At 45.1% G+C, this 133,439-nt stretch overlaps 3 protein-coding genes across 4 annotated transcripts; 1 reads left to right on the top strand and 2 right to left on the bottom strand.

The window, feature by feature from the left end:
* Window positions 1–8,634: 8,634 nt before the first annotated feature.
* On the top strand, window positions 8,635–33,831 carry ZNF77 (zinc finger protein 77). Its single transcript, XM_028126105.2, has 4 exons — window positions 8,635–8,717; window positions 28,730–28,856; window positions 29,894–30,074; window positions 30,716–33,831. The coding sequence occupies exons 1-4, from the start codon at window positions 8,715–8,717 to the stop codon at window positions 32,409–32,411; spliced, it is 2,007 nt and encodes a 668-aa protein (XP_027981906.1). The 5' UTR covers window positions 8,635–8,714; the 3' UTR covers window positions 32,412–33,831.
* An 8,472-nt stretch (window positions 33,832–42,303) lies between these two features.
* Window positions 42,304–72,725, bottom strand: LOC114226170 (uncharacterized). The gene is given in 6 exon segments (XM_028126107.2): window positions 42,304–42,789; window positions 42,792–43,361; window positions 43,364–44,079; window positions 44,643–44,826; window positions 45,238–45,364; window positions 72,582–72,725. Coding segments are annotated over 6 exon segments (1,914 nt in total). The 5' UTR covers window positions 72,585–72,725; the 3' UTR covers window positions 42,304–42,475.
* Window positions 72,726–90,992: 18,267 nt separating this feature from the next.
* LOC114226175 (uncharacterized) lies at window positions 90,993–117,254 on the bottom strand. Of its 2 annotated transcripts, XM_028126113.2 has the most exons (4): window positions 117,164–117,254; window positions 100,307–100,433; window positions 93,928–94,108; window positions 90,993–93,514 (listed from the first exon to the last, which is right to left on the bottom strand). In XM_028126113.2, the coding sequence occupies exons 1-4, from the start codon at window positions 117,164–117,166 to the stop codon at window positions 91,975–91,977; spliced, it is 1,851 nt and encodes a 616-aa protein (XP_027981914.2). In that variant the 5' UTR covers window positions 117,167–117,254; the 3' UTR covers window positions 90,993–91,974. The 2 variants fall into 2 exon arrangements, with proteins under 2 accessions (XP_027981914.2, XP_027981913.2); XM_028126112.2 differs by lacking the exon at window positions 117,164–117,254 and having other exon boundaries at window positions 100,307–101,099.
* Window positions 117,255–133,439: the final 16,185 nt, after the last annotated feature.

A 133,439-nucleotide genomic window follows, 5' to 3' on the forward strand; every position in this document is an offset into this window, starting at 1 on the left:
TCAGCAGGAGTCAGACCAAAGGCCAGCGCATTTCCAAAGGGCACAGATCCGAGAGGAACAGTCCAGTTCTGAAAAGGAGGGGAACAAAAACCAAATGAGTAGTGTCAGAGAGGAGAAGCCCCTAACCCAGGTCCGCATAGACCCTGCAGAGCGCAGACAGGGAGCGGGGCTCTGATCCCAGGACAAAACTTACCCTCCAGCTCAGGGTGGGGGAGAAAGCAGTGAGCGCAGTGGGCTCTGTGGGACCCGCACCTGTTTGCTCAGCAGCTGGGAGAGGTGCGGTCTTCTCTGGGTCCATGCATGATCACCAAGGAATGTTGACCTTAAAAATAAACGGTCAGTGGGGGCGCCTGGGTGGCTCAGACAGTTCAGCATCTGCCTTCTGCTGGGGTGGTGATCCCAGGGTGCTGGGATGGAGCCCCATGTGGGCTCCCTGCTCGCTGGGGAGTCTGCTCCTGACCTCACCCTCTGCCCCTACCCCCTGCTGTGCTTTTTCTCTCTCTCAACATAAATAAATAAAATCTTACAAGAAACCCCGCCAGTTATTTTTCCAGGAAAAATGGGTTCATCTGGGAATAGCAGAGAATTGTGATATGGGACACATAAGCCACAACCAAACCACAGGCAAGTCTGGAGAAGGACGGGAGGACCGCTCTTTTATAGAGAAGGGGACATGGGCGGGGCTGTTCCAAAGAAAATGTCCATTGGAGCAAACGGGATTCAACATGTCATGGCTTCTTATTGGCTGAGTTGTGACTGTCTCTCATTGGCTGGGCTGTGAGTGTCTCTCATTGGCTGAGCTGTGGCCATCTCTCATTGGCTGGGCTGTGAGTGTCTCTCATTGGCTGAGCTGTGACCATCTCTCATTGGCTGGGCTGTTGCTGGGGCAGTGAGATCCCAGCAGGGTGCTGGGCTTCCTCCTTGGTCTGCGTTGAGGACCAGGGTAGGGACGAGGGCTCCCCCTGCTGGCCTCCATTTTAAAAAGGCTTGCTTTTATTAATTTTCACTCCCTTTTAATGGCTGAATAACGTTCCAGTGTATGGATGGACACGCTTGTTTATGCATTAGCTGATGGCCATTTGGGTTGTTTCGACTTTTGGGCTGTTGTGAATGTGCCGCCGTGAACAGGCATGAACGTTTTCAGGCGGACACGTTTTCATTTCTCCTGGGTCCTGGCTTGGAATTCTAGTGGTTATATATCTGGGAGTGGACTTGCTGGATCATGTCGTAACTCCATGTCTGACTTTCTATGCAGAAAGAATGTTTCCCAAAGGGTTGCACCATTTATACGTTCACAGCAGCCGCGTACAGAGCGCTCCAACGTCTCGGTGTCCTGGTCAGCACTTGTTATCATCAGTCTTTTTGATAATACCCATCCCGGGGGATGTAAAGTAGTGTGTTGTTATAATTGTGCATTTCCGTAATGAATAGTGACGTTGAGCATCTTTTCATCTGCTTATTAGCGATTTGTATGTCTTCTTAGGAGGAATATCTATTAAAATCTGTTGCCCACTTTTCATTTGTTTGGGTCTTTTTATTTTAAAATTTTTTTGAAGATTTATTTATTTGAGAGCGAGAGAGCGAGCACATGAGCTGAGGGAGGGGCAGAGAGAGAGAATCTCAAGCAGACGCCCCGCTGAGCAGGGAGCCCGACGCGGGTCTGGATCCCAGGACCCTGAGATCATGACCTGAGCGGAAACCAAGAGTTGGACACCCAACCACCTGAGCCATCCAGGCGCCCCTGTTTTGGTCTTTTTATTGTTAAGTGTTGTATCTTTTTTCTAAGACCTTAAATATATATATTTTTTTGTCCATTTTATTTTAGAGTGGAGGAAACAACTTAAAATCAAGGAGCCAGGGGCGCCTGGCCGGATCAGTCAGTAGAGCATGAGAGTCTTAATCTCAGGGTCATAAGTTTGAGCCCTACATTGGGTGCAGAGAGTTTGCTTAGAGAAAAAAAAAAAAGCCAAGAAGCCAACTTCTAAACAGCGTGTTTTTGGAGAGAAGATGTTCCGTGGCATGCAAATGGTAAGATTCACAATGGGGCAGGTCCTATCCTCTGCTGTTGGAGAAGTCAGTGCCAGAAGGTAGGGACGAAGCAAAGGAGCAGGAGTGAAATGCGAGAGACATGGCTTTTGTTCCAGACATATTGTATCTCAGGAGAAAGTCTGTGAAAAGTATGAATCGGGAGGAAATGAGCAGAAACTTTTCCTGTCAGACGCCTGCTGGTAACTCTGTCTGGCTTGCTGCGGCGCGTTTTCTGGGGCAGCTACTTGGCTCTGCCACGCACCCGGAGATCAGCCACAACCAGTCCCTGAGGAAGGGCCGGGCTGTGTTCCAGCGCGGCTTCGACCAAAGTAGGCAGTGGGTGGGATTTGGCCCGCATGCCGGCCTTTGCCAGCTCCACCGTAAACCTAACTCTGACATCTTTTTCTGGAACATTCCCGTAAGTAAACATTTCCACAACATTCCTTGGACTGAATGAGTCTCTGGAAGAGAAATCAGGAGTAAATCGTGATGCAAAAGCCAAGCCCTGGGATAGTCGTGAGTGTGATGGATCCTCCCGGCAAACCATCCAGCGCAACCCACACTGGGAAGCTTTGCCCCAGAGCACAGGTGGGGTTCAGGCCCGCGGCGCCCTACGAACAGCCAGGTGGGGACCCTGGAGCCACCATTACCCCCTTGTCAGCAGGTGCAGCAGGGGCACGTGTGGGCCAGGGAGCCCCTGGAAGGAGCGCGGATCTCTCGAGAGCTGGGGTCACCACACACCCCTTGGGACAAACGTGCTCAGGGGACTGAGCCACCAGGTGGCCCTGTTTTCCACTTGTAATGCCCCGTCCTGCATTGACCCCACTCTCCCTGTGCTGAGGGCACGAGGATGACCCATCGTGGTCTCATCCGTTGTTGTGCACAGAGTCGGCTGGTCCAGAGGAATACACAGGCATCGTGAGATACCATCTGTGCTCATCGCTTCCCTCTGGCCCATTGGTGCGTGAGGGACCCCCACCCCAAGGTCAGGGGGACAGCCAACACACGGCACCCAACACTGGGCCGACGAGACCCGAAGCCGTTTACTGGTCACGTGGACTCAGCCTGGGGGAGCAGGACACCACAGGCCCCTCGGGCCACGCGGGGGACGCACTCGGGGACAGAGTGACCCCAGGGGCTGCAGGAGGCAGGCTTCGTCGTGACGCGGGGGCCACCCTGGTTCCCGGGGAGGATGAGCTCGGCTCGTCGGAATGATTCCGAGGCTGCGGGGGTGGGGGGAGAAGTAGGAGCTGTGACCGACCATCGGGGAGGGGGCTTTGGGCTGGGGGCCTCTACAGGTGGGAGCAGCGTTGGGGCCTGGGCTCCTGTTCGCGGCTGAGTGCCGATCCCGAGGGTGGTGGCCGTGTTGCGCGCGACCCCTCATTCATCTTCTGCTTGGGAATCGCACTGCCATGGACACTGATGTACAAGCATCTGCTGGAACCCCGTTTCCAGCTCCTGGGGGTGTAGTGTATACCTACCCCGGGAATCGCTGGGTCACAGGGTCATTTTATGTCTGACCGCTTGAGGAACCACCGGACATTTCCACAGACGCTGCACCCTTCCACCCACCAACCCTGGGCAACCATTCCGATTTCTCCCCATCCTCACCAATGTATGGCTTTGATTTTCTGTATTCTGATGCTTCCACATCGGGGGCCCCTCAGGGGTCCCGGACGCGGGGAAACAGCTTGCTCATAGCACACCTTGTATATGCAAACCAGCCAATTCAGAGCCTGCCCCCCACCCCCTCCTCTATGGGGCTTTCACTCTCGGGCCACTGTCCCCCTGCTCTGACACCCCAGGCCCGAGGACCACTGCAAGTACGGGTAGCCCCTACCCCCCAGACTAGCTGCACCTATTCACGCTAGCCCGTCCTCAGCCTGCATCCCTGCCTTGCCTCTTTCTTCCCGATGGGACCACAATAAACACTTGCCCACATTTCCCCCTTTCTCCCTGTCCTCCCAACGGCTGCTGGTGCTTCCCTGAGTGGCCATGGGTGGTCCAGAGCCGCGAGTGACAGATGTAAGTCTGTGTGGTGACGGATGGCGAGCAGACTGGGGCGGTGATAGCTTCTCAGGGCGTTCACTTGCTGAACCGTAGGTCCCACACCTGGCAGTAATACCACGTTGTGTGTCAGCTGTGCCTCAGACAGACAGACAGACAGACAAGCCGACTTTTCAGTGCCCGTCACTGGCTGAACTGCTGGCTTCATCACACCTGAACAAGAATAAAACCCACTCAAAAACAGCCAAGACCGATTTTTTTTTTTTTAATTTTTGAATACGGTCTGTGCCCAACGTTGGGCCTGAACTCACGACCCCGAGATTAAGAGTCACAGGCTCTGGGCGCCTGGGTGGCTCAGTCGTTGAGCGTCTGCCTTCAGCTCAGGTCATGATCCCGGGGTCCTGGGATCGGGTCCCACATCGGGCTCCCTGCTCAGCGGGGAGCCTGCTTCTCCCTCTGCTTCTCTCTCTCTCTCTCTGTCTGTCTCTCATGAATAAATAAATAAAATCTTAAAAAAAAAAAGAGTTGTGGGCTCTGCCGCCAGAGCCAGCCAGATGCCCTGTTTTGTTTTTTTAAACACAGTCTCGATTACCATCTGTACTCTTCTGCTTGGGCCGCTGTAACAAAACCCCACGGGCTAGGTGGCTGAAACAACAAATTGAGGTCCTCACAGTTGTAAAGCCTGGAAGTCTGAGTTCGAGGTGTTGGCAAAGTCGTTCCTTCAAGACCACTCTCATTGGTGTGTGGACGGCTGTCTTCTCCCCATGTCCTCACCTGGACGTGCCTCTGTGTGTGTCTAATTTCTTCTTTTTTTAAAAAGATTTTATTTATTTGAGAGCGAGAGAGCGAGAGAGCGAAAAAGAGCATGAGTGGGGGGTGGGGAAAGGGAGAAGCAGACTCCCCAGGTGTGGGGCTCGATCCCAGGACCCTGGGATCATGACCAGAGCTGAAGGCAGACGCTTAACCAACTGAGCCACCCAGGCGCTTCTCTAATCTCTTCTTATAAGGACACCAGTCAGATGGGCGTAGGGCCCACCCCATGACCTTGTTGTACCTTAATTACCTCTTTAGAGACCCCGTCTCCAAGTACTGTCACCTTCTGAGGTCCTGGAGGTCAAGACTTCCACATAGACACAATTTATTCCCATAACACTATACGAATGCTAAGATTTATAGAACTGCACACCCCCAAAATAAATTTTAGTGTACAATTTTTACAAAATAAGAAGCCATGCAACATGTGGCTTGTGTTGGATCTGGTCAAGACAACCATCTATAAAGAATATTTTGGGGATAATGAAAGTAAATATAGATTTGGACTAGATACAAAGAAATGATGGTTTTGTTAATGGTGATAATGAAGTGTTGTCTATGTAGATTATTTTTAGAGTTTTTTTTTAAAGATTTTATTTATTTATTTATTTGACAGAAAGATAGAGAGAGCCAAAGAGCACAAGTGGGGGGAGGGGCAGAGGCAGAGGGAGAAGCAGACTCCCCGCTGAGCCAGGAGCCCGACATGGGACTCGATCCCAGGATCCTGAGATCATGACCTGAGCCGAAAGCAGACTCTTAGTCAACTGAGCCACCCAGGCGCCCCTCTTTTATTTATTTATTTGTCAGAGAGACTGAGCACAAGCCGGGGCGGCGGGGGGGGGGAGCAGCAGAGGGAGAAGCAGGCCCCTGCTGAGCCAGGAGCCTGATGTGGGACTCAATCCCAGGACCCTGGGATCATGACCTGAGCTGAGTGCAGAGGGTCACCCAGTTCCCAGGTGGCTGGAGGAGGCACGATTGTATGACCAAGGCTGTTGGTTTTTCTCCCAGGAAGACTGGTGATGGCTCAGCTTGAGACCATGTATGTCATGACTCGCCCCTGCTTGGCTGTGTACGTGGGAGAAATTTCTTTCTGTCTTTGCCATCTCTTAGAGGACTGCCTGGGATGCAGGTCACATTCTAGTTTCGTCTGATTCGGAAATAAACTGTTTTCTTCCTCTCTTAGCTTTTTGAGCGGTTTTCTGGGTTGGCAGGAGGTTTTGTTTTCAATTATATTTCCCCAACAGAGAGCAATATTTGAGTAGCCAGAGTTTGGAAATAAGCCCAGCATATATAGAGAGAACTGGTTCATAAATTTCTAGCAGTTTACACCCCTTTAGGAAAATCACCAAAGTCACCAATTGAAATGAGAAGCTGTAGGATTTATTTTTAATTGAACCAAAAAAGCAAAGTGTATTGCAATGTGTACACAGTGTTACTTTTTTTTATAACAAAGAAAACAAAACGGGTCGGTCAACTTGTTACTTTTTATATAAACACTGACCAGATGTACAAGAAACCCAATTGCTGAAGGACATGCCCCCAGCAAGTCTTAGATTTCTAAATCTCAAGCTGATTTTTTTTTACATGTGACAGTCATTATTAACACAAAGAAAACATGTTTAAATAGTTTATAATTCAAATGTGATTTATTTTTAATTGGAAGTCACTTTTCTATAAAAGAAATCATTCTCCGATATGTTCCCCTTGTTAGAAAAGAAACAACAGGCCCCAAATGGAGTCACTGGTGCCAAGTCCCACATCAGCACACTGAGACTTAACACCTAATTTATGCAGTTTTGGCCTCTCCCTGTCACTGTGTGCCCAGTCACATAACCTGCTGGGTAGACCCCCTTCCCCCCAAAGGAAGGTGATCTTGCCTGAAACAATCCAGCTGTTGCTAGATTTCCCGTCCCCTTCTGCCTATAAAAGCCTTCTATTTTATAGCTCCTTGGAGCTCCTTTCCATCTGCTAAGATTGGATGTCGCCTGATTCATGAATCATTAAATAAAGCTAATTACATATTCAAATTCATGGAGATGGATTTTGTTTTTAACGCCCCAGAACACTCATTTTTATGAAAGTGAATACCACCTCTTTGCAAAATAGAGAAAATGAATTTTTATAATTATGTTTGTAGGTAAAATGGTCCATGATACTGGAGTTTGTACTTGTCTATCCAAAACTGGGAGATATTTTCAAAATGAGCGATCATATTAAATGCTGCTTCTGGTGTATTGAGAGTTTTGGGTCCAACATAAATGTATTTCAGCTTTTATGGCTTTTAAATCAGTTAAATTAGGAATTCAATTGCTTTCAAGATATCACAACCTTTTATATTGCAAAATTCCCTAGAGATACACATTTCCTTGTAGGATGTGAAGAAGATTTAAAATGAGGAAGGCATCCCTAAAAGAGTCACTCAAGGGGCACCTGGGTGGCTCAGTCGTTAAGTGGCTCAGGTCATGGTCCCAGGGTCCTGGGATCGAGCCCCACATCAGGGTCCCTGCTCAGCGGGAAGCCTGCTTCTCCCTCTCCCACTCCCCCTGCTTGTGTTCCCTCTCTCGCTGTGTCTCTCTGTCGAATAAATAAAATCTTAAAAAAAAAAAGTCACTCAAAAAAAAAAGTCGAAAGGACACTGAGGAAGCAAGCAGGTCTTATGCACATCTCCTGTTTCAATGTTCAGAACACCATGAACTTTTGACTTTTGTCGATCGCCATTGGATCAGCTCCTGGAACACATCTTCCTACTGGGGACTGAAATAGAGATAATGTAATGCCTGTTAGTCGAATAGCCAATCAGGTATGAGATAGTTCAAACTCTGCCAGCACCAATCGTAATTCCTTCAAAACAACTTATGTAACCTTGTATTTTTTCGCCTTTATAAGCCTGCACTCCTTGCTAGCCATTTCGAGAACACTTTGGATTTTGACTCTGTGTCTCCCAGATTGCAATGCCTAAGACCCCCAAATAAATGCTTTTAGTTGCTTTATAGTCTTGTGGTCTTGACTGTAAAGAGGAAAATGCACATCTGAGAATTCTAACCTTTCACACTGTGGCTCTGCTGAGTGAGGTCCTGTGCCAGGCTGGAGAGCTGGAGTCCCACTTCCCTGGGGTGGGGAGGGGGCGGTTTGCTGACCTCAAGCCCCAGAGGTGGGGACGGGGAAAGAGGTCGGAGCCTCTCGCTCTGAAAGGTGACAGGTCAAAACTCACCGACCCGTCCCAGCATGCACTGACGTCATTGTTGAGGATCATTGTTCTTAAACAAAAGGTCCACCTAAGCCCTGACCTTGCCCCCAGGCCAACCCTTGACCCTAGGGTTCACCGGCTCCTTCCTCTGTCCCCTCCTGTCCAAGGTCCCAGCAAGGGGAGCTCCGCGGATAAACTGAGTCAAGACGTCACGGTCCAAGAGGAAGACGCAGGCGCCGGGAGGTCCGGGTGCTAGGAGAGGGTTCTGCTCCGAGCCCGGGCCAGTAGGCCACGTGTGTCCGAACGGCTTGTCACTCAGGACACAGGGGGCAGGGTCTGGGAGGATTGTCCAATCAGGGGCTACGGGGGCGGTGCCGAGGCGCGAAAGCCCAGTCCGTGGTTAACCGCAAGCTCCGGCTCCGGGGGCGGTGCCCAGGACCCTAGCCAATCAGGAGCAGGAGCCCGGAACGTTGTCCAATCAGGGCGGAGGGCCCGGGAGCCGTCCAATCAGGTCGGGGGAGGGCGCGCTCCAGTCGCGTGTGCATCGCTCCCCTGCTGCCCCGGCGCCGGTGCGCACCTGCCCCGCGCGGCAGCTGCTGTGCTGTCCTTCCCGGTCTCGGCGGCCCGGGCCGCACAGCCGCAGGCTGAACGCAGGGAGAGCCCCGAGCGGGGCCGCGAGATGGTGAGTGAGCGGGTTCGGGCGGAGCCGGAGGGGCCGCTTCGAACCGGCCGGAACCGGCTGGAGGTGGGGCGGCCCCGCCCCTGGGGGGGGGTCCCGATCCAAGCGCGAGCCCTCGGCCGGGGGTGGAGCCGCAGCGTCCTGTCCCCTCCCCCCTCCCCGCTCCCGAGCCGTGTCCTCCCCTGGGTGGGGGCCCGAGGGAAGGTGGGAGGGCCCCAGCGCAGTGGTCGAAGGCTGGGGTGCAGGAGGGGGGCGGCTGAGGTAGGGACCCCCCCCACCTGACAGATAATATCAAATCCGTACGTGGTTACGGACACTTTGTTCCTGCTGAATAAACAACATTCCCCTGAGTAATGGGCTTTATTCAGTGATTCACGAATCGGGCAGCGTGCCATCTCGCGGATAGAAAGGAGCTCGGAGGAGCTGCACAAAAAGAAAGACTTTTACAGGCCCCAGGAGTGGGAGCAGGAAGTTATAATGGAGAAAAAGTGGATGATGGGTCGTGGCAGGTCACCTTCCTTTCCGGGCCGGCAGGGGGTCTGGCAGCCGGACGACCTCGCTACTGCTGACCAGCTCGTTCCTGATGGACGGGTTTAAGATTCCACTGCTGGGAGAGGCCGAAACTGCAGTGAAGTTAACTCTTGGTTTGGTGACAAGGAGCTGAGTATGAGGGACTCCATTTTGGGTCTTTGGTCTTGTTTTTAACATTCCAAAGACTGCTGCAGGAGAGACGAGTCTCAGAGACCCTCCAGCACCTCCAATCAAACAGAAACAGGGCTTTGCTTTAAGAGGAACAGTGGCGGAAAGGTGGTTTGAGAGGAATGGCCTCCGTGTGCTCAGAGCTTCCTTTGCCCAGGTGGGCGGTGGCTTGTTCTGCATCTCAGTACCTGTTGGGAGCAGGTGGGGATAGGGAGGCAAAGTCGGGGTAGAGTGTGGGCAGGAAAGGGACGGTGCTGCGCAGTTGGTCACACCAGTGTCCAGTGAAACACGTGAATTTAGCAGGGAGGGGCTGGTGTTGAGAAGAATGAGGGCAAAGGCTGGGGGGCAGGGACCGTGGCGCTAGGGGCAGGGGGCTGTTGCATTAGGGGCAGGGCCTACATCCGTAGGGCCACCACTGTGGGCCTAAGACCTGCAAGTGTCTCAAGAGTTGTGTAAAAGGGGGTTTTTCTTTTCTAGAGAGGAATAAGGAAAAGCAGGCATGACCAGGTGTGATGATGACCCGGGGGTTCCCGGAGGCCAGCCTGTCCGCAGGAGGGGCTGTGTGCGGCTCAGGCTGAGGGCAGGTCCACCACGTTCAGGGTCTGGAGGAAGGAGAGAAGCCAGACCAACATTGAAGCAGCAAGCGTTTTGTGCCCGTGGGTCCGTGGGGACAAGCAGCTGAGCGAATCGTGGATGAGGCACAGAGTGTGGATTTGGGGGGTCTGTGCCCGGCCCTGCGGTGGATGAACAAGGGGGACTTCGCTGTGAGTCCTATCTTGGTGGCATGGGGAAGGGGCCCTTTTTGCAGCCTGCTGTTTTCCAGGCCCCAACAGGGTGGGGGAGGGAGTGCCTTTCACCTCCACGGATGCTTGCCCAGGAGCACAGGACTCAGGTAGAGCCTGCCTGTCACTGACCCCGGGGGCAGCATTGTTCCTGTCTAGCTCAGCACTGGCAGCTCTCTCTTAGGCCGCCTCAACGTTCGGCAGCTGGAAAACGACTGAATGCTTTCTGCTCCTTCCCTCCCCTTTAGCGTGGAGGGTGGTCAGTGGGTCACGTCTTCCTTTTCCTGCTGACTCGTGTTATTCTGGGGCTTATCCAGAGAATGTGCACTGGGGGGAAAGTGTCTCAGTACAGAAACAGTCCCTGTTCATTAGGATTGGGGGGAATATGCACGGAGTTAAACACCTTCATGCCGGGTGGGTGGAGGTACGGATTAAAAGATTCATCCAAATGCTAGTGAGTGTTCGATGCAGGGTCCAGAGTTGGGACACCATGTGATCCTGACCCACTTCTGGCTAATAACTAATGGTTAGAGATACGTAGATATTTTGCAATCTGAGATGTGATCCATTCTGACATATGATTTGTTATCATGAGAGTAAAGTACCTGTTTGGTGAAAAGGATAAACAGTTTTCATATACTGAAAACCGTAAACGTGCCCAGGAACTTCCCTTCCGACTTGGTCCGTGAGCACAGGGTGGAAGGAGGGATTCTGCACGTTGTCCTTCACACTCTAGGTTGGGGTCTTTGTTCTATTTAAATGACCCAGGGTGCTGGAAGCAGGTGCCTCCCCTGGGCTGGGAACAAGCCGCACCTGAAGCTGGGCCTGGTGGGAGGTGAAGGAAGGGCCAGTGGGGTCTTGCTCCCCTGCAGGCGGCCTCCAGCCCCGAGGACTCCTGCAGAAGGTGCTGTTGCTGCCCAGAGAAGCCACAATGCATGCAGCAGGAGGGACACCTGCAGCTGTGGGGCGAGCTGGGGCCGCCCAGGGGCTGTGCCCCGATCATTGGTTTGGCATCAGCCATGGACTTGGTGGAGTTAAGTGGGATTTGTGGAAACTAGGAAGTAAGTCTGTGAAGGTCAGACACAGGGAAGGCTCCTTGGGATCAAGTGCTGTTGGAAGGGTTGACGAATGCAGAGCTTCTTAGGGGTCAGAACCGAACTCGGAGGGTTTCCTCCCTGGTGAGAATCGGGGCCCTGGAGGAGGGGCTGTTCCCACACCGAGGCGGGAGGCAGGGTGTGTGGAGCCACAGGCTTCGTCCCCGGGAGCTCAGGGTCCCCTCCCTCCTTCCCTGGCACTGGCCGTCCTGGGCTGGTGTCAGCAGGGAGAGCTTGGCCCCCATCTCAGGACCCGGCCTGACCCTCTGCCGTGGGGTTTCTTGTGCTGTGTGGGTGCAGCCGGCTGCTGATCCGCTCTGGCTCACACTCACTGCTCCTCCCGCATGTGTCCGGAGAGGCCCTTGCGAGCGGGGAGAGTCTGTGTGGGCGACACGACTTTCGTCTCTGGGCCATATTTGCGGGGCAGGTTCCTTATATTCTTGACTGTTAGCATCCGCCACTGTGCTGCCCCCAGGGTGACCAGTGCCCTGCCCCTTGCTGATGGCAGCTTGATGGTGCTCGTCACCACCATCAGTGTGTCCTGTGACTTTCCCTGTGGCAGGTGCGGTTGGAGAATGTCAGCGGTGCCCCCATTCAAGTCACGGCCGCCGTGTGGTTGCTCAGCCGTCGTGTCTCACTTGGGCAGGTGCCTGTGGCTCGGGTCACCCGGTGAACTCTCCATTCTGGGCCTTGTGGGGCGCGGGGTCCCCACGTTCAGCCTTTGCTGTTGTCGGCACTGCTGCTAAAGTCAGTCTTGACTAAGTGTAAATCCATAGTAAATACGTGCACGCTAGGGGAGTTGCGTATCGTAGATGCGAGGAAGTGAAAACTGACCAGCAACTGCGCGTGCAGCGTGTGCGTCCCCCGTCAGGACTGATGCCTGCCAGTCCGCCACCGGGAGCTATCTGGCTTCACTTTGTCTGCTCAGGTGCAGGACACGGGATCTCACGTGGGGTCACACATCGGTTTCTCCGCTGCCCACGGGGTGGAGCATTGGCATCTGTGGGGTTCCGCCTTCTATGGAAGCGTTTCCAGCCTGTTCTCACCTGTAACCCGCCTGTCTGCTTCCTGATTTCTTCTGTTTTCTGCATGCACTGTGGACGTCTGTGCTGCTTCATTTCTATGTATTGATAGGGTTTGTCCAGGTCAGGGGTTATCATTCCTCTCCGTTGTCCACGTGGATGGACTCTTCACATTTTCAGTGCACTTGCACTTGCCCGCCCTGCCTGTGTAGATCGCCCTTCCTTTGTTCCGTAAGAAACCTCTTCCATTGCTCAGGCATACAGACGCCTGCTGGATCTTCCTCCTTGTGTGTTCTCCTTGTTTCCATGACAGTGAAATCCACAGGGCTCGGTTCTGGTCCATGAACTTGACAAGGGAAATGATTCCTTATTCCCCTGTAGATAAGCGGTCTTCCCTGGCCTTGCGTCCATCGCTGCCCCTGCCCCACGGCACCTGCTTCCCTTCCCGAAATCAGGGGGCCTGTGCCTGCATTCCACTGTTTTCTGACAGGGTATTTGTCCATCCCTCTGTTAATACCTACTGTTCTGATTACGAGTAAGTTTAAAATTAGAATGGTCAGTTATTTTGCCACAAAACTGAGTTTATTCTGCAATAGCAGAGAATTGCAATTCCGGACGTGTAAGGTCACAAAACCACAGGCAATTTGGAGAACAGAGGGGAGGAAGGCTCTCTTACAGAGGAGAGCAGGGGCTGGGGTGGCTATGGAAACACAAAGGTCTTGGTGGAAATTGGGAGTTGGAAGCCCAGGGGCTCCTCTCTGGCTGGGCGGTGATGGGAGGTGGAGGCTGGCTTCCTCCTGCCGGGGCGGTGAAATCCCAGGGAAAGTAGTGTAGATTTGCAGGGTGCTGGGCTTCCTGCTGGGCCCCCCAGTAAGGACCCGAGGGCACCCCTGCTGGCCCCCCACTCCATCCCAAGTGAGCTTTCCTTGGGTGCATTTCTACATTTCCTCCATTTGACCCAAATCTTTCCTTGGAAGCATCTCTGAGTAAGCGGCGGGTTTGCCATACTTAGTGGGTTTGTCCCTCAGCACCAGGAAGGACGTCTTCTGGTTGTCTGTCTTGTGTGGGAGGGAACGTGCATAGCAGTGGAAACCAGTGAAGGCCACACCTGAGTAGCAAGGAAGGACGGGAGGGAGAAACTCTCAGGCGCTTGCCATCTAGCTTGCCATTCATCAGGAGTGTGAGATTGCAGAGCATGTACTTATTATGTGCATCATTTTCACAAATCCATAGGCAATAAATTACAAAACTTTAATATACAATCAGAAGTAACAAGACAATTCCAAATGACAAAATGGATAGAATCCAGGATGCTAGGTGTGCAGGCAGCCAACTGAAATGTTTACTGGCCCCTGTTCCAACCTGGGGGGGAACGTTCTCGCCGTGGAGGCAAACCTGCAGTCGTGTGTGCCTCCTGGAGGTCCCTGCTGCAGGCGAGCGTGAGAGCAGCATCGTGGATCCTGCGGGAGCTCCGGGAGAGAATGAGGCTGGGGCATTTGGGAAGAGACAGTGCGGGTCAGAACACGGGCTTAGCGGGTGAAGTTTTTGCAGAAATAGCAGAACTTCAAAGATATTTTGAAAGGTGTTGTTTTCAACAGAACTGTTGGAACCAAATGTTATCCAGTAAGACAGCCTGTAAGGTTATGTATTGAGAGACAGTGAATTTGGGTAATAAGCCAACATCCGTTAATAGTTCAGGTGAGGGAAAGACTTGTGATTTCAGAGCCTCTAACACTTGAGAAAAGGCAAGAGAACGATGAATTTGTCACGGGATCCTCATGGGCCTGTTCCTGAAAGGCCAGAACCCCAAGAAGAGGTCCCCCTCCCGCGAGGGTGTTGTGCATGCACACAAGGGCCCTGTGTCTCCGTGAAGGAGAGGAGACGCGACCGTGAGGAACGGGAAGCCTGGGGCGCAGGTGTCGTCGGCTGCCGTTCCGGGGAATCTTTACTGTCCCGTCCGCAGGCGGTGTGCAGGGCCGGGCGGGGTGTGCTGTGAGTGTAGATGTGTCCCCTGCAGCCGGGAGCCCCTTTCCTGGAGTGTGGCCACACAAGGGTCGGGGCCAGATCCTGACAGGGGCCTTCCAGCGAGATTGGAGAGAACCTGGAGGTGACTTTTTGGGGACGACCTCTCCAGGTGGCTGGGGTCCTGCTGACGTCTTCCTCCCCTGGGCGGGCACCGTGCACATTGCTGTCCCAGAGCATGGTGGTTTTGAATAGAAGCCATCAGTCTTTCTCAGTATTGAAGTCCATCTCGTTTTGTCAGCCGAAGGTCAAAGGCGGCCAGGGCCAGTGCCTGGGACGTCCTGGGAGAGCTCCGTGGTGGGAGTGTAGGAGCTCCGGGGGGAGGCCATGAGGTTTAGGAGGACCGACCGCAGGGCTTTCAGACGCGGTGTTTGGGAGGGATCTCTCCACAGTCTGTCAGTATCAGTAGTGACACGAGTGCGTGCCACGAAGCCCGCGGACTGCGCATGGTGCACACGGTGAACGCGTAAACCCGACCAAACACAACGGAGCTGGTGAAGCCCCTGGCTGGTAACGTGGGCGCCCTGACCCCTCTGACGTGTGAGAGCTGTTCCCCGGGTGGAGACAGTGTTTCCTCGGAGAACTGCAGCCACAGGACAAGCACCTGCCTGTCTACAGGGAAGGCTCCGGTGCCGCTGATCTGGGAACGGCTTGGGCTTCCTCAAAAAGTGAAAAGTGGAACTACCCTGTTGTACTAGGTACTAGGTAAATACCTGGTAGTACAGGTATTTACCTAAAGGGTACCAGACTACGGATTGAAGGGGTACATGGTCCCCTGTGCTTAGAGCAGCATCATTAACAACAGCCACAGTACGGGGACAGCTCTAGTGTCTGTTAACTGATGAGCGGCTGAACAAGTGGTGCGTCCACACACAATGGAATGTTACTCAGCCATCAGAAAGAATGAAATCGTGTCATTTGCAGTGACATCGAAGGTGCTGGGATGTATTATGCTAATTGAGTTAAGTCAGAGCATGACAAATCCCATATGATCTCTCTCGTGGAATTTAAGAAAGAAAACGGAGGAACATATGGGAAGGGGGGGAAGGGGGGAGGGTAGCAAGCTGTAAGTGACTCAACAATAGCGAACGAACTGAGGATTGATGGAGGGAGGCGGGGGCAGGGCTGGATGGGGGATGGGGATTAAGGACGGCACTTGCAGTGATGAGCACGTTGTGTTGTATGTAAGCGGTGAATCCTGAGTTCTACTCCAGAAACCAATATCGCACTGTACGTCAACTAACAAAAGTGAAGTAAAGAAAGAAAAAAGAAGGTGAGCTGTCAGCGTTCAGCAGCCATGGGGGGCTTCATGGGGGTCCAAATGTAGTGACGCTTCCCGGATCAGATGCCCTACACGGCGATCCTGATGGCCTTTGAGGGCAAAAAGCTGTAACAGGTGAAGAGGTCTGAGAAGGGGGCAGAGAATGAAATCACCCGGGTATCTTAACAAAGTGGAGCCTGCAAACAGCTTTCCATCACCCAGTTCGGCTTCTGAGATTCAAGAGAAGCCAGAACGACTGTGCAGCCCAGGGCCTGAGTGCCCAGGTGTGTTTCTGTTCCTTCCATACTGGCCGTCCTTATCAACTGGAATATGAGAAATGCACTGCGTAGTTTCATTACACTGAAAGTTTGCTTTCAGTGCGAATGGATGTCAGTAGCGTGTGGGAGCTGGGAACAGCAGGGTGCCAAGGGATAAATACACCATGTTGAAGGGGCATTTTCTTCCCGATTAGGTATTTTGAGTCCCTTCATCCAATTCTAGAATTACTTTCCCTTTTTGGGAGAAGGAAGTCCTGCATGATCCCTTCTGAGGAATGAGAGCAGTGTGTGAGCAGAGGTACAGGGGCTCACGTGAAAATGTGTCTGTGTCCCAGGGTCTAGACCCAGGGGAACGGGGTCAGAGGCGGGGACCTGTGGAGGTTCATGAGAGACCCCCCCCACCATGGGAGCGATGTGAGCTGCCTGAGGCGGGGGCTGCTTGACACCAAGAGTGTAGCTCCAGGGTCCACAAGGACAGAGAGAGACCTTCCCTGTGTGGAGAGAGGTTTCTCCGAGCCCATCGAGAGGGAATTCGGGGAAGGGCCGCTGTGGTCCGTGGAGCCCAGCCGCTGGGAAGGAGGAGGGAGTGGGAATGGCCGGGAGGAGGGCTGCAGGTAATAGTCTTGGCTCAACTGTTGTGGCTCTTTGCAGAAATAGTGCAAACCAGAGGCATTTGGTTTGTAGGGGCCTTCAGTTGCCAGAGGTGAAAATTAAGAATTTCAGCTGTCTTTCTTTCTTGTGGGGTGTGAGTGAGCTCGTTTCCCAGAATAACTGCATGCGCGGTGGACGTGGTTTCCCGTTCCATCCTGGTGCTTTTAAGCAAAAAGAACGATCCCGGCTCAGCCCATCACCTGCTGCCTGGGTAGACTCCGCATGTGAAGAAAGACCCCGAGTAGCATCGGAGACAAGCTGGAGTCCCTTGTAATCGCCACGCACAGGTTCACCAGGCTTCCGTGTGGAGGACTGGATGTTAATCCGCAGTGCTAGGAAAAGCTTCTGTAATTGCTCTGTGGGGATTTCCAGCGAGTGTTGGAGTGTCTTTTCAGAAGTGAGGCGTCTGTTCCTCTCTCCTGGGTCCGTGTCACCCCACGTGTGGCCTGGCCCTCAGCAACACGCCTGTGGAATAATTTGTATAAATCTGGGAAACCAGGTTGGTAGGTTGAAACGCTGTTACGTTCTTCAGCAAGATTGTGGGGGTTCCCATTCGCTCAGGACACTTCTGCCTCAGTCCAGGGAACAGGAGACATTTGGGCGTTTAGATCTTGGGAAGCCTTATCTTTAAGGAGGCTGGTTGTTAATAGGCTGAGGTAAGGAGGGAGCAAGGGCAGGGTCAGAAGAAAAGGGAAGGTCAGCAGAGAGTGTGGAGGGAGGTGGTTGGAGGCAGGGCCCCGTGCAGGGTGGCTCCCGCGTGTCTGCGGACCTGACCGTCAAGCTGGGCAGGAGAAAAAGATGCTTCAGAAGCCGTTTGTGTTCTTTCAGTTGTTTGCCTCAGTTAATTCAAATAGTCTTTTGTAAGGAGGCACACTTAGCTTCCTGAAAATATTTGCAAGTCTTGAGCTACCGATTAAAATATGTATCATATTCAATGTTTCGGAGTCATGACTTCCTAATTCAGTTATCAATAAAACAAGTTTGTGGAGATCGAGTTCGGAAGTTCCCCATAAAGGCCATCGTAGTTTTAAATTACATTTAGTTAATTTGGTTAAATTATTAGCAGTGCATTTTAGGAGAAACCATGTTCTTTGGTTTTCTGTTTTTTGTTTTTAAGAGAAAGCTTGCTAGCAGGCCATGGTGGGGGAGGGGAGGGGCAGAGGGAAAGGAAGAGTCTTAGGCAGACTCCATGCCCGGCGTGGAGCCTTACCTGGGGTTTGATTTCATGACCTGAGCCAAAATCAAGATTTGGCTGCTTAAACTGAGCCACCCAGGGGCACCACGACCATGGTTTTGAAACCTAAAACTGGCCAGGGTCCCCGTTGGGTGCCCCTCACGGCGCTTTGATGACTGGAATCCATTCTTGGTGGTTTTTTCTAAACCAAAGTAAAAATTTCTAATCACTGGTCCTTACAGAAGAAATCAGACCAAAGGCCAGCGCATTTCCAGATCCGAGAGGAACAGTCCAGTTCTGAAAAGGAGGGGAACAAAAGCCAAATGAGTAGTGTCAGAGAGGAGAAGCCCCTAACCCAGGTCCGCATAGACCCTGCAGAGCGCAGACAGGGAGCGGGGCTCTGATCCCAGGACAAAACTTACCCTCCAGCTCAGGGTGGGGGAGAAAGCAGTGAAGCGCAGTGGGCTCTGCGGGACCCGCACCTGTTTGCTCAGCAGCTTGGAGAGGTGCGGTCTTCTCTGGGTCCATGCATGATCACCAAGGAATGTTGACCTTAAAAATAAAACCGTCAGTTATTTTTCCAGGAAAAATGGGTTCATCTGGGAATAGCAAGCATTGTAATATGGGACAGGTAAGCCACAACCAAACCACAGGCAAGTCTGGGGAAGGAAGCTCTTTTATAGAGGAGAGGAGGGTTGGGGAGGGGCTGTTCCAAAGAAAATGTCCATTGGAGCAAACTGGGGGTTCAGTGTGTCTTGCTTTCTTACTGGCTGGGCTGTGACCATCTCATTGGCTGAGCTGTGACCATGTCATTGGCTGAGCTGTGACCATGTCATTGGTCAGGCTGTTGCCAGGTCAGGAAGAAACCTTCTTCCATCCTCCTCCTGGGGCAGTAACGTACCTAATGTGTAGACTTGCAAGGTGCTGCTCTTGAACTTTAGGGATTGAGCGCTTCCTTTGCCTGCTTCTCTACTCAATTTTAAATGAGGTTTTCTTGTATTTCATATTGATATACTTTAAAAAGCTTTGATTTCTGTTAGGTGAAATCGCACCAGTTTGTTCTGTAACACATCTCCACTATTCTTAGAAATGTTGCTTACATTTCAGTGCAGGAAGTAGTGCTTGGCTGGCTCAGTTGGTAGGGCATGTGACTCTTGGTCTTGGGGTTGTAAGTTGGAGCTGCGTTGGGTACAGAGATTACTTAAAATAAAATCTTTAAGAAAAATGAAAAAAAGGAGGGGCACTGGGTGGCTGAGTTGGTTTAGTATCTGACTTCAGCACAGGTCATGATCTCAGGGTCCTGGGATCAAGTCCTGCATCAGGCTCTGTGTTCAGCAGGGAGTCTGCTTGTCCCTCTCCCTCTATGCCTTCCCAACCTGGGTCATGTTCTCGTGCTTAAAAAAATAAGTAAAACCTTTAATAAAAATAAAAATAAATAAATACAAAAAAAGTAGTATCTCTTAAGTTCAAATGGAACAGGATGAACAAAAATCCCAGACAAACCTGGTTATAGATTTAATGAAATTTTCTTAAAACTCTTGACCTTTTGGGAGAATTGGCCTTATGGGCTCATTTTGGAAGAATGTGGCATCTCTCCATTTATTTCCTTATGCTATGTGTCATTGAATAATGTTCTGTAGGTTTTCCATTAAGTCAGCTTATATCCTCCATTAGACATATTTTTGGACATAAGGACAGTTAGTTTAATAGCAGTTATAAAGGTTAATGTTAAAAAGTCTCTTTTTAGGGGCGCCTGGGCAGCTCAGTCAGTTAAGCGTCTGCCTTCCGCTCAGGGTCCCTGCTCAGTGGGGAATCTGCTTTTACTGCTTCCTCTGCCCCTCCCACCCACTCATGCTCTTCTCTCTCTTAAATGAAATCTTTTTTTTAAAAGTCTCTTTAATATTTAATTTCCAACTCTTATTTCTAGTGATTAATAAGTGTACCCTGAGATTTAGGAGTTTGCATTCTGGAAACTTACTAAAAATCTGAGTCTATGATTATCTTTCTATTCTTTTTGGGTGCGATCTACATAATCATTTGACTTATAAGTAAAGGAAAAATGTTTTTCAGTTAGAATATAGCATGTACTACATTTCAGCAGTAGAGAGATGTCTGTGTCTGTCATTATCAGTTAGTTAGTTGCTCAGGGTGAGAAGTACATTTGGATGCTTGAAAAGACCCTGAAAAGAAATAAGACTTGAAATCTGGTTTCATGTTAATCCATTTAGGAAAAGCTAACTTATCTAACAACTAAAAACAGAGGAGAAGATAAAGAGGGAGTTATTAAACTCATTGTCTCTAACAATGCAAAGTGATGTATGAAGGTGTCTTTTGCTCCCATCCTGCTATGTGCAGCAGGGACATGTGTTAAACAGGAACCAGCATTCTCAAATGTGTTCGGCGGGCTGGTTGCTGTATTCTCCTGTACCACATACTGTGAAAGCTCTCGTGAGCATGCGCACCTTGACCCAAACACGAGACAAGTATAGACCGGTGTCTGTTTACTGCAGAGAAGCAATCCACAGTTGAAGACTAAAAAGGAGCTACAAGGAGGATTATATACAAAGCTCCAACTGCTGGTTCACCTTCTCTGAAACAATTTGTGCTTCAGGGATCAAGAGGAAGACAAGATGAAGGCTTTATGTAACACGAGAACTCCATTAATTGGAAACTTGGAAAACGTAGTAGAATGATTGTTCACTTAGTATTTTGCTCCATTGAGACGAGTGATTGAAACGGACTTGATCTATCTTTGAAAACTTATCGCATCCACTAAAATGAGATCTTGTAAGTTAACACTGGTTATGTATTATTCCCCATATTTGTCCATTTTCAGAACTCAACAGGCTTCGCAAAAAATGCAGTAGAGTGATATGTTCACCTTTTATTAAGGCAGGTTTGTGAAAATAATCTAATACAATCACATCTCTTCATGAACCATGAGCTCTCAATGTTTCTTGCCTGAGAAATGACCTACACTGTGTGTGACAGGAAGCGCCCTCCAGACCAGGGAAGGATCCCGAGAGATGTTGAGCCTGGTTTACTCATGGTCTCACTTTCCTCATCTCCAGGTCTGATGATATTCCTCGCCTTTAGTGCCAGTGGTGTATACGGGCTGGTGAGACGAGAAGTACATACCAGTCTCTGCCCCCGGTTCCTGATACAGGGCTCCTGAAGCCCTTGTCACTTGCTGGGGGATAGGAGCATCTTTTGTTGCATCAGGTGACTCTGGGTGGGCTCCTGGATGGCTCCTGGTGGGGGCTGGTAACTGGAAAGACCTGCGGTGATTAGAAGCTGGAACTTCTGTCCTGCCCCCATTCTCTTAAGAAGGGGAAGGGCTGAAAGTGGAGTTAATGGTCCATCATGCCAGTGGGGTGAAGCCTCCATAAAAATCCTAGTAGAAGGGGGTTTATGAACACGGTGGGGGGTGCGGGGAGGGTGGGGCACCCAGAGAAAGTATGGACATTCCACGCCCCTGCCCTATACCTCCCCCTGTGCCTCTCTTCCGTCTGGCTGCTCATCTGTATCCTTTATCCATCCTTTCCTACACTGGAAAATGTAAGTGTTTCCCTGAGTTCTGTGAGCCCTTCCAGCAAATCACTGGAACCCCAAGAGAAAGCGTGGGAACCCGGTCTCCTGCTGGTCGGTCAGAAGCGCAGGTGACAGCAGGGCCTCTTTCTGGCGTCTGAAGTGTGTGTGTGTGTGGGGGGGGCAGTCACATGGGGCTGAGCGCTTACCTGTGGGATCCGACCCTCCCTCTGGGTCGGTAGCCTCAGGGTGAGTTTCCATTTACCACCTTCAGCTGGTGTCGCACGGAACTCTGGGTCTGGTGACAGAAGGAAAGCGTTCTCTGGGGAGGTGGAGGAGGCACACACAGAGGGAGGAAATATAGCGGGAGGAACAGGTGTTCGCAGCACAGAAGAAGGAAAAGTGTAAGTGTTGCTTTACAAGGCTGCACCCCATCAGCACGGCCCGTTCTCAGGACGCTCTCTCTGCTGATCCCTGTTATCTGCTGGCATATGATTCTGCAGTTTTGAAAGTTGTTCTCATCTTGTTTCTGATCTGATGGGCTCTGACGATCCTGCTTTGGAATGTCGCAGGATCCATGGGACGGTGCTTCTCCAGGAACTGTCCCTGCCAGATGCAAACAACACTTAGGTTGTGGCTAGGGTCACCTATACATTTTTATAATTTTGTTTTAGGATTCTGGGATTTCTAGACACTTAAATCTGATCACCCGCTAATAATGTTTACCTTTCCCTTTATAAATCTTTTACCAATTCCTTGTTTTCCATTGCCGCACTGGCCAGGCCTTCACAGAATTGTATATATGCCTCCTTAGCTTCTTGTTCCTGATCTCCGAGGGAACCGGTCACATGGGGAGTTGGCTCTTGGTTTCGTTTAGACACATTTTTTTCCTGATGGTGAATGTTTCCATCTGGTCTCTTAAGTCAGTTGTCATTAATGTGCTGTGACATGAGACAGGCAGGTCCTCAGCATGAATGGATTCGAAGCCTGTGGTTCATTTGTCTTGTTTCCATTAGTGGGGCAAATTATACTCATTGAAGAGTCAATATCCAATCCGTTTCTAGAATAAAACAGACTTGGTTTTGTCTTCTAATGTTACCTATACGTGTATGTATAAGATTTCCTTCTAAACAGACTTTTGCCTTTGTATTTATGAATATTGCCTTTTAATACTGTTTGAATTGTCCTTTCCCATCTTGCTAATACTCTGTGATCCCTTTCTACAATTGGGAACCATTGATGTTTAAGTGCTTGGTACCTGGCCTACGCACCATTTGAGATGCCTTTAGAATGTGGGGATATGTGAATCTACTGATTTCCTTTCCTTAATGACAAGGATGTCCTTAGGTGTTCTGTTACCTTGCATCATCTCAGGTATGTTACCAATTTGTATACATTTATTCCTTTCCCTCTATTCTAAAACATCTTTTCTGGTGGGGCACCTGGGTGGCTCATTCGGTTAAGTATGTTTTAGATCTCAGCTCATGTCTTGCTCTCAGGGTCGTGAGTTCCAGCCCTATGTCGGTCTCCATGCTGGGCATGGTGCCTACTTAAAAAAAAAAAAAAAAAATCAGGGCGCCTGGGTGGCTCAGTCGGTTGAGTGTATGACTCTTGGTTTAGTTCAGGTTGTGATCTCATGGTTGTGGGATTGGGCTCTGCGCTCAGCGTGGAGTCTGCTTCTCCCTCTCCCTCTGCTCCTCCCCCACTCATACTCATTCTCTCTCAAATAAATAAAAAAAAAAAAAATCTAAAAAAAAAAATCTTTTCCCACAGCTAGTTTATAATATCTCTCAATCTGCTTAATCTCTGAAATTGTAATTTTGTTTCTTTTTCATATTGTTTATTTTTCATACTTTTTATTTGCCTAAAATCTATTGCTTTTGAGTAAAATTGCCAAAAGATTAAGGAGGATACATTTTTAGCTTAAATGACTTTTTTTTAAGAGAGAGAGCATATGTGAGTAGGGGGAGGGGAAGCGGGAGAGGGCAGACTCTTAAGAAGACTCTGTGCTGATCACGAAGTCCGATGTGGGGCTTGATCTCATGGCCCTGAGATCAAGAGTGAGCCAAAATCAAGAGTTCGACACTTAACCGACAGAGCCACCTAGGCGCTCCTCTGTAACTATTTTTTTAAAATAGCTCTAACTGAGGTACGGATCACATACCATGAATTTTACCTGTTTAAAATATAAAGTTTGATGGCATTTATTGTATTTACAGAATTATTCAACCATCTTCACATTCTCATTTTAAAGTATTTTAATAATTCCATAAAGAAAATTTGTATCCTACTGGTAGTCACTCCACATTCTAGTACATCTCAGCCCTGGCTTCTAGACAATTTATTAATCTTTCTCTCTCTTGATTTGCTTATTCTGTACATTCTGTATAAATGATATCGTACCACGTGTGGTCTTTGTGAAGCCTGTGAATGTTCTCAGGTTCATTGATCTTGTGTCCTGGATCAGTACTTCATTCTGCTCTTTGCTGAATAATATTCCATTTTATGAATGTACTCCATCTTGCTTATTGAAATGAGTTAAAGTAAAACTGTCATTAATTTTGCCAGCAAAAATGGGCTCACTCTGAAATAGGTGAGAATTACAACTCCGAAAAGCAGCTACAGTGAGACCGCAGGCGACGTGGAGAACAGAGGAGAGGAGGCTCTTTCACAGAGGAAGCTGGGAATTGAAGAGGGGCCGTTAGAAACCAAAAGTCCATTGGAGTAAACTGGGCTTGGAAGTATCATTGCTTCCCATTGGCTGAGTTGTGACTGTCTCTCATTGGCTGGGCTGTTGCCATGTGGGGAAATAATCTTCCTCCTGTTGTCATAGTAAAGTGGTATCCACTTGCAACTGCAAGGTCCTTCTCTTGCTGTTGCTTCTGCAGTTGACGATGAGTGGAAGCTCCAACTGCTGATCTTCTGACTCCATCATTCTTCTTCTTCTGCCTCTTCTTTTAAAGATTTATTTATTTTAGAGAGGGAGAGCACGGACAGGGGAAGGGGCACAGGGAGAGGGTGAGAATTCTCAGGCAGACTCCCTGCTGAGTGTGGAGCCTGACTCAGGACTTGATCTTAACAACCCTGAGATCATGGCCTGACTTGAAATCAAGAGTTGGAGGCTTAACTGAATGAGCCACCCAGGCGCCCCTCCTGACTCCATTCTTAGCAAGGTTTCCCTATATTAATTTTTACATTTCCCACTTTTGATAGAGATCTTAGATGCACCATTGATTATGAGTCAGTTTTCCATATTTAGTGGTTTTGTTTCTTGGTGCCAGGAAAGACCTTTCCTGGTAGTGATGTCACACATCCTAGGGAAAGTGCATAGCAGTTGGAAATCAGTTAAGGCCATATTTGAGTAACAAGAAATATTAGAAGAAAGGAGTTTCAGGCACTTCTCATCTCCAGTCCCTATTTATCAAGATGGTAAGCACTGGAGATTATCTCCTTGCTGGATACATCACTTTTATAACGTTTTGACAGATAATAACTATGAAAGCAAAAGTAACATGAAAATCCAAATTGTATGACGGTTCTAACTCAGGACCCTAGGTCTGAAAATTGCCAATATTTTTCTGTTGGTAAAAACCTGGAGTCATGTATTCCTCCTGGAATTTGCATACAGTAGGAATTGAATCAGTAGCATATGGAAGTTAGGAAGAACAGGGTCCCAAGGGTTAACAATGGTATATATTGCTGAGAGGTTCTAGACAAACCTCCATCTTCAACCATTCAGTTTTCTCCAAGGTAAAAACAGGGACTAGTGTATGGAATGATGGGCCTCTGAGGCTTGTAATTTTCTATTATGGGCTTGATGCCTTAAAGGGCTTCTTTATTTATAGCGTATTGATTAATTTTTGGGAGATGCTTTGAGAGATCTATTTTAACCTTGATGGGAGGCACACTGTGGACTCTGCCAATATCAGTTGAGGTTTTTGCCCAGGAAGAGGATGGTAGGTGATCCAATCAAGACAAATGATCAGTGTCCCCAGACTCCACTATAGTGTGTCAGAGATGGAAGAGATGAAAGATATGGAAGGGTCATTTATTTTCTTTGATTGGCTGTGTTGATTACTGTTATCAAATTCTAGAATTATTTCCCCTTTTTAGGACAAAGACACTTGTTTAAAAAATATCCGCCCAATTAAATGAATAGGAACTAAGTAGAAAATGGTGTATATCTCAAAGGACCTAGACAAAAGGCAGTGGATTCAGATACAGGAACCTATTGAGGTTCGTTGGGGAACCTACTATTTATATTGTAGTCCTCCTAGGTGGGGGCTGCTGTACAGCAAGTGGTTGGACACGTGTCAGCAAGGACAGAGATTCATTCCCAGTGTGGAGAGTGGTTTCTTCGAGCTGATTACAAGGGAAGCCTGGGAAGGGCCTCTGTGGTTCCCCGGAGCTCGATCATTGGGAATGAGGAGGAATTTGGAAAGTCTGGCTGCAGGGATAGAGATGTGGGAGTGCTTAAGTTGGTAGCGATCTTTTTTCCAGTGTCCTGGTCCTCTGCAAGCAGAGGAGAAACGAGTCAGGTTTGAGTTTTGTTTAGGAACCTCCATTTGCCGGGCGCCTGGGTGGCTCGGTTGGTTAAGTGACTGCCTTCGGCTCAGGTCATGATCCTGGAGTCCTGGGATCGAGTCCCGCATCGGGCTCCCTGCTCAGCGGGGAGTCTTCTTCTCCCTCTGACCCTACCCTCTCTCATGCTCTCTTTCTCTTTCTCATTCTCTCTCTCAAATAAATAATAAATAAAATCTTTAAAAAAAAAAAAAAAAGGAGCCTCCATTTGCCAGAATTGAGAATTAGGAATTTTAGTGGTTTTGAGGCGCCTGATTGGCTCAGTCAGTAGAGCGTGCAGTTCTCGATCTCAGGGTCGTGAGTTCAAGCCCCACCTTGGGCATAGAGCCTACTTTAAAAAAAAAAAAGTGGGTAAATAAAAGAATTTTAGTGGTTTTTCTTTTAGGTGACTCATCTAGGATGTGTGTGGATGGTTTGCCAAATTATATCTGCAATGGACATATTTTCACATTCTATCCTGGTCCTTTTAACTAAAGGAAAAAGACACTAGTTCTGCTCTTTAATAAACATAGACTTAAATGCTACCTGGGTGGATTCCACATCTACAGGAAGACCAGAATTTTCTTTAAAAACAATTTGGAGTTGATTTGTGATAGTCATGGAAAGGCCGATGATCATGTAATGTTAACTTTAAAAGTAAACCTGCCAGGGATGCCTGGGTGGCTCAGTGGGTTAAGTGTAAACCTGTCAGTTATTTTACTAGCAAAAATGGGTTTATTTGGTAATAGCAGAGATTTGCAATTCTTTTTTTTTTTTTTTAGATTTTATTTATTCGTCAGAGAGAGAGAGAGTCAGAGGGAGAGACAGGCTCCCTGCTGAGCAAGGAGCCCAATTCCGGACTCAGTCCCAGGACCCTGGGATCATGACCTGAGCCAAAGGCAGATGCTCAATGGACTGAGCCACCCAGGTGCCCCGAGATTTGCAGTTCTGTTATGTAAAACCACAGGCAGGTCTGGAGAACAAAGGGAGGACCTCTCTTTTATAGAGGAGAGGGGATGTTGGGAGGGGCTGTTCCAGACGACATCCAGTGGAGCAAACTTGGTGTTCCACCCCTAGTGTCCTCTCATAGGGTGGGCTGTGACTGTCTCTTATTGGCTGGGCTGTTGCAGGGGAGGAGGAAACTTTCCTTCCTTTCTCCTGCTGGGGCAGTAATGTGTCCAAGGTTGTCTCTTGCTGTTGAGTGCAATGGAGAATGAGTGGTACTGTGGGAACTCCCCGTGGCCTTCTAATTTCATTTGAGTCATGTCTCCTTTATTCATTTTCAAAGAGTTGGTGGGCCTTTGGGTGGTTTTCACTTGCTGGCTATTATGAATCAAGCTGCTGAGAGAGTATATGGAAATTAGTGTTGGTGTTGGTGCTCATCTTCACTTGTCTTGGGTAGATCAATACTAGGAGTGGAATTGCTGTATTGCACGGTAACTAGACGTTCATCATTTTGAGGATGCACCAGACACCTCCAAATGGCTGCACCACTTTCCATCCCCAGCAGCAGAAATGCATGAGAGTTTCCCCTCCCTCACGTCCTCACCAGCACTTACTTGTTTCTTTATAGCCATTCTAGTGGGTCTGAAGGGGTATCTGCTTATAGTTTGACGTCCATTTCCCTGATAACTAACATCTAGCATCTTTTCCTGAACCTATTGGCCGCTTGCATATCTTCTGTAGAAAAGTATCTGCTCATATTCTTTCCCCATGATCAGATCATATTATTTTTCTTTATATTGTTGTCTTTTATTTTTCATGGTTGTCATATGGATTTTTAAAACATATTTAAGATACAGGACTTACCAGGTGTGTGATAAGCAGACCCCAGTTATAACCACAGTTGAAGTAGAATTTACCTTCCTCTTAAGTGATATGGTTGGCATATGGGTTTTTTTTTTCATTAAGTTTTTTTTTTAAGATTTTATTTATTTATCAGAGAGAGAGAGAGAGACAGAGGCAGGCAGAGGGAGAAGCAGGCTCCTTGCTCAGCAAGGAGCCCGATGTGGGACTCGATCCCAGGATCCTGGGATCATGACCTGACCCAAAGGCAGACGCTTAACTGACTGAGCCACCCAGGCGTCCCTTTTTCATTAAATTTTGAGATAATAGTTTTTGTTTAGAAAATCTGATTTTTTGAGAAAAGTAATTTTTTGAACTCTCTATTTCATGAGTGTGGTGTCATCCCTTGTTGCTCTAAAGATATGGATTAGCCTTGTTTTCTTTCTCTGTTAAAGTCACCAGTGGCTGTTTGTTACCATCAGTCCCTCAGGGGCTCTTCTTTCTGGTGCCCTTCTTGAATTCTGGGCACTGAGGTGTATATTTGAGGTCCTGCTGACTTCCATGATTCTTCCAGAACTGGAACTTCTCTTATGCACCAGGTGTGCCAGGTCCCTGGTCCCTGTGTCACAGGGACTCACAGTCCACCTAATCCAGGGAAAGGGTCGTGTCTGCCTCTGCCGGGATGGAGGGGACTGCACCAGGCTCCTTGACCTTGTTGCCTTCCAAGGAGAGATCTGCTCAAGTCAAGTGTCCACAACATCCTGACATTCTGCTTCCAGTTCTTAGAGCTGACAAGGCTATAATCATCTTTGAGCAAGTCAAAGATGTGTTGTCCGATTTTTGTGTTGTCTGAAAAAGTATTTCATTTTTCATTTTTACCGTGCTAGAGTGCTTGGATCTGCTCTGAGTTAGCAAAAATAACCTATATCTGGGTGTGTGTAAGTCTGTATCAGCTGTTGTCATCACCCTCTGCTTCGGGTTCCCGGCCCTTCCATCACTGAATGCGTGGCAGCGGATGTGCTTGCATGTTGTCACTTCCCACACGGGTGTGACTCAGGTCCTAGGAATGGAGTGCAGTTCCCTGCCTATCACCCCCGTCCTCCCACACACATGGGTGAGGAGGGGGCGTTGCTGCAATAGAATATGTGGGATGTTTCAGGACGCGGTGGTCTTTGCGGATGTGGCTGTGTACTTCACCCCAGAAGAGTGGGCTTTGCTGGATCGTGGTCAGAGGAGGCTCTACAGAGATGTGATGCTGGAGACCTGCAGGAACCTGGCCTCACTGGGTAAGCATGGCCCCACCCCTTCACTAGAGTTTTAGGGAACGTTTCTTACAAAAGTTTGATCTTACTGGGGCGGAGGAATGGGAATGTGTTCAAGAAGAGACAGCCATGGTCCAAGCCTTCATGGAAACTACCTAGGGTCACATACCTTTTCTGTGAAAACAAAGTTTCATGTAATAAATTGACTATTGCTCTGGATCAAAGTCTGAGACTGTCTAATTTTATCAGTGTGAGGATGGTCTCTGGTGTTGCTCTGGGGCAGTGAGTGCTGCTTTGTGGTTTTCATTTCTGTGGAAGATGCACTGTGGTTAATACACATTTCTCACGGTAACCATGCTGCAATTAAACTCACACTTCGTCATCTTCAATGACCTTGAAGACCAAATTAACAGCCCATTTTCCAGATTGCTTGTTGCCCTTCAAATCCTCCTTCCTGCTGAGCTGTTTAGCCACACATATACCATCTGACCCCCCAGTGGCAGCTGGGGCAATGCAGGCAGGCTTAACCGAGGGCCTCGGTGCCTTCAGGACAGTCCAGCTACCCTCAGTTGGACCAGGGTCTGGAGAAGGGAATGGCATTTGCACATGTCCATTAGGAACATGACTCAGTCCTTGTTTGAGAGGTATGATGTTTGTCATTTACCTGGCCTCCCTTTCGGACTTTTCATCCATCCACACTCACGTGGCAAGCTTTTCTGTATTCCTTTATAGAGGTAGTGTGTGGATGTTTGTATCTTGTCCATTTCCTTCCTATTTTGCTTTTCTGATAATACTATCTCCACATTAGTCTCCATCGATTTTGAGGTATTTCTAAGTAAACGGGCTGCTTTTTCATACACTTTCCTTATTGCCTAAGTCCTAAATCACTAGGGTCCTTAGAATTTTTCTGTGGTCAGATGTTCATTCTTCCTGATGAACTTAATATACATTTGGGGTCAGTATATGAGTAGAAATCCACATATGGTCTATTTCCTTAATTTTCTTACCTTTAAACATCAGATCATTCCCAAGAAATTAAATTATGCTCCCAATTCTTGCAGATTGTTGCATTCAAGTTAAGCCTTGTGGATCAGGGACTCAGCTGAATATTTTGGAGAATGAACTATCCAGTGAAGACAAAATTGTAAGATTTACAAGAAACGATTCCTGGGCTCTTTTTGGAGAAAACTGGGTGTTTCATCACATTGGAGATCAGTCCCAATCCCAGGAGAGGTGTTTGAGGTGAGTGCCTCTCTTTCCCATAGGAGAAATGGGGATCTTGGCAAATTGTTAGAATAACTTGAAATTGAAGAAGGTATAAAGGTATAAACCTAGCTGAACAATTGTGTAGTTGGGGGGCGCCTGGATGGCTGTCGTTGAGCGTCTGCCTTCAGCTCAGGTCGTGATCCCAGGGTCCTGGGATCAAGCCCCGTATTGGGCTCCCTGCTGAGCAAGAAGCCTGCTTCTCCCTCTCCCACTCCCCCTGCCTGTGTTCCCTCTCTAGCTGTCTCTCTCTCTGTCAAATAAATAAATAAAAATCTTTAAAAAAACAAAAACAAAAAACAGTTGTGTAATTGGAATTACACAACACAATGTCTTCATAAATGTAGTACTGATCATCAGAAATATAATTCAGTTCGAAACATTTATCAGGAAAACCCACGTGTAAGAAACGCTGACAGTTATGGCTATTACTGGGCCCTTATTTTGAGCATTTAGCTTCTTTTACATTATAGCAGTGTAAACGGTGCCCCAAACATGCCCATTCCTTGGAAATGGTCATTTTGTAGTCAAATAATCATTACTAAGCATCAGTAGATCATTGATAAATAGTTTGGTTATGATCATTATTCCCTAACAGTGTGCCTTCCTATTTTGAACAGAAATCATTTGGTGGAGCATGTCTGTGAAAGCAATGAAGATAATCAATGTGGAGATACCGTAAACCAGATTACAAGTCTTAGTGTGCATGAGGATTGTCCTACTGGAGACAAATCCTGTGAATGTGCTAAGTGTAGAGAAGCCTTCACAGATGGTTCTTTCCCCGAGAATCCACAAAGATCTCAGCCTGGACACAAACCTAGTCCCTGTGAAGAATGTGGGCCAGCCTGTAGCTGTGTCTCGAGGCTCAGCACTCACGTGGACATGGACCTTGTAGAGAAACCTTATGAACATCAGGACACTGGGAGAGCATCAAAGAGAGACTTGAAGAGTCTCGGTAGTAAAAAATCTTTAGAGTGCAAGAAGTGTGGAAAAGCTTTCACTTGCACCTCATCCTTTCAGGGTCATGTAAAGGGTCACTGTGGACAGAGAGTCCATGCGTGTGATGTGTGTGGGAAAGCTTTTATGTATCAGTCCTACCTTAGACGTCACGTGAGAACTCACACTGGGGAGAGACCCTATGAATGTGTGGAGTGTGGGAAAGCCTATAGCTGCCTCTCGTATTTTCGAGAACACGTGAAAACACACAGTGGCGATAAACCCTATGAATGTAAGCAGTGTGGGAAGACATTCAAGTATCCCGCGTCCCTGCAAGGACACATGATGACACACACTGGAGAGAGACCGTACCTGTGTCAGCAATGTGGGAAAGCCTTCAGTTGTCCCAAATACTTTAGAAGACACGTGAGAACGCACAGTGGACTGAAACCCTATGAATGTACATTATGTGGGAAAGCCTATAGTTGTTCCTTATCTCTTCAAGAACATGTCAGAACACACAGCGAAGAGAGACCCTATGAATGTCAGCAGTGTGGGAAGGCTTTCAGACATCCTCGATATTTCCAGAGACATGTGAGGATGCACAGTGGAGTGAAGCCCTATGAGTGTAAGGAGTGCGGGAAAGCGTACAGCAGCTCGACATCACTGCAGGAACACGTGAGGACGCACACTGGGGAGAGGCCCTTCGAGTGTCAGCAGTGTGGGAAAGCCTTCACTCGTCACTCCTCCCTTCAAGGGCACGTGAGGGCGCACAGTTTGGAGAAACGTTATGAGTGTGCACAATGCGGGAAAGCCTTCCGGTGGTCCTCGTCCTTACAAAAACACGTGCGAACGCACAGTGAAGAGAAACCCTATGAATGTCAGCAGTGTGGCAAAGCCTTCTGGTACCCGGCCAACCTGCGAGCACACATGAAGACACACACTGAGGAGAGACCCTATGAATGTCCGCACTGTGGGAAAGCCTTCAGCTGTCACTCCTCCCTTCAAGTACATGTGAGAAAGCACAGCGGGGTGAAACCCTACGAATGCAAGGAGTGTGGGAAAGCCTTCTGGTATCCAGTAAACCTGCGGGCACACGTGAGGACGCACACTGGGGAGAGACCCTATGAATGTCAGCAGTGTGGGAAAGCCTACAGGTGTCCTGCAAACCTGCGGGTCCACGTGAGGACGCACACCGGGGAGAGACCGTATGAATGTCAGCAGTGTGGGAAAGCCTTCAGGTATCCCGCAAACCTGCGAGCCCACGTGAGGACTCACACCGGGGAGAGACCCTATGAATGTCAGCAGTGTGGGAAGGCCTTCAGGTACCCCACAAACCTGCGAGCCCACGTGAGGACTCACACTGGGGAGAAACTCTGAATACAAGGACTGTGGGAAAGCCTTCATTTGTCCTTAAAATCTTGTAAAGCCAATCAGACACACTGGCAGGAAACCAGTATGAATGTAAAGAATGTTGGAAAACCTTCAGGTATAGCACCTCATATATTTTGTACATAAAAACTCAGGGCTGGACAGCACTTTTTGTTATAAACATAGTTGTGCCTCATAAGTGCCTCGTCCATAACAGGGATCTCTATTATATTTATTTCCACTGCATGTTGCTGAGAGGAACACCTAAGATAAAATATCCCTCTATGTGCCCTTTGTATGAAATATATTTTGTTATCTCACACAGGAAAAGATTGTATAGTTATATAAAACTTATCTCATTTCCATTACAATGTCTTTGGGCCTCAGGAGTGATAAGTGATTTGTAAATATATCTTGTCCTCCGTTGTGGATACTGGAAATTCCAACTCGGTATCTACTCTTCCTTTCAGTCTTTGTGATTGAATGATGTGTCTTCACATTTGCTTGTCAATGCTGTGTACCACACCTGTGCTCCACACAGAAATTAGTAAATGTGCCGGGATGTTGAAAGAGGACAATCTCCTCTGATTGTGTTCATATTTTGAACCCTGCTGATCGCCCTTCATCTTGATTGTTCGTCAGTCATGACGTGTTAGGAGAAACCTTGTGGTGTGAAGATGAAAGCTAGCATCTGGCTGGTTCTACTGGATTTCGTTGTGAGCGTGGTGAGGCAGGAGACCATATGTCTCAGAGTCCTTCTCTGTGCGGTTCTGAAATGAAGGCCCTGAAGAAAGAAACTGCGTGAAGAAGCCATGAGTTTCCAGCAGGAGACAGATGCCAGGGGACCCATGTGGGCCTGGGTCACAGCACATTTTCCTGACTTCTGATCTGTCGTCTGGAATGGCCCCCCAACCTAGCACAAGTTTAACGTTAGTTTTTGTTAAGTAGCATACTCCAGAGACTTTTCCACAAGCTCTCCTGTGATGGATGGTCTTGGTTTTCAGGTCCATACGGTTCCTTGCTTTGCCCTGTGGCTCTTTGTGTCCATGAGGCCACCTCTTCAGGTTATCATGTTTAGGGATCTCCCATGCTTTTCCTAATACATGATTTCTGTGCTGAGCATCTTGTCCTTCTCAGGATAGATCTGACAGATTTAATGCTACAGCCTCAGATGCAGGAAAACACCTTCCCTGGTTGCACTGTAGAGAGGCTGCCCCGATCCTGTATTTCTTCCTTCTGGTTGTTTCCATAATTGGAATAAGCACTTCTGAGTGTATGGCGGTTTGTGGGAATTTTACCCTATAGCTGACTAGCTGACTGCTATCTAAGAGATAAATCCAGTATGCTTAATTATTTTCTGTTGTTAAATGTAATTCCTTTCTGTTGTTAAATGTGATTGCCCAGTGGTTTTTTATTTTTAATACATGATTCAAAACAATGGTTTTGTTTGTCTGTTTTGTCAAACGTGGTTCTCTACATTGCTTCATGGAAACCACGTTACTGAGGTTTTCAAATCTGTTGCATACTTGCAAATGATATTATGTTTTATGTTTCACAACTTAGAAGTTCTTTTATTTTTTTAAAAAAGATTTTGAGTGAGAGAGTGAGCATGAGCAGGATGACTGGAAGGGGGAGAGGCGGACTCCCCACTAAGCAGGGAGCCTGATGCAGGGCTCAATTCCAGGACCCTGAGATCATGACTTGAGCTGAAGGCAGATGCTTAGCTGACTCAGCCGCCCAGTTGCCCCTCACAACTGAATTCTTTTAAAATATCCCATTCTAGGGGCGCCTGGGTGGCTCAGTTGGTTAAGCGACTGCCTTCGGCTCAGGTCATGCTCTAAGGGTCCTGGGATCTAGTCCCTCATTGGGCTCCCTGCTCGGCAGGAAGCCCGCTTCTCCCTCTGACCCTCCCCCTGCTTGTGTTCCCTCTCTCACTGTCTCTCTCTGTCAATTAAATAAATAAACAAAATCTTAAAAAAATATATCCCATTCTAGAGGATTAAGTTTTTCTTCTGATTGTGTCAGTTTTTTGGAAATATTATTCTGGGTTAATAGGACTAAGTACGTAAACATTTGACATTTTCCTTCTGATCTGTATTTCTTCAATACCCCTGCAGCTGCTACCACTGTCTCATTAAAATGACTTACTCCTGGGGCAACTGGGTGGTGCAGTCAGTTCAGTTCCAATTCTTGGTTTCAGCTGGGGTTGAGATCTCAAGGTCGTAGGATCAAGCCCTGAGTTGGGCTCCATGCTAAGCATGGAGTCTGCTAAAATTTCTTCCGCTTCCTCTGCTCTTCCCCACCTCATGCTCTCTTTCTCTCTCTCTCTCAAGGCTTTTTTTTAAAAAATTACTCCCAGTGGTGAAACCCTTAATGTCGCCTATGTAATGGTCTCTGACAAAGAACACCAGGAGTCGTGGTCTTGCAGCTCAAGAGTGTGGGAGAGGGAGCCAGACACGTGCATCTTCCCTATTTGTCAACAACGAAACAAACCACATTTGTGGTGAGGCGAGTCTTAGTTGTGGGAATGACTTACAACTCGGTGCTCCAGGCATAACTGCCTTGAGGAAATTCCTAATTTCTGGGAATGCTGCTTCTCAATGTTTGTTGTCCAAATACCTCTGAGACGTTTACATGAAAGTCCGTACCAGAATGGAAACATGTCCTTCCTCCTCATTCCTTCTTGCTGGGGATTGTGCTGAATTGTGCTGAACAGGACGTTTCTTGCAATGATGGATGGGTAAGGGGTTGGTCATGCTTCACCCAGTGGTGTCTCCTTGTATTAATTCCAGTGGAGGAAGGATGGGCCGTGCCTTTCTCTTTCCTCCCGACCACTCACGCTTCTGTTGATCTGCCCCCAGTTGACACAGGTCAGTTTCTATCTCCATCAGATGGCCCCCAGGGATGCTCCTCTGGCCCTGGGCCTGGTGCGAGTGTGGTTGTATTTTGGGTGGAGCTGGTTGGGCTTCATGTCTGAGAGGGTTTGTAAGGTGAGCAGGCCCAGTGGGACTTGGGGAAGGAATGTGGTGGTGTGAATGCACAATAAAGATACCTGTACAGTCTCTGCAGAGAGGAATGCTTCCGTCTAATTGTTCCAACCACTGTCGGAATGGGATTTGCTCTCTACTGTCCTCAATTCACCAGCATGACCAGTGACCGTGTGGATCCCACACACTAATAGGGGTGAGTGTAGGTGCACTGAACTGAAACAGCATGGAAGGTGTGTCACCACCACATTTCGATGTCACCACCAGTGGGAAACAGTCCATATGTGACATTTTCCATGGAACTCTCTTTTTCATAGCAGAACCATGAAATCCAATTTCAATTTTTTTACAGATTGTTAACCCTTCCATGTACCCAGAGATCGTTTTCCCTGTGATTTTGTGGTTCTTTTGTTTCCAGTTCTCTTCAGAATCTGAGAGCGAAGTTTTGCAGGGGTGCCCACCTGATGCTTGTGTGGAGGCTCTGAATCTGCACCTGTTCTGTGTCCTTCAGTGGTTGCCCAGTCATGTGGCCAAACAAGGGACACAGGACGTTCCAGGGAGACAGCGGATTATACTCAGGTCCTAGAAGGACAGTCAGTGCTTGTAAAGAAGGGGTGACATGGGGGAACACCAGGGGAGCAAGCAGGACTGGGAGGGTGGGAAGCAATAAGCATGAGGACATGTGGGCAAGTGCCTGCAGTGTCTAGATCAGTGTGGAGTGTCATCGTTTGCTTTGAGCCGAGTGTGTGGCACACGAGGGAGCGAGGGAGGCTCAATATTTAGCACCTGACACTGAATATAGAGTCTGGGAAAGAAAGGCTCCACTTGAATCATGATCCTGACTTGGTTCCTTTCTTGCTCTGTGGCCTTTGGAAAATCACCTGCATCTGTAGGCCTCAGGTAGCTCATACAAGGAGATAAAAACATTATCTACCTTATAGAGTCTGCTGAGGAGCAACTGGGTTTATCTATGCTGAGTTCCTTTATGGAGAACATTTAACGCAGTGCCGGATGTGAATAAGCAAGATGTCAGTGTTCACATAGTATATGAGAACGCAAACATAGCCTCAGACAGTGGAAGCTGGCCTGGAGCTCACTACTGGGCTGTGGCTTTCTCTCATTGAGCAGAAACAGTTTCACCCGCCTGTCCTCCGACGAGGCACTTCCTTGTCTGTGAGGAGTCAGGGCACATGAAGACCATGTCACGGTGATGTCGGTAAGGAGGCTAAAAAATGAAGTCCAATCTGTGAAAATCAGCAAATATTCCCTGCCTCTAGCTGATGTGCCTGGTGCTTCTCTATTCCTAGTTTCAGCTGCACTGCATTCTTCCTGCTTTCTAGATAAGAGAGCACCTGGGTGGCTCCGTCAGTTAATCGTCTGCCTTTGGCTCAGGTCATGATCCCAGGGTCCTGGGATCGAGCACTCTGTAGGGCTCCCTGCTCAGCGGGGAATCTGCTTCTCCCTCTCCCTCTGCCCCTCCCCTCTGCTCTTTCTCTCACTCCCTTCTTAGTTACTTCTCTATTCATCTATGCACCTGATATTTCTTTTTTTTTTTAATTTTTTTATTTATTCATTTGATAGAGTGAGCATGAGCAGGGGGAGAGGCAGAGAGAGAAGCAGGCTCACCGCTGAGCCAGGAGCCCGACGTGGGGCTAGATCCCAGGACCCCAGGACCATGACCCGAGCGAAAGGCAGATGCTCAACCACCTGAGCCACCCAGGTGCAGGTGACATTTCTTAGAAAAGTATCACACTGGGATTTCTTTCTCTCAAAGGGGAAATGATTCTAGAGTTTGACAGTAGTAATCACAATCACCAACAAGGGGGGTTAAATGACACTTCAACTTCTTTTATTTGCTCCATATCTGACACACTATTACAGTCTGGGGACACTGATCATTTGTTCTTATGAGATCAGCTACCATCCTTTCTGTGCAAAATCTTCAACTGATATTGACAGAATCCACAGTGTGCCTCCCATCAAGATTCAAATAGATCCCTCAAAAGTTCTCCCCAGGAGGGGCACTTGGGTGGCACAATCAGGTGACCGACTTTTGGTTTTGGCTCAGGTTGTGATCTCAGGGTTGTGAGATGGAGCCCCAGGTCCGGCTCTGCGCTCAGCACAGAGTCTGCTTTAGAGTCTCTCTCCCTCTGCCCCTCCCACTCCGTGCTTTCTCTCTCAAATAAATCTTAAAAAATAGTTCTTCCCAGAATTAATCAGTACCCTATAAATAAAACAGCTCTTCAAGGCATCAAACCATCTAAGGCTCAGGGCCTCATTATCTCTTGCACTAGTCCCTGTAATACCCTTATTTTACCTGTGACCCAATTGGATAGTTTGTCTAGGATCTCCGAACAACAAATCACCTTGTTACCAACCTCCATATGCTACAAGTACTCTGAGAAAGGACAAGGCCGTAAAACCTGAGGATCCTGAAGAAAGCCTGGGGAGGTCAAACACAAGGAGAGCAGAGCTCAAAATCCAGAAAACTTACTGTCAACCTACCCTGTGGGTGAGAAAGCAATGAGACTTCTCTGCTGAGTTCTGGTACCTGTTTGCTCGCCAGCCTCGGAGTCATTAGGGGTCTTCTGGGTCTCACTTCTGATCACCAAATAATGGAACCTTAAAAAATACAAGTGCTAGCTATTTTACCAGCAAAACAGTGGGTTTATTTGGAAATAGCAGGGAATTGCAATAGGGACAAGCCAGGTACGGCAAACAAGCAAGTGAAGAGAAGTTGGGAGGGGCTATTCTAAGATAAGTCTATGGGAGTAAATGGAGTTCCAGTGTAGTGGTTTCTCACTGGCTGAGCTGTGATGGCCTCCCATTGGCTGGGCTGTTGTTAGGGTGGAGGAAAATTTTCTCACTCCAGCTGGGGGTAAAGTGTCTGCACTCAAGGTCCCTGTCTCCCCATTTGGTCTACCATTGAGAGATGGTAGGGTGTGAGCGCCCCTGCTGCTCCCAACTTTATGCTAAAGGAGGTTTCCTTTTATTTTCACAAAGGTACACACCCAGGAGTGGAAGTTCTGGGTCATATGGTAACTCTGTGATTAACTCTGAGAAACCACTACATTTTCCACAGTGGCTGCACTGTTTACATTCCAACCAGCAGTGTATAAGGGTTCCTGTTTCTCTACATCTTTGCTGAAACCTATTTTTCATTTCTTATTAAATAGTAGCCATCATGGTTGGTATGAAGTGATACCTCATTGTGATTTTGATTTGCATTTCATAAATGACCAAATGGATTGAACATTTTTGAACAGGGTTGTGTGTTGAATTGAAAGTTTTTATTCTGAATTCTAGACCCTTATCAGATAAAATAAATTTCAATAAATTGGTATGTATAGATCTTATGTACTTATGGAGATGATTAGTGAAATTGCTGTCCATGTTCATTTGAATATATTAAGGGAAAACTGTATTTTTAGGTGTGATGATGGCCTTTGGGTTATGCTGAAAAATTACATTCCAGAATATTCATGGATTAAGTAGTAGTATCTGAGAGTTTCTTCAAAATTATCTGGTGAAAAATCAGTGGGGTGAACTGGACATAAAACCTGATAGAAATGTGGTAAAAGCAGGTCATGGATATATACAGTTTTATTATGCCCTTTAGCCTACTTTCCCCAGTTTTTATTGCAGTAAAATACACATAAAATGATCATATTAATTATTTTTAAGTGTAAAGTTCAGAAGTATTAAATACATTCACACTGTTGTGCAACCATCACCACCATCCATCTCCAGAACTCTTCATCTTGTAAAACTGAAACTGTTCCCACTAAATGCTGACTCCCCTCCCTCCCCTCCCCCCAGACCCTGGCTCCCACCATTTTACTGTCTATATAATTTTGATTACTCTTAGTCCCTCACACATGGAATCATATGGTATTTGTCTCTTTCTAATTGGTTTATTTCACTTAGGATAATATCCTCAAGATCCATCTGTCTCATTACACATTGCAATTTCCTTACTTTTTAAGGCTGAAAAATATTCCATTGTATGTATGTACTCCATTTGGCTTATCTATTCATCCATCAGTGGACATGTGAGTTGCTTACACATTTTAGGCATTGTGGATAATGCTGATACGAACACAGGTGTACCAGTATCTCTTCAAGACTCTGCTCTTAATTCTGTTGGGTATATACCCAGAGGTGGAATTGCTGGATCATATGGTAGTTCTTTTTTAAAATTTTGAGGAACTGCCATAGTATTTTGCACAGTGGCTTTTCCATTTTATCAACAGTGCACAAGTGTTCCAATTTCTCCACATCCTCAATACATGTTGTTTTCTAGTTTGCTTTGTTTTGTTGTTAGAAGCAATCCCATTGTGTTTGAGGTGGTATCAGATTGTAGTTTTGATTTGCATTTCCCTAATGATTAATGGTGTCATGTATTTTTTAATGTGCTTATTGGACATGTATATATATTCTTTTAAAAATTAACATATAATGTATTACTTGTTTCAGGGGTACAGGTCTGTGATTCATCAGCCTTACATAATTCACAGCACTCACCATAGTACATACCCTCCCCAACGTCCATCACCCAGCCACCCCATCCTTCCCACCCCCCTCCACTCCAGCAACCCTCAGTTTGTTTCCTGAGATTAAGAGTCTCATGGTTTGTCTCCCCCTCCGGTTTCATCTTGTTTCATTTTTCCCTCCTTCCCTTAAGATCCTCTGTCTTGTTTCTCAGATTCCTCATATATATTCTTTAGAGAATGTCTATTGAAGTCATTTATTAATTTTGAATCAAGCTTGTTTTTTTTTTTGGGTTGTTGCATTTTAAACGTTCTGTATATATTCTTATTCTGGATATTAATATCATCAAATATGTGGATTTGCAAGTGTTTTCTCCCATTCTGAGTTGACGTTTTACTGTGTTGATACTGTCTTTTGATGCACAGAATTTTAAATTTTCATGAAGCCAAGTTTGCCTATTTTTTCTTTTTTTTTTAAGATTTTATTTATTTGTTAGAGAGAGCACAAGCAGAGGGAGCAGCAGCAGAGGGAGAGGGAGAAGCAGGCTCCCCACTGAGCAGGGAACCTGATGCGGGACTCAATCCCAGGACCCTGGGATCATAACCTGAGCTGAAGGCAACCGCTTAACCAACTGAGCCACTCAGGCGAAGCTGTTCCACTCAATTTTGTCTCTTCCAAATAAGAACTATGAAGATTACCAACCAGACCTGAGTAGCCAATCCAGAACAAACCTCACATCACTCAGTGCTCCTCCAAATCACAGAAACCCCAAACTGGTCAGTCTCTTAAAACACTCTGATGCATCCTACAAACCTTCCTGGTGAGTGAGTGTCCCACTGCAGTAGCATAACATACCCACTCCCCTTGACTACAGGCATGGTCCTGGTGTTCTTTGGCTAGATTACACTGATAAAATAAGTTTTTACTATCATGAATGAATATGAAATCATGTTAATGTCAGAAGTTTTAAGTACATTAAAAAACCAGAAAGAAAAATACATGAATTTGTACAAACCTGTTAACACTGACTCAATGAATGGTGCCTAAATTGGCAAAATTATAACATGATTTCACACTCTGTAATTGCAATGGGATATTTTCATATATCCCAAGTGAAAAGTAAAAAGAACATTTCTTAGTATCCATGTTGGTGGAGGACATGGAGCTAATGACAGGTTAGGTTTGAGAGAATGAAAGTCAACTCCCTGCTGTCTGTTTTGAGGGGACTCTTGATTAAAAGGGGCAGGAATCAGTGTAATGGTCTAGAAGGCAGTGTCCATTCTGCTTTCTATGTCTCATGAAAATTTGTCAATTAATGAATGTTAACCTGGACGTATACAGGAAAGACATTTAGGAAGGTTGAATTCCCAGCCTTATCCACATTTTCATAAGGAAATCTGGTATAACCATCTCTATCTATACGCTTCATTATGTCATAGGTCTCTATTCTTAATTCAAAGCTTGCTGTCCAAGTCACATGCAGAAGCAAGGAAAAGAGCAAATTGCAGGAGATAAAGATCACCCTTTTTAGAGTTTTGTATATTTACAAATTTTTACATTAAACGAGTATTTCAGTAAGAAGAAAGAAATACGTAAGTGATATCCACTATGTGCCCTTCCAGAACAGTAAAACTGCAAAATGTCCCAAGTCCTGTTATTCTAATGATACAGAAAGACTACTGTTTTGTTCATCTCAGCCTGTCAGTAGTGATCCTGTCAGCTAGGAAAGCCTAGGTGTGCTCACCTGGGCCACACTGCTTGTGGTGAGCCCCCACAGACCTGACCCCATCCATAGCTAATGTTGTGACTGGACTGTTCCCTGTAGTTCTTATTATAAGACGCACCTTAGCAACAGCCATTGTGGAACTTAGAAGAATAAGGTTTATTACTCACAAGTCTGGGGAAGTACACAGTACACCTGGGGCCACACAGTAAGGCTGTAAGTAGAGAATGCAGACCTGGTGTTCTATGTATGTTGGGGACAAGGGTGGGGTGCCTAGAGTTTTACAGGTTTATTATTTATTAGGAACTTCATTGGTGGAGGGTGGCCTGGTTCTGTATCTAGTTGTTCTGCTGGCAGCTGTATTCTATAGCCAACAATGTTTATTCTAGACGGAGGTCTTTCACGTAGATGCCTCAGCAGTCAAATGATTACTGTCAGGCCCCTACATTATAATCTGAAGCTCAATGTCACTTACACTACAATACACTATGTAAGAGTTAAACTTTCTGTCACATTAAAAGCACACTTAAAATTACTATGGCTCAAATAAACTACCAAGAAAGAAAATGGTATTAACTGAAAAAAACAGGAAAAAAAAACCCCACTTTTTAAACTTCTGCACTCTAGCTGAAAGACTTAGAGAATTATTTCTCATATGAACACTTATTTGTGAAAGAACTGGAAATTCACTATTTAGGGGTCCGTTTTTAAATGAGGTAGTGACAAACAGTACCATATTTATAACTTCTATATTTCCTTCCTGCAGTATGATACATGAATTAGTGCAAGATTTTCCAACATTACTTACAATTATGGAATTTCTCTCTAGAAAGCATGACCCAACTCAAATATTACATGCATTTCTGGAGCTGCTACCCAATGTGCATTCTCACATGGTTTCGAAAGGATGAGGGCCACTTGAAGGCTTTCCCGCATTGTTTGCATTTATGGGGTTTCTCTCCAGTGTGCATCCTCACATGCTTTTGTAAGGATGAGGACCAACTAAAGGCTTTCCCACATTGTGCACATTCATAAGGCTTCTCTCCAGTGTGGGTGCGCATGTGGCCTTGAAAGGATCTGGAAGAAGTGAAGGCTCTCCCACAATTCTCACATTTATACAGTTTCTCTTCAGTGTGAATTCTCACATGTTCTCGAAAGGTTGAGGGCCAACTGAAGGCTTTTCCCACTGTTTACACTCGTAAGGTTTCTCTCCAGCGTGGGTTCTCACATGCCCCTGGAAGGACTTGGGGGAACTGAAAACTTTCCCACAGTGCTCACAGTTATACAGCTTCTCCCCAGTGTGCTTCCTCACATGTACTCGGAAGGTTTCAGGCCAACTGACGGCTTTCCCACATTCCTTACATTCATAGGGCTTTTCTCCAGTGTGAGTGTTTTCATGTCTTTGGAAAGACTGGGGATAACTGAAGGTTTTCCCGCACTGTTTGCACTTATAGGGCTTCTCTCCAGTGTGTGTTATCATGTGTCTTCAAAAGGTAGAGGGATAAATGAAGGCTTTCCCACATTCCTTACACTTATATGGCTTCTCCCCAGTGTGAGTTCTCTTGTGTCTAGTAAGACTGGAGAACTCGTGGAAGGCTCTGCTGCACTGCTTGCACTCATAGGTTTTCCCTGCTATGTGACTCTTTTTATGTTGAGCAAGGGAGTAGGGATGTCGAAACTTTTTCCCACATAACTTACATTCATAGGGCTTCTCCCCAGTGTGTGTTATCATGTGCCTTTGAAAGACTGAGGGATAAAGACTTTCCCACATTCCTTACACTTGTATGGCTTTTCTCCAGTGTGAGTTCGCACATGCCCAGTAAAACTGGAGAACTCGTGGAAGGTCTTCCCACATTGCTTGCATTCGTAGGTTTTCTCTGACGTGTGAATCTTCATATGTTGAGTGAGGGAGTAAGAATGGTGAAAGGCTTTTCTACGTAACTTACATTCATAGGGCTTCTCCCCAGTTTGTGTTACCGTGTGTCTTTGAAAGATTGAGGAATAAATGAAGGCTTTCCCACATTCCTTACACATATATGGCTTTTCCCCAGTGTGAGTTTTCATGTGTCTAGTAAGACTGGAGAACTCGTGGAAGGTTTTCCCACATTGCTTGCATTTATAGTTTTTCTCTGGAGTGTGAATCCTGATATGTTGAGTGAGGGAGTAGAAATAAGGAAAGGTTTTCCCACATAATTTACATCCATAGGGCTTCTCTCCAGCGTGAGTTCTTAGGTGTGCATGACAAACGCAAGCCTGCTTGCATTCTTGACACGGATGTGGTTTTTGTACACAGTGAGATCTGACATGCCTCTTCAGGGAAGAAAGATGCATGAAGCCTTTTCCACACTTGGTGCATTCATAGAGTTTTACTCCAGTAGAAACATGCTTGCAGAAATTAAAATGGGGAAACCGGCTGCACGTTTCTCTGTGCTGATTTCTTTCATTACTTTCACAGAATCTGCCTGTCACAGGATTTCTGTTAAAAGTCAGAAACACTTTATCAATGTTATGTTTATTAATGATTTATTATTAGCAACTAATAAGTATTAGAGCCAGATGACTAACTGCATTTTAGTATACAGGAAGTTTTTCTACCCTCTGTGGATTGTCTTAGAGTTAACTAATGCCCTAGAAGTGACTTCTATCATGTTCACTGTTCATACTGTTTATCATGTGTGGGGTCTTCCTAAAAGTGTCTAACTGAATTATGCTTAAACACTCAATGTCTCAGTCAAGTTTTTAAAAACTTTCTTAGAATTCTAAATAGAGTTGGGGGCACCTGGGTGGCTCAGTCAGTTAACTAACTGTCTGCCTTCAGCTCAGGTCATGATCTCAGTGTCCTTGGGATCAAGCCCTGCGTCATGCTCCCTGCTCATCAGGGAGTCTGCTTCGTCCTCTCCCTCTGTACCTCCTCCCACCCAACCCACTTGTCCTCTCTCTCTCAAATAGATTTGGAGCTGTTTTTATTTTTTAAATTTCATGACCTACCAAAACTCTGTCCTGGGATTAGTACTGCTTTATCTTGTGAACACAACTCACCTCAGATGTCTTGCATGGTTTCCATGCTGATCTTCAGTGCTATGGTCTTCCCAATTTTTTTCTAAAATGTAGGCACAAGAATGATTTTTTGTGAATTTTGCCATTTTCTGTTCATTAGATTTTTTTTTCTCATGCATATCCTGTTGAGAAACCAACCCACTGGCTTTAAGCAGTGTTTCATAATCTGAAACAAACAAAAAGGTGAATGAACATATTAAAGGAAGAAGGAACTTATGAGTAAAGAAAGACTTTGAGGACTTTAGTGCTTTCAGGACTTCATGGATGGCAGGCAGGAGGGGTCAAAATGGTAGGCAATTTACTAACAACTATCAAAAGTTTTCCAAGAAACCTCTCTGTGAACCAGACCAACACATGAAGCTGATCCCCCACTAATGAAGCCAAAGGAGTTTCTAGTCTGAATCAAGACAAAAATAAAACCTCAGTTTAAGGGACACATTTCCACTGTCATGGAGACATTATTAGATTGTAGGTCCATGATGACTGTGACAATGTCTGTCTTACTTACCAGTGTATTTCTTTTCCAAGAGATACTTGTTTATTAGATGACTAAGTGAAGGCCTGAAGCCATCCTTACCCACTGACACCAGGTTCTGGAAAGTTTCTAGCATCACATCTCTGTAGAGGTTCTTCTGCATAGAATCCAGCAAAGCCCACTCATCCAGGGTGAAGTCCACAGCCACATCCTCAAAGACCACCGAGTCCTGAAACATATGAATGTGTGCAGGAGGAAGGGTGAGTCTGAAAGCACTGGGGACCTAAACTCAATTCACAGGAAGTTCAAATCAGATCCTCTGGTCTCACAATATGTGCTCTGACCCTAATAGGCTTACCTGCACCACTAAGGAGTCAACCTTAACCCTATATTTACCGTGACCACTCTTGTCTTACTCCTTTCTATCAGCAGGACCCAGAGAGATGTGCCATGCACATTAAATAAATACTTCTGCTAGAAAGTATGCAGTAAAAGGGTAACAGATCTTAATTGTCCAAACCCTGAATATTCTTTAGGACTAGCCCTTGAGCAACTCCTGGGAGGAAATCTGCAAGCCCTCAGAATACATGGATTGATAAGAGTGTCTGTGTATATAGGTGGGGCCTTGGGCCCTGGGACATACTGTATCAGACTTCTAGAGGAGCTGGATGCTGAGAAGCTAAGACCAGTCACACAGGAGTGCCCATGACTAACCCTCAATAAAAAGACCTGGGTGAGCTCCCCTGGCTAGAAATATTTCATAAAAGTTGTCACACATTACGCTCTGTATGTACAACTGCATTGAGAGGGGACGACTTGGAGCTTGATCCTGGTTTCTCCTGGATTCTGCTTTGTGTTCCTTTTCTATTCACTAATTTCAATACAGACCTTTTCCCCATAGTCAACTGGAGCACTGTGTATAAGAGCTTTTCTGAGCTAAGTCCTTCTGTGGAATAAATATTTCTGTGAGCCCTTGTAGTGAGTCCTCATACCTGAGGTTGGTCTTGGAGACCCCTGACGCAGAGCACCATCAACTCCCTGGGTCATAAAGTAATTCACTACAGGGGCTATCAGTAGATTGAAACTGCCAAGATATAGAACTAGTGAACGTGAAGACAGGCTGGTTATGCAATCTGAAGAACAGAGAGAATAAAAATGAAGATAGAAGAAATGTAGGGTGCAGGCTGAGAGAAGCAATTGCACAAGTACAGGGAGAAAAGAGGCCACCCTGAAGAAGGTAGGAGTGCGGAGATGGAGTCTGGGGGAGATGGATCGCAGGTGCTACAAAGGGAAGGGAGCCATGGTTGCAAAGAAAGCTGAGACAGGAACACACGGGAATGCACAAGGAGAACACTTCCCCAAAGCCACTGGCTTGGAAAATGAGAGGGGCTGATTTTCATGAGTTTTTGCAACCAGTGTGGCTCAAAGACTGGACTTAAAGAAGTTGGCAGCCTTGACTGGGATAGAGCCGTAAGAGCGCTGCCCTACTCCTGCACTGAAGGCATGCACAAAATCCCAGGGTAGAGAGCATGATCTGAAGATCATCTAACAGGCACAGGGAGAGACTGTTCACTCTTTTTGAAGTGCATCTGTGTGAGAAGACATTCGCAGAGTTGCCTCTCAGGGGACAAAAGAGGCTGCAGGTGCCATTTCCCTCCCCTGCCCCTTAGCATAGGAGCAGAGACACCTGCTGAGGGCAGCTAAGCCGGACACTGGCTGTTTAGGCTGCTTGCTCATAAGAGCACAGTGAGATCCTTTCCCAGAGGACCAGCACAGGTCCCCACCACAGCAGGTCCCTAAAGTCTGCAGTTTTAAAAATCAGACAGCTTGGCTGGTGTAGAGCCCAAAGTACTTTGCACTACCCCAGGCAGACAATCAACATGGACACAGTTTGAGAACAGCAATCTGAAAAATACCTAAGATACATGAGGGGGAAATTGTTCACTCTTCTTGGAGGGCTTCCCTGAGAGCAGCGAGCATGGACTCCCTTCTCAGGGGACAAGGAGCTGGCTGGTGCCATTTCCCTACCCCACCCCTCAGCATAAACCAACTTCAGTAAACGGCACAGCACCAACACTGACTTAATCTGCTTATATCAAGTCCTGCCTCCCTGCACTCTGCAGGTACTGTTTTTCTCAGGCAAGTGTGCCTAAGGATCAGCACAGCGGGCCCCTTCCCCAGAAGACCAGCATAACCCCCCAACACACACACACACACACACACACACACACACACACACACACACACACACACACTATGCCTACTGACAATAGTTTCTGCAAAGCTTCAGGTCTAGTGGAAATAGCATCAGGTCTCATTTAACAAGCAGACCAGAGCATACCTAGTTAAATCTCACCCAACTCTGGCAAAGGTCCAAACTGCCCCACTGCAGGCAAGGAGACCTCTGTAGATGACTGAACTGAGGGACAGAGCAGCCAAAACACAACAGTGAGTGCACACAGCACATACCAGAGACAATTCCCGAAGCACCAGGCCCTAAACATTATATGACCTCTTCATAAAGCCATTACTCTCAGAAGCAGGAAACATAACAGGCTTCCCAATACACAGAAGAAGACAGACACCTAGACAAAATACCAATACAGAGGATTCATCCCAAAAGAAAGAACAAGAAAAGGTCATGGCCAGGGATCTAATTGAAACAGATATAAGTAATATGCTTGAAGCTGAATTTAAAACAACAATCATAAGGATACTAGCTGGGCTTGAGAAAAGCATGGAAGACATCAGGGAGACACCACAGATATAAAAGAGCTAGAAACTAGTCAGGCTGAAATAAAAAATGCTATATGTGAGATTTGAAACCAAGTGGATGTAATGCCCACAAAAATGGAAGAAACCGAGGAATGAATAACTGACCTAGAAGATAAAATTATTTAAAATAATGAAGCTGTACAAAATAGAGAAAGAATGATGGATCATGAAAGTAGGCTTAGGGAACTCAGTGACTCCATCAAACATAACAACATTCATATCATACGAGTCCCAGAAGAAGAGAGAAAAAAAGGGGCAGAGAATTTATGTGAAGAAATAATAGCTGCAAACTTCCCTAAGCTGGGTAAGGAAACAGATATTCAAATCCAGGAGGTACAGAGAACTCCCAACAAAAGTAGGCTAACAACAAGACATATTGTATTTAAGTTTGTAAAATACAATGATAAAAAATCCTAAAAGCAGCAAGACAAAGGAAGTCCCTAACTTACAAGGGAAGACAAATAAGGGTAGCGGCTGATCTCTCCACAGAAACCTGGGAAGCCAGAGGAGAGTGGCAGAATATATTCAATGTGCTGAATGGGAAAAATCTGTAGCCCAGAATACTCTATGCAGCAAGGCTATAATTCAAAATAGAAGAGAGAAAGAATTTGCCAGACAAACAAAAACTAAAGGAGTTCATGACCACTAAACGAGCCCTGCAAGAAATAGTAAAGAGGACTTATTCAGAGGGAAAAAAAAAACAGAACCTATATAACAAAGACTAGAAAGGGACAGAGAAAAATCTCCAGAAATAATGATAAAACAAGTAATAAAGTGGCATTAAAGACATATCCATCAATTATTATGCTGAATGTAAGTGGACTAAAGGCTCCAATCAAAGACAGGGTGTCAGAATGGATAAAAGACCAAAATCCATATGCTGCCTACAAGAGACTAATTTTAGACGTAAAGAGACCTGCAGATTGAAAGTAAGGGGATGGAGAAACATTTATCATGCTAATAACATCAAAAGAAAGCCAGAGGAGCAATACCTAAATCAGACAAACTAGATTTTAAACCAAAGACTGTAACAAGAGATAAAGAAGGGCACTATATCGTAATACAGGGGAATACCCAATGAGAAGATCTAACAATTGTAAATATTTATGCCTTCAACTTGGGAGCACCTAAATGTATAAAACAATTAATAACAAACATAAAGGAACTCACCGAGAATAATACAATAATAGTAGGGGACTTTAACACCCCACTTACAGAAATGGACAGATCATCTAAGCAGAAAATCAACAAGGAAACAATGGCTTTGAATGACACACTGGACCAGATGGACTTAACAGATATATTCAGAACATTTCATCCTAAAGTAGCAGAATACGCATTCCTTTTGAGTGTACATGCAACATTCTCCAGAGCAGGTCACATATCAGGCCTCAACAATTACAAAAAGACTGAGATCATACCATGCATGTTTTATGAACACAACACTATAAAACTTGAAGTCAACCACAAGAAAAAAATTGGAAAGACCACAAATACATGGAGGCTAAAGAACATCCTACCAAAGAATGAATGGGTCAACCAGGAAATTAAAGAAGAAATTTTAAAAATCCATGAAAACAAACTGAAAACACAACAGTCCAAAACCACTGGGATGCAGCAAAAGTGGTCATAAGAGGAAAGTCTCTAGCAATACAGGCCTACCTCAAGAAGCAAGAAAAATCTCAGAGAAAAACAACTTAATCTTACACCTAAGGGAGCTAGAAAAAGAACCACAAATGAAGCCTAAAATAAAGATTAGAGCAGAAATAAATAATACAGAAACTAAAAAACAAACAAAAACAGTGGAAAGGTTCAATGAAACCAGGAGCTAGTTCTCTGAAAAAACTAATAAAACTGATAACCCCCTAGCCAGATGTTTCAAAAAGAAAAGAGAAAGGACTCAAATAAATAAAATCACAAATGAGAGAAAAGAAATATGCCATCAAGTTGGACAATCTGGAAGAAATGGGTAAATTCCTAGAAACATATAAACTACCAAAACTGAAACAGGAAGAAATAGAAAACTTGAACAGACCCATAACCAGCAAAGAAATTGAATCACTAGTCAAAAATCTCACAAGAAACAAAAGTCCAGGGCCAGATGGCCTCCCAGGTGAATTCTACCAAACATTAAAAGAAGAGTTAATACCTATTCTTCCCAAACTGGAAGGGAAGGAAAACTTCCTAACTCATTCTACAAGGCCAGCACTACCCTGATTCCAAAACCAAAGATTCACTAAAAAAGAGAACTACAGGCCAATATCCCTGATGAATAAGGATGCAAAACTTCTTAACAAAATACTTGCAAATCAAATTTAACAGTACTAAAAGAATCATTCACTGCAATCAAGTAGGATTCATTCCTGGGCTGAAGAGTGTTTCAATATTTACAAATCAATCAACATGATACACCACATTAATAAAAGGATAGGAACCATATGGTCATTTCAATAGATGCAGAAAAAGCATTTGACAAAATACAGCATTCATTCAAGATAAAATCCTTCAACAAAGTAGGGTTAGAGGGAACATAGCTCAACATAATAAAAGCCATATATGAAAAGCCCACAGCTAATATCATCCTCAATGGGGAAAGTCTGAGAGCTTTTCGTCTACAGTTGGGAACAAGGCAGGGATGTCTACTCTCACCAGTTATTTAACATAGTGATGGAAGTTCTAGCCTCAGCGGTCAGACATCAAAAAGAAATCAAAGGCATCCAAATTGGCACAAAAGGTAAAATTTTCACTATTTTCAGATGACATGATACTCTACAGAGAAAACCCAAAAAACTCCACCAGAAAAATTGTTAGAATTGATACACAAATTCAGTAAAATCGCAGGAAACAAAATCATTGTACAGAAATCTCCTGCCTTTCTATACACCAATAACGAAGCATCAGAAAGAGAAATCAAGGAATGTATCCTATTTACAATTGCACCAAAAACCATAAGATACTGTGGAATAAACCTAACCAAAGAGGTAAAAGATCTGTACTCTGAAAAGTATAAAACAGTAATGAAAGAAATTGAAGATGACGCAAAGAAATGGAACATAGATCAGAAGAACAAACATTGCTAAAATGTCTATACTATCCAAAGCGATCTACACATTTAATGCAATTCCTAACAAAATACTACCAGCATTTTTCACAGAGCTAGAACAAATAGTGCTAAAATTTGGATGGAACCACAAAAGACCCCGAATAGCCAAAGCAATCCTGAAAAAGAAAGGAAAAGCAGGAGGCATCACAATTCCAGACTTTAAGCTATATCGCGAAGCAGTAGTCATCACAACCCTATGGTACTGGCACAAAAACAGACACATAGCTCAATGGAACAGAATAGAAAACCCAGAAATCAACCCACAGCTATCTGGTCAACTAATCATCAACAAAGCAGGAAAGAATATCCAATGGAAAAAAGAAAGCCTCTTCAACAAATGGTGCTGGGAAACTGGACAGCCACATCAGAAGAATGAAACTGGACCACTTTCTTACACCATACACAAAAATAAAGTCAAAATGGATGAAAGACCTAAATGTGAGACAGGAAACCATCAAAATCCTAGAGGAGAACATAGGCAGCAACCTTTTTGACCTCAGCCGCAACAACTTTTTACTAGATATGTCTGCTGAGGCAAGGGAAACACAATCGAAAATAAACTATTGGAAATTCATTGAGATAAAATGCTCCTGCACAGCAAAGGAAACAATCAAGAAAACTAACAGGCAACCTCTGAAATGGGAGAAGATATTTGCAAATGATTTATCTGATAAAGAAAGGGTTCGTATCCAAAGTATATAAAGAACTTATAAAACTCAACACCCACAAAATAAATAATGCAGTTTAAAAAACGGGCAGAAGACATGAGTAGACATTTTTCCAAAGACACACAGATGGCTAACAGACACATGAAGAAATGTTCAACATCACTCATCAGGGAAATGCAAATCAAAACTATAATGAGCTATCACCTCACACCTGTCAGAATGGCTGAAATTAACACAGGAAACACAAGTGTTGGCAAGGATGTGGAGAACACTGTTCATGGGAATTTGAGCTGGTGTAGCCACTCTGGAAAACAGTATGGAGTTCCTTAAAAATTAAAAACAGAACTACCCTATGACCTAGCAATTGCACTACTAGGTATTTACCCAAAGGATACAAAAATACAGATTTGAAGGGATACACGTACTCCGATGTTTATAGCAGCATTATCAACAATATATCCAAATTATGGAAAGAGCATAAATATCCATCGACTGATGAATGGATAAGTAAGATGTGGTATTTATATACAATGGAATATTACTTAGCCATAAGAAAGAATCAAATCTTGCCATTTGCAACAACGTGGATGGAGCTAGAGTGTATTATGCTAAGCAAAATAAGTCAGTCAAAGAAAGACAAATACCATATGATTTCACTCATGTGGAATTTAAGGAAAAAACAACAACAACAACAGATGAGCATGGGGGTGGGGGGAGAGCGACAAACCAGGAAGCAGACTCTTAACTGTAGAGAATAAACTGATGGTTACCAGAAGACAGGATGTGGGTGGGGGATGGGGGAAATAGGTGATGGGTATTAAGCAGGACACCTGTGATGAGCATTGGGTGTTGTAAGTGATGAATTACTAAATTATATACTTGAAACTAATATTACACTGTATGTTAACAGGAATTTAAAATTAAAACCTGAAAAACAAAAACAAAAACAAAAAACTGATAGCAATTGCTCCCAGAAGGAAAGCTGAATCCACATGAAAAAATAAAGAACAATGGCAAAGGTAATGACATAAATGCATATTCTTCTCCTTCATTTTCTTAGCTGATTTCAAAGGCAATGGTGTAATAGTGTTTATAATGTATTGTTGGGTATATAAAACTTATGCTGTAAAATATTTGTAAACTGATTCCCAATAACAGCACAAAGGAGGTGGGTAGGAGCAAAACTGTAATGGAAAAGGGGTGGAAATGATTCAAGAGATAAAGCATTAATTAAAACATGCATTGTTGGCTTTGTAACACTAATAGCTGTAACATATAGAGAAATAATGCCTTATAAAGGGGGGGGATAAAACTACATAGAAGCAAAATTTCTGTACCGCACTGGGATTAAACAATCATAAATCTAAGCTGATCTGATTAGGTGTATTTGGTAACCCTAAAGCAACCAATTAAAAAAAAAAGGAAAAAAATACTTAAAAATGTAATTAAACTAATTGAAATGCTTTACTGGAAAATATTAATGCAAAACAAATTGGTAGAGGAGTATAGGAATAAAGGCATGAGACAGGGACACCTGGGTGGCTCAGTTGGTTAAGCGTTTGCCTTCGGCTCAGGTCATGATCCCAGGGTCCTGGGGTCAAGTCCTGCATCAGGCTCCTTGCTCAGTGGGGAGCCTGCTTCTCCCTCTGCCTGCCGTTCCCCCCCCCCGCTTGTGCTCTCTCTCTCTCTCTCTAATAAATAAATAAATAAATACAAACAAATAAAAAGCAAACAAAGGCACAAGACAGCAAGAGTGAATGGGGACACAGGACAACCACAATGATGATCACATTGAGTGTGAATGGATCACACAACCCAACAAAAGGCAGAGGTGGTCAGAGTGTATCGTGAAACATGACCTAAGTTCTCTCTACTGGAGACACTCTGCTTTGCACCTGAAGTGACCTCCCACCTGGCCCCTCAAGCATGCCATGTACCACTTCCAGGACTGTGAGTGATAAATTCTATTTTAGTTCCCCTGTGGAGTTTTGCAGAACCAGGACTCTTCATTCGAAACCCTAGGGCTCCATGTAACAAATGCTGACTTAACAGTATCACAGCTGGTGCCACAGACAGGATGGATTGGGTTGTGCTTCTGATCATCCCTGGGGAATGTCAAATGGCATTATCAACTGCCTCGGCCAATGCAAACAGTAAATGCAGTATGGTGTCAGCTGGAGCAAGATACAGAGGGCCTTCGTCCATCATTAGAAATACGCTAAATCCTGGGGTCATTAGCCTACCACCTACCTCACACTGTAATAGCCTATCTGCCAGGTTAAAACTGCGTGGCAACGAATGGTCTTCAACAACTGACTGTGGAATTTTAGATGCATAGGTTCTCGCCATTTATTCTTCCATTCCTGATGTTACAGAGATGAGAGAGGACATCCCAAGGGCTCAGGGCCCCTATTTTGCTGTCCTAGATTTAGCCAACATGTTTTACTCCTGAGAGGTTCAGATCAAATCTCCCCCAAACATGCTACTTTGGCATGTGGACTATTTTGAGCTGAAGGCAATTGAGACCCTGCAGGTTCAAGAGAAACTTTTGTCCCTTCCTTAACTACCTAGGAAAATCCAAGTTGGGGGTCTTTCCCAGAATAAGAGTTATTACCAGAGATAAATTTTATCTGAGTGACTCATCTGTATGGGAGGGCAAATGTGTGATTAACAAACATCTGCTCTACTTATTAGCCTGTGAATTGCCCTCCTCCCTTTGAAGCCCCAGGTCCCTATCCTATTCCTATGCTCAGGAGGGCATAGATAACTAATTTTACCTGTCTTTGAACTTTTCTTGTATGTTGGGTTTCAATATGTTACAAAATTTTTGATTTCCTCTTACTAATTGATCTCATGTCAATGTAATTCTTAGACCACCCAGAAGAACCTTTAATGGTACAGTAAAAATTTTCCTCCCCACTTTTGGCAAGCCCACCAGACCTCACCAACTAGACACGGCTCACCCCCAAAGCTGTTGCAATAGAAAGATCCTGGGATGTCTGACAAGAGTTGGCAAAAAGTAAGAATTCTTATGTCAGAGTCCTGCATGTCTGTCTGCACAGTCCAGTGGAAGCAGTGGTGAGAGTCCCCCATTCTTTTTTTCTTCTCTAAATTTAGATTAGCAGGAAAAAATATTAGTGAAACTAGTTCCCTGGGTTTAGCAACTCTAGGGGTCCTTTTTCTCTCAGAGATGGTCGTACTTTGTTGTGTTGTTTGTTATAAGAAAGGAAACCATAGGGCAGAACACAGCATATAAGCCTATTGTTCAAGCCAGTTTCACAGACTGGTCAGTTCATAGTTCTCATCAGACCAGTATCTTTTTAGACAAACGTGGCTTTTGGTTAACATGCACACGAGGTAAAGGCTGTTGCTGAAGCCAAAGCCACAAAATTGATGGGTAAAAAAAAGTAGAACATACTCTTTTGGCTCTGAGAGACCCAAGGCTTAGCTAAAGCTATTAATGTGTACATAAGAAAAACTCGTCTTGTTCTATATCCTGAGAACATGGCTTTGTGACCAGTGAGAACATTTGTTCTGGGTCCCCACCATCTGGAAAGTGCACTTAATGGGGTGCACCTTGGCATCTAGTTGAATAGGCTGGGGTTCCAAGCAACACTTTTTATTTGGCCATGCCAACTCTCGGGGGAAATGTCATAAAGTGTCCCAATCCATAATGGGACTTCGTTATTTCATTCTTCATTACTTTGTGGGTGAACGCCTGCCCAGTGTCACATCTTAGGGGGTTTGTGACTGGAGGTGTCTCATGTTCTCATGGGATATCGGACTATACCATCCTTACTGCCTAAGCAATGAAGGTCTTTGCTTTCTTAAACTATCTCTGGCAGTGAACGCTCTGGATCTTATGAGTGCTGCATATTTCATAGTCTCTTGTGTGAGGCCTCTTTGGGCCACAAAAAGGCTTAATGGTTTGAATTGCTATTGATGATCCTACTCATCAATGGCCAGATGACGGTTCCTTTGAATTGGCTATATTTGAGAGAAGAATAAAAAAAATTAGAGAGTTGTCATCTTAAACAATTTATTTATTGGCACCTGCGGAGAGTCCTAGCACAAAGAAATGTAATTACTAGCCTTAGGGACTCCCTTAACAAGATGAAAGAACAGAGATTAGAACAAAAATTAAACTCAGTGTAAATTCCCCTTCTCAAATTCTGGCCCCATCCGCCTGTCTTAGCTTCCCTTCATTCTCTAGGCCTAGGGTATGCAGGTGCTCATGTAAATGCTGGAAGGCAGAAGCACCTGGAAAGACAGCGCTTGCCAGCTTCTGGTTTTTGTGGATCTATCCTAGGCCCCCAGCCGAAGAATTCTTGTCCCTTGGACAGCAGCAGCTCTTTTCAGCAGATTATACCAAATTTAGAGAAGAATTAGAAAGATGAGTGGCTATTCACAAATCCCCTCCCTGTCATCACAGAAGAAACAGATGACCAGAATTTCTCCTAGGCTTTCCCACAAATGACCAGCAGAAGGCTAATGTTCAGGGGCAGGTAGGAGAGGAAAGTGAAATTCCATTATGCCCCCTCCTTTCCAAATCCAGACCCACTGGTTATCGATCTTTTCTCTCCCAGGGATAGCTGTTGCTTTCTTGCTTGGATCATTTTAGCTGCCTGCTTGGGACATGCAGGTTGTCAGTTCTTCCTTCTAGCTATCTCTGGGAATGACTCTGTATCTTGGGAAGGCAGTGTCCTTTGCATCCTCCCTGGGAGGGGGGATACGTTCTTCAGTACTGCCAGCAGTGTTTACTGTTTCTCTTGGCTGAAAACTGACTAGATATGTAAAAGAATTTTGTTTTTAAAGTAGCTCTTTAGTCAAAAGTTTGGCCACATTGGAAGCTGATATTTTGAGCCTGATAGGAGAGTAGGTTTTCTCTCCTAAGCTAAAATAAAACTAGGTACACAGAGGGAAAGAAGTAAATTGAGGATAATGTAGTTGGGTACATAAATTTATGATGTTATTTTAGTTGCAATGCAATCTTTAAAATGTTTGCAAAACTAGAAAATGGCCCCAGAATTGTCCAGAAACGAATCAAAGTCCTTCAACCTGTCCTTTTGACCAACCTCAAAACCTCCCCTCTTTATCTCAAAAGGCTTGTAAAGTATTGTCCTGAGAAACCAAAGTCCTTGGAGAAACTTGGATACTTGCTCTGTGCCTCTGTAATTTAGACTATCCACCCACATGTTCTCTAGGATCTAAAGGCCATTCCCTGAAATACAAACTTTAGGGAGATAGTTCTCATCACGGAAAAGGAGAGAGAAAAAGAGGAAGTAATTGGAAATTGGACAAATGAAACATCTCCACTAATCTTGGGGACTCTAAGGTCTCTGTTTGCGTCTGTTCCTATATGCCTATATATGTGTTGTATGGTATTTTTCTACCTCTGGATGGTATTGCCAAAATTAATTTGTGGAAGAGCTCTGTGAGGCCAAGCCAGAGAAATTAAGTATCTTACTTAGGTCACACAGCTTTTTAAATTTAATTTTATTTTAAGATTTTATTTACTGTTGAGAGAGAGAGAGAGAGAGAGCACGCGAGCGAGCACGCACAAGTTGGGGAAGGGGCAGAGGGAGAGGGAGAAGCAGACTCCCTGCTGAGCAGGGAGTTCAATGCTGGCTCGATCCCAGGACCCTGGGATCATAACCTGAGCTGAAGGCAGATGCTTAACTGACTGAGCCACCCAGGTGCCCCAAAACTGAATCTTTTCAATATTAAAAGTTAAGTTTTGCTAATAACCATGTAACCTTTTGCATTTGCCTTTGTAATCTTTTATTATCATTTTGTTTCAGAAACAAAGTGCTGTTTCACAGTGTGACCTATGGCCCTATTTGACCAAGTGTTTTAAAACTCCTTTTGATGTTTCTGACAAACTTCCCAAAATCAAATTCTAAATGAAGTCTTCTTGACCTGGAAGAAAACTTGCGATTTCCCCTGAAGGGTCCCCAGAACATTCCAGAGGATTTGTTATGTTAAACTAAGTAGGCTTACTGGATACATTAAATTACATGGGAAACTCTGTCAAATAAGGAATACTAAGCTTTCTTTAGGCTGTATTTGTGTGGATACATAAATGTTCTAGAAATTATATGAAACTCCCTGAAATCTGATACGTCCTGGTATGTTATCACTTGCAATTCTAGTTACTGAAATGTTTAGTGTCACAGAAATAACCACATTTCTGTGTCCACTACATTACCATGAACTCTCATCAGATCCATGGCCATTTTTGAGTCTTTTGTCATTTACAGCTATTGTTTTGCTCTGATGCTTTTGCAAAAGTACTTAATTTTCAAGAAGATTCATGGAAAGGACTTTTGACAAGACAGGTTTCTGATAACCTTAGGATCACGGAACTGAACTGTGTGAGCATCAATGAAACTAGCGGGAAAACCAGATTCAAACAGAACAATAACATGGGACTGAATGAACGGAGAAGGATAATTATAGTTTTTATGACTCTTGTTTGAAACATTACTGTTCAATGTTTGCTATTCCAGATCAAAACTTTCTCTTAAGCTAAAATATACCTTTGCAAACAAATAATGTCACCAACTAGACCCCAACACCTGACACCTCTACTGACCACCAGCTTGTACTCACTACGTTCCTTAAGTTCTTCTTTCTGGCTTATCTCTTCACTCAGACAAATGAAACCCAAAACCACCCCTCAGGTGGTAGTGACTGCCATGACAAGACCTCCAGTGGCCCCAGACCAGTTTGAGCTAAAGCCCTCACACCTGCACAGATGGACCAAAGAGTGACCTCTGGAATGCCCAACAATTACCTTTACCTCATTAGAATATTAAAATCACCCAAGGAGGGGCACAAGTCTCATTTACATAACATACAATGTATGTATAGGCATGTGGGCTTAGGGCGCACATACGACCTTATGCCTGCTTCTTCATATGATTTCCCTATTGAAATATTTACCCTAAGGGTGCCTGGGTGTTTCAGTCAGTTAAGCTTCTGACTTTGCCTCGGGTCATGATCTCAGGGTCCTGGGATCTAGGCTCCTTGCTCAGTGGGGAGTCTGCCTCTCCCTCTCCCTCTGCGCCCCCCCCACCCCACTTGTGTGCTCCCTCTCTCTCTCAAATAAATAAATAAAATCTTTAAAAAAAATATCTACCCTAACCTTAAACAAAAGGAACCCATCCACCCTTGCTCAGGGAGTCACAGATTTGGAAGATATTCCCTGTGATCTCCTTATTTGCTGCAAATAAAGTTTCCTTTGTGTAACAACTCACCTGGTGCAGTTTCTATGTGTGAGTCACCAAGAAGCAAAGTCATATTAGTTCAGTTGCAAATTTGGTGACCGAGATGGGACGTTGTCCTTCTGAGGTTCTGCTCTCCAGTTCCCTGGTTTCTGCTGGGACCAGGGGCAGATTCATGTTAGTCTAATTACAATATGGAAAAAAAATTTTTTTTTCTCCCTACCTGACCCCCAGAACTTGGAAACTTAATGAGTATAGTTGACCTTGAACAACGCAGGGATTAGGGGCACCAACCCTCTGCACAGTTAAAAATCCATATATATCTTTTGACTCCCCTAAAACTTAACTACTAATAGCCTACTGTTAATCAAAAGCCTTACCAATAACAAATAATTAACATATATACTGTGTTTTATGTGTATTATATACTGTATTCTTACAGTCAAGTATGCTAAAGAAAATATTTTTAATAAAATCATAAGAAAAAATTTACAGTAAAGTATCATATATCTATTTTTTAAAATATCCATATATATGTGGACCCAAGCAGTTCTAACTTGTGTTGATCAACTGTATTTGTATTTTCATGACAATATAGTTATTTGCATAAGTTCAGTAAGAATCTGTTCTCCTTGTAACAGGGCACAACTGGAAACATTTGTTATACTATCAAGCCTGGAATGGAATGTCATATTTGAGAGAGACATGCCTACGTTCAGATGTGACCAGACCAGTCAACTAAGATAGGCTTTATGGAGTCAACGGAGTCACTTGGAAATGTCAGCCTGATACCTTGCTTACAGGGTTTCCAGCTTCCTTCCCAGGTCAGTAAGGATGGTCACTTCCTGGCAGGAGCAGAAACCTCAAGATACTTTGGGGACCTCAAGAAGAGAGGAATTCACCTGAATTTATATGTATTGCAGGCAAAGTATGATGGCAAGTCCTTGGCATGGCTTCTTAGCCTTGGGAAGCTTTTAAAATTTTCCGTCTGAGACTCCTTAAGAAAAGATCAACAAAGCAGATTTAAAGGAGTCTATATGGTCTGTCACTATGCTTTCTGCATTTATGTAAACATTCAGGCTAAGTTTATTGAAACTAGATTTGTGACAGCAACACACCTTTGTGGATATTAGATTCTAGTTCTGAGTAATTGTTTCTGACCATTTGTTATTTGCAAGAAACAAACTGAATTTGTTGTCCTCAATTTTTCTGCTTTCCTCAAAAGAAAATGTGCTAAAATAAAATCTACTTGCTTAGAGATGCATACACTGATATTCACCCAGACAGAGGAGGCCTGTCTTTAGAGTCATTTCAAGTGGGATGTCTTGTGTGAAGGCTTCCTCTGGGTCTTGGTCTGGGTGTCCTTTAGAATATTTAGGTGGCTGTGCAATCACTTATGCATTTTATATATAAACACTGTATTTTACAATTAAATACTATGAAATCAGTTATAACGTATCACAATGCCACATTAAAGGAAAAATGTCAAAATATCTGAGTAAAGAAAGATGTACTGTATTTCAACAGGAATCCAAATAGAAACCCTTAGCAATTTAAGAATAGGTGGCAACCTGCAGAGCCTGATGAGGGAAACATCAGAAAGGAATGTTCATTAAAGAACATACAAAGAGTGCAGTGTGCAACCTTTTCCCAATTAATCTTGGTGAAAAGGAGTCCCATTACCTCACTCCTAGATGACATCCCATCCAGAGCCACCAGAGGGGGGAAAAATATCAGAATTATAAAGAAAAAAGTTGTCTACATTCAGAGCTAAAAGTATTATGAAACCTCATAAAGAACTAGAAGATAAGCAGAGAATAAGATTTTTGGTAAGTTTCCAGATGCAAGCATAATACAAAAATAAATCCCATCCATCTGAATCACTAGCAATAGCAGTTTAAAAGAAACTTTAGAAGATGGAAGGAGGAGAAGATGGTGGTGGAGTAGGAGGACCTTAGGCTCACCTTGTCCCAGGAATACAACTAGATAACCCAGAGATCGACCTGAAGACTAGCAAAACAAACTCCACAACTAAAGGTAGAAAAGAGGTCACATCGGAAAAGGCAGGAAGTGTGGAGCTGTGGTTTGGGAGAGATCGTGGCTGCTACAGTGTCACGAAGGGCAAGAGACAGACTAGCACCAAGAGGAATGCATGGGGAACATGAATCCCCATAACAATTGGCTTGGAAAATAAGTGAGTCCAAATTTTGTGAGTTCTTGCAACCAGTGGGGCTTAAAGCTTGGAGTTTAAAGGTCAGCGTGCTTGGCTCTGCAAGAGCTCAGAGGACATTGGTGCTGTTCTTGGAGAAAAGGCAGGCAGACAGACTGCAGATCTACAACATGGAAATAGTGATCTGAAGAGCACCTGGGACACACAGCGGGAGGTTAGTTTCTCATCTAGGAGCACATCCCAGAGAGACAACATTCACAGAGAGACACCTCCAAGAACAAAGGAACCTGGTTGGTGCCATTTCCCTCCCCTGCCCCTCAGCATAAGCACAGGGCCACTTGTAGGAACTAGCACAGTGCTGACACTACCTAACTTGCTTATACCAAGCGTCCACACCCTGTGCTCTGGTGGAACCACCATTCACAGTCATGCTTCCCTCAGTCCTAGTGCAGCAGGGCCCCCTGTCCCAGAGGTCCAGCCCAAACCCCTGCTCACACCTCATCTCCCAACTCAGGAGTTTTATGGAGCCTTGGTTCCAAGAGCAGTGGTGACAGGGCTCATTTCACAAGAAGACCAGAGCACACCTACTTGAAACACACCACATTCCGGCCAGGGACCAAACACTGCCCACAACAGTCAAAGAGGGGCTTGCAGATGACTGGCCCAAAGGATAAAGCAGCCAGGACAAAACAGGAGAGCACACTCAGCACAGACTGGAGACACTCCTGGAAGCACCAGGCCCTGGGGAACAGGGGGACACTACATAGCGGGACACTACACCTCCTCTTCATAAAGCCCTCACCCTTAAGAACAGCAGATGTAGCAGACTTTCCTAACACAGAGAAACAGGCAAGAGATTCAGACAAAATGTGATAACACAGGAATTTGTCCCAAATGAAAGAACAGGACAAGACCATGGCCAGAGATCTAAGCAGAACAGATATAAGTAACATGTCTGATGGAGAATTTAAAAGTACTCATCCTAAGGATACTCACTGGACTTGAGAAAGGAGTGAGGGACATCAGTGAGACCATTAACAGAGAGATAAAGAGTAACATATCAGAGATAAGGGGCTCAATAAACAAAATAAGAAATACGCCTGATGGAATGAACAGCAGACTGGACAAAGCAGAGGAATGAATTAATGACCTAGAAGACAGAGTAATGGAAAGTAACCAAATTGAACAAAAGAGAAGAATTATGCAAAATGAGAACAGATTTAGGCAACCCATAAAACATAATAACATTCATATTATAGGAGTCCCAGAAGAAGAAGAGAGAAAAGGGGGCAGAGAATATATGTGAAGAAATAATACCTGAAAACTTCCATAATCTGAGGAAGGACACAGATAGGCAGATCCAGAACACCCAACAAAATCAACAAAAGCAAATCCACACCAAGACATATTGTAATTAAAGTGGCAAAATATAGTTATAAAGAAAAAATATTAAAAGCAGCAAGGTAAAAGAAGACAGTTACATACAAAGGAAACCTCCATAAGGCTTCCTTTGTTTTATTTTATTTTTATTTTATTTTTTAAAAGATTTTATTTATTTGACAGAGAGAGACACAGCGAGAGAGGGAACACAAGCAGGGGGAGTGGGGGAGGGAGAAGCAGGCTTCCCGCCGAGCAGAGAGCCCGATGTGGGGCTTGATCCCAGGACCCCGGGATCACGACCTGAGCCGAAGGCAGACGCTTAACGACTGAGCCACCCAGGTGCCCCAAGGCTTCCTTTGTTTTAGCAGAAACTTTCCAAGCCAGAAAGAAGTGGCAGGATATATTCAAAGTGCTGAGTGGGAAAAACCTGCAGCCAAGAATACTCTATTCAGCAAGGCTATCATTCAGAATAGAAGAAGAGATAAACAGTTTTCCAGACGAACTAAAGGAGTTCATGAACACTAAACCAGCCCTGTAGGAAATATTTCTTTTCTTTTTTTTTTTTTTTGAGAGAAAAGGAAAGACCAAAAATGACAATATGTAAGTAGGAAACAAAAGCAGTAAAAATGAGTATTTCTGCAAAACATCAGTTAAGGAACTCACAAAATAAAAAGATATAAAAACAAGAAGGAATGTGAAGCTTTAATAATCAGGACAGTGGCATAGGGAGTATTGTGTGAATAGTACAAGCTGTGCTTGTGACAGGTGAGCAGACAGGGAGTATGTGGAGTACGTGACCTTCAAAGATAAATGTTTCTCCAAAGTCAAGCATTTACTCCCTGGATGAGCTGCAGTGAGGATCTGGCTGTTTTCAGCTCAGAAACCTTAAAGGGGGCCCAGTTTTCTGGACACTCCTTCGCTTTTCAACTTGTCTCACCCAGGGAGGCATGTCTTTATTAAATCTTATCTAGCCACGCACTATGAATTTCCACAGAGAGGAGTAAAGAATGGGTCCATACATAAACTATGAGGAAGAGGTTATATACAAAGCTAAAGGTAGTCACAAATCAAAATCCACTAATAAATATGCAAAGAATAAAAAGGAAGAAATTCAAATATGTCACTAAAGAAAACCATCAAACCATAAAAGAGGGGATCAGAAAAAAATCTTCAGAAACAACCACAAAAAAGTAATAAAATGGCAATAAATACATATCTATCAATAATTCTTTTGAATGTCAAAGGACTAAATGCTCTGATCAAAACACACAGGGTGACAGAACGGATAAAAATAAGATCCATTTATATGCTGCCTACAAGAGACTCGTTTTTAGACCTAAAGACAACTACAAATTGAAAGACAAGGGATAGAGAAACATTTATCATGCAAATGGATGTCAAAAGAAAGCCAGAGTAGCAATACTTATATGGGACAAAATAGACTTTAAAAGACTGTAACAAGAGACGAAGAGGGCGCCTGGGTGGCTCAGTCGGTTAAGCGTCTGCCTTTGGCTCAGGTCATGATCCCAGGGTCCTGGGATCAAGTCCCGTATTGGGCTCCCTGCTCACTGGGGAGTCTGCTTCTCCCTCTGCCCCTCCTCCCCTGCTCATGCTTGCTCGCTCTCTCACAAAAATAAATAAAAAATCTTTTAAAAAAGAGATGAAAAAGGACACTATATAATAATAAAGGGAACAATACAACAAGATATAACAATTGTCAAAGTTTATGCACCCAACAGTATATATGCACTATATATTTGGGAGCACCCAAATATATAAAACAGCTAATAACATACATAAAGGAACTAACCAGTAATAATACAATAACTGTAGTGGACTTTAACAGCCCACTTACATCAATGGACAGATCACCTAACAGAAAATCAACAAGGAAACAATAGCTTTAAAGGAAACACTGGAATAGATGGACTTAAAAGATATATTAAGAACATTCCATCCTTAAACAGCAGAATACACATTATTTTCAAGTACATACAGAACAATCTCCAGAATAGATCACATATTAGCCCACAAAACAAGCCTCAACAAATTCAAGAAGACTGATGTCATATCATGCATCTTTTCTGACCACAGTGCATGAAATTAGTCAGCCCCAAGGAGAAACCTGGAAAGACCACAAATATATGGAGGTTAAATAACTTGATAGTAAAGAACGAATGGGTTAAACAGGAAATAAAAAAAGAAACAAAGCACGTGGAAAAAAATGAAAATAAAAACACAGTGTTTCAAAACCTTTGGGACAGAGCAAAAGTGATTTTAAGAGGGACATCTATACCAATACAGGCCTACCTCAAGAAGCAAGAAAGGTCTTAGAGAAAAACAACCTAACTTTACAACTAAAGGAGCTAGAAAAAGAACAACAAACAAAAGCTAAAACCAGCAGAAGAAAGGAAATAATAAAGATTAGAGTGTGTGGGGGGGAATTAGAGCAGAAATAAATGACATGCAAACTTAAAAAACAATAGAACACATTAATGAAACCAGGAGATGGTTCTTTGAAAAGATCAATAAAATTGATAGACCTCTAGCCAGACTTGTCAAGAAAAAAAGAGAGGATCCAAATAAATAAAATCACAAATGAGAGAGGAGAAATAACAAACACCACAGAAATACAAACAATTATAAGAGAATGTTATGAAAAATTATATGCCAACAAATTTGGACAACCTAGAAGAAATAGATAAATTCCTAGAAACATATAAACAACCAAAACTGAAACAGGAAAAAATAGAAAACTTGAACAGACCCATAACCAGCAAAGAAATTGAATCACTAATCAAAAAACTCCCAACAAACAAAAGTCCAGGACCAGATGGCTTCACAGGCAAATTCTACCCAGCATTTAAGGAAGAGTTAATACCTACTCTTCTCAAACTATTCCAAAAAATAGAAGAGGAAGGAAAACTTCATCCTATGAGGTCAGCATTATACAGACATTAGAACCAGATAAGGACACCAGGGGAAAAAAAAAAAAAAAAAAAGAACTACAGGCCAATATCTCTGATGAACATAGATGCATAAATCCTCAACAAAATACTAGCAAACTGAATCCAACAATATATTTACAAAAATCATTCACCACGATCAAGTGGCATTTATTCCAGGGTTGTGAGGGTGGTTCAATATTCACAAATCAATCAATGTGATATATCACATTAATAAGAGAAGGGACAAGAACCATATTATTATCTCAACAAATGCAGAAAAAGCATTTACCAAAGTACAACAACTATTCATGATAAAAACCCTCAACAAAGTAGGTTTAGAGGGAACATACCTCAACATAATAATGATCATATATGAAAAATCCACAGGGGTGGCTGGGTGGCTTAGTCACTTGGGCATCTGCCTTCGGCTCAGGTCGTGATCTCAGGGTCCTGGGATTGAGCCCCACATCAGGCTACCTGCTCAGCAGGGAGTTTGCTTCTCCCTCTGCCTCTGCCTTCCCACCCCCCTGCTTGTACTCTTACACTCTCTCTCTCAAATGAATAAATAAAATCTTAAAAAAAAAACCCCACAGCTAATATCATCTTCATTGGGGAAGAAGTAAGAGCTTTTTCCCTAAGGTCAGGAACATGACAAGAATGTCCACTCTCACCACTTTCATTCAATATAGTACTGAAAGTCCCAGCCACAGCAATCAGACAACAGAAAGAAATAAAAGGCATCCAAATCTGCAAGGAAGAAGTAAAACATTCACTATTTGCAGATGACATGATACTCTACACAGTAAACCTAAAAGACTCCACCAAAAAAAACCCTGCTAGAACTAATAAGCAATTTCAGTAAAGTGGCATGATACACAATCAATGTACAGAAATCTGTTGCATTCCCACACACCAAAAAGGAAACAGCAGAAAGAGAACTTAAGAAAATCCCATGGGGCGCCTGGGTGGCTCAGTCGTTAAGCATTTGCCTTTGGCTCAGGTCATGATCCCAGGGTCCTGGGGTTGCATCCGGCTCCCTGCTTGGGGGGGAAGCCTGCTTCTCCCTCTCCCACTTCCCCTGCTTGTGTTCCTGCTCTCACTATTGATCTCTCTGTCAAATTAATTAATTAATTAATAAAAAGAAAACAATCCCATTTACACTTGCAACAAAATAAAAAGATACATAAGATACATAGGAATAAACCTAACCAAAGAAGTGAAAAGACCTGCACTCTGAAAACTATAAAACACAGATGAAAGAAATTGAGGACAATGCAAAGAAATGGAAAGATATTCCATGCTCATGGACTGGAAGAACAAATATTGTTACAATATCTATACTACCCAAAGCAATCCATGCATTTAATGCAATCCCTATCAAAATACCAATGGCATTTTTCATAGAACTAGAAACAACAACCCTAAAATTTCAGTGGAACCACAGAAGACCCCAAATAGCCAAAGCAGTCTTTAAAAAGAAAGACAAAGCTGGAGGTATCACAATTCTGGACTTCAAGTTCTGTTACAAGGCTGTAGTAATCAAAACACACAAACAGACAAATAGATCAATGGAACACAATAGAAAATCCAGAAATAAAACCACAATTATATGGTGAATTACTCTTCGACAAAGCAGGAAAGAACATCCAATGGTAAAAGGACAGTCTCTTCAACAAATGGTGTTGGGAAAACTGGACAGCAACATGCAACAGAAAGAAACTGGACTACTTTTTCACACCATACACAAAAATAAATGCAAAATGGATTAAAGACGTAAATGTGAGACCAAAAACATTAATATCTTAGAAAAGAGGACAGGCAATAATTTCTCTGACATCAGCCACAGCAACTTTTTTTCTAGGTATCCTTTTTATCTAGGTATCTGGAGGCAAGGGAAATAAAAGCAAAAATAAACTATTGGCACTACATTGAAATAAAAAGCTTCTGCACAGCAAAGGAAACAATCCAACAAAACTAATGGCAACCTACAGAATGGGAGAATATATTTGCAAATGACATATCCCATAAAAGGTTAGTATCCAAAATATATATAGGAGTTATAAAACTCAACATGCAAAAAACAATCCAACTAAAAAATGGGCAGTGGTGCCTGGGTGGCTCAGTCGGTTAAGCCTCCAACTCTTGATTTTGGCTCAGGGTCATGAGATTGAGCCCCACATCACCTTCCAGCTGGGCATGGTGCCTGCTTAAGATTCTCTCTCCCTCTCCCCACCCCCACTTGCGCTCTCTGTCTCTAAATAATTAAATTAACTTAAAAATGGACAGAAGACATGAACAAACATTTCTCCAAAGAAGACCTACAGATGGCCAACAGACACATGAAAAGAGGCTCAACATCCCTCATCAACAGGGAAATATAAATCAAAACAAGATGGATATCACCTCACACCTGTCAGGATGGCTAAAATCAATAGCACAGGAAACAACAGGTGTTGGTGAGGATATGGAGAAAGGGGAACCCTCCTACACTGTTGGTGGGAATGCAAACTGGTGCAGCCACTCTGGAAAACAGTATGGAGTTTTCTCAAAAAGTTAAAAATAGAACTACCCTACAATCCAGCAATTGTACTACTAGGTATGTACCCCCAAAATACAAAGACACTAATTCAAAGGGATATATGCACCCTGATGTTTACTGCAGCATTATTTTCAATAGCCAAGATAGAGAAAGAGCCCAGGTATCCATCAACTGATGAATGGATAAAGAAATGTGGTGTATATACAATGGACTATTACTCAGCCATAAAAAGGAATGAAATCTTGCCATTTGTAACAACATGGATGGAGCTAGATAATAGTATGCTAAATGAAATAAGTCAGAGAAAGGCAAATACCATATGATCTCAGTCATGTGGAATTTAAGAAACAAAACAAAGGGGGAAAAAAGAGAGGAGACAAACCAAGAAAGAGACTTTTAACCATAGAGAAAAAACTGATGGTTACCAGAGGGGAGGCGGGTGGGGGATGGGGAAAATAGGGGATGCGGATTAAGGAGGCAAGTGTGATGAATACCAGGTGATTAAAATTAAAAAAATGATAAAGAAAAATTTTAGAGTCTAACCTAGAATATATGTAACTAATTTTAATGACAACTTTTCAATTTATTACACATTTTTTAAGTCCTAAAGTATGTCTGTGAGGTAAGAGAAAATATATATATTGGTCTCTGCCGCCAGTTCTTAGCACAGAGCTCCTGAAATCCTTGTAAATTATGAAGTCATAAGAGCACTAGGAGCATCTTTTATGTTAATGAGGCGACTCTGGGTGGCTCATGGATGGGGGCTGGTCACCAGAAAGATCAAGCCATGACCACAAGCTTGGAATTTTCAGCCCCACACCACATCCCTCCAGTCTCAGGAGAGGGTCTAGGGTCATAGTTAATCACTGACCATGCCTAGGTGAGGACGCCTCTAAAATTCCAATAGTATGGGGTGCAGAAGGCATCCAGCTAGGTGATCTGACCCACATCAGGAGGATGATGCACCCCAACTCCACAGGAAGAGAAGCTCCTGTGCTCAGGGCCCTCCCCCTATGTACCTCTTCATCTGGCTGTTCATCTGAACCATTTATCATATTCCTTCACAAACTGGTAACTGTTAAGTGTTTGGTCCCTGAGTTCTGTGAGCAGCTCTAGCAACTAAATCCAAGGAGGGGGTCGTGGGAACCTCTGACTTGTAGCCAAGTCGGAGAGTTGCGGGTGACCTGGGCTCTAGGAACTGCAATAGGCTTATGGAAGGGAGGCAGTCTTATGGGCCTGAACCCCAGCTTGTGGGGTCTGATGCTGTCTCCGGGCAGAAAGTGTCAGAATTGAGTTAGACCATAGCACACCCAGCTAGTGCTGCAGACAGTTGATTGGTGTGGGGGAAACAGCTGCATATCCAGTGACCAGAAGTGTCAGAACTGAAGTGTTCTGTGTAAAAGTGGAAAGATGTAGGAGAACCATAGCCTTTCCAAATACAACGTCGAATACAAACATAAAAGGATCGTAAAGGAAACATCCTAAAATGCTCCTGGATGACATCGGAGTGGAAAGGCAGAAATGGAAGGATGGTGCAACGTGTTCTCTGAAAGAAAACGGCCCACCAGGACAGCAACTCCAGACTTTTTAAAGATTTTTATTATTTATTTATTTATTTGACAGAGAGAGTCACAGCGAGAGAGGGAACACAAGCAGGGGGAGTGGGAGAGGGAGAAGCAGGCTTCCCGGGGAGCAGGGAGCCCGATGTGGGATCATGACCTGAGCCAAAGGCAGACAGACGCTCAACGACTGAGCCACCCAGGCGCCCTGCAACTCCAGACTTTTAATGATGTTCCACGAAATCCCAAACCAGTTTGGGCTTTGTAGTTTTGAATTTATGAAAAACAACATCAAAAAACTGAAATTGAAGGCAAATGTCTACGAATAGCCAAGTTTTCTACAGAACAAGGGGGAACAGACTGCCTAAAACATCAAGGCATGTGAATAACAACCGAATCAGGCTGGTATACAAGAGCAGAGAGACGGACCAGTGGGTAAGAATGGAAGCCACTGAGACAGGCCTCCGTGCTGAGGGTGCGCAGGCTCCTCCCAGTCCCAGCAGGCACCGCCCAGTAAGGCAGGCTCCACCCAGTGCCCCCCCCCCCACCCCCGCAGGCACCACCCCGTCCCAGCAAGCTCTGCCCTGGCAGGCTCTGCCCAGTGGTGGAAATGCTGGACATTTTCCCACAGAAGGTGGTGCCAGAGGTTATCTAGGGGATATGATGAATGTCTTTCATACCAATTTCATGTAGAAGAAACAATTTTTTAAAAAGATTTTATGTATTTATTTATTTGACAGAGAGAGAGCACAAGTAGGCAGAGAGGCAGGCAGAGGGAGAGGGAGAAGCAGGCTTCCCGCTGAGCAGGGAGCCCGATGCGGGGCTCGATCCCAGGATCCTGGGATCATGACCTGAGCTGAAGGCAGACGCTTAACCGACTGAGCCACCCAGGCGTCCCTAGAAGAAACAATTTAATGCAGATTTTACAAGCAGAACACTTGCAGAAGGAGGTAAACACAAGTGTTCTAGAACTTGCTATTACAAAGTTTTCTAATATAAAGGGAAAAAGAATAAGTTACAAAGGAAGGCACTGACAATCACAATTCTCTTAAAATTCAGAGGAGTCCATTCAGTAGCACTGAGTAAGGAGAGTGAAAAGGTAAACCACCCTCCAGGAGAAAATGCCTTCACTACCTAAAAATAACAAAGGACTCATGTCCAGAGTATGTAAAGAACACATAAATCAATACACAAACTAGAGGTGGGAATATGCCAGGAAACTCTCCCACACAAGATGAAACCCCACATGCTCAGCCTCAATTATAAGAAGTCAGAATTATACATAATAAGGGGGAGACTCTGGCTCACACACTGGATGAGAAAAAATACAGTAGGCATTTCTAGGTGCTGACATCCCCATGGAAGGATTAAACACATAGGCACAGATCGGGGAAAGAGAGGGCATGGCATTTCATACAGGCCCCCGGGGATCCCTTCCTAGTAAATTGAAGTTACCCACAATCTCCAATCCCACAGTTTTTCTCTCAAGTGTAGAAATATTAAGTTGCATTTTGCACTTGGAAACAAAAGTAAGAAAGAATGAAGTAGTAGTGACCAACCAAAAACCGCACAGCACGTGAAATACCCCGAGGCACAGAAGCACGAGAAAGGCGGAGTGAACTGTGACCAGAGCTGCAGACGCCTACACGAGGACACAAACCCGGGCTGAGGAGCCACACTGCACCCGTGACGGTAAATGACTACACCAGTACTGTTCACTCAGGCAAGTTCAACAGAGGCCAATCAAGCCACACAAGCCTTGCTGAGGGAAACAGAGGCAAAGCTGCAAATGCAAAGAAGCAGCCCAGCAGTCCCGGGGGGCAGCACACTGGGAGCTGCTCCCGCACTAGCATATAACAATCTTACCCCTGCAAATGTAGCGCAAATTCTTCAGTGCTTGCAAACACTGGGGTCACCTGACAAGAAGGTGGGGAACTCCGTGCATATTCCCCCCAATCCTAATGAACAGGGACTGTTTCTGTACTGAGACACTTTCCCCCCAGTGCACATTCTCTGGATAAGCCCCAGAATAACACGAGTCAGCAGGAAAAGGAAGACGTGACCCACTGACCACCCTCCACGCTAAAGGGGAGGGAAGGAGCAGAAAGCATTCAGTCGTTTTCCAGCTGCCGAACGTTGAGGTGGCCTAAGAGAGAGCTGCCAGTGCTGAGCTAGACAGGGACAATGCTGCCCCCGGGGTCAGTGACAGGCAGGCTCTCCCTGAGTCCTGTGCTCCTGGGCAAGCATCCGTGGAGGTGAAAGGCACTCCCTCCCCCACCCTGTTGGGGCCTGGAAAACAGCAGGCTGCAAAAAGGGCCCCTTCCCCATGCCACCAAGATAGGACTCACAGCGAAGTCCCCCTTGTTCATCCACCCCAGGGCCGGGCACCGACCCCCCCAAATCCACACTCTGTGCCTCATCCACGATTCGCTCAGCTGCTTGTCCCCACGGACCCACGGGCACAAAACGCTTGCTGCTTCAACGTTGGTCTGGCTTCTCTCCTTCCTCCAGACCCTGAACGTGGTGGACCTGCCCTCAGCCTGAGCCGCACACAGCCCCTCCTGCGGACAGGCTGGCCTCCGGGAACCCCCGGGTCATCATCACACCTGGACCTCGGGACCCCTCCCTGCCCCGTACCTGAGAGTGGAGGTTCAGGATGGAACCCTCGGGCCCCCAGGAACCCACGCGAGCGTGTGACCGGGATACCGGAACCCCACCCCATGGCCCGCGGCAGAGAATCAGGACGGAACCCGGGGAGCCTCCACGAGGGGAGGGGACAGGATGCCAGGACCCCCCCCCCCGCGGCCCATGGCAGGGACTAGGGACGGGACCGCAGGGCCCACACGCGGGGATGTGACAGGACACCGGAAACCACGGCCCACCACCGGTTATCGGGTGGGACCACCGGGACACCCACGAGGAGAGAGGACAGGACGCAGGAATCCCACCCCGCGACCGGGGGCGGAGAGTCCGGAGGGGACCCCCGGGGTCCGGGAGACCCGGACCCGCCGCCACTTCCAGCCGGATGCGGCTGGTTGGACCGAGCCCCTCCCGGTCTCGCCCGGGCCCGCGACTCACCATCTCGCGGCTCTGCTCCGAGCTCTCCAGGACTCCTCCACGCGGCTAACCCACCTGCGTCCTCCTTCTGTCCCGGGACTCTGACTCGGTTTCTCCGCGGAGCTTCCCTTGAGCGGCGCCCCATCAGGATGCGACAGAGTTCCAGGGAAAAACTGGTTATAATATTGATTGATTCAGCTATTTGGCAATTATGCACATCATGGCAACATTGATTTTCATTTCTTAGACTATGCACCAGATTTGCATTTGTTTTGGTCTTTTTTGATGTCAATGAATATAATTGTACAATTTTCACATTAGGTTCTCCCTCTTCATAAAGTTTATTTGATACTTGAATAACTTATTTTGACTTTTATACATGTCGTCCTTTAAATACTATCTTTTTGATAGTGATTAGAAATGGAAATGGAAGGACATCCTGAACACATCCTCAAAACCTGTTAATTATCTTTTTTTTTTTAATTACTGTGATAGGCTTGAGGTTCTATATACACATTGGCGTTGGCTATGAAACAGGACAAGTTCCTTTTCTCTCTCTCTCTTTTTTTTAAGATTTTATTTATTTATTTGACAGAGAGAGACACAGTGAGAGAGGGAACACAAGCAGAGGGAGTGGGAGAGGGAGAAACAGGCTTCCAGCTGAGCAGGGAGCCCGATGCGGGGCTCCATCCCAGGACCCTGGGATCATGACCTGAGGCAAAGGTAAATGCTTAACGACTGAGCCACCCAGGCGCCCCAAGTTCCTTTTTTCTTAATGTAACTTTTACACTGACATGTCCTAGTTCTGGCTGGGAGATCTACAGTCCTGCTGAAGGGGATCAGAGTGCTGGGTTTTCATGATGTGTATAGAATTCTACTGAACAGGTGACTGTAAACACATACGTGTGCGTTCTTTCATAAACCACATTTTAGAGATGCCCTCCAAGAGGATTTGAGAGTTCTCATGTATTCTCATTATTAGTAAGTGTATTTGTCATACTGTGAATGTTGAATACTACAAAATGCTCTTTCTCTGTCTACTAAGATAATTTTAGATAGGTTTTTTAAAATGTGTCATTGGGGAGTGCCTGGGTGGCTCAGTTGGTTAAGCATCCAACTCTTGATTTTGGCTTAGGTCATGGTCTCAGGGTTGGGAGATTGAGCCCTGTGTTGGGCTCTGAGCTCAGTGCAGAGGCTGCTCAAGATTCCCTCTCTTTCTCTCTCCTTCTGTCCCTCCCCACTCTCCCAAAATAAATAATTTTTTAAATAAACTAAAAATTAAAAAAATAAAATAAAAGGTGGCATTGAGATGAGTTATATTAATTCATTCCATGGCATTCTCCTGTAAATTATACATGCAGAAAAATGCATGAAATGTACATTTGACAGAAATATAACAAAATAAACATCCATGACATCACAACATGGACAAGAAAGAGGTGGTGACAGCCCACATCCTACCTGGGCTGATGTCCTGTCAGAAAACACACCCTGAGCCCCTGCAGACACCAATAACTCAACTTTGAAAACTTCCTTTCCTTTTGGTCCCTTATTTTCATCACCTATGTGCACACTTGTTCTTGTTTTATATTGCATGTAAAAAGGAGTCAAAAGGTTCATGCCATTTTATATCAAACCTCCTTTGTTCAAATATGCTTTGTCTTCTGTACCTTACACATCATTCGTTTTTGTATTCAGCTGTGCTGCCCTTCTAGGACTCAACCATTTTCCTGGGTTGATTCAACTGTTTGCAGCTATCTTAGTGATTCCATATTTTTTGCTTCTAAAACCAATGTTTCTCATAAGTTACTTTTCAAAGTTGTTTTGAATTATAGTGAAATTGCTTAACATTGTGAAGAGCTTATCCTCTCCTTTCATGTGCGCTATCTCGTCTCCAACTCAACAGGCTTCAAGGTGCTCTCCTGCCGCTCCACCAAAACCTTCTCCATGTGCGAAGACCTACATATCAGCTGATGCATCTCCATCATGCCAGTTTTTCCCGAACAAAATAATGGAGTCTCCCTTGACCCTCTCTCTCTCTCAGCCCACCACCAAGCAACGAAATTCTGATGGCTCTAACTTCAATTGTATCTGGGGTCCAACCTCCACATCACTGCCACTGCTACCAACCCAGTCTGATCCACCACCTTGGCCGACATCGCCATCCTAGTGCCTGTTGTCATGGTAACAGATGGATCCTGTGAGGCTGCCTCATCAGCTCATCTTGAAGGTCCAGGCCACCCACCACCAAAGTCAGTCTTCTTGTCCAGCCAGCACATGCGACCCACCCCCATCATTCTCCTCTCCCTCTGCTGTTCCTTCTCCCCCTCTCACTCTGCTGTGGGCACCCTGGCCTCCAGCTGTCCTTCGGATATCCAAGGCACCCTCCCTCCTTGAGAACTGCATTCGTCTCCTGGGGCTGCCATAACAAAGTGCCACACACTGGGCGGCAGAAACGACAGACATTTGTTGTGTCACAAGTGAGGAGGCTGGAACGCTGAGATCAAGTTGTCTGCAAGGTTGGTTCCTTCTGGAGGCTCTGAAGGAGAATCTGTCCCAGGCTTCTCTCCCAGCTTCAGGAAGTTGCCAACAATCCTTTGCATTCTTTGGCAGGTAGACACATCATGCCACTCCCTGCTTCTGTCGCACATGGTCAAACCCTGTCTGTCTTCAGTGCAGGTCTCTGTGTCCAAATTTCCCAGGTTTATAAGGATACCCATCACTGGATCAAGACCTACCCTAATCCCGTATGGTCTCATCTTCATTACCTGTGTGTTTGCTTTATTTCTAGATGAGGGTGTATTCTGAGGTTCCATTTGGCATGAAATTTGGGGGGTACAATACTGAGCCCAGAGTATGTGTATGCCTCTACTGCATAGATCTTATCAATTTAGGTATCAAGTAGCAGTATTAAGACTGCAATTAACAATTTCGGTTAACTGAAATTGTTCCTGGTTTGATTTCTTAGTCTTTCCAACCACATATGCATATATGTCTCTGAAATATACATACATATTTTGGACTATATATACATGTATATTTCTGAAATATATATATTATCTCCAAGTACATTTTCCTTTAATCCCTTCACTGTACTACATTTTTTCATGGAACTGTGAAAGGTCAATGAATGCACACATAGATAATTATAGTTCTGCTGAATTGTGTTATTTCGTTGTGGATAAGGCCAACAGGCATATTTCCCAGAATTCCCATCTTGATGATTCTAGGTGACAATTCACCAGTGGCCTAACTTGCATGAGCATTGAAAGTACAAGTAAAGGGGCTCTGTCGTTTAATGTCTGCCTTCAGCTCAGGTCATGATCCCGGGGTCCTGGGATCGAGCCCCGCATCGGGCTCCCTGCTCCACGGGAGGCCTGCTTCTCCCTCTCCCTCTCCCCCTGCTTGTGTTCCTTCTCTCACTGTGTCTCTCTCTGTCAAATAAATAAATAAAATCCTTAAAAAGAAAGAAAGTACAAGTAAAGATGCCCTAGTCTAGGGTTGGGGTCACCATACAGATGGACCAATATGTGGGAGCTGGTTGGGCAACAGCTTGTAGCCCATCGTTCTGATGAATAGCCTGTCAGTCAGGCATGTACCCAAACCCCAAACCAACCTTTTCCTTCTATTTCTTAGCGGTCCTGATTTCCACTTCTATCTCCAAAATCTCCCCCATTAAGGATGGGATTCTATCATCAGCAATCCACAGCTTTGGGTTTTCCAGCAACCCCACTGTGGTCCTCAGGCCACTGATTTAGGCTGGGCTGTCATGGTTGTTGATTTTCTCTGCTACTTTGACTCCCCACTTCTATAGCTCTTATCATATCTGTATAAGATATAAGATAGCATGGGCACCTGGGTGGCTCAGTCGGTTAAGCGACTGCCTTCGGCTCAGGTCGTGATCCCGGGGTCCTGGGATCGAGCCCCGCATCGGGCTCCCCGTTTGGCGGGAAGCCTGCTTCTCCCTCTCCCACTTGTGTTCCCTCTCTCTCTCTCTCTCTCTCTGTCAATTAAATAAATAAAAAACCTTAAAAAAAAAGATATAAGATAGCATTCGTGGGTGCCAGCCTGGCTCAGTCAGTGAAGCATTCAACTCTTGATCTCAGTTTCATAAGTTTGAGCCCCATATTGAGCAGAGAGCTTAGTTTTTAAAAATATTTTAAAAAGGAAAAAATATCTCATTTGTATAGCAAACACCCATCTTCCCAATAATTTGAGATCAGGGATCTGATTTCAGGACAACAGATATAATGGCATAGCTAACAGGCACATGGGACTTTGACCCTCTGCTGCCGGTACTCTTCCATCCTTCCATGTGAGAAATGAGCACCTTCCTCATTGCTCAGGCTGAATGTGGGGGTTCTCCATTTACACAGAGCTGAATCCAAGTCATCAGTGTTGACTTATTCTAGTTCCATGAGATTAATAACAATGTGCATTGGTTTCCTCAAACAGAAGATTCTATGCGAGGGTGGAGCAAGATGGCGGAGGAGTAGGAGACCTGGATTTCATCTGGTCTCAGGAATTCAGCTGAATAGGGGTCAAACCATTCTGAACACCTACGAACTCAACAGGAGATCGAAGATAAGAATAGTAACAACTCTCTGAACAGAAAAGCGACCACTTTCTGGAAGGTAGGATGTGCGAAGAAGTGAATCCGAGGTGATATTCGGGAGGATAGACGGCGGGGAAGGGGGCCTCCGTCGGCCGCTTCTGGCGAGTGACAGAGCCGCGGAGCACAAAATCGGGACCTTTTAGAAGTTCGCTCCGCTGAGGGACGTCGCCCCAGTGGCTAAGCGGGGGGTGGAACCCTCGCGGGACAGTGTGGTCTCAGGACCCTCGGGGTCACAGAAAGACCGGGGGTGCCTCAGTGTGGCACAGCTCCCAGGTATTGGAGCAGGGAAGCTGGCTGCAGAGACGGAGCCGAGGCGTGGGCTCTCAGCTCGGGGTTGCCATAAACTGTGATCCGCGGCCCAGTCGGGCCACTGCTCCTCCAGCAGGGACCCAACAAGCGGCAGATCCGGGGAGACTCCCCTTCCTCCCCTGGGAGGAATGGCGCGGAAGTGCACTGCAGGGATCTGCTGGGTTTGGAGACTCCACACGGGGTCGGGTACCAGAGATAGAAATGCTCGGTCACAGGCCGGGTGAGCACGGAGTGCGGCCAGAGACCGGGGAAACGGGAGTGACTGCTTTTCTCTCAGGGCGCACTGAGGAGCGGGGCCCCGAGTTCTCGGCTCCTCCGGGCGGAGATTGGGAGGCCACCATTTTCACCCTGGTCCTCCAAAGCTGTACCGAGAGCTTGCAGGGAACAAAAGCTCCTGAGAGCAGACCGGAGCAGCTTGCTTAGCCAGGACTCACAAGGGCGGGGCAATTCCCCCTCCGGCAAAGACATTTGGGAACCAGGGCAACAGTCCCCTCCCCCAGAAGATCAGCACGAACAGCCAGCAAGCCAAGACCAAGTTTACCAAACAAGGAGAACGGGAGAACTCCAGCGCTAGGGGAATACTGCACATAGAATTCATGGCTTTTTTACCATAATTCATTAGTTTTTCAAAGTTAATTTTTTAACTTTTTTTAATTTTTCTTTTTCCCTTTTTCAAACAACATCTTATCAATCCCTTTTTTAAAAAAACATTTTTTATTTTTCATTTTTAGAGTCATATTTTTATCCCTTCATAGTAGTTACCCTTATTTTTGGCATATATATATATAAGTTGTTCTCTCTTTAAAATTTTGAGATACAATTTCTTCTAACAGATCAAAATATACCCTAAATCACTAGTGTATGGCTTTGTTCTATTCTCCTGCCTGATCACATTCTCTCCCTTTTTTTTTTCTTTTTTCTTTTTCTTTTTAAATCTTCTTCTTTCTTTTTAAAAAACAACTTCTTATCAATTCCTTTTATAAAATCTTTTTTAATTTTCATCCTTACAGTCATCTGCCATCCCTTCATTGTATCAACCCTTATTTTGTACATATATAAGTCTTTCTTCCTTTAAAATTTTAGCAGGCACTTTCTTCTAACAGACCAAAACATGCCCACAAGCTAGTGTGTGGCACTGATCTATGCACTAGCCTGATCATATTTGATCATATTCTGTTTTTTTTTGTTCTGTTTTTATCTTTTTCTTTTTCCTTTTTTTTTTCTCTCTTCTTTCTTTCCCTTTCTTGTCCCCTGGTTTCAGGTCTTTTCTGATTTGTATAGAGTATATTTGCTGGAGACATTGTTAACCTGTTAGCATTCTGTTCTCTCATTCATCTGTTCTCCTCTGGACAAAATGACAAGATGAAAAAAATCACCTCAGCAAAAAGAAAAAGAGGTAGTACCGTCTGCCAGGGACCTACTCAATACTGACATTAGTACGATGTCGGACCTAGAGTTCAGAATCATGACTTTAAAGGTACTAGCTGGGCTTGAAAAAAGTGTGGAAGTTATTAGAGAAACCCTTTCTGGAGAAATAAAAGAACTAAAATCTAACCAAGTCGAAATCAAAAAGGCTATTAATGAGGTGCAATCAAAAATGGGGGCACTAACTGCTAGGATAAATGAGGCAGAAGAAAGAATCAGCGATATAGAAGACATGGAAAATAAAGATGGAAAATAAAGAGGCTGAGAAAAAGAGAGATAAACAACTACAGGATCACGAGGGCAGAATTCGAGAGATAAGTGATATGATAAGACGAAACAACATTAGAATAATTGGGATCGCAGAAGAAAGAGAGAGGGGGGCAGAAGGTATATTGGAGCAAATAATAGCAGAGAACTTCCCTAATGTGGGGAAGGAAACAGGCATCAAAATCCAGGAGGCACAGAGAACCCCTCTCAAAATCAATAAAAATAGGTCAACACCCCGACATCTAATAGTAAAACTTACGAGTCTCAGAGACAAAGAGAAAATCCTGAAAGCAGCTCGGGAGAAGAGATATGTAACCTACAATGGTAGAAACATTAGATTGGCAACAGACCTATCCACAGAGACCTGGCAGGCAGAAAGGACTGGCATGATATCTTCAGAGCACTAAACGAGAAAAATATGCAGCCAAGAATACTATATCCAGCTAGGCTATCATTGAAAATAGAAGGAGAGATAAAAAGCTCCCAGGACAAACAAAAACTAAAGGAATTTGCAAACACAAAACCAGCCCTACAAGAAATATTAAAAGAGGTCCTCTAAGCAAAAAGAGAGCCTAAAAGCAGCATAGATCAGAAAGGAACACAGACAATATACAGTAACAGTCACCTTACAGGCAATACAATGGCACTAAATTCATATCTTTCAATAGTTACCCTGAATGTAAATGGGCTAAATGCCCCAATCAAAAGACACAGGCTATCAGATTGGATTAAAAAACAAGACCCATCGATATGCTGTCTGCAAGAGACTCATTTTAGACCCAAAGCCAACCCCAGATTGAAAGTGAGGGGGTGGAAAACGATTTACCGTGTTAATGGACACCAAAAGAAAGCTGGGGTGGCAATCCTTATATCAGACAAATTAGATTTTAAAACAAAGACTGTAATAAGAGATGAAGAAGGACACTATATCCTACTAAAAGGGTCTATCCAACAAGAAGATCTAACAATCGTAAAGATCTATGCCCCTAACGTGGGAGCAGCCAATTATATAAGGCAATTAATAACAAAAGCAAAGAAACACATTGACAACAATACAATAATAGTGGGGGACTTTAACACACCCCTAACTGAAATGGACAGATCATCTAAGCAAAAGATCAACAAGGAAATAAAGACTTTAAATGAAACACTGGACCAAATGGACTTTATAGACATATTCAGAACATTCCATCCCAAAGCAACAGAATACACATTCTTCTCTAGTGTCCATGGAACATTCTCCAGAATTGATCACATCCTAGGTCACAAATCAGGTCTCCACCAGTACCAAAAGATGGGAATTATTCCCTGCATATTTTCAGACCACAATGCTTTGAAACTAGAACTCAATCACAAGAGGAAAGTCGGAAAGAACTCAAATACATGGAGGCTAAAGAGCATCCTACTAAAGAATGAATGGGTCAACCAAGAAATTAAAGAAGAATGAAAAAAATTCATGGAAACCAATGAAAATGAAAACACAACGGTTCAAAATCTTTGGGATACAGCAAAGGCAGTCCTGAGAGGAAAGTATATAGCAATACAAGCCTTTCTCAAGAAACAAGAAAGGTCTCAAATACACAACCTAACCCTACACCTAAAGGAGCTGGAGAAAGAACAGCAAATAAAGCCTAAACCCAGCAAGAGAAGAGAAATCATAAAGATCAGAGCAGAAATCAATGAAATAGAAACCAAAAGAACAGTAGAACAGATCAACGAAACTAGGAGCTGGTTCTTTGAAAGAATTAACAAGATTGATAAACCCCTGGCCAGACTTATCGAAAAGAAAAGAGAAATGACCCAAATCAACAAAATCATGAATGAAAGAGGAGAGATCACCACCAACACCAAAGAAATACAAACAATTATAAGAACATATTATGAGCAACTCTATGCCAGCAAATTAGATAACCTGGAAGAAATGGGTGCATTCCCAGAGATGTATCAACTACCAAAAGTGAACCAGGAAGAAATAGAAAACCTGAACAGACCTATAACCACTAGAAATTGAAGCAGTCATCAAAAATCTCCCAACAAACAAAAGCCCAGGGCCAGATGGCTTCCCAGGGGAATTCTATCAGACATTTAAAGAAGAATTAATACCTATTCTCCTGAAACTGTTCCAAAAAAATAGAAATGGAAGGAAAACTTCCAAACTCATTTTATGAGGCCACCATTACCTTGATCCCAAAACCAGACAAAGACCCCATCAAAAAGGAGAATTACAGACCAATATCCTTGATGAACACGGATGCAAAAATTCTCACCAAAATACTAGCCAGTAGGATCCAACAGTACATTAAAAGGATTATTCACCACGACCAAGTGGGATTTATCCCTGGGCTGCAAGGTTGGTTCAACATCCGCAAATCAATCAACGTGATACGATACATTAACAAAAGAAAGAACAAGAATCATATGATCCTCTCAATAGATGCAGAAGAAGCATTTGACAAAGTACAGCATCCTTTCCTGATCAAAACTCTTCAGAGTATAGGGTTAGAGAGTACATACCTCAATATCATAAAAGCCATCTATGAAAAACCTACAGCAAATATCATTCTCAATGGGGAAAGGCTGAGAGCTTTTCCCCTAAGGTCAGGAACGCGGCAGGGATGTCCACTCTCACCACTGCTCTTCAACATAGTATTAGAAGTCCTAGCCACAGCAATCAGACAATAAAAAGAAATCAAAGGCATCCAAATCGGCAAAGAGGAAGTCAAACTCTCACTCTTTGCAGATGATATGATACTGTATGTGGAAAACCCAAAAGACTCCACCCCAAAACTGCTAGAACTCATACAGGAATTCAGTCAAGTAGCAGGCTATAAAATCAGTGCACAGAAATCAGTGGCATTCCTATACACCAACAACAAGACAGAAGCGAGACAAATCAAGGAGTCGATCCCATTTACAATTGCACCCAAAACCATAAGATACCTAGGAATAAATCTAACCAAAGAGGCAAAGGATCTGTACTCAGAAAACTATAAAATACTCATGAAAGAAATTGAAGAAGACACAAAAAAATGAAAAAATGTTCCATGCTCATGGATTGGAAGAACAAACATTGTGAAGATGTCAGTGCTACCTAGAGCAATCTACACATTCAATGCAATCCCCATCAAAATACCATCCACCTTTTTCAAAGAAATGGAACAAATAATCCTAAAATTTGCATGGAACCAGAAGAGACCCCGAATAGCCAGAGGAATATTGAAAAAGAAAAGCAAAGCTGGCGGCATCACAATTCCGGACTTCCAGCTCTATTACAAAGCTGTCATCATCAAGACAGTATGGTACTGGCACAAAAACAGACACATAGATCAATGGAACAGAATCGAGAGCCCAGAAATGGACCCTCAACTCTATGGTCAACTCATCTTTGACAAAGCAGGAAAGACTGTCCAATGGAAAAAAGACAGTCTCTTCAACAAATGGTGTTGGGAAAATTGGACAGCCACATGCAGAAGAATGAAACTGGACCATTTCCTTACACCACACACAAAAATAGACTCCAAATGGTTGAAAGACCTAAACGTGAGACAGGACTCCATCAAAATCCTAAAGGAGAACACAGGCAGCAACCTCTTCGACCTCAGCCGCAGCAACTTCTTCCTAGAAACATCGCCAAAGGCACGGGAAGCCAGGGCAAAAATGAACTATTGGGATTTCATCAAGATAAAAAGCTTTTGCACAGCAAAAGAAACAGTCCACAAAACCAAAAGACAACTGACAGAATGGGAGAAAATATTTGCAAATGACATATCAGATAAAGGGCTAGTATCCAAAATCTATAAAGAACTTATCCAACTCAACACCCAAAGAACAAATAATCCAATCAAGAAATGGGCAGAAGACATGAACAGACATTTCTCCAAAGAAGACATCCAAATGGCCAACAGACACATGAAAAAGTGCTCAACATCGCTCGGCATCAGGGAAATCCAAATCAAAACCTCAATGAGATACCACCTCACACCTGTCAGAATGGCTAAAATTAACAAGTCAGGAAACGACAGATGTTGGCGGGGATGTGGAGAAAGGGGAACCCTCCTACACTGTTGGTGCAAATGCAAGCTGGTGCAGCCACTCTGGAGAACAGTATGGAGGTTCCTCAAACAGTTGAAATTAGAGCTACCATTCGATCCAGCAATTGCACTACTGGGTATTTACCCCAAAGAGACAAATGTAGGGATCAGAAGGGGTACGTGCACCCCGATGTTTATAGCAGCAATGTCCACAATAGCTAAACTGTGGAAAGAGCCAAGATGTCCATCGACAGATGAATGGATAAAGAAGATGTGGTATATATACACAATGGAATATTATGCAGCCATCAAAAGGAATGAGATCTTGCCATTTGCAACGACGTGGATGGAACTGGAGGGTGTTATGGTGAGCGAAATAAGCCAATCAGAGAAAGACATGTATCATATGACCTCACTGATATGAGGAATTCTTAATCTCAGGAAACTGTTGCTGGAATGGTGGGGGGTGGGAGGGATGGGGTGGCTGGGTGATAGACATTGGGGAGGGTATGTGCTATGGTGAGCACTGTGAATTGTGCAAGACTGATGAATCACGGTTCTGTACTTCTGAAACAAATAATGCAATATATGTTAAGAAAAAAAAAGAAGATAGCAGGAGGGGAAGAATGAAGGGGAGTAAGTTGGAGGGGGAGATGAACCATTAGAGATGATGGACTCTGAAAAACAAACTGAGGGTTCTAGAGGGGAGGGGGGTGGGGGGATGGGTTAGCCTGGTGATGGGTATTAAAGAGGGCACATTCTGCGTAGAGCACTGGGTGTTATGCACAAACAAATCATGGAACACTACATCAAAAACTAATGATGTAATGTATGGTGATTAACATGACAATAAAAAATTATTAAAAAAAAAAGAAGATTCTATGCATGTTTCCCAGGAAAGTCTTCTTAAACTGTGTTTAAATATCACTTGTATATTAACAAATGGAACTCTCTTTACTTTTCACTGGCTGAGAGATTTTTATCAACGTGTCCCTTTGCACTTATGGGTTGTCAAATTCAGCCTTGCTATTATTCTTGGTCAATACTGTCTACAGTATTGCATTCTACATTCTACATTCTAGTCATGAATTCTTAGTCATGGTACCAGGTGCATAGTATTTAATGGATTTTTTTCTTTTGAGTCAATTTTAAAAATTCATAAATACAACGACTTTTGTCATTAACGTAACTTGTAGTACATTAATAAGAGTAAGATAATGACTTGGCCAATGCCCTCCAGCCAATGATCACCAGGACCACACCGGTAGTTAGAGAGAAGCATACTGCTTAGAGCGTCAGATGAACACAACTCAGGAAGGACTGCAGAGCTGTGGGTGTGAGGGACGCATCGTGACAGGTACAGCATGAGGACATGTTCTGACATATAAAGTGTTCCTTTACTCTGGATTAGATGCCATCAGGAGGTACCTGTAATTTTATGATTGAAGATCTTAATAGTTCTTTTTTAACAGTTTTTTTTTAATTTGTTTATTTAAGACAGAGAAAGAGCAGAGGGGAGGGGCAGAGGGAGAGGGAGAAGCAGATTCCCCGCTGAGCAGGGAGCCCTACAGAGTGCTCGATCCCAGGACCCTGGGATCATGACCTGAGCCAAAGGCAGACGATTAACTGACGGAGCCACCCAGGTGCTCTCTTATCTAGAAAGCAGGAAGAATGCAGTGCAGCTGAAACTAGGAATAGAGAAGCACCAGGCACATCAGCTAGAGGCAGGGAATATTTGCTGATTTTTACAGATTGGACTTCATTTTTTAGCCTCCTTACCGACATCACCGTGACATGGTCTTCATGTGCCCTGACTCCTCACAGACAAGGAAGTGCCTCGTCGGAGGACAGGCGGGTGAAACTGTTTCTGCTCAATGAGAGAAAGCCACAGCCCAGTAGTGAGCTCCAGGCCAGCTTCCACTGTCTGAGGCTATGTTTGCGTTCTCATATACTATGTGAACACTGACATCTTGCTTATTCACATCCGGCACTGCGTTAAATGTTCTCCATAAAGGAACTCAGCATAGATAAACCCAGTTGCTCCTCAGCAGACTCTATAAGGTAGATAATGTTTTTATCTCCTTGTATGAGCTACCTGAGGGCCTACAGATGCAGGTGATTTTCCAAAGGCCACAGAGCAAGAAAGGAACCAAGTCAGGATCATGATTCAAGTGGAGCCTTTCTTTCCCAGACTCTATATTCAGTGTCAGGTGCTAAATATTGAGCCTCCCTCGCTCCCTCGTGTGCCACACACTCGGCTCAAAGCAAACGATGACACTCCACACTGATCTAGACACTGCAGGCACTTGCCCACATGTCCTCATGCTTATTGCTTCCCACCCTCCCAGTCCTGCTTGCTCCCCTGGTGTTCCCCCATGTCACCCCTTCTTTACAAGCACTGACTGTCCTTCTAGGACCTGAGTATAATCCGCTGTCTCCCTGGAACGTCCTGTGTCCCTTGTTTGGCCACATGACTGGGCAACCACTGAAGGACACAGAACAGGTGCAGATTCAGAGCCTCCACACAAGCATCAGGTGGGCACCCCTGCAAAACTTCGCTCTCAGATTCTGAAGAGAACTGGAAACAAAAGAACCACAAAATCACAGGGAAAACGATCTCTGGGTACATGGAAGGGTTAACAATTTGTAAAAAAATTGGAATTGGATTTCATGGTTCTGCTATGAAAAAAGAGAGTTCCATGGAAAATGTCACATATGGACTGTTTCCCACTGGTGGTGACATCGAAATGTGGTGGTGACACACCTTCCATGCTGTTTCAGTTCAGTGCACCTACATTCACCCCTATTAGTGTGTGGGATCCACACGGTCACTGGTCATGCTGGTGAATTGAGGACAGTAGAGAGCAAATCCCATCCCGACAGTGGTTGGAACAATTAGACGGAAGCATTCCTCTCTGCAGAGACTGTACAGGTATCTTTATTGTGCATTCACACCACCACATTCCTTCCCCAAGTCCCACTGGGCCTGCTCACCTTACAAACCCTCTCAGACATGAAGCCCAACCAGCTCTACCCAAAATACAACCACACTCGCACCAGGCCCAGGGCCAGAGGAGCATCCCTGGGGGCCATCTGATGGAGATAGAAACTGACCTGTGTCAACTGGGGGCAGATCAACAGAAGCGTGAGTGGTTGGAAGGAAAGAGAAAGGCACGGCCCATCCTTCCTCCACTGGAATTAATACAAGGAGACACCACTGGGTGAAGCATGACCAACCACTAACCTATCCATCACGGCAAGAAATGTCCTGTGGTTATTTAGCACAATTAGTAGCAAGAGGAAGGGAGATATGGGGATGTTCTTGTTCTGGTATCGATTTTCACGTAAACATCTCAGAGCTATTTGGACAACAGGAAGCAGCATTTACTGAAATTATTTTTCTCAAGGTTTACTTTATGCCTGGGGCACCCAGTCATGTCATTCCCATCACTACTAAGACTCACCTCACCAGGAATGTGGTTTGTTCTAGTCACTGACCGACAAGTAGGGAAGATGCGTGTCAAGCTCCCCCTCGCTCACTCTTTTGAGTGGCAAGACCATGACTCCTGGTGTACTTTGTCGGAGGCCATTACATAAGCAATATTAAGGGTTTCACCATTAGATGGACTAGTTTTTATGAATAAAGGTGGTCGTTAAAGGGAACCCTTGCTAAGATGAAGGCAGGAGACCAGCAGTAGGTGCTCTCCTGTCTAACCCCTGGTCAGCTGTACACACAACAGGAAAAGAGCTGCAAGTGGACACAGCTTCACTGCCCCTGCCACAGTGAGAAACCTTTACTCCACCCAGCAACAGGCCAGCCAATGAGACAGTCACAGCTCAACCAATGAGAGACAGTCACAGTTCAGCCAATGAGGCGGTCACAGCTCTAACAATGAGAAGCCACCATCTTCAAAAGACCAGTTTCCCCAAATTGACTTTTTCTTGATAATAACCCCTCCCAACTGTCTCCTTTCCTGCAGAAGAGTGGCCTCTCTTTTGTTCTCTGGATTTGCCATTTCTTGCGTGTCCTCATTTGCAATTCTTGTTATTCTGTATAAACCCATTTTTGCTGGTGAAATAACCAACAGTTAAGGTTTACTTACTTGGTGTCATAAACTGTGCGTGTTGGAAGAGTGTTGGCCTTTGGCCCAACTAATGGGTGGAATCAGACTGTTCTGCCTGGAACTGTGCTGGCCTTTTGACCAAGTTCTTTTGGGAACAGCCTGTTCCTATTGAAGCAGTGGTTTTTAGGTATTTCTTTTTTTGTTCTAAAGAGAAACCCAAGAAATGGGATCCCAGTCATAACAATGCTTTGAGGGCACCCCTCTGGTTTTATGTTTAAAAAGTACAGTCTCTCCTCATGCAGGTTTCTAATTAAATGGACTAACTTCATCAGAAGTAACTTAGATCATCAATGGTCATTACTGGAGACTTCTGATCTCCCCAAACTGACTCTTATCAAAACAAAATTGGACAGCCATGGCTCTAAAATTGTCAAAAGCAGATGGGATGCCTATTTTAATGGGTATTTTGAAGTTTCCAAACATTATCAGGATCTAAAGCTGCTCTCTGCAAAAATCAAGTAACAGAAGTAAACAAACCACTGAAAGGTGTCAAAATGGCTTCTGAGCCACTTTCCCCTCCCTCATCTTCTTTGTCTCCAGACAGGTGGCAGCCACATGATGTGCAGACCAGGCCTCCAGTGCCCTCTCTTTCCTCCCTCTGCTTTGTCCCCGCCTCCTGTGTAACACCCCCACACTCTTCCGAACCCTCCCACTAAAGTTCCCTTTTTCTGTTTCCCGCCCCAGTCCTTCGTCTCCTGAACCTATCAAAATGGACCCCAAATGGGGATCTTAATAAAACCCAATTGCTTACCTTGCCTGGACTGAGGCTGAACTGCAAGCCAGACTTTCCCCAAGTGATGAAGGATCCCCATAGGTGTGCTGAAGAATTTAAGTTATTCAAACTTACCAACCTGGTTTCTCAGATTTATACCAATTAGCTCACGTGCTTGTTGGTGAGGGCCAGACACACACTGGATGAAGCTGGCCCAACAGGAACATTAAAGAAAGTATTAGGGAAACAGAAACCCATGTTTCTGCAGGGATGCTATAACACTCACTGGAAATACGGAGCAATTGTAGGATCTTTCCTTAAGCCTGTTGAGTGGAACAAAATTCAGACTTGCATGCAAAAACCTGATGGATCCTTTCATGATGATCGTAATGGACTCCAAATTGTCCTTAAAGAAAATTCTGGGGGGGCATGGGTGGCTTAGTCAGCTAAGTGTCTGTGTTTGGCTCAGGTCATGAACCCAGTGTCCTGGGATTGAGTCCCTTATCAGTCACCCTGCTCAGTGGGGAGCCTGCTTCTCCCTCTCCCTCTGCCTGTCCCCCCCCCCCCCACGGATTGTGCTCTCTCTCAATAAATAAAATCCTAAAAAAAAAAATTCTCGGTGAACTTTAGGTACTGAATGCACTTAACTCTATTTATGGGCAGAACTGAGCTCTTTCTCTTTTAGGCAAAAGGAACCAGGATGTATGGGAATCTATGTCCCCTCCAGATTTAGAAATTTGACAGACAAGCTCTTCACATCCTAGATGAGTCACCAACATGAAAGACCAACAAATTCCCGATTTTCACTTACGGCATATGAAAGCCCACTACACAACATTTTAAAACCCTGTACTTTCTGCTATTATTGCAAAGAGCCAGGATAGTGAAAAAAACCTGGTTACAAACAAGCACTCCAGGCAGCGGCATCCCTCCAGCTGACTGTTCCAATGTCCTCCTCACTCCCAATGACGGGGCTCCAGGGACCTCCAGGGGCTCATCCCAGTCCTCCCTCGTAAGCAGCTGATGGAACCACGTCCGCATTGGGAATGAGTCTCTGTCCTTGTTGACACCAAACCACACTCCTGGTGGCCAACTCCCTGATGGAAAGCAGCCCCTGCTCACAAGGACTAAAACAGCTCCAATAGCGGGGGTCTTAAATCTCCACAGGTTCCTGTCTCTCAGCCTATTCTTTTCCTCTAGGCTCTTGGAGAGATACTCACCTTCTCCTTAGTTACTTCTCCTTTATTCATGTGTGCACCTGACATTTCTTAGAAAAGTATCATGCCAGAATTTGATTCCCTCAAACGGGCAAATAATTCCAGAATTTGGCAGCAGTAATCAAAATAATCAACCAGGGGAAGTAAACGACCCCATGGCCTCTTTTCTACACTCTTGTCTCTGATGGCACCACAGCAGAGCCTGGGAACACTGGTCGTTTGTTCCTATTGGATCAGCTACCTTGTTCTTTACGGGCAACATGTTCAACTGATATTGGCAGAATCCACATTGTACCTCATAAAGATAAAACTGTATTTTTCAAAATCTCTTGGCAGAATGAGACAATATAAATAAAGATGCCCTTCAGGGCATCAAGACCATAATAGAAGTTTAAAAGCCTCAGTGTCTCACGAGAGCCTCTGCTATGCCCTGTAACACCATTTCCCTCGTGAGAAAACCCAACGGCCGACAATGGACATCTGTCCAGGACCTCTCAGCAATAAACAACATTTTCATCCCTCCACACTCTGTTGTTCCTAACCCAATGGGCTGACATCCATTGCCACTGAGAGCAAATTTTCCACTGTAATTCATCTATGCAGTGCATTTTTAGTATTCCAGTCGGTAAGTGTAGCCAGTTTTTCCTTTCACTTGGAAGCACAGAAATACCCCTGGACAGTCATGCCCCAGAGACTCACAGATAATTTTCTTCCTTTTCACAAACCCCTAAAGTTGCTCTGGGTGACAGAGTTTTTTGCATTTCTACTTTGTTACAATATGGAGATAATTTCACTCTCTGCTTCCCTTCAGTGGAGGACACCATCTATCTGTTAAACTTTTGGCTTAAAGGGACAGAAAGTATCAAATTTTGCAGTTTGCTCAAACTCAAGATCAATAATTAGGGTATCTGATCTTAGAACCAGACATTTGGATGCAGGCAAAACCCCTCATGACTGCTTAATGCGGACACATCATGTTTTGACTTCCTATGGCATTTTACATGTCACTCCTCTAAACAATAAAGAGTTTTCATAGTTTACTGATTAGTCTTTTAAAAAGGATGAAAATAGTAAATAATAACTTGGGCATGCTATTCCAAATTCTCTTTACGATTTTATTTTATAATATATATTTTTAAGTTATCTCTATACCCAGTGCGGGGCTCAAGACCAAGAGTTGCACGCTCTACCGACTGAGTCATCCAATCACCCTGCAAATTCTTTTGAAGGTACTAAGGCAGCAATACATTTCCCTTCAACAGCCAACCCAATAGGATGACTTACACACTCTTACTTGACCATATATGTTATCCAAGGGTAAAACTACAAACATTTAGTCCAATAGTTGGTATGCCTTTCGGGTACCTCAGGACTGTTATATTGTGGAAACAATGATGCATTTTTACGTCCAATGTGGATAAAACTGAAGAGGCTCCTATGTCCAAAATTAACCAGATGCCAACTTTTAGCCAGGTGTTCTGGCTAATATTAAGGGTATTGGGCACTCCAGACATGATCTCCTGGGAGCTAGAGGAAAGTACCTCACTGGTATTTCTAGCACAATCACTGATCATGGAAATAAACAGGCAAACCTGAAACAGTGCAAAGGGATGTTCTTCCAAGTCACAATTTGGAAGAAAGACCACAGACATCAAAAGTTAGTCCCAGATAAGATAAACCAATAAGAGAATTTTAACAATTGTTCATTCAATAAAAAGAGAGAACTGAAGTGAAAATATACCTTTCTTTTTTTATTTAAGATTTATTTATTTTAGAGGGGCGTGAGGCAGAGGGGGAGGAAGAGAGAATCTCAAGCAGACTCCAAGCTGAGCATGGAGCTGATGCAGGGCTTGATCTCACAACCCTGAGATCACAACCTGAGCTGAAACCGAACAGTTGGATGCTTAACCAACTGCACCACCCAGGCGCCCTGAAAATATCTTTCAATAATAAAGACTGAAAAGAAGAGGTGATATAGAATCAGGAAACTCCAGTATCTGCAACAGACAACATAAAAGAACTTTCAACAGTACAAGTCTCGTGTCATGATCATACACTAGGAACATCTGGAATGTATAATTCAAGAAATCTTTTTCTAAAATTATATAAAGTTATATTATCCCCACTGCCCCAAACAGGCACATTCTTATCACCCCTGGGTCTAAGAGACATTGTAATGGAAAAGAGACATGTTTTACATAACCATGTGATTACTCCACGTCTGAGATAACAAAGTCTATGTTGTACAGATGCAGAGGACAAAGGACACTTACCACCATTCGTGTTCATATCAGCGACATGACCTAGGAGTAAGACACTTCGCATCTCTATCAAGGAAGAGGCACTTGCAAAAACAAAACCATGTTTATAACAATGAAACAGTTTCTGTCCCGTCAAAATTTTCATGAACAGTATATGAATTTCTATACTGGAAGTCTTCCCAAAATTGTGTCCATTCAGGTTCATCTCCAGTGTGCTGGCTCGCATTTTAAAAACGATTTTAAGGGAGAATAAATGTTTTCCCGCATCGTGTCTGTGCTCCCAGATTGATGAGGTACCTGAAGGCTTTTCCATGGTTCTTAAGTTCATAGGTTTCACATCACTGTGCTTTCACATGTGTCCTCGAAGAGAAGAGGGACAACAGAAGGCTTTCTCATAGTGCAGACATTCATATGGTTCTGCTCTAGTGAGTGTCATCACATGTACTTGCAGGTCTATGGGACACTGGAAGGTCTTACCAGAGTCCTTAGATTCAAAGGGATACTGTCCACTGTGCATCCTGACGTGTTCTTGAAGGGAGCAGTGACTAGTGAACGTCTCTCCCCAGTGTGTTTCTTCATATGCACTCGAAGTGATGAGGAAAACTTGTATGCTTTCCCACACTCTTTACATTCCACATGTCCACCCTGTGTGTGTGCTCTCACATGTACTAGGAGGGTGTAGCGATGAATGAAGGCTTTCCCACACTGCTGACATTTATAGGGTCTCTCCCCAGTGTGCGTCCTCACGTGTTCTCGCAGGTCTGAGTTATACCTGAAGGTCTTCCCACATTGCTGACATTCATACGGTCTCTCCCCAGTGTGCGTTCTCACATGTCCTCGCAGATTTCCAAGATGTCTGAAGGTCTTCCCACATTGCTGACACTCATAGGGTCTTTCCCCAGTGTGTGTCCTCATATGTATTCGCAGGTCTGTGCGATCCCGGAAGGCTCTGCCACACTCCTTACATTCATAGGGTTTCACTGTGCTGTGCATGGTCATGTGACGTTTAAAATGTTCACACTTCTGGAAAGTTTTTCCACACTCCACACATTCATAGGGCCTGTCCCCTGTGTGTGTTCTCACATGTACTAGAAGGGAATAGTGACCAGTGAAGGCTTTCCCACACTGCTGACATTTATAGGGTCTCTCCCCAGTGTGTGTCCTCATGTGTGCTCGCAGGCCTGAGTTATACTTGAAGGTCTTCCCACACTCCTGACATTCATAGGGTCTCTCCCCAGTGTGTGTTCTCACATGTTCTCGCAGATTTCCATGATCTGTGAAGGTCTTCTCACATTGCTGACATTCATAGGGTCTCTCCCCAGTGTGTGTCCTCACATGTACTAGAAGGTAGGCCTGACGAGTGAAGGCTTTCCCACACTGCCCACATCTAAAAGTTCGTTTCCCAGTTTGATTACTTGAGTAATCTTGAGAGTATGAGAGGCAAATGTAGGCTTTCCCATAGTCTGTACCATCACTGGGTTTCATTCCAGTGTGAGTTCTCACATGACGTGTAAGACAGGAGTGATACATAAAGGCTTTCCCACACACATCACATGCATGGACTCTCTGTCCACAGTGACCTCGCATATGACCCCGAAAGGATGAGGTGCGAGTGAAAGCTTTTCCACATTTCTTGCACTCTAAAGATTTTTTACTACTGAGACTCTTCAATTCTCTCTTCAATCCTCTCCCAGTGTCCTGACATTCACAGGGTTTCCCTACAAGGTGTGCGTCAACATGAGGGCTAAAGCTCAAGACACACCTGCAGGCTGGCCCACATTCCTCACAGGGACTAGGTTTGTGTCCAGGATAAGATCTTCCTGGATTCTCAGGGAAAGAACCATCTGTGAAGGCTTCTCTATACTTAGTGCATTCATGGGATTTTTCTCCAGGAGGGCAATCCTCATGCACAGTAAAACTTGTAATCTGCCTTACGGTTTCTCCACATTGATTACCTTCATTGTTTTCACAGACACGCTCCACCAAATGACTTCTGTTCAAAATAGGAAGGCACACTGTTAGGGAATAATGACTATAACCAAACTCTTTATTAGTGACCTATTGATGTTTACTAATGCTTATTTAACTACATAATGGCCATTTTCAATGAATGGGCGTGTTTGTGGCGCTGTCTCCATGGTAACAAAATGAAACAAGTTTAATGCACTGGCTGAGGACTCAAATATAGTCATAACACTCTAGGTTTCTCAGATAATAGTTTTTCTCACCATTGTTTCCAACTGAACTGCTTTTCAGATGATCAGGATCTAGAATGCATTCATAAAAGCTTCATTGTGTGAAAATTCCGACCATACAATAGTTGAGGTAAGTTTTCAGCTACTCTCTAATTTCAAGTTAGTCTCGCAATCTGCCCTGATCCCCTTCTCCTGTAGGAGTGTCACTCACCTCAAATGCCCTTCCTGGGTTTGGGTCTGATCTCCACTGCTATGAAATTTCCGGTTTTCTCCAAAAACAGAACACGAATCATTTCTTGCAAATATGACTATTTTCTCTTCACTGGGTAACTCATTCTGCAAAATATTCCACCGCGTCCTCGATGCACTCCTTTTATCCTGACTGGGACAAACTGCAAAAATTGGTAGCATAATTTAATTTCTTGGGAATGATCTGATATTTGAAGATAGGAAAATAGACCATATGTTGATTTCGATTCATATACTCGTCACAAAATGTAAATGAAGCTCATCAGGAAGAATGGACAAGTGATCAAAGAAAACTTCTGAGGACCCTAGTGATTTGGGACTTTGGCAATAAGAGGAAAGTGTATGTAGCGCAGCCCGTTTACTCAGAAATACTTCAAAATTGATGGAGACTAATGTGGAGATAAGTGTTATCAGAAAAGGAAAGTAGAAAGGACCTGGGCAAGATACACACATCCGCACCCTACCTCTATAAGAGGAATACAGAAAGGCTTGCAACGTGGGTGAGGATGAATGAACGGTCTGACTTGGAAGCCAGGTAAGTGACAAAATCACCCTTCTTGAACAAAACTGAGTCACGTTTCTAATGGACATGTCCAAATGCTGTTCCCTTCTCCAGAACCTGGCCCAACTGAGGGTTGCTAGGATGTTCTGAAGGCATAGAGGCCCTTGGTGAAGCCTGCCTGGACTGCCCCAACTGCCACTGGGAGGTTGGATGGTGTGTGTGGCTGCTGCCCAGCCCCTGGAGAACAGCCCAGCGTGAGGGAGGATTTAGAGGGTGACAAGCAATCTGGAAGATGGATTCTTACTTTAGGGTTCAATTTCATTGATGACGGTGAGTGTAAGCTTTTCTTTTTCTTTTTCTTTCTTTTCTCCCGCCCTCCCTCTCTCTCTTTTTCTCTTTCTTTCTTTCGTGGAAGTATATTGACCTATAATATTAGTGTCAGGTGTACAACAGTGATTCAACAATTATATATATTACAAAATGCTCACCACACTAAGTGTAATTAACATGTCACTATAAAAAACTACTACAATATTACTGACCATATTCCCTCTGCTGTACTCTTCATTCCCGTGACTTATTTAAGATTTATTTATTTATTATGTTGAGAGACAGCTAGAGAGTTTGGGAGGGGGAGGGCAGAGGGAGAGAATCTTCAAGCAGAATCTCCACTGAGTGCACAGCCTGATGAGGGGCTCAATCTTGTGACCCTGAGATCATGACCTGAGCTGAAATCAAGAGGCAGATGTTTAACCGACTGATCCACCTAGGCACCACCCCCATGACTTATTTAAAAAGTGTCACTCTGTACTGACTAATCCCCTTCATCTATTTCACCCATTCCTCCATCCCCTTCCTATCTCGTAAACACCAATTTGTTCTCTATACTTTTAAGTCTGTTTCTATTTTCCTTTTATTGCTTGTTCACTTTGCTACTTAGATTATACATATAAATAAAATATGGTGTTTGTCTTTCTGTCTTATTTACTTGGAAGAATACCCTCTAGGTCCATTCATGTTGTCACAAATGGCAAGACTTTATCCTTTTTATATGGTTGAGTAACAGTCCGTTGTATGTGAATACCACATCTTTATTATCCATTCATCTGTCGATGGACACGTGGGTTGCTTCCATATGTTGAGTACTGTAACTAACGCCACAGTGAACGTGGTCGTGCACATATCTTTTTGTGTTAGTTTTTTTCCTAGGGTGAACCACCCAGAAGTGGAATTAAGGACCATACGGTCCTTCTGTGTTTACTGTTTTGTGCAAACTCCATACTGTTTCCCACACAGTGGCTGCACCAAAGTACCTTCTCACCAGCAAAAATGAGTTGCCTTTTCTCCACATTCTCACCAACACTTGTTATTTCTTGTCTTTTTGATACCTATCTGGCTGCTTTGAGGTGATATCTCATTGTGGTTTTGATTTGCACTTCCTGATGATTATTGTTACTGAGCAGCTTTTCATGTGCCTGGTGGCCATCTGTATATCTTCTTTGGGAAAATGTCTATTATGTTCCTCTACCCCATTTTATATTTTTCCTTTTGTTTCCCTGGCCTGAAGGGATAATTCCACAAAAATATAGCTAAGGCTGATGTCCATGAGTTTAATGCCTCTGTTCTGTCTTAAGAAGTATACGGTTTCAGGGGCGCCTGGGTGGCTCAGTCGTTAAGCATCTGCCTTCGGTTCGCGTCATGAGCCCAGGGTCCTGGGATCGAGCCCCGCATCGGGTTCCCTGCTCGGTGGGAAGCCTGCTTCTCCCTCTCCCACTCTGTCAAATAAATAAATAAATAAAATCTTAAAAAAAAAAAGAAGTATATGGTTTCAAGTCTTACACTTGGGTATGGAATCCACATAGAGTTTACTTTTGTGTAAGGTGTAATAGGGTGGTTTCATGCTTTTGCAAGTAGCTGTCTCGTTTTCCTAACACCAGTTACTGAAGAGACAGTCTTTCCCCCATTGTATATACTCAACTCCTTTTTTTTTTGTAGATAATTTGACCATATAACCATGGGTTAAATCCTGGACTCTATTCTGTTCCCTTGGTTTATGTGTCTGTTTTTGTGCCAGTACCATACTGTTTCGATTTTTCAGTTTTGTAGTACAGTTTGAAATCTGGGGTTGTTACATCTTCAACTTGAATATGTTTTCTCAACACTGCTTTGTTTAGGTGCAATGTTTTCTGTTTCCATATAAATTTTAGAGGTTTTGTTTTTTTGCTAAAGTTCTTTGAAAAACACTATTTCTATTATATAGAATATGGATTGCATTGAATATATAGAGTGCTTTTCAAAGTCTGAGCATTTTTTAACAATATTAATACTTACAAGGCATGACAAAGGTTTATCTTTCCATTTACTATGCCATCTTCAATTTTCTTCATTAAATGTCTTATAGCTTTCAGAGCACAGGTCTTTCAACTTCTTTGGTTACATTTATTCACAGTATTTTATTGTTTTTTGAAAGAATTGAACATGGGACTGTTTTCCTAATTTCTCTTTCTGACATAGAAATGCAACAGAGGGGGACGCCTAGGTGGCTCAGTCAGTTAAGTGTCTGCCTTTGGGTCAGGTCATGATCCCAAGGTCCTGGGATCTAGTCTCACATTGGGCTCCTTGCTCAGTGGGGAGCCTTCTTCTCCCTCTGCTTGTGCTCTCTGACAAATAAATAAATAAAAATATTTTTTAAAAAATGCAACAGAGGGTTGCCTGGGTAGCTCAGTCAGTTAAGCATCTGACTCCTCATCTCAGCTCAGTGTCATGAGTTCAAGCCCTCATGTTGGGCTCATGCTGGTCATGGAACCTACTGGGAGGGAGGGAGGGAGGGAGGGAGGGAGGAAGGAAAGAAGGGAGCACCTGGGTGGCCCAGTCGTTAAGCATCTGCCTTCAGCTCAGGTCATGATCCCAGGGTCCTGGGATCGAGCCCCGCGTCGGGCTCCCTGCTCGGCGGGAAGCCTGCTTCTCCCTCTCCCACTCCCCCTGCTGGTGTTCCTATTCTTGCTATCTCTCTCTGTCAAATAAATAAATAAATTCTTTAAAAATAAAAAAAAGAAAGGGGGAGAGAGAGAGAAAGAAAGATGAAAGAAAGAAAGAAAAAGAAGAAAGAAAGAAAGAAAGAAAGAAAGAAAAAGAAAGAAAGAAAGAAAGAAAGAAAGAAAGAAAGAAAGAAAGAAAGAAAGAGAAAGAAAGAAAGAAAGGCAACAGATTTTGGTATATTCATTTTGTGTTCTGCAACTTTTCTAAATTCATTTGTTAGTTCTAATAGTATTTGGTAAAGTCTTAAGGATTTATTTTATTATTATTTTTTTAGGGAGGGAGGAAGGGAGAGGGATGAGGGATAGAGAGAGAAAGAGAGAGGGATGGGGAGGGTCAGAGAGAATCTTAAGCAGACTCCATGCCCAGTGCAGAGCCAAATGTGGGGCACAATCTCACAACTCTGAGATCACGACCTGAGCCAAGTTTTAAAACATGGGCTTCTTATCCCCACAACTTCACCCTACAACATTCCCATCCTAGCAGTTAAAAAAAAAGGAAACAGCTACCACCTAGTCCAAGACTTGTGAGCCATTAATGAGGCGGTTGCATCCCTACACCCAACCATGCCAAATCCATATGTCATCCTGGGTACCATTCCTCCAAACAGCCTCTGGGTTTATGGTCCTGGACCTTAAAGATGCTTTCTTTTGCATCTCATTGGCTCAAGAATCCCAATTTGTTTGCATCTGAATGGGCCACCCCTTTTGGGCCCACCCAACAACTTACCTAGACAATACTCCCACAGGGATTCAGGGACAGCCCCCCACCCCCATCTGTTCGGCCAAGCCATCTCTAAGGATTCACAAAACTAACAACTTGAGAGGGGAACTACCCTTCAATATGTGGACAATTTGCTCATTTGCTCCCCCACTCAAGTATTGGCCATTCCTCAAAATTGTCAATGGAAACTAATTAAAGTCCTTCATAACTCTATTTATTTAGGACAAGATGCCTTACAAACTGTCATTTCCAGAATGTTTCAAGGTAAAGGACTTTCCCAGGTGGTTCAACAAATAACCTCCTCTTGCCTTGCACATATGCCAACCCAGGGTGTCCATCAACCTCAATTAATCCAACCAATATAGAGGTATGGATCCTACCCTGGAGAAGACTGGCAGATGGATTTTTACTCAGATGCCACCCTGCAGAGGATACAAATACCTCCTCTCATGCTTCTTGACACCTTCAGAGGGTGGACAGAGGCATACCCGACATGGACTGAAAGGGCAATTGAGTAGTCAACAAACTTCTGCATGAAATTATCCCCTAATCTGGCCTCTCAGAGTCACTTCAGAGTGACAATGGACTCTTCTATTGTGGCCACCATAGTTCAATCTGTCTCCAAAGTACTAGGTATCAAATACCACCTTCATAGTGTTTGAAAGCCACAGTCCTCTGGGAAGGTGGAAAGGGCCAACCACTACCTAAAAGGTATTATTAAAAAACTCACACAAAAAAATCACTGAACTGGAAAGAAGCCTTGCCAATTTCCCTTCTCTGTAGTCATGTAGCTCCCAAGGAGGCCCTGGATTTGAGTCCTTTTGAAGTCCTCTATGAGCGATCCTTCTTACTACAGACCTCTTGGTAGAGACAGAGACTCTAGGGATACAAAGTCATATGATCTTTATCCAAATTTCAACAGGTTTTAAAAAATACAGCCTAACAGTTTCCACTACCCAACAAGAGGCACCTTCTCTATATGAACCTAATGAACAAAGTCTAATCAAGGTCTGAAAAGGGGGCTTCCCTAAATGCCAACTAAAGCCTGTGTGGAAAGGGCTTTTCCTGGTGCTTTTATCTTCCCCTACAGCCATCAAGGTACCAGGAGTCCCTGACCGGATCCATTGCTCCAGAGTCAAACCCTGGCAAGCACCACCAATGCCTATCCTGTGATCTCTTCAAAGATCTAACATTACTCTCCAAAAAGATTCCATGACCTACAAGTCTTCTCTTTTTTTTCCTGTGTCATCTTATTAGAAATAGGGCTTGCCATAGCCATCATTTCCTTTTTATAACTCAACTGTCTTCTTCACCCACTGGCCCAATGGTTACTAATCCCTACATCCAGGGTCTTCACTTCCCTCTCTGCCTTAAAAATAAAAGATTTAATAACAAGGGAACACCTGCGTTCCTGGGTAATCTGTCCACAAATACTTACAATTATACCCTTACTCCCTTTATTCCCCTCACTCTAGGAGTTCTCCTAATGTTACTCTTTGGACCAAAACTAATCAGTATGTTGCTATTCTTTGTCTCCTCCAGGCCATCAAGTTCCAACTGGTCCTCAACCAAGGATATCAACCTTTAGATGCCTACAACCTTTTCCCTTTCGGAAGTTCCTTGAAAGACACCAACAGCCACCACCACCTTCTCTCCTCGATACTCAGCAAGTGATGGACTCCCCAGATCTTCACAATACTCCACACAACACAAGCTTGAAAAAGCCAGAGTGGTCATCGCCCCAATTCCCAATGATTTGGGGCCAATCTCTTGAGGGGGGAATGGAAGACAGTCAGACATGAGTAAGGAGGGATAAAGCAGGTACTGGCCACACCCCGAGCCACACTGGAGGCCACATTCACATTTATAAAATTAGGGAGTTTCAGACTTGGATCAAGATTAATAAAAAATCAATTTAACACATGAAACTGTTTTCAAAGAAAAGGTATGTGACCCTAGGTAGTTTCCATGACGACTTGGACCACGTCTGTCTCTTCTTCAACATATTCCCATTCCTCCGCACCAGTAAGATCAACATTCGTTCCCTAAAACTCTGGTGAAGGGGTAGAGCTGTCCTTACCCAGTGAGGCCAGGTTCCAGCAGGTCTCCAGCATCACATCTCTGTAGAGCCTCCTCTGACCACGATCCAGCAAAGCCCACTCTTCTGGGGTGAAGTTCACAGCCACATCCGCAAAGACCACCGCGTCCTGAAACATCCCACATATTCTATTGCAGCAAGGCTCCCTCCTCACCCATGTGTGTGGGAGGACGGGGGTGATAGGCAGGGAACTGCACTCCATTCCTGGGACCTGAGTCACACCCGTGTGGGAAGTGACAACATGCAAGCACATCCGCTGCCGCGCACTCAGTGATGGGAAGGGCTGGGAACCCGAAGCAGAGGGTGATGACATCAGCTGATACAGACTTACACACACCCAGATATAGGCTATTTTTGCTGACTCAGAGCAGATCCGAGCACTCTAGCACGGTAAAAATGAAAATGAAATACTTTTTCATACAACACAAAAATCGGACAACACATCTTTGACTTGCTCAAAGATGATTACAGCCTTGTCAGCTCTAAGAACTGGAAGCAGAATGTCAGGATGTTGTGGACACTTGACTTGAGCAGATCTCTCCCTGGAAGGCAACAAGGTCAAGGAGCCTGATGCAGTCCCCTCCATCCCGGCAGAGGCAGACACGACCCCTTCCCTGGATTAGGTGGACTGTGAGCATGGACACAGGGCCCAGGGGCTTGACACAGCTGGTGTGTAAGAGGAGTTCCAGTTCTGGAAGAATCATGGAAGTCATCAGGGCCTCAAATATATACCCCAGTGCCCGGAATTCAAGGAGAAGGGCACCAGGAAGAAGAGCCCCTGAGGGATTGATGGTAATGGAGCCCAGGGTTACTTTAGCAGAAGGGGGGGGGTACATAACATAGGGGCTGCTTTCAGGCAACAGGCTTGAGGATTGGAAAGATAAGCAACAAGGCAAAGGGCCCACAGTGACTACACAGCTGAATGCTAACAGGCTCATTAAGTGACCTACCTGGAAATGGCCAGAGGCCCTAAGTAACCAAAGGACTACTTACCAAAGTAATGCACAGTTACCAAAACAGGGAAAATTCCATAGGATTGCATATCCCCTCACAATCCCCCATTACTATAGCCCCTCATCACCACCTCGTGGCAGACAGACTCTCCTCTGCTGTCCTGCCTGCCATCCCTTGTGGTGTATTCAATAAACTTCTATCTCCTTGTTCTGCCTTGGGTGAATTCTTTCCCCACCTATGCCGCCAGCTCCACCCAATCGGTTGCCCCACATTTGGTGGTCTTTACAGGGACCACCGGACTTGCGGGGCGGGAACTCTGCCCACATTCTCTGGGAATTTCTCAGGACTTTCCTTCAGTGATCCGACTCCAGTACTCCTTGGGGAACTGACGACCTTTGGGTGATTAACTTACTCCTCAGTGAGGATCTGAAGCCCCAGAGGGAACCCACAGGACCACACTTGCCTGAAAGTGTGAGGGATTTCCCCTCTTGCCCTTGGGGAGAGGATTCTTCCCTCCCTCTCCTTTCTCTTTTTAGCCATCAGTGGGTCTAACCTGAGTATTCTTCAGATAACTGAAGGTCTCTGGCCCACATCTGAGAGCGTGAAGGGAACCCTTTCCTTGCGTTCTCACTCTTTTCCCAATGTGCGGTCCAGTTGGCAAGGGCAGCTGGTCCAGGGCTAATCTGCATGTTACAGACTTGGCTGGGGTCCTTTCCTGGTGCTGGCTGACTCTCGGATACCTTGCTTCTTTGGACCCCCCACTTCATTCCTTTGTTCCCATGTATCCAGCTGCCACGCTGATCTACAGTCCTACATGCTCCCATGCGTCTGAGTGGTGAGTCTTCCCTTCCTTTTTCTGACCCAGATTAAAGCCACCCAGTGCCCAGCCCTCCCTGTTGCAGGAGACACCCCAGCAGGGATTACTATTGCTATTTCTCATGACCTTCTCTTTAGTGGGACACCCCACTAGGGTCAGTCACCCCGTGTAAGGTCTGTTCCTCCCTCAGGTCAGTGGATGCCCTGACTGAAATCACAACCTTGAGTTGGAGCCCCCTTCCCCTTGGTGGGATGCCCCTTTGGAAACTGGCAGAAGTGCTTTCCCACCATGAGGCAAATCCCCTCTATCCCTTTGGACTCACCCTTGGGATGTATTTTTAAAAAGTGGGGGAAAAATTGGCCTTCAATACCTGAGAAAAAACATCTCATCTTGTCATGTAATGTTTCCTGGCCTCAGTACAAACTCCCAGATCAAAGGGTACGGCCCCTCCATGGAACCCTGGTGAAAGAGAGTAATTTTGTCCTAAAATGAGACTGGTTATTTAGAGAGAGTAACCTTAGGACAAACCTCATTGAGAAACTATACTAAGAAAAAAGCACATTCCTAACAATCATAAATTTGCCATCTAAAGAATCCTGGTGTAGGGTCACTTGGGTGGCTTAGTCAGTTAAGCGTCTGCCTTCGGCTCAGGTCATGATCCTGGGGTCCTGGGATCGAGCCCCACATCGGGCTTCCTGATCAGTGGGAAGCTTGCTTCCCCGCTTGCTCCATCAAATAAATAAGTAAAATCTTAAAAAAAAAAAATAAGAATCCTGGTTTATCAGACCGTCAACAACTGGTTTTCACTGGAGAATAAGGTTTCTAAGCGTTACAATTCTGCTAAATGTAATTAAGACTGATGGAAATCAGGAAAACAGCTGTATATATAGGAGAATAGGAGATGTATAAGAAAGACATAAAGGATGGGAATACATTTTTATGTGGTGAATGAAAGTAATTTTGTCCTAAAATGAGACTGGTTATTTAGAGAGCATAACCTTAGGACAAAATCTGAACACAAAAGAATGTTGTAGAAAGTTTGTGAAGGGAAAGCTTTCGAAAATAATTTTATGTGTGTGTGGTCAGGACGGACTAAGATGGAAATAAATGGATTTTTAAAATACACTGGTCTAAGCCTGAAACTCTGCATTACTCTCTGTGAAAAAGGACAAACTTTTGTTGGCTTGTCATTCGGCTCTTCATAAGAAAGTGTAAAGAAACAGTTTCTTCCTTTCTTTATCTGCCTAGAAAAACCAAAGTTTCTATGTTTTGTCTTTATCAGGTCTTCCATTATTTAAAGTTAAAACTTTTCAGAATGTGGGGCGCCTGGGTGGCTCAGTTGTTAAGTGTCTGCCTTCGGCTCGGGTCATGATCCCAGGGTCCTGGGATCGAGTCCCACGTCGGCTCCCTGCTCAGCTGGGAGCCTGCTTCTCTCTCTCCCGCTCCCCCTGCTTCTGTTCCTTCTCTCGCTGTGTCTCTCTCTGTCAAATAAAGAAATAAAATCTAAAACAAAAAACAAAAAACTTCTCAGAATGTATAATAATCTATAATCCTATTTAGGTATTTGTTTTAAAACTTTCTGAGGGTTTTCACAAACTTCCCCAAGAAGTAATGGTAAATGAAGTCTTTTTTTTTTTTTTTGACTAATTAGGCTTGTATATTTGGTATGTTATGTGTGGTACGTATGGTATGTTAATGTACTTGGGAAGTGCTGTCAAACAACGATGAGCCTTAGGTTGTATTGTATGGGCAAATGCTATAACTGTTTTAGAAATTACATAAAACCCCTAAAGTTTTTTTTTTAAAGATTTTTATTTATTTATTTGACAGAGAGAGACACAGCGAGAGAAGGAACACAAGCAGGGGAGGGAGAGGGAGGGGGAGAGGGAGAGAGAGGGAGAAGCAGGCTTCCTGATGGGCAGGGAGCCCGATGCGAGGCTCAATCCCAGGACCCTGGGATCATGACCTGAGCCGAAGGCAGATGCTTAATGACTGAGCCACCCAGGTGCCCCAAAACCCCTAAAGTTTTAATATGCTAAGGTAGAGGGTCATCACTTGACATTCTAATTATTAAAATGCTAGGTGTCACAGAAGAACCAGATTTCCTAGTCAGCTACATTATAACGAAGTCTGCTATCAGATCATTAACCATGGCCATTTCTGAGTTTTAATTTTGCCATTTATATTTACTGTTTGGATGCTCTTGCAAAATGAGTTTGGTCTTAAAGAAGATTCATGAAAGGGGCTTTTTTTGGTGGGGGGGGAATACAGGTATTGATATCTTTAAGATCATACAACTGAACTGGGTAAGAATTTCGAAAAATAATGGGAAAGCTGTGTTCAAACAGAAATAATAAATAAATAAATAAAGTGGGACTGAATGAATTAAAGATGATTACAGCTTTTATAACTTATTTTAAAGTATTCCTTTCTGAACAAGTTGAAACATTTAACTTTTCTCCCTACCCGAACCCTCTAAAATTCAGAAACTCTCAGCAAGCACTCTTTCTTCCACAGCAGTTTTACCATCTGCAAGGGGCAGGGCACTGGTCATCTTGGGGGCAGCACAGTGGCAGACACTAACACTTGAGAATATCAAGAGCCTACTCCTGCAAATACGCCCCAAAGACGAAAGTCGTGTTGCCCACACTGGACTCTCCCCGCTCGCAAGAGCCTCTCCGGACACATGCGGGAGGAGCAGTGAGTGTGAGCCAGAGCGGATCAGCAGCCGGCTGCACCCACACAGCACAAGAAACCCCACGGCAGAGGGTCCCCTTCCTCATGCCACCAAGATAGGACTCACAGCGAAGTCCCCCTTGTTCATCCACCCCAGGGCCGGGCACAGACCCCCCAAATCCACACTCTGTGCCTCATCCACGATTCGCTCAGCTGCTTGTCCCCACGGACCCACGGGCACAAAACGCTTGCTGCTTCAATGTTGGTCTGGCTTCTCTCCTTCCTCCAGACCCTGAACGTGGTGGACCTGCCCTCAGCCTGAGCCGCACACAGCCCCTCCTGCGGACAGGCTGGCCTCCGGGAACCCCCGGGTCATCATCACACCTGGTCATGCCTGCTTTTCCTTATTCCTCTCTAGAAAAGAAAAACCCCCTTTTACACAACTCTTGAGACACTTGCAGGTCTTAGGCCCACAGTGGTGGCCCTACGGATGTAGGCCCTGCCCCTAATGCAACAGCCCCCTGCCCCTAGCGCCACGGTCCCTGCCCCCCAGCCTTTGCCCTCATTTTCTCAACACCAGCCTCTACCCGCTAAATTCACGTGTTTCACTGGACACTGGTGTGACCAACTGTGCAGCACAGTCCCTTTCCCGCCCGCACTTTACCCAAGCTACTGTCCTCCCCACAGCCCCTGACTGTGGGGGCTGCACTGTGACCACCCACCGAGCTGGGGGACCTGAGCCACAAGGCCTTCCTTCATCGCAGGGGCCTGATCCTGACACTGGGCCTTCCTGCTCATCCCCCAACACAGAAAAGCAAAGCCCTGGTTCTGTGTCACTGGAGACGCTGCAGGATCTTAGACATCGGACCTTGTCTCTCTTGGAACTTCTTTGCAATAAAGTGTCCTCAACCAAGCCCGTATCTGAGTTCATCTCCCAGGTCTGTCACCAGCTAGTCCCCACGACGTGACCTCTACTGCCCACGTGCTAGTAGTCACTGATCTTTGCCCCACATTTTCCCTGAAACTCTCCTTTCCTGCTTATCTCTTCACTCAGGCAATGAAAGGGAACGCGCCCCTGGAGCCAGAGGCCCTGCCCTGACCAGACCTCCGGCACGCCCAAACCACCCTGACCAGTTTGCGAGGAGCCCCCCACTAGCCCCTGCGCAGATGGACCAAGGAGTGACTTCTGGAATGACCAACAATTACCTTTACCTCATTAGAATACTAAAATCTCCACGCAATGAGGGGCACAAGCTCCATTTATACAACATACAGTGACGGTACAGGCCTGTTTCCTTAAGGCACACGCCCACCTCAGGCCCCTCTCCACAGAGGAAGACAAGGCTTCCCCAGGGAAAGATCCACCCACCTCGAAGCAAAAGGCGCCCATCCACCCTGCCTCCAGGAGTCATGGCTTTGGAAGCCATTCCCGGAGACCTCATCTCCGCCAACAGTTTCCCAGGTGGGACAACTCAACCTGGTGTAGTTTCTGACTCACCGAGGGGTCCACCGTGGGTGCCCCTGCCCAGAAAGAGATCACTTTAGGCCCCCAGCTATCTCCCTCCCTCTCTGCCTTACCGGCTCTAACTGCCCTAGGGCACACCTGCACAACTTCCCAGCACTGTCAGAATCACAAAGAAATGGAAAAACAAACAAATAAACAAGAACAAAAAAACCTCAGTCCTTAAATTTTAAGAGAACGAAGGGAATGCAAATGATGAGGGAAAAGAGGGCTAGCTGAGGACAAAGCACAAACTGACACCCCACAGACCCCTCCCCCGGCTACTCCTGGGTGGGGTCTGGGTGACATTCCTCCAGGAAGCTATGAACCACCTTAATGTTAACGCCTTGCAAGAAGGAAAACCAACCTTAACTTGACAATGGCAAAGGCTCCAGTATCCTGAAGGTCTTATTTAGCATATGAAAATTCTCTTAAAAACCTTCCTTTTTTGGGGTGCCTGGGTGCCTCAGTAAGTTAAGCGTTTGCCTGGGGCTTCAGTCCTGATCCCAAAATTATGGGATCCAGCCCAGCCTCAGGCGCCCTGCTCAGCGGCAGTCTGCCTCTCCCTCTCTCAGGTGCTCACACCGTATCTCTAGGGCTCTCTCTCTCAAATAAATAAAATCTTAAAAAAAAACCAAAAAACCAACCTCCCTGTTCCTTACCTCCCTCAACTGCCAAGTATATAATCAGTTGCCCCTCACAACCCTGGGGCAGATCTTCCCGCCCATGGGTCCTGTCCCCAATGCTTTAACAAAACCATTTTGCACCAACGAGGTTTCAAATATTCTTTCTTGGTGGTTGGCTCCAGACCTCACCCCACCAAACCTCACCGACATTCCCAAAGTGCATCATATGGCACCCGAATACGGGGCTTTGAGTCTTTTCCATCTGGACTCTGAGTCTCGGTGCAAACTTGGTGAGTACTTTCTCCCCTCTGCCTTTACTTTCATTCCAGGGTCTCTTCAAGGAGTATGGTCCTAATGGAACTTTTCAAGTCGATTGCTCAGGCTGCAATCCTCTAGCCTGTTGCTATTCTGCCAGGAGGAGAAACCCTGTCTTTTGTCTGGAAGTTGGTACCCTGTCTGGGATGATAATAAGACCCAGAAACTTGATGCCCTCTCTTTACTCCTGTCCTTATACAAAGTTGTCTGTCTTGGGCACAGGACAGCCACCTACGTCACCAGGGTGGCTGCCAATCTTAAGACTCCCGTGTGAGGTTTCCTCCCATTGGTCTAATGTGATCCCCTCCACATTTCTGGCCTGGAGACCTTCACTAAGAGCCAGCTGAAACCAGTACCCAATTGAATTAAAACCCAACCCCGGAGGACGCCTGGGTGGCTCAGTCGGTTAAGCCTCTGCCTTCAGCTAGGGTCACGATCCCAGAGTCCTGGGATTGAGTCCCGCATCAGGCTCCCTGCTCAGCGGGAAACCTGCTTTTCCCTCTCCCTCTACCTGCTGCTCCCCCTGCTTGTGCTTCCTCTCCCTCTGTCAAATAAATAAATAAAATCTTAAAAAAACAAAACAAAAAAAAGACATGGGCTATTTCCTAGGGAATTTGGCTCTAAAGACTACATGTGTTGGAAGGTCCCTTAAAACCATGATGGATTTCTGTCTTTACTGTTTTCCATCAATGTCGTCTACTAACTACTTAAGCTACAAAATTGGGTAATTTTCCCTTCTAAAACTTCTCTAGTGTTCTCTATGGGTTAAAAACGGCAGGGTATGGGGTGCCTGCGTGGCTCAGTAGGTTAAGCATCTGCCTTCCACTCAGGTCATGATCTCAGGGTCCTAGGTTAGAGCCCAGCGTCTGGCTCCCTACTCCACAGGGAGGCTGCTTCTCCCTCTCCCTGTCTACCCCTTCTTGTGCAGGCGTGCTCTCCCTGTGTCAAATAAAATAAAATCTTTTTTAAAAAAAAGAACGATGACATTCTTCAAGGCAAGGTAAAATAAGGCGTGACCCTCTATGGCATGACCTTCAAGGCTTGGTATTTTGGTCCACATGCCAAGTACCCACTGTAGTCTAGAATGTGATGGGGAAGCGGGGAGAGGGCAGGCCTCCCTCCTACAGGGGACTTTAAGGGTGGTCATGATCAGAGCAATTATGTTCAGGGGGATTCCTCAGGTCACTTTGGCACCAGGAACCTCTAACATATGCTGTGCTTGGGACGCCACCTGGGAGTTGGGGGGTGGGGAAGGGGGAAGATTTTCTTTGGTAATGGACGTTCTCTAGCATGGGCGCTTCTTCAGTCCCCAGAGATTCTCCCTTGAGATACCTTTAACCCACTGGAAACAATTCGGATTGCAAAATTTAGGGAAGGACTAAGCTCCTGTAACACTGCATGCCTCAATGGGATCTATCCTTTTGATCTCTTCTGCAGGAAACAGGGCAAATGGGCTTAGAGTACCTTCATTGCTTGTACCTAGGTCTTCATTGCTCTACACCAGGACCCCGACCTAAGGGTCTCTTGCAGAATGTGTTTGCCTGAATGTGTCAGCTTGTAACCCGCCCACCCCCCAACCACACATTGGATGATAATTATCTAAATAGGCCTCCTCGGAGGAAACCCAGGTTGCTGGAGAAAACACAGGCCATCCCGGACAAAGGGGACACTCTCTTTCTCTCTGTTCTTCCACCTAATAGATGTGGGGGCTTCTCCCTCACTCGTTTCCTGGGTTGATGGCTATAACTGGAGCCAACTGTGGTTAGTCTCCCTTGAGACGGGGACTTTAAGGAACATTCCCAAGCAGCTGCTGAAACTCCCTATCTTCTCTGGCCCGACGTGGACTGCCTATACCCCCTTGTTGGCAGGAAAACATGGCGCCTGCTCTTCTGTTGGAACTGATGAGCTCTAGAACTGGGAACCCTTTCTCTGCCTTCTGGCAACACTTGGCTTCCTCCTGTTTCTGCACCACCTTGGGTGCGGCCTGCATAACTGGCTTCTAGACCATCCTTGGTGCCTCAGGCACCATGCCTCCTCACTTCACTGTCAGGGAGCAAGAAGAGCATCCATTGGACCTAACACCACCCACTCCAGATTTCCCCACCAGTGTCTCAGGTAAAAATGGACAATGGGGAACAAATTGATTGACTTTTAGTTGGGCCGAGGTGGAACATATTCGGTATTTAAACTAATTTAAGTTTGTTGGTTTAAGATAGACATGTCTTTTTTTTTTAAGATTTTATTTATTTATTTGACAGAGAGAGACACAGCAAGAGAGGGAACACAGCAGGGGGAGTGGGAGAGGGAGAAGCAGGCCTCCCGGAGCTAGATCCCAGGACCCTGGGATCATGACCTGAGCCGAAGGCAGATGTAACAACTGAGCCACCCAGGCGCCCCCCACAGACATGTCTTTAAAGTTATCAGCATTAAATGTGAAACTTTTATTCTACCAAGATTTACTGAAGCTCAAATAAGCTCATGTTATCTGTGTTGCATTTTGTTAGCAAAAAGATGACTTAAAAGGATGGTTAATCATGTCTGTCTCAAAGTTTTCATAGGAAATTGTTAAAATAGCTTTCAAAGTCTTTGGTAACCTGAAACTTTAAAGTTCTGCTTGGATGATAAATGTGATTAAATTCATTGGATATCTAGGTCTTTTCCAAACAGAATAAGGTGCTAAATCATTGATTACTGAACCTAAGTTTGTGCTATTGACTTCTTACTGCAAAGAAACTAAGGATATTTGAGTCTGTTGATAAATATGCTTTATTTAAATGTACTTAATAGATTCGTTAAGTTTGCCATCTAAAGAATTCTGGTGTAGTTCACAACTGGTTACTACTTGGTCTTCACTGGAGACTAAGGTTTCTAAAGAATGCAAAATTCTACTAAATGTAATTAAGACTGATGGGAAAAAGGCAAGCAATGCTATATGTAAGAAAGATCGAAGGAATGGGAATACGTTTTTATTGAAGGTAAAAGGTAATTTTGTCCTAAATGAGACTGGTTGTTGGGAAAGAAATGGCTTGGGACAAAAATCTAAATGCAAAAGAAAGTTGTAGGTTTGTGAAGGGAAATCTTTGGAAAGGAATTTTACGTGTGGTCAGGATGTACTAAGATTAAAATAAAGGGATTTTTAAAAAAAAGATTGTATTTATTTATTTGTCAGAGACAGAGAGAGCACAAGCAGTGGGGAGCGGCAGGCAGAAGGTAAAGCAGGTTCCCAGTTGAGCAGGGAGCCCGACATGGGACTCAATCCCAGGACCCTGGGATCATGACCTGAGCCAAAAGCAGAAGCTTACTGACTCAGCCACCCAGGCATCCCTAAAATAAAGGGATTTTAAAAGTACCGTGGTATAAGATTGAAATTCTCTCTCTGTTCAAAAGACAAAGTTTTCTTGATTTATTAGTCTGCTCGTAATAAGAAAATGTAAACAAAGGTTTTTTTTTTTTTTTTTCTGTTTTATCTGCCCAGAAAACCAGTTTCTATGTTTTGTGGTTATCAGGTCTTCAATTACTTGGTTAAAATTCCTCAGTATTAAAGAACTAAGTTTTGCTAACAACTATGTAACCCTACATTTTGCCTTTGGAATCTCTTATTGTCACACTGGTTAAATTAAAAAAAAAAATTGAGTTTTGTAATGATCTGTAATCCTATCCAGGTATGTGCTATAACTTTCTAAGGTTTAAACAGTTTTCCCAAAATTTAAATTGTAAATGGAGTCTCTTTAACTCATTAGGCATTTTTATCTGGTATGTTAAGTTACTCTGGAAACACTGTTAAACAAATAATAAGCCTTAGGTTACATTTGGGTAAATGCTATAACTATTCTAGAGATGATATGCAGTTCCTCAAGTTTTATTATGTTCTGGTAAAAGACCATTACTCAATATTTTGATTATTAAAGTGTTATGTGTCACAGAAATAATCGGATTTCCTTGCCAGCTATATTGTAATCTCTCATCAGATCTGCAACCATGTCCATTTTTGAGTGTTTTGTCATTTACAGCTATTGTTCTTATTCTCCTGTAAAATGGTTCATCTTCAAGGAGATTCATAAAAAGGGTTTTAGGACAAATACAGGTACTCAGTATCTTTAAGATCATAAAACTGAAATGGGTAAGAATTTCCAGAACTAACTAAAGCTGCATTCAAACTAAACAAGAATAGTAACACGGGACTAAGTGAACTGGGAAAAATGATTATAGTTTTTTTCTAACTCTTGGTTGAAACATTCCTGGTTCTCTAATATTTGCTCTTCCAGACTAGGGGACCTTTCTCTTAAGACATCAGTGATATAAAGAAATGATAATAAAACAAATTAAAGCATACCTGAACCCTGTGAAATTCAAAAGATCTCAGTAAGTATTCTTTCTTCCTTGGCCATCAGAGTCATTTGCATAAATTCAGTAAGACTCTGTTCTCCTCGTAACAGGACACCATTGGAAACATTGGTTATTTTACCAAGGCTTTGACTGGAATGTCATATTTGAGAGAGACATGCATAGACTCAGATATGACCAAATATCTTTAAGGAACTGAGGTTGACTTTATGAAACATGGAGCCATAAAGCCCCTTGGAAATGTTGCCCTGATACCTTGCTTACTGAATTCCCAGGAGCCTCCCCAGGTGAGTAGAGAGTGTCACTTCCTGGCAGGTGCAGGGACCTCAGGATACTTTGGGGACCTGGAGAAGAGGAATTTGCCCAAATCTACGGGTATTGCAGGCATGCCTGATGGCAAGCGCTTGGCTTGGCTTCTGGTCTGGAGAGGCTACTAAAAGTTCAATATAAGCAGATTCTAGCAAAGCAGATTCTAAAAGATATGATCAAACATTCTTGCTGAGCTTATGTAAATAATTAAGCCAAGTTTGTTAAAACTGGACTTGTTTTGCAAACAAATTAGTCTTGATTTGGCTATCTCTGGAAATGAGGGTTATTTTACAGAAAAACAATGCTTCAATAACCCACCTTTGCAGATATTAAATCTTAGTTTTGATTTTCCTTAAATGTTGTTTGCCTAAGCTAGACAACTTGAGGTAAACCAGAAAAATTGCCACAGCAGCTCATGTATACACAGTCTTCTTGCTTGTTATTCTGTGGGGATAATAACAGGACCCTGTGGGCATATGCATTTTTAAACAACTAAAAAAAATGGATTTGATTCCCCAACAATTGTATAACACAACTAGCACCTTGACCAATTCTGTGTGGCTGGGATGACAAAATCGCTCCTTAAAACCCAGAGCGTACGCCATTTCATGGGGTTAACTAAGGACGTGTGGAGATAACAGATGACCCCATTTTCTTTATGACTGAATTGGATGGTACACTTGGGGATGCCCTTTTCTCTTGAGACAAGTCTGCTCCCACTTTCCGTGATTCCTTATAATTAGGATATTGTTAAGGCTGGACCGCAAACAAAAAGGGCTTTTTTATTTTAAAGATTTTATTCATTTATTTGTCAGGAGGGGGAGCACAAGCAGGGGGAGTGGCAGGCAGAGGGAGAGGGAGAAGCAGGCTCCCCGCTGAGCAAGGAGCCCATGCAGGACTCCATCCCAGGACCCTGGGATCATGACCTGAGCCAAAGGCAGAAGATGCTTAACCAACTGAGCCACCCAGGAGTCCCCAAAAAGGCTTCTTGGTGGTTTTATTCCTTAGTCATATTTATCCTAAAAGCCACCTCTAGTGAGGTACAATTACAAACACAGGTTTTAGCCAAGCATATAAAAGCCCTCCTGGTAAAGGAGCCTCCAAGCTCACTATGGGACAGTCCCAGATTGTAATGACTTCACATCAGGTCCAGAGTGCCTTAGAGACCAAAAGCCACCAATGGATGATGGGAGGCTGGCTTATTAAGTACCAGGTTATGCTTATAGATATGCCTGGAATTATACTTGAAACCTGTCGAACTTTAAACCCAGCTACCCTTATGCCTGAACCTGACCGTCATCCTTCTATAGAGCAAAACTGTTCAGAGGTTATTGATCTTGTTTATTCTAGTCGACCAGATTAAAGATGCCCCTATTAAAAATGCAGATGACAGCTGGTTTGCCAATGGTGGTATTTCATGGAAAAGGGAATAAGAAAGCTGGGTATGCTATAGTCAGTCTAATTCAGACTGTTGAGGCCAAAGCCCTGTCAACAAATGTATCTGCCCCCAAAGCAGTTAATAGTGTCCACCTGTGCTTTGCAATTGGCAAAAGCCTTAAAAATTAGTAGGTATACTGACTCCAACTATGCCTTCCTAGTCCTACATGCCCATGGAGCAATTTAAAGAAAAGGGGGTTATTATCAAGCCATAATTCCCCAATCAAACATGGGCCTGAAATTATTACACAAATTCAAAGGATGGCCCCCCCAAAACTGAATAGCCCTTGAAATCTTGACTGCAGTTCAAGGAGTCCCAAAATTAGATGGCTGGCTCCTAACGGACCCAGTGGTTATATGGGGCTCGAACTCATGTCCATCCCCTAGGCTGGACAGGCCACTGTACTCTGGCTTTTGCCTGGATGCACTGATGCATTATTAAAACCATTACCCACCCAGCCAAACTTCCAAATTTAAAATGATGGTGGACATGTTCTGTGTCTCATTTGTATGACCACCTAGCATCCATCCCTCTTTGGGACTGGAGGATGTTGTTTGGCACCTGGAAGCTCTATTAATAATGAGTACATGGTCAAAGCCCTAAGTGACACCCAAAGTAGCACTTCTCTATTAAATACTAAAGTAATACAAATGAGTGAAGCAGTTTTACAAAACAGAATGGCATTAGATGTTTTAACTGTCGCACAAAGTAGAACTTGCGCTGTCATAAAAACAGAATGTCGTGTATACATTCCAGATTACCACAAAAATATTTCTGGGTTTCTAACTGACATGAATATTCAAACTGACGCTTTCAATGATCTCTCTTTCCTTTAGTGATTGCTTTAAACTCTGGTACTGGAGGAAAATTATCAAAGGTCAACTATCGTCAACTTATCTTTGACAAAGCAGGAAAGAATGTCCAATGGAAAAAAGACAGTCTCTTCAACAAATGGTGTTGGGAAAATTGGACAGCCACACGCAGAAGAATGAAACTGGACCATTTCCTTATACCACACACAAAAATAGACTCCAAATGGTTGAAAGACCTAAACGTGAGACAGGAGTCCATCAAAATCCTAAACGAGAACACAGGTAGCAACCTCTTCAACCTCAGCCGCAGCAACTTCTTCCTAGAAACATCGCCAAAGGCACGGGAAGCCAGGGCAAAAATGAACTATTGGGATTTCATCAAGATAAAAAGCTTTTGCACAGCAAAAGAAACAGTCCACAAAACCAAAAGACAACTGACAGAATGGGAGAAAATATTTGCAAATGACATATCAGATAAAGGGCTAGTATCCAAAATCTATAAAGAACTTATCAAATTCAACACCCAAAGAACAAATAATCCAATCAAGAAATGGGCAGAAGACATGAACAGACATTTTTCCAAAGAAGACATCCAAGTGGCCAACAGACACATGAAAAAGTGCTCAACATTGCTCGGCATCAGGGAAATCCAAATCAAAACCTCAATGAGATACCACCTCACACCCATCAGAATGGCTAAAATTAACAAGTCAGGGAACGACAGATGTTGGCGGGGATGCAGAGAAAGGGGAACCCTCCTACACTGTTGGTGGGAATGCAAGCTGGTGCAACCCCTCTGGAAAACAGTATGGAGGTTCCTCAAAGAGTTGAAATTAGAGCTACCATACGATCCAGCAACTGCACTACTGGGTATTTACCCCAAAGATACAAATGTAGGGATCCGAAGGGGTACGTGCACCCCAATGTTTATAGCAGCAATGTCCACAATAGCCAAACTGTGGAAAGAGCCAAGATGTCCATCGACAGATGAATGGATAAAGAAGAGGTGGTATATATACACAATGGAATATTATGCAGCCATCAAAAGGAATGAGATCTTGCCATTTGCAACGACGTGGATGGAACTGGAGGGTGTTATGCTGAGTGAAATAAGTCAATCAGAGAAAGACATGTATCACATGACCTCACTGATATGAGGAATTCTTAATCTCAGGAACAAACTGAGTGTTACTGGAGTGGTGGGGGGCGGGAGGGATGGGGTGGCTGGGTGATAGACATTGGGGAGGGTATGTGCTACGGTAAGCGCTGTGAATTGTGCAAGACTGTTGAATCACAGATCTGTACTTCTGAAACAAATAATGCAACATATTTTAAGAAAAAAGAGAAAGAAGAAGATAACAGGAGAGGAAGAATGAAGGGGAGTAAGTCAGAGGGAGAGACGAACCATGAGAGATGATGGACTCTGAAAAACAAACTGAGGGTTCTAGAGGGGAGGAGGGTAGGGGGATGGGTTAGCCTGGTGATGGGTATTAAGGAGGGCACATTCTGCGTGGAGCACTGGGTGTTATGAACAAACAATGAATCATGGAACACTACATCAAAAACTAATGATGTAATATATGGTGATTAACATAACAATAAAAAATTTAAAAAAAGGTCAACTATCAAAGATCTTTTAGTCAGATTTCTCTTTCTCATTATAATATTAACCTTATTTTGTGCCAAGACTCCTTCACTACCATAGCATCCAGGCCACAGACAATGTTTCTACTCAAGGAGGTTCATATATGTTGTCCACGTTCATATATGTTGTCCCCTTTAGTAACTCCCCTACATGTTCCCCAACGGACCGATACTGACCCACAGGTAGGAACATTTCTATACCCCTATTCAGCAGGAAGAAGTTACATATGAGACATCCACATTCAAAACTTAAAGATTGAAGGGTCAAAATTGTTTAAGGGGGGGAAAGGATGAGGGAGCAGAGGGCTAGCTGAGGACAAAGCACAGATACCCCACGAACCCCTCCCTCCACTACTCCTGGGTGAGATCTGTGTGACATTCCTCCGGGAAGCTATGGGCTGTCTTAATGTTAATGCCTTGCAAGAGGGAAAACCAACCTTAACTTGACAACAGCTAGGACTCCAGTATCCTGAGGGTCTTCCTTAGCACTGGAAAGTTCTCTTAAAAACCTCCCTTTTCCTTACCTCCCCCAACACCCAAGTATATAATCAGCTGCCCCTCACAACTCCTGGGCTGCAGCCCTTTCTGCCCACCGGTCCTGTCCCCCGACTTTAATAAAACCACCATTTTGCACCAAAGACATCTCAAGAATTCTTTCTTGGTCCTTGACTCCCGACATCACCCCACCAAACCTGACCTACATTCCAAAATTACATCACAAAGACAGTCTCTACCAGGCCTGGAAAGAGCCAAACCGTGTCAGAGACAATACATCTCTCACGGCTGCTTCAAAAGTAAGCGAAGTCCTGCTTTTCCTTCCCCGAGGTAAGAGCCCAAAACCCCATGCAGTGGATACCGGCTCTCAGAGCAGGCCCTTCGCCTCTTCCCCACTCCCAACAGTCACCTCTGCGGGATTAAAATGTGAAGTCTCAGCCCCCCAGAGGAGCACTGGCTTCATGACCCTCACCCTGGAGGCAGGTTTTCTAGGAATGCTTTCCAACTACCTCCGGGCAACCTTACGCCTGCCTTTACAGGCAATGACCAAGCTCCCCTCTGAATATTCATCCTAACCCTGAGTGAAAGAAACCCACTCACACCCGGCAGGGGAGTAGCGCATCTGAAGTTACTCCCTGAGGTCTCCTCATCTGCTGCAAGTCAAGTTTCCTCTGCGGGACAGCTCACCTGGGTAGTCTCTACCTGTAACTCACCAAGGAGCAAGCTCCCGTTAGGCTGCACACCCGCCCGAATCCCAGCCTCCCCCGCCCTCCTCGGCGCTGCCTCCCGCCCCAGTTCCACCCGCCAAGGACTCAGGTGCGGACCCATGGGGATGGGGAGGCCCCCTACCGCGGCCGCTTCCACTTAGTCCTGGCGGGTTCGATCCCCCCCTCCGGCCCCGCGCTCACCATCTCGGGGCCCCGCTCCCGGATCTCCGGGCGTCCTCCCCGCCGAGCTCAGCCACTCCTGGGCTGCTCAGGACTGGAGCGCGGCGGCCGGCCGCGGCTGAGAGCCACACCTACCAGGCCACCAGGGCCCTCCCTCGGGCCTGATTGGATGGTATACAGGCTCCGCGCTCCGATTGGGCGATGTTTCAGGTTCTGAGACCTGATTGGATGAGGTTTCGGAGTTAACTCCTCTTGGCCCCGATTGGACGTTTCTCTGGGACACCGAGCTCCCCGCACCGTGATAGGACAGCCTGTGGCCCCTCACGTTCTGATTGGACGGTGATCCCGGCACCGCCCCTGTGGCCCCAGATTGGGCAGATCTCCCAGGCCCCGCCTCCTGTGTCCTGACTGACAGGCTGGCGCTAACCCGCGTGTCTCATCTGCCTACCCGGAGTTCGGCTCCGAAGAGAATGGACTCCTAGCTGGCTGACCCGCCTACGTCCTCCTTCTGTTCCGGGAATCTGACTCAGTTTCTCCGTGGAGCCGCCCTTGTGCGGCTCCCCATCAGGATGTGACAGAGCAGTGGGGCCCGGTAACCCTTGGGCACCTGTCCTCTGTTTAAGCACAGCTCAAGAACCGGTGACGTCACCTCAGGGAAGGCAAGGTCTCCCTGGGTTTTGACCTGATCCTTTGACACCGCGAGGCCCCGCCCTCCGTCCCCCGCTCCGCTTCTCTGGCCTCAGGTCAGCCAAACGTGCCCGGGTCCTTCGCCCCCGTGGGACGTGGGACCCCGCGACCCCAGCCGGGCACGGCCACAGGTGGGACACGTTAGAATACTCGGGTGTGCGTTATATTCTGCAAGGAAAGTCACGGCACATCAAGTTTGTAGTCAGTCCCTGTGAATGTGAAATGTAAAGGGCTCGATTTCCTTCTTCAGATGATGTCCGGATGTGGCAGAGCGGTGAACAGACAAAAAAAAAAAAAAAAAAAAAAAAAACAGAACACTGAGTTTTACCCTTAAAAGTGTGAGTGCTGGGGTGACTTCGGTTAGACGTCTGCCTTCGGCTCAGGTCATGATCTCAGAGTCCTGGGACCAGCCCTACCAGGCTCCTCGCTGGCAGGGAACCTGCTTCTCCCTCTCCTTCCTGCTCATGTGCTCTCTCTCACTACCAATCTCAAACAAACAAATAAAATCTTTTTTAAAAAGTGTGAGCGCTATGGTATGTGAATTATATCCACATTTGTCAACGCGAATTTAATGGCCAAATAGCTAGGAAACCATGCCTCCTGGCCACCAATGAAATACTTTATGTCTCTATGGATTTGCCTATTGTACATATTTTATATAAGTTCCCTCATGCTCTGTGGTCTTGTGTGTCTGGTGTCTTTCACGTAGCATTTTTTTTTTTTTAAGATTTTGTTTATTTATTTGACAGAGAGAGACATAGGGAGAGCAGGAACACAAGCAGGGGCAGTAGGAGAGGGAGGAGCAGGCTTCCTGCTGAGCAGAGAGCCCGATGTAGGGCTCGATCCCAGGACCCTGGGACCATGACCCGAGCCGAAGGCAGACGCTTAACGACTGAGCCACCCAGGTGCCCTCAGGTAGCATATTTTCAAGATGCATTCATAGTGCAGCATGTGTCCCTGCTTCATTCCCTTTTGTGGCTGAATAATCCTCCATCCCATATATATGCTGCACTCTGTTCATCCATTCATGCATTGGTGCCCAATAGGACGTTTCCTTTTGTGGTTTTTGAATAGTTTTGCACCTCGCATTCATGTACATGTATCTGTTTCAATTTAGGTAGGACTGGGATACTTGGGTCCCACTGTAATTCTGTTTTAACTTTTTGAGGAACCACCAGACTTTTGCCCACATCAGCTGCCCGAGTTTACAGTCCCACCAGCTATGCACAACGGGTCCAAGATCCCCACATCCTCCCTGACCCTTGTTTTCTGAATTCTGGATTCTAGCCATCCTAGGGAGTGCGAAGTGGTATCTCATTGTGGTTTTGACTTGCATTCCCCTTAATGGTGAGGATCCTTTCATGTGTTTGTTAGACATTTGTGTGTCATCTTAAAAGAAATGTCTAGTGAAGGTTTTGCTCACTTCTGGCCAGGCTTTTACAGGTTTTGCTATTCAGATGTAAGGGTTGTTTTTGTATTCTGGTTAACAAAATCTTATCATATGTGTGATTAACAAATATGTTCTCCCATTTCGTGGGTGTCTTATCGCTCCCCTGGTAAGGTCCTCTGATGGACAAAATATTTATTCTACTGTCACTTGTAGGAGACAGACTTTAGTCTGCTTCCGCTCTGGTAGCTTGGCTACCTCTAATAACCCATGTACTAGCTGCATGCTCAAAGACTCAGTAATTGGCCTTGCTGCCAAAGGGGAAAAGGATGTGGGTTCAGTTACGATGCCAGAGGGGCAAGGCCCTGAGAGGGAGGGCCTCAGGTCTCTCACCAAGAGGGTTCTTGTCTTTGTGCAAGAAATTCAAGGGCAGGGGCGCCTGGGTGGCTCAGTCGTTAAGCGCCTGCCTTCCGCTCAGGTCATGATCCCAGGGTCCTGGGATGGAGACCCGCATCGGGCTTCCTGCTCAGTGGGAAGCCTGCTTCTCCCTCTCCCACTTCCCCTGCTTGTGTTCCCTCTCTCGTTGTGTATCTCGCTGTTAAATAAATAAATAAATAAATAAATAAAATCTTAAAAAAAAAAGAAATTCAAGGGCAAGCCATTTAGAGAAAGGAACAAAGATTTACTAAGTATAGAAGTAAGAAAGGAGGTGGTCTCTCCTTCCAGATGGGAAAGAGGACCTCCCTTTGCATCTAACCAAAGGCTTTATAAGTGTTTTTTTAAGATTTATTTATTTATTGGGGGGAGGGGCAGAGGGAGAGGGAGAGAGACTCTCAAGCAGACTCCCTGCTGAGTGTGGAGTCCCACATGGGGCTCAATCCCAAGACCCTGAGATCACAACCTAAGCCACCCATGTGCCCCCCTTGTTTTTTTTAATTAGCTAACCCTACAGGGAGGGGTTTCCTTTTTAACTGTGGGTTCCTCATTCACGTTGAGGTTTTTCCTTTGTCTTAGGGTTGTGGAGGTACCCACAGGGAGCAATTTTGAGCATGTTCAGGCTTTGTGGATTTCACTGCTGTAGGGAGTGGGGTCTTGTGGTTTTCCTTGAGTCAGATCTTGTGACTCTTTTTATGACCTGCTGACTTTTATGTTAAGAGTTAGCTTAAAACCAAAATGGCTTTACATGGGTCAACTTGTCTTTTGAGTCTCCCTCCGTTACCTCCGGCTCAGTTACAGCAGGTCCTTCCAAGCCCCCCACCCCCACCCCAGCCCTGGCTGCAGTGCTGGTGGCCCTCTGCTCCCTCAGATGCCATCTGGCCAAGGACTAGAGCGCGGACCCCTGGGGAAAGTGGGGACCCCAGCCCACAGCCAAGGGTGGAGATTAGGGTGGGGACCCCTAAGGGTATCAGGAGACCCAGGCTGCGGCCACAACCCACCCATTTGGGTGGGAACCAGCCCTCCCCCCCCAGCCTCCCCTGCCCGCGCACTCACCATCTCATCCCCCGTGAGGGCCCCAAGGGCAGGGGCATATGAAGGCGAGACCCACCCAAAGCCACTCAGAGGAGGCTGGGAGCGCTCCCCGTTGGATGGTGTCCTGGACCCCCGCACCCTGATCAATCTGAGCTCCCCTGCTAGAACCTGTTTTCCGATAGAGCTTTGGAGCTCGGCCCCACATCTCCCGATGGGGCCATGCTGGGTTTGGTCCGAGCTCCTGGCTCCCCCCCCTGGCGGACTTGATTGGATAGTGCTCCGTGGGTCCTGAGTGACAGGCAGAGGCGGGGGACGTGGCTGAGCCCACAAGTGCGAAGGTTCTCGTCTCAGCCTCCCCCGCCAGGCCTCCTTGCTGCGATAGGATGCTGCTGCCGACAAGGACACGGACTCGGCTGCCCACAGCTCAGAGCCCCCCCGCCCCACCCCACCTGCGTGGTCCTCCTCCCGGACTGGGATATCCTGACTCAGTTTCCCCGTGGAACACCCCTTGTGCGGAGCTGGGACAAGAGGGGACAGGCCTGAATAGTGCAGGAGGGCCTGGTGACTGCTGGTGTTGGGAGTCGGTCTGGGGATGAGGTCCTCGTGGCTCTGTGCCCTTCCTCTAAGAACAAAGACACTCAGCAGTGACGTCGCCGCACGCAAGGCAGGGCCCAGCTGTTTTGACTTGTGACCTTGGATACCCTGAAGCCTCTCCCTCCCCTCCGGCAGGCTCTCTCCACTCAGGAGACCTAGAGTTTGGGTTCCCTCCAGGACTGCAGAAACACTGGGACTGAGACCCAGCTCCTGGTCTGTGATGTAGGAAAGATGTTAGGGTTCGAAGCCAACAGCCAAGAAAGAATTTCTTTTTTTTTTTTTTAAGATTTTATTTATTTATTTGACAGAGAGATAGAGAGCACAAGTAGGCAGAGAGGCAGGCAAAGGGAGAGGGAGAAGCAGGCGCTCCACTGAGCAGGGAGCCCGACATGGGGCTCGATCCCAGGACCCTGGGATCATGACCTGAGCTGAAGGCAGACGCTTCACCGACTGAGCCACCCAGGCACCCCTGCCAACAGCCAAGAAGGAATTCTTGAGACGTCTTTGGTGCAAAAAGGTGGTTTTATTAAAACACAGGGACAAGACCCATGGAAAGAAAGAGCTGCTCTGGGTCGTGAGGAGTGGCCCATTACATACTTTCAAGTTGGGAGGGGGTTGGGGGTAGTGTAAGTCTCTAACAAATTTTGGAAGCAAGGTTTCCAGGACCTTGAGGGGGCTACCTATGGTTGGGGAAGGTCATTTATTACTGTTTAGTAAACCCTCAGTCAGGAGACCCTTCAGATATATATCGGTGGGTCATATGCTTGGGGAATGATTGCCAACATGTATCTTGGAGGGTGGGGGGAGGGGTAAGAGATAAAGGAAGTTTCCAAAGGAATTTTTATATGTTAGAGTAGGCTTACAGGGTCCTGGGGGTTGGGCTAAGATTGTCTTTTGCCCTTAGCGAAGTATCAATATCAAAGCAGCTGAGTCCCTAGAGGAATGTCACTCTGCCTGTTTGAAGGACTTGTCAACAGGCTGTAAGAAGTAAGGAAATTGAGTAATTTTTCTTCTGTCTTTGTTTCCCATATCAGTCCATTTCTCCCCAGAATGAGAACAGGTTGACCATAGGAGGCCCTGTCGTGTCCAGCCACAATGGCCCTGCAGCCCGCTGGGCGCCCCTATCGGTCTAATTTCCCCTTCTTATGTGGAAAAGAAAAGCCCGTTCCTGTCTGATTTGAGATCCTTGTACCTCTTGGATCAATTTGTTGTTATTTGAGTCAAGTTTCTCCTTATACCAAATCCAGTTCTGTTTGTTATTGGACAGACAGGCATTTTAAATCAGGAACCCACTGCTTCTGGAGAGCTTGGTGCTCATGGGAAGCTGGAACTATTTAAAAAGCAAAATTCAACTGGGCGCCTGGATGGCTCAGTCAGTTCAGCGTCTGCCTCATGATCTCAGCTCAGGGTTGATCTCCGGGTTGTGAGTACAAGCCACACATTGGGCTCCATGCTAGGCGTGGAATCTACTTAAAAAAAAAAAAGCAAAATTCAACTGAATACTTTTTTTTTTTAGAGCGTTTGAGAGAGTGGGAGGAGAAGGGGCAAAAAGAGAGAGTGAGAGAATCCTAAGGAGGCTCCACGTCCACTGCTCAGCCCAGCGTGGGGCTTGATGTCACCACCGTGAGATCATGACCTGAGCTGAAATCAAGAGTCGGACGCTTCACTGACTGAGCCGCCCGGGCGCCCCTAACTGGATACATTTTAAAGATCTTAAATGGGCTTTTATTTTTTTTTTTTAAGATTTTACTTATTTATTTGATAGAGTGAGAGCACAAGCAGGGGGAGCAGCAGGCAGAGGGAGAAGCAGGCTCCCCGCTGAACAGGGGGCCCACTGCAGCACTCAATCCCAGGATGCCCCTCTTGTTGGCTTCATTCAATGATTCACAAATGGGGCAGCGGGCCATCTCGCGGATAGAAAGGAGCTCAAAGGAGCTGCACAAAATGAAAAACTTTTACAGGCACAAGGAGTGGGAGCAGGAAGTTATATTAGACAAAAAGTGGATGGGATCTTAAAAAAGGGGGGGAACACCTTGGGGGGGGCTCAGTCGGTTAAGTGTCTGCCTTTGGCTCAGGTCATGATCCCGGGGTCTTGGAATCGAGTCCCGCAGCGGGAGAGAGACCACTTCTCCCTCTGCTTGACGGTCCCCCTGCTTGTGCTCTCTCTCTCTCTGACAAATAAATAAAACCTTAAAAAAAAAAAAAAAGGTGGATGATGGGTCGTGGCAAGTCACCTTCCTGTCCGGGCCAGCAGGGGTCTAGCAGCCAGACGACCTCACTACTGCTGACCAGCTCATTCCTGATGGACGGGTTTAAGATTCCACTGCTGGGAGAGGCCGAAACTGCAATGAAGTTAGCTCTTGGTTTGGTGACAAGGAGCTGAGTATGAGGGACTCCATTTTGGTCTTGTCTTATTTTTAACAGCACGCAGGCCCTGGAGCAGGAACTCTTCCGACAACCACAGTCATGAGATGTACTTAAAGTGTTCAAGTAGGACATTTTACACTGGAAAGAAATTTATTTTAGATCACTTTTTGAGTGTGTCCCTAAAGGACTTTTAAGTGTAAAAGGTATGCTATCCCTGTTAGGTGGGCTGGTGAAACGGGTGGCAAAGAATTGTACAGAGAGAGAGAAACACGGAAGAGTTGATTCACTCTGCAAGGGAGGAGAGGGAGAGGTCAGACATCTGGAGAAATGTCGGCCGAGTTCCTGTGGGGCTGGGCCAGGCCTTTTAAGGGTGTGACAGGATGGCAGCTGTGTCCATGGGAGGGAGGGGCTGACATGGTGGGGGGCGTCAGTTCTTGGCAGGGGGAGCAGGAGGGGGCAGGTTTCCCAGGGGCCCTGAACAGGGCTCCTCTGGGAAGCAGGTGTGCTCAGGCTAGAGCAGAGTATGTTTTGTAGTTGGGGTCTACTTCCTGAGAATGTTGGGGACCGTGACCTAGAAAAACACAGAGTTAGCGCCAAGTGCAGACACCTCAGAGTTTTGCCTGTCAGCGCGGCTGGGGATGGGGGGAGGGGAGTTTAAATAGATTCCTTTCAGCGCCTTCACTGCAGGTGGTGACATCACTGTTAATGTGTTGGTCTTAAACAAAGATGTTGGGGGAAATCATCCAAGAGACGTGACCTCCAGGGGCGCCTGGGTGGCTTTGTGGTTAAGCGTCTGCCTTTGGCTTGGGGTCCGGGGATGCAGGGCTCCCTGCTCAGTGGGGAGTGCTTCTCCCTCTCCCTCTGCCCCTCCCCACTTGTTCACTCTCTCTCTTTCAAATAAATAAGTACAATCTTAAAAAAAAAAAAAAGACATGACCTCCCAATGGTCCATGAACCGGTCGCAGGCACTCAGGCATCCCTTCCTCTGTCCTTGGAATGTGGGTTCTGCTTGCCTGCCCTGCTCCCAGAGGCTGCTCCAAGGGCACAGACTTGAGATGGTGATGGGGCATCATGACTGAGCGCAGTTAAGGCCATTCTATAAACTTCTAAGATTTGGTGGGTGGGTGAGGGGTCCCATTCACCTTGCTACCGCCCAACATAAGCCTTGTATGTAAGTTCTCTTTGCTTAGGAAAACAGCCACCTACCAAGCTAAGTGGCCTGCCTCTTTCTTGGGTCTCTCTCTGCCCTCTGCTTACAGGGGGTGGTTTCAGATTACACCCAGGAGTGTGTGCTCCCAATAAAAGAGCACAGATCCACTGGTGGCCTCCCTCCTAGGCCAATCCCTGACCCCCTGGACACCAGGCCCTCCTGTCTTAGCCTGGACTGGCCTGGGTGCCCCTCTGCTCTGGACAAGGGGTTACTCCATAGGGAAACTGAGTCTGAAATTCCTGTGCACAGCTGAATAATGCCTCTCTGAACCCGGGTGTATAAGTACCTCTCTTCAAAACCCTGTTTTCAGTTCTTTTGGGTATAGACTCAGAAGTGGAATTGCTGGGTCATATGATAAAAATTGTATATTGGTACATGCTCATGTAATTTGCTAAAGGTTATTGTGACGTATGTCACTCTCAGAAAAGAATGTATTAGGTATTTTGTGCTTAGTTTAATAAAAGTGGGTAACGTTCTTTAGACTGGGTCCCCCACATTTGTGAACAGACTCAGGCAGTTGTTAGTGTCCTGGTAGAGTGAGGGACAGAAGCAGAAAAATGTTCCCCTATAGCCCAGAAGGCTGACCTATATATAGCCTGCATCATTCTGATAAGGATCAAGTATGTGCCGGTTGCTAGATTCTTAAAGGGTCTCATGATTACCTATACATCTCAAACTGAATGATAAGCACCACAGTTAATATCTAACTGAATGATAAGCACCAGAGAAATCTTGCGAAAGTAGTTTTAGGAGTAGAAATTCGAAGAAGGCATTGGTGATCCAAGACTCCGTGCATGTGCGCTCCCCCTTGAGCTTTGGCTACAGCCTTATATAACCAAAGCTCAGCTCTTTCTGCCCACGGGCCCTGTCCCTGTGCTAAAATAAAAGCACCTTTTTGCACCAAACACGTCTGAAGAATTCTTTCTTGACCGTTGGCTCATGGCCCGCCATCATTTTGGCACCCAACGTGGGGCCTGTCTTCTCATTGGACTTTGAATCTTGGTGAAAAATTGGTGAGTTACTCCTTCTTCTCTTCTTTTACTTTCACTCCAGGGGCTCTTCAAAGAGTACAGTCTTATTGGAACGCGCTCATGACGATTGCTCAGCCTGTGATCCTCTAGCCTGGCGCTGTTCCATGGGGAGGAGAAAGCCTACCTTTTGGCTGGAAGTTAGTACCCAGGCTGGAATGGTAATAAGACCCAGAAACTTGACGCCCTCTCTTTATTCCTGTCCTTGTACAAAGTTGTCTGTCTTGGGCACGGGACAGCCACCTACGTCACTAGCACGGCTGCCAATCTTAAGACTCCCGTCTGAAGTTTCCTCCTCATTGGGCTAATGTGATCCCCTCCACGTCTCTGGTCTAGCCGCGTCTGGCTGGGAGACCTCCACTTAGAGGCAGCCGAAACGAGTACCCGATTGAACTAAAACCCCACTGGGGATGGTTTCCTAGGGAAGCTGGCTGTAAACACTACCTGTGTTGGAACGTTGTTTAGACCATGATGGATTTCTATCTTTACTATTTTTCATCGGTGCCCCCTTTTGACTACTTAAATTACAACATTGGGTAATTTCCCCTTGTAAAACTTTTCTGGTGTTTTCCATGGGTTAAAAACTGCAGGTTCTTCATGGCAGGGTCTTTCGCTCTGTTCACTGGCACCCATTCAGTAGTCTAGAATGCAATGGAGAAGCAGAGGGACACCAGCATCCCTCCTACAGGGCAAGGCAGTGTTCACAGCGGCTTCCTAGAGGGACGGCTCTGGTCACTTTGACACCAGGAACCTCTGACATATCTTGCATGGGTTGCCACCTGGGATTCAGGGAGGATCTTCTTGATAATGGACCTTCTCTCAGTTCCCACAGATCTCCCTTGGAATGCCTTTTAACCCACTGGAAACAACTCAGTTTGAAAGAAAGGACTGATTTTCTGTAACACTGCATGGCCTCACTAATCCTCAGGAGACGAGGAAATATGGCCCATTAATGGGATGTTAAACTTCAATACGACCTATCAGTTAGATCACTTCTGCAGGAAACAGGGCAAATGGATGGAGGTACCTCATGTTCAGCCCAGCATGGCCCTAAATCAGGACCCTGGCCTTTGAGCCTCTTGCAGAATGTGTTTGTGCACTAACGAGGCTAGTAGACCCCCTCCTGATTTATTTGATGATTATCTAAACAGGCCTCCTCCTCCTAATAAATCCAGGTTGCTGTAGAAAACACAGGCCATCCCTAATGAAGGGGACATTGACTCTCTCACTGTTCCTCCTCCTAACAGACCCAGGTTACTCTTGTATATGGGGCTTCTCCCTCATTCATGTCCTGGGTTAATGGTTCTGATATTCAACCTTAGTCCTGACCACACATAAAATTCTTTTCCAAAGCTTTCCCTTCACAGACCTCCACAACTTTCTTTTTCAATCAGATTTTGTCCTATGCCTTTTCTCTCCAGACAACCAGTCTCATTTTAGGACAAAATTACTTTCTTTTCCCCTCAACAAAATGTATTCCAGTTTCTCATACCTTTCCTACATACAGAGTTGTTGTCTTCATCATTTCCATCAGGCTTAATTACATTTATTAGAATTTTAACTCTTGGAAACCTTAGTCTCTGGTGAAACCTAACCAATTGTGAGCAGTCGGTTACACCAGAATTCTTTAGATGGCAATAGTCTTTATAGCCAACTGTATCTGGTTGGTCCATCTCAGGATGGGGGCTTTAAGGAATATTCCCAAGCAGCTGCCAAACATCTTTTGTTTCAGGGAAGTTACCTGTCTTCTCTGGCCTGACGTGGACTGCCTATTTTCACTTTGGGGGAAAAACATGGCGTCTGCTCATCTGTCTGAGCTGAGGAGCTTTGGGACAGGGAATTCTCTTTCTCTGCCCTCTGGGCTTTTAGGCACCTCACCTCTTCTGCCCCCCATTCTCCTCCGTTTCTGCACTACCCTGGGTGTGGCCTGGCTCTGATACCATGCTCAGTGCTCCTTGCACCATTGGATCTTGCTCCTTCCCTCCATGTCAAGGAGCCTAGAGCACCCCTCCCTGGACTTACATTCCCCAATTCAGATTTCCCCACTGATGCCCCAGGTAAAAAATTGACAATGGGGAGCAGACTGATTTAAGCTGATTTAAGTTTCTTAGTTTGAGGTAGACCTGTCCGTAGGGTTATCAGCATTAAACATAAAACTTACTCTACCAAGGTTTACTGAGGGTCAAATAAGCTCATGTTATCTCTGTTGCAATTGGTCAACAAAAAGATGATTTGAAATAATGGTTGTCTGTCTCATAAAGTTCTCATGGGTGATTGTTAGGAGAGATTTCAAAGTCTTTGGTAACCTGGAACCTTGAAGTTTTGCTACATTAGATGTCAAATTGGGTTAACTTGACTGGATATCTGCCTTTTCCAAATAACATAAAATACTAAAGCACTGATTATCGAACATAGATTTGTGCATTTGGCTTCTTATTGTAGAGAACCTGAGTACACTTGGGTCTGTTAGTAAATATGCTTTGTGCTTGACTGAAAGATTGTACTATGGGAAAATGTATGTTTTTAGAAATTATGAAATGTATTTATAAATTTGCCATCTAAAGAATTCTTGTGTAACCGACTGCTCACAATTGGTTAGGTTTCACCAGAGACTAAGGTTTCCAAGAGTTAAAATTCTAATAAATGTAATTAAGCCTGATGGAAATGATGAGGAAAACAGCTCTGTATGTAGGAAAGTAGATGTGTAGGAAAGGTATGAGAAACTGGAATACATTTTGTTGAGGGAAAAAGAAAGTAATTTTGTCCTAAAATGAGACTGGTTGTCTGGAGAGAAAAGGCATAGGACAAAATCTGATTGAAAAAGAAAGTTGTAGAGGTCTGTGAAGGGAAAGCTTTGGAAAAGAATTTTATGTGTGGTCAGGACTAAGGTTGAAATGAATGGATATTAAAAGTACACTGGTCTAGGGGCGCCTGGGTGGCTCAGTCATTAAGCGTCTGCCTTCAGCTCAGGTCATGATCCCAGGGTCCTGGGATCGAGCCCCGCATCGGGCTCCCTGCTCCGCGGGAAGCCTGCTTCTCCCTCTCCCACTCCCCCTGCTTGTGTTCCCTCTCTCGCTGTGTCTCTCTCTGTCAAATAAATAAATAAAATCTCTAAAAAAAAAAAAACAAAACGGGACGCCTGGGTGGCTCAGTCGTTAAGTATCTGCCTTCGGCTCAGGTCATGATCCCAGGGTCCTGGGATCAAGGCCCGCATCAGGCTCCCTGCTCTGCTGGAAGCCTGCTTCTCCCTCTCCCACTCCCCCTGCTTGTGTTCCTGCTCTCATTCTCTCTCTCTCTCTCTCTCTCTCTCTCTCTCTCGCTGTCAAAATAAATAAATAAATAAAAATAACCACCAGCCTCATACAGCAAAAGCACAGCTCTTCCTGCCCACGGGTCCTGTCCGTGTGCTATAACAAAAGCACCTTTTTTGCACAGAAAATGTCTCAAGAATTCTTTCTTGACCATTCACTTGTAGCTCCACCTCACAGGTGTTTCCCACCCTGAGCCCATCCCCCTCCTGCCCCTACAGGGGAGCACTCCCTTGCACGTGGTGCCTATTTGTTATATCTTCAGCACCTATTGATTATCAGGAAGTGGAGTTTGGTTTAATTTTGACTCTTGAACTCTCAGGAAAAGAGCTGAATTACACAAGGAAGGCTGTTCTGTGGCCCCTCAGCCTAGTCTGTCTTGCTAGTGTCTGAGGCCCTGGTCACCCACCAAACTCCTCCATCCCAGCTCTTTGGAGCATGTGCTCTTTCGAAACCTATTTTCACTTCTTGTGGACTCTTGCTGTGACAATCGTTCTTGGTTTTGTCTCCAGGTGTGAACAATTTAAAAATTTTCCACATCCTGGAGAAAAACTGCTGTGCTGTAGGTATTTTTTTTTTAAGTTTTTATTTATTTATTTGAGAGAGAGAGAATGAGAGATAGAGAGCACGAGAGGGAAGAGGGAAGAGGGTCAGAGGGAGAAGCAGACTCCCCGCCGAGCAGGGAGCCCGATGTGGGACTCGATCCCGGGACTCCAGGATCATGACCCGAGCCAAAGGCAGTCGCTTAACCAACTGAGCCACCCAGGCGCCCTGTGCTGTAAGTATTGATAATTGATGAGGGAGCAGAAGGCAAACTAAGGGCAAAGCACAAGCTGACACCCCACAACAACCCTCCCCCACCCCACACCCCAACTCCTGACTCCCTCCCGGGTGGGATAAGTGTGACATTCCTCAGGCATTCCTGCCTGTCTTAAAATTAGGGAAGGGGAGGGGCGCCCGGGTGGCTCAGTCGTTAAGTGTCTGCCTTTAGCTCAGGTCATGATCCCGGGGTCCTGGGATCGAGCCCCGCATCGGGCTCTCTGCTTGGCAGAGAAACTGCTTCTCCCTCTCCCACTCCCCCTGCCTGTGTTCCCTCTCTCGCTGTTGTCTCTCTCTGTCAAGTAAATAAAAATAAAATCTTAAAAAAAAAAAAAAACTAAGGGAAGGGGGAAAAAACCAAGGTTAATGGACAAAGATCACATTCCTGCAAGACATGAGTCTCCATCAGTTTACTAATGTCTTACGTGACTTACAAGGAAAAAACATTCTTACCAATAGCCTAACTTTCAGAGACCCATAAACTCGATTTCCTGGAGCCCTAGCATCACCTTCCCCTCCCCAGCGATGTGGGAAACAAAAGCAGAAGGGAATGTAAATAAAATCAAATTTCTTTATAACCTACAGCCCATTGACAAATACTTGAGATAGGCAGATTATAACATTCCTCCAGGAAGCTGCCAACTTAACGTTACTGTCTCACTAGAAGGAAAAACAACCTTAGCATGACAATAGCCAGGACTCCAGTATCCTGTGAGTCTTCTTTGGCACATCAAAGTCCTTTCGGAAAACTCCCTTTCTCCTTACCACCCCAACTCCCAAGTATGTAATCAGTCACCCCTCACATTTATAATGCTGCTCTTCCTGCCCTCAGGTCCTGTCCATGCTTTAATAAAATTACCTGTTTACCCCAAAGGTGTCTCTTCTTGGCCGTCAGCTCTGGACCCCAGCAACACTCCAAGCCATATCAATAATGTTCACATTTACTAAGAAATACCAATGGAGGGGAGCCTGGGTGGCTCAGTCGCTAAGCGTCTGCCTTTGGCTCAGGTCATGATCCCAGGGTCCTGGGATCGAGCCCGGCATCCTCCCTCTCGCACTCCGCCTGCTTGTGTTCCCTCTCTCTCTCTGTGTCTCTGTCAAATAAATAAATAAAATCTTAAAAACAACAACAACAAAAAAGAAATACCAATGGAATCTGTGATTTGACCCCCTACCATTATGTATATGTCTTCATTAACTTCCTATGATCATCCACTTGCAGAGTTACCTAATTTGTGAATTTTTGCCCATGGAGCGTGTGAAAAAGGATCTCTGTGATTTTGCATTATTTTTAACTATTTACTAAAAAGATCAAACATTTTTCCTTGGTTGTCTTTCATCATCTGTGAAAGTTTTCAGTCATCTTTCCACCTTCATACTGTGCTTACATTCTCTGGAAGTGGATCCTTCTTCATTCGTTGATTCTGCAAATATCTCCTCTGAAACTGTGGCTTATCTTTTCATTCCTTTTATTCTACATGCTGATGGACTGGTCTTAACTTTAATAGCATTGAGTTGACCAATCTCTTTGTAGCTTACACTTTTTCTTCTTCTAAGAAGGAACTCCCAGCTCAAGTTATAAAAGTGTTTCTTATAACTTCTGCTGAAACTATTCCACTTTTGTCTATCACAGTTAAATCTGCAATGAAATGATTATCATACAGGACACTGATGATAGGAAGATCCCTTATTCCCCAGTAGATAATCAGTCCTCACTGCCTCCAAGTAAAATGTCATTTCTACCACTGCCTGGCAATGTCTGCTCTGGCATAGATTCACCTTCCAAAAATAGGTGGGCCTTCCAAAAAATTCAGGGCTTTCTCTTCTATTCCACTAGCCTATTTTGTCCATCCGTCTGACGATACCATCCTGTCCTAATTACAGCATTTTAAAAAGAATTGATGTGTGTTAAGGAAAGTCTACTACCTTTTTCTTTAGAAACTTCTTGGTATTCCTGGGTATTTATTCTGCCATATAAATTTTAGAGAGTTTTTGTAAAGTACTACAAATCCCTGCTGGGGTTTTGATGAAATTTAATGAAAACTATAGATCTATTTGTTTGGAACTGATATCATGGCAGCATTGAGTTCTCTTTTTTAAGAGCATTATTCATGTTTCTCTCTTTTTTCTTTTCAGTTGGCTTTGCTGTCACGCATGATGATGTGGGAAACAAAGGCAGAAGAGAAATTATTAAATTTCCTTACTATTTACAGCCCACTGATAAGTCCTCGAAATAGGCAGAGTGACATTCCTCTAGGGACTCAGCTGCCTCAATGTTAATACTTTGCTAAGGGCAAAAGGCAATCTTAGCCCAATCTCCAGGATCCTGTAAGGCTACTTTAACATACTCCTTATTCCTGTCCTTATACAAAATTGTCTGTCTTGGGCAGGGGCAGCCACCTAAGTCACCAGGGTGGCTGCCAATCTTAAGACTCCCGTGTGAGTTTTCCTCCTCATTGGTCTAATGTGATCCCCTTCACATCCCTGGTCTAGCCGAGTCTGGCCATGGGACCTCCACTCAGAGCTGGCCAAAACCAGTACCTGACTGAATTAAAACCCAGCTATGGGCCATTTCCCAGGGAAGTTGGCTGTAAAGACTACATGTGTTGGAATGTCGCTTAGACCATGATGGATTTCTATCTTTACTACTGTCCATCGATGTCCTCTGCTAACTACTTAAGTTAAAACTTAAATTAAAACTGGGTAATTTCCCCTTGTAAAACTTTTTTAGTGTTCTCCATGGGTTAAAAATGGCAAGGCAAAACACGACTTTCAGGGTATGGGACAGCACGATATGGTATTTCAGCCCATATACCAGGCAACCATCTGTAGCCTAGGATGTGGTGGGGAAGGGGAGGTACACCAGCATCCCTCCTACAGGGTCTTTTATGACAGGAATGCCTTCGTGGTAAGGCAAGATGGTGATCAATAGTGAATTTTTAAAAAAGATTTTATTTATTTATTTGACAGAGAGAGACACAGCGAGAAAGGAACACAAGCAAGGGGAATGGGAGAGGGAGAAGCAGGCTTCCCGCTGAGCAGGGACCCCCGATGCGGGGCTCTATCCGGGACCCTGGGATCATGACCTGAGCCGAAGACAGACACTTCACCACCTGAGCCACCCAGGCGCCCCTCAATAGTGAATTTTTGTTTGCGGGATGCCTCTGATCATTTTTGACCCACGGAACCTCTGACATATCCTGTGTGGGATGCCACCCAGGAGTCGGGGGGAGTTTTTGGTAAAGGACTTTCTCTACTTTTCCAGGAGCATGGCCTCAGTGGGCTTCTTTTTCAGTCCCCAAGGACCATCCCTTGGGATAACTTTTTAACACTGGAAACAATTTGGATTGCAAAATTTAGGAAAGGACTGATCTGTAACACTGCATGGCCTCAGTAGGATCTGTCAGCTAGATCTCTTCTGCAGGAA

This window comes from Eumetopias jubatus, unplaced genomic scaffold (genome assembly GCF_037043125.1).
Source record: "Eumetopias jubatus isolate StellerSeaLion01/CBP00866 unplaced genomic scaffold, mEumJub1_p1.0 scaffold_1, whole genome shotgun sequence".
NCBI lineage: Eukaryota > Metazoa > Chordata > Mammalia > Carnivora > Otariidae > Eumetopias > Eumetopias jubatus.

What these genes read in the sequence shown, in the direction of transcription:
- ZNF77 (XM_028126105.2), top strand. An exon ending in CAGGAACCTGGCCTCACTGG is followed by an intron (nt 28,857 to 29,893) that starts GTAAGCATGGCC and finishes CAATTCTTGCAG; the next exon opens with ATTGTTGCATTCAAGTTAAG. An exon ending in TCCCAGGAGAGGTGTTTGAG is followed by an intron (nt 30,075 to 30,715) that starts GTGAGTGCCTCT and finishes TATTTTGAACAG; the next exon opens with AAATCATTTGGTGGAGCATG.
- LOC114226175 (XM_028126112.2), bottom strand. Translation starts at nt 100,637, where the DNA reads ATGTCATCACCCTCTGCTTCGGGTTCCCAGCCCTTCCCATCACTGAGT. An exon ending in CTGGAACCTGGCCTCACTGG is followed by an intron (nt 94,109 to 100,306) that starts GTAAGGACAGCT and finishes CAATTTTTGCAG; the next exon opens with TTTGTCCCAGTCAGGATAAA. An exon ending in ACCCAGGAAGGGCATTTGAG is followed by an intron (nt 93,515 to 93,927) that starts GTGAGTGACACT and finishes TATTTTGAACAG; the next exon opens with AAGTCATTTGGTGGAGCGTG.